A 113640-nucleotide genomic window follows, 5' to 3' on the forward strand; every position below is an offset into this window, starting at 1 on the left:
TCTGATAGGGTGACTATCAACATTCTCAGAGCAGCCCCTATTTTGTTTCAGCATATTAAGCCCAAACAAAGTTGAGAACCATTAACTTCAGAACATCACACTGAAGAGACCAATGTTTAACTAATATAAACATATACAAAGGCAGACTGATAAACAAATGGGAAGAAAATAACTACAGTTCTATGCAGAGAGCACTTCTCCAATTGTTTACAATCTCCATTTTTTATTCCGTAATTCCATAAGGCAGCTAACTTTTCTCTATCTTGGGGAATCTCAGGAATTTGCAAATAAATTGATATAAACCTGTCTTTTCTGCCAAGATAACAACTCAAAGTATTTAAATTATTAATGTTGTACCAGTAAAGTCAATTCTGCTTTCAGAGACCAGTATATTTTTCCACTTCACTTAAAGCACAAAAAGAGACAATCTATATGAATAAGTTTTAAAATTGTTTCTTTCAAAGAAAGAAATGCTTTGAAATTCAGTAACACACGATTCCAAGTTAATAACCAAGAACTTCAGACAGAAAACCTACAAAGATCTCCCACAGTTCCTTGGTTTTTCCACAGCAGCGGTAAAAGTAAATTAAGAATAAAATCAATATTGGATTTACAATTTTATTCAAAGGATGAATACAAAACAGAAAGAGATAAAATTCAAAGCAAATATACTCAGTATTTCAAAACAATTCTACACACAAAGCAAATAGGGGGAAAAAACCCCACCAAAAGCCCCCATAAATCACACTAGCTAGATACATTCAAGTCTAACACAGAAAGAAACTTGAATTTAATGCAATTTTGCTTACCTAGAAACTAGTTTTTATTGTCTCAGACTATTTTCCATCCCAGTGTGGGGCATTCTTTGAAGACAAAGTTTTCTAATGAGTCCATCTCACATTGAACTTGCCATAGTAAAACATCCTTGACTGTTGCCACACTGGCTTTTCCTAATGCCAACAACAGTGTCACCTCAAAGGGGCTGTTTGCAGAAACTGTAGTGATGCTGACAAATCTAGACCTTTGAAGCTTGGCTATTGCATGACAATCTAAAATTAATGGAAATCAACATTTGGGTCTCACAAATTAAGAACACATTAGTTAAGAACACGTGATCATTTGCCTTTTAGGTACAATGGATCTAGAACTCTCAATGAGTATTTACTTATATTACAAGCTTTGGGAATTTTGGCCATTTTCCTTCGAAGACCACACAGTATTTATCTCCATTTCAAAACATACAAAGCTGAGTGACAGAGGCAAAAATTAACCCCTAAAGATCCCCCGGGTGTACAATTGCTGTGAGTTCCACAATATAACTTACTTGCATTGTTGGAAATAATGCAATACTCACTACACAACAGAAATTAAAAACATATGAAACCATGCCAATTGCTTTCCTCCTAACAGTAAAAGTTTTCTACTTTTTATAAACATATATAAAGGCAGATTGATAAATGAATGGGAAGGAAATAGCTACCATTTTATCCAGAGAGCACTTCTCCAATTGCTTACAAGCTCCACTTTTTATTCCATATTTCAATTACATATCCATGCTCCATATTCAAATATTTTTTGAAATACGGAAAAGGAAATGTGGCTGCATAACAGCATTCTTTATGAAAAAATACATGTGTGAACTTTGGTGTTTGAGTCAATGAATCATGTTAATATGAAGATCACAAACATGTCTTTTCAACTGTGGGAAAAATCTCCTGTATACATGCTAACCAAAAAGACAGTAATAAATTTTGTCTGGTTAAATGACCTATAACCTGGCAACTTTTCTTATATTATTACAAGATTAGTTTTGATCTCTGGGATGCTTGTTAAAGCTAGCTAATAAAGCTTCTACGTCATTTTTTGAAGTGAGATAGAACAGTTTAACCATGGATAATGAGAGAAACTTAATAAAGACTTCTTTCACTCATCCAAAAAATTAAAGAACTTATTTTTCCTTAAATCCACTCCAATGAAAAGTGGCCTCGTAATTTCTAGGGAAATTATTTCTTGTCCTTTAAAAGTACTCAGTAAATACTTACTGATAGTGAATTGAAGAGGATTTAAAGAAAACTTTTCACTAGAAGTAAAGCTAAATTTTATGTAAAAAATGTGGCCTGTGGAAAAAATGATTCATGCTGGTGTGGCAGCCCTGGGCTTTGCTGCAGAGCAACACAGAGCAAAAGAGAGATGAAAGATTGGGCTCAATTCTATGGGAAGGCAACACAGCATATCCATTCATTCAAACCACGCTGGGCATAACTCTGTCTCCTGCAAAACACAGCAAGTGCTGTAAGCACTAGGGACAGAGATTTTTAGCTTGCTGTTTATCAAAGGATCCTGTAAAAGGACTCTTTGTTCTACAATTAATAGACTGCCAGATATGACAGAAACTTTAGATTTGGAGTCTATGTTATTTTACTATTCACCCATCCTAAACACCCTTCTTTTGCAACTATCAACAACTTAAAGTTGCTGATCACTGTATACCCTGTAAATGTGCTGGAAACACACAAGTCTAAAAGACTTGAGTAAGTATAATATTTACAGAGCATAACATCAGAAAAAGTAGAGCCTTTGTTTTATCTAATGATCCTTTTTAAAGTAATTGGGAAGTTGGAGTGAAGACATGACTTTTGAATATAATGTAATATTTCTTCTTTTTAAAAGCAACAGTGATGAATAAACTTTTAGCATCAAAAATGTTTACTGACAACATTGGCTACAATCTTAGTACAATACAATCTTTAACACAACAACAAACATGTATATACTTCAAATATTGGCAAACTGCTTAAAAATGTAATTCGCAGCAAGATTTGGGTAACTTATTCACAGTTCAGAAATAGTCATTAGACTGAGAAGACATGAGGAAGAAATGACTAAGTGGCTCAGTAAACTAAACATTCATCTTAAAGAACAGAAAACTGAAACAAAGCCAGGATGACTCTAAAACTTCCAGCTCAAAAGAAATATAACTTAAACAAATATGAAAAGTTTTATTTAAGCAAAAAAAAAAAAATTTCTACTGCAGAACAGTTTTAAAAGGCTAATAGGATCATTTTTATATTCATTCTGAAAACTAGTATAGTAAGAAAGGTAATTTAAGATTTCTTAAAAAGTTCTCATTAGCCATTATTTATCGTATATTCCATAACATTGATATCAAGTTATTACAGACTCACAAGTTAATATGGCATAACTTGACAGTTTTGCTAGTTAACTATGATTTTATTTTAACTGCGGATACTATCAGTTCAAAGCTAGTACTATCCATCCTATTGGTTATCATCACAGATCTAAAGAGAGTTAAATTCGTCAAGCTAGAGAAACACTGTCATATTAACAATCTTTAAATACTCCGGGGGAAAAAATGATTTAATTGTTACAATTTTTAACTTGAGGCTCTAACACAAGAAAACAAAGTAATCTGAAATACATTTTCACAGGTAAAATACTACCTGGTATTCCAATATAAAAAAAATCTATTAAATATGTGGATATAACACTTTTTTATCTACCTTTACCATTCCCTTCAATTTCTTTGGCCTTCATAAATTCAATGTGAGCTGTGATTTCTTTTTAAATAAACACTTTCAATGACATTGTTCTCTTTAGAAAAATCACTTAAGCTGTAGCATATAATAATTAACCTCAGTCTTTCCCTTTTACTGCTATAGTATATAGCCTAATTAGAAAGAGAGAGAGAGACAAAGGAAACTGAACCCAAAGGACTTCTTAAAATATGTTTGCTGAAGTCAACATTTCACATAGTTTTCCCTCTTTCAAGAGTTACTAGAAATATGTCAAAGGAATATAACCAAGGAGCTAAAGGGGTTCCTTTCCTCTCATCCTCATAATTAACTCAGGTCAAGAGATCTGTATTCAAAAGGTTAAGACAGTATCATCTCAGAAACATCTTTCTAAGAACCTTAAAGAAAATCTTTATTAGCTCTCTAATCAACAGTCTCACCTACGTGTCACCTGTGTCAGTTCCCTTTTAGTTGTGTTGCTTGTTTTCACCTTGTATCTAACAACTGCTGTTCCTTACAGTACTACAGACACATGGATTTATAGCCTGTGGTAACAGTTAACTCTGCAAAATGCACTTCACCTCTTAGGAACATGATATACACCAAAACCTGAACCATCATTTCAATGAACAAATTCACTCCCAACATTTAAAAGCTCAACTCCATTTTTCCACTCTCTCACCCTGTACCTTCCAATGATCCTAGTCTCCAGGAGCGGTAAGTACTCAAGGAGACAAGTGGACTTTAAACAGGATGTATTTTTCAGTTTCTGGCACAGTGACTTTCACATAATACACTGTTGACAGAGTTATAACAAGCCAAAGACAGTTAACATTAACTTTCCTTCAACTATTTATTCCTATGGCATAGGTGATTTAAACAGACAGAAGAGCTGACTGATGTCAAAGTAACAATCATTTACTGTGCCACGTGTCAGATGCTAACATGATCCTTGGCCTAAAAAGGATTCATGGCCTGGGTAAAGAGTACTAAGTTATACAAAAGTGAATTTAATTTTAAATGTATTACAAGAAAGAATTTCTTATATGAAGGACTCCTTTTGTAGAATATCTTTCCCCAAAAATGATTTTCTTATACTTATTACATTGGTTTTATCTGAGCATCCACACTTACTAGCAGTTTGCCTCATTACATTATTTTGTGTTCATAATTCATAAAAGCATCTAAAAATCACTACATTAAACAGTGTAGGGAGCAAGAATAAGGGGTAGGGAAGAAAAACGATGTTTGTTTGGAAAATACCACTTCTTTTTTCTTACTACTGGTTTTTGAGATTTGGTTTAGAACTTATCCTAGCTTGAAGTGTATCTGTGTGTGTCTGTGAGAGAAAGACACACACACACACACACAAACACACACACACAAAGAGGGAGAGGAAACAGACTGAAAACTAATGACTGACTTCACATATCAGTTTCACTTAGAAAGCTAATCTGAACTTCAGAAATGCTACAAATCCATACAAATCATGTGCATAAAAATGCTAAAATAACATAGTTAAGGATGACACTACACACAGACTAAAACTAGCAGGCCTACACAAAATAATATTACAAACAATTAAAATAGATAAATTTATACCTGCAGTAGCTATATAATGACATGAATAATAATCCTATTTTAAAAACAGGTTTCTAGTCTCAATCTAAGAGTCTTTCTGAATTACCTCAAAATATGCCAGTGCTTTCTCTAACGCTAACACAAGGCAGAATTCTATGCTTCTCTGACAACAGCTACTAGAGTTCAAACACAGAAAATGGGAAAGGCTCAGCTAACTTTATTAGGCTAATTACCTTTGCAATTTAAAAATGAAAACTTTTGAAGGAAAAGGACTTAACCAAAACATAAACACACTGCCCTGTGATGCCCAAGATGCTGCTAGAAAGCTCCGTGAAGAAATTATTATTCACAACTTTTTGGGTGTCAAACTAGTATTCTACTCTAAATTTTTTAATCTAAGTTGTTAAGTTTCCATTTCTGACACTAGCCAGCTAAAGGCACCTCAATATCACTTTTATATTTATATTTTCTTCATTCCTAAGTATATTTCAGGGGTAAAACACAGAATATTCAGAGAGGAAAATACCTAGAAAGTAATACTAAAAATTTTATATAATCCTTCACTACTATCACTGTAAAGCTGATAGCTTTTTCTAATTTTAGCCCATCATATACATTTAGCCAAATTTTAGTCAAAAGACTTGCAAATCTTCCAAATAACTGCAAGGAGTTTCCAAATTGGCATGAAGGTACTAGAGTTTGATTCAACAAAGCAGTAAAGGGAAGTTAAAATTAACTGTAAGGAATTCTTCTCTGGGACAAAACTGAAGAGAATTCTGAACATCAGTATTTGACATATTTGATAGCAACTCTCTGTGGTGATTTCAAAGAACAAGATAGAATGTCCTTCAGCAGTAATTTTTAAAAAGAAACTACAGATACAAGGAAACCAAAACCATTTTTAGGCGATTAAAAAAAAAAAACAAGAAGTAGGATATCCAACTTATCTGTATCCCATCTTCAAATTTAATATCATATTGTCAGCTGTTCAAAGCAGCTCAGATTTAAAGTCTGTGCTATGAAATTGCACAAGCATTCTCTGTTAAGAGCTGGAGAAAACCAATGCACTACTATACTTCTTAGCTTCCTAAGAAACCTTGATCTACAGATAACAGGCAATAAATCTGAGAGACTAAGATTAACTTAGAAATCCCATGAAGAAGTTTTCAGTTTTTAAGTTTCATAGACTGATTTAAAAACAAAACAATAAATTTCAATAATCATGGAATTTTTTCTTTATAACTTAGCAAAACCTTAATTAAATATCCAAGTACACTGTCACCGGCTTTAAATATTCCAATTAAACACACTTTCATTGGCCTGAATGAAATGTCAATGTATGCTGAAACAAATGCCAATTATTTTAATAACACACAATCCTTTCAGTTTGAAGTGGAGGGTCCCAAAATCCAACTCTCAGCATCCTTTAAAGAAAATGAGAGCTAAATCTCTCTGATACCGATACCAACATAGATTCCACTATTCAAACTCCCCCACAAATCACTGGAAAAATATGAGGTAATTTCACAAAAATCACAAATTGAATGGAATAATTATAACTGATATATAAATAAGGATTTACTAAAAAAGGCTTAAAGGGGTGATATCTTAAATCAAGTTTTAAATACAAAGGTGTCTTGTGTTGATTAATCGCCCAGTTTCAGATGCTCCTTATTCTACGGTTACAGATTTGGCAAGATTCCGAGGGAAATCAACCTGCAAAAAAAAAGAAGTAAGATTTGAGAGATGATACAAACTGGGGTGGCAGTTGCCATCAACAAATTATTTTTGCTTATACAAACATAAGAACAGGGACTGTCCTGGTGGTCCAGGGGCTAAGACTCTGCACTCCCAATGTAGGGGCCTGGGTTTGATCCCTGCTCGAGGAACTATATGCTGCATGCCAACTGATTTGCCATCTGCATGCCAACTGAGAGTTCACATGCTGCAACAGAAGATCCTGCATGCCACAACTAAGAGCTGGTACAGCCAAATAAATGACCAAAGAAACCCCATGAAAATAGAAAACAACTTGTTCATTAACCATCTTTACTAGAGACTACAAAGAATTCGATTAGAAATATAGTAATATAATGCATCTTAAAACGACCTGAAATCAATTGAGAACAAGAATTCCAAAGGACCCAGTTCAGCACATGGAAAACTTCTGTGGTCCTCTATGAGCTGGCATCCCTCTCCCGGGACACTAGAAATGTATAAGAGTGTGATGTTTTTGTTTGTTTTTCAGCATTCACTGTCTGTATATTTATTTTTTTATACAAAATACAATAGAAGGATACATTTTAGTAAATTTTTAGCTATATGTGATTTTGGAATAGATTCTTTAGATTAACCAAAAGTTGAGCAGAAGGAGCCCTTTTGACTTGAATCTATATTAAAATCTTTTAAATACAGATTAATCCATTTTTCTGCCCTCAGAAAATGTGGAACAGTAAGTACAATTGGACCCTCAAGATTAAAGCTCAGAGGCAGTGATGCAGTCCTAATAGAAAAATAATAGTGACTGCCACAGAGACTGTTAAGAGTAGAATGTTTTGATTGTCACTGTGGTTGTCACAATGAATGAGGGACTAGGAATGCTGAGAGTCCTTCAATGTGTGAGGAAGTCCCAAAGAATTTCCAATAGCTACCCCACTGAGAAACACACAAAGAAAACAGGTGGAGAGTCCCCAGGGAGGTAATCTCCCCTGGTGGAGCTTCTGTCCAAAACTCCTTCACGTTCGATGGGTGTGAAAATGTCAGGATGTAACTGACAAAACTGGGCCATGGAACTACAACAGGTGACAGATGTATGTATGATGGAATTATCAAATTCTATTGCTAAAAATCTGGAAGGAAACTCAATTTCCACAGTGGTCCGTCACTTACATCATAACCTCTCAGCACAGCCAGGTGGAAGGCCAGCAGCTGTAAAGGGATCACGCTGAGAATGCCCTGCAGGCAGTCCACTGAGTGGGGCACCTTGATTGTTCTTTTTGTGTTCTTAATGGTCTCAGTGTCTTCCTTGTCACAGATCACCACAGGCCGTCCCTGGGAAAGAGATCACAGGCACGATCACTGGTTAAGTAAAGGCAGGGCTGTAACACGAGAACATGCATGTTTTGCACTGCTCAATTCAATGTGGCCTCACTGACATCAGTTCAGTCGCTCAGTCGTGTCTTGACTCTGTGTGACCCTATGGACTGCAGCACGCCAGGCCTCCCTGTCCATCACCAACTCCTGGAGTTTACTCAGACTCATGTTCATTGAGTTGGTGATGCCATCCAACCATCTCATCCTCTGTCGTCCCCTTCTCCTCCCACCTTCAATCTTTCCCAGCATCAGGATCTTTTCAAATGAGTCAGCTCTTCGCATCAGGTGGCCAAAGTATTGGTGTTTCAGCTTCAACTTCAGTCCTTTCAATGAATATTCAGGACTGATTTCCTTTAGATGGACTGGTTGGATTTCATTATATTCCAACTCTCACATCCATACATGACTACTGGAAAAACCACAGCCTTGACTAGATGGACATTTGTTGGCAAAGTAATGTCTCTGCTTTTTAACATGCTGTCTAAGTTCGTCATAACTTTTCTTCCAAGGAGTAAGTGTCTTTTAATTTCATGGCTGCAGTCACCATCTGCAGTGATTTTGGAGCCAAAAAAACTAGTCTGTCACTGTTTCCCCATCTATCTGCCATTCAGTGATGGGACTGGATGCCATGATCTTAGTTTTCTGAATGTTGAGCTCTAAGCCAACTTTTTTACTCTTCTCTTTCACTTTCATCAAGAGGCTCTTTAGTTCTTCACTTTCTGCCATAAGGTGGTGTCATCTGCATATCTGCGGTTATTGATATTTCTCCCAGCATTCTTGATTCCAGCTTGTGCTTCCTCCAGCCCAGAGTTTCTCATGATGTACTCTGCATATAAGTTAAATAAGCAGGGTGACAATGTACAGCCTTGACATACTCCTTTCCCGATTTGGAACCAGTCTGTTGTTCCATGTCCAGTTCTAACTGTTGCTTCCTGACCTGCATACAGATTTCTGAAGAGGCAGGTCAGGTGGTCTGGTATTCCCATCTCTTTCAGAATTTTCCACACTGATTTAAACTTATTTAAGCTTATTTAAACTCACAATCCCATGTGGTAAGTCTCATGCATAAGTCAAGGAAATAGAAGCTCTGTGGCAGTGGTCCCCAATCTTTCTGGCACCATGGACTAGTTTTGTGGAAGACAATTTTTCCACAGACCTGGGTGGGTGGGGGGAGGGTTGGGATGGTTTCAGGATGATTCTCGTAATGCAACCAAGATCCCTTGCACGTGCAGCCTGTGTCCTCACAGTAGCCCCCGACTTACCTGCCTAGCAACCACTTGCTGTAGAGCATTCTGACACTTGGCGTAGGTGTGATCTCTCATGATGATCATGATGACAGGCATCAACTTATCCACCAAAGCCAGAGGGCCATGTTTCAACTCACCAGCAAGGATACCTTCAGAGTGCATGTAAGTGATTTCTTTGATTTTCTAAGAGGAAAGAACTAGATTAGTCTTCAGTCTGTTTTTCAAAAACCCATTCTTACATAAATATTACACAAGATATCTGCTGTTGGAAATCCCTGTCTTATTTATCAGACAGTATTAAAGGATCTGTGATGTACAAACAGAGCTAATACATTTACTGATCATTATTTCTATAATGTTAACAAGCAGCTGGGAATTTTAGAGCTCCAAAAGGACTTTTTGAAGATTTTAGGTTATCACAAGTGTACTCGTATTTCTTTGTAACTGTTTTCCTAATTGTTTCATATTTCACCTCAAATCTCACACCTAGAGAATATATTATTTATTTTATTCACATGTGGACAAAACATTAACCCAAGTTACTTTCTAAACCCAAGTTCTCATGCTGAAGTGTACTTCCTTGATTTTCAATTTCTGAATTAAGTATTCTGTTACACTTTCTCAAGGTAAACAAATCAGAATGTGTAAATATAAAGGCACTTTTGTCAAAGTTCCATCTATTTCATTCAGTCTGAAAATATGACTATGTGCCAGGTTCATGAGTCAACAGACTACAACTGGAAATGAGAAGACTTACCAGGGCCCCTTCAAGACAAGTAGCATAATGATAGCCACGGCCCATTATCAAGACTGACTTTTGGTGATAAAGTTCTGTTGCCAGTTTCTGAATTTCATCATCCATGCTCAAAACTTCCTTAATCAAATCTGTTAAGAAGTAATATTAGCAAAATCTATGAAAAAAGGACAATATACTAAACAATATAATAATAACATATGGGTCAGTTCAGTCGCTCAGTCATGTCCGACTCTTTGCGACCCCATGAATTGCAGCATGCCAGGACTCCTGTCTATCACCAACTCCCAGAGTTCACCCAAACTCTTGTCCATCAAGTTGGTGACACCATCCAGCCATCTCATCCTCTGTCGTCCCCTTCTCCTCCTACCCCCAAATCCTCCCAGCGTCACAGTCTTTTCCAATGAGTCAACTCTTCGCATGAGGTGGCCAAAGTACTGGAGTTTCAGCTTTAGCATCATTCCTTCCAAAGAAAACCCAGGGCTGATCTCCTTCAGAATGGACTGGTTGGATCTCCTTGCAGTCCAAGGGACTCTCAAGAGTCTTCTCCAACACCACAGTTCAAAAGCATCAATTCTTCAGCCCTCAGCTTTCTTCACAGTCCAACTCTCACATCCATACATGACCACAGGAAAAACCATAGCCTTGACTAGATGGACCTTTGTTGGCAAAGTAATGTCTCTGTTTTTGAATATGCTATCTAGGTTGGTCATAACTTTCCTTCTAAGGAGTAAGCGTCTTTTAATTTCATGGCTGCAATCACTATCTGCAGTGATTTTGGAGCCCAAAAAAGTAAAGTCTGACACTGTTTCCACATCTTTTTCCCATGAAGTAATGGGACCAGATGCCATAATCTTTGTTTCCTGAATGTTGAGCTTTAAGCCAACTTTTTCACTCTCCTCTTTCACTTTCATCAAGAGGCTTTTTAGTTCCTCTTCACTTTCTGCCATAAGGGTGGTGTCATCTGCATATCTGAGGTTATTGATATTTCTCCCAGCAATCTTGATTCCAGCTTGTGCTTCTTCCAGCCCATATGGGTAACAATCGGTAAAACACCAATGTTTCTAATCTTCTGTGCTATCAGTGCGGGGTTTTTAAATGAACAGGTACAAAGTAAAAAGATACTACTGACTAAATAGGTACAAGCCACAGCTTCACCCATCCCCCACTCCCTCAGACAATAACTACTGTGTGTGTAAGGGTCTTCATACCGGGCAGCCGCTTCAATCCAAGCATGATCTCTTTGCGTCTCTCCTGCATGGAGATCCTGTCATCACACATCATAAGAGCAAACATCACAAGAGATACAAACTGGCTGGTGTATGCCTGAAAGAGCACAAGAATGCGCAGAATTAGCTGCACTGCATTTTAAGAACTTGGAATTAACTTAAAAAAAAAAAAGATGAAAATAAACAAAAAATTTCCACTGAGGTTACAGGATTGTGAATATCTTAAAGACCTGCAATCACAGTGCCCAGACCCTCTTCATTCCTGTTAGCTGTACATGAATATGAGATATGCCTATTTTACCACATTCTTTGCAATGTGGAGAATTATCCTTTTAACAAACTTTTACCAGACAGCTGGACAATAGACTCTCACTACTACTTCATCATACAGCCCTTGAATTCAAAAAATTAAGATTTTTCATGTTAGTCAGTCATTTTATCTATTGAAAATTAATTTCATTATTCTTCACTTGCTTTTTTTTTGACTTGGTTTATTTTCTTTTCAGTTGGTCTTGAAAGATCTCGTTAAATTTCAAATAAATTTTCCCAGTTTAGGCTAATCTTTTACAATAGTGTGTATTGACACAAAAGTTTTAATTTTTTAACTTTAGGTCATACTTTCTAGCATAAACAGTCCTTCCACCCTAACATCAATTAAGTATTATTAAATATTCTTAATTCTGTTGGTTCCATTGTCCCTTTCTGCTTTTTTCCTTAGACACTTCCTGTAGCCTAAGTTCTCTGATATACTAGAGCTATATCACAGAATACAGATCCTGCCTCACATTTTTAGTTTATTTACAAAACAATCGTCCCATCCAGAAACATGGTTTCTATCAACTTGTTAGGAATTTAAAAGTCTAGAAAGTTATATGTTGTTGTTGTTTAGTTGCTTAGTCATGTCTGACTTTTGCAACCCCGGGGACTGTAGCCCACACCAAAGCTTCTCTGTCCATGGGATTACCCAGGCAAGAATACTGGAGTGGGTTGCCATTTCCTACTCCAGGGGATCTTCCCGACCCAGGGATCGAACTCGCATCTCCTGCACTGGCAGGTGGATTCTTCACCACTGAGCCACAGCGAAGCCCATTAAAAAAAAAAAAAAAAGTTATATAGTTTTCATCTGTTTGACAAACATTTATGAATATCTTACACATTTCTTGGTAGAGTTATTTTTAAGTATTTAAAGTATTTTTATAGCTTCCCTGATGGCTCAGATGGTAAAGAATCTGCACACAATGCAGGAGACCTGGGTTTGATCCCTGGGTTGGAAAGATCCCCTGGAGAAGGAAATGGCAACCCACTCCAGTACTCTTGCCTGGAGAATCCCATGGACAGAGGAGCCTGGCAGGCTACAGTCCATGGGGTTACAAAGAGTCAGACATGACTGAGCAACTAACACATAGTTGTTAAAAAATAGAATCCCCTCTCCAAACACACACACCCATACATTTCTAAGTAGCCACTGTCAGCTTACAGAGAAAGACTTCTGTATATTTTAAAACTTATTTTTATTGAAGTAATACTTAATGTATCATATTACATAAGCTACAGGAGTACAAAATAGTGATTCATAATTTTTCAAGATTATAGTTGATTTATAGTTATTATAAAATACTGGATATAGTTCCTATATTATACTTTGTAGCATATTTTACACATAATAGCTTGTACCTTTTCATTCTCTACCTCTATATTGCTCCTCTCCTCTTCCCTGTTCCCACTAGTAACTACTAGATCTCTAAATCTGTGACTCTGCTTCTTTTTTTGTTATACTCACTAGTTTGCTGTATTTTTTAGATTCCTATATTTTTAGATTCCACATATAGGTGACACAATATATTATTTATCTTTGATTTATTTCATTTAGCATAATATCCTCCAAGTCCACTCATGTTATTTCAAATGGCAAAATTTCATTCATTTTTAATGGCTAAGTAGTATCCCACTGTGTGTGTGGGTGTGTGTGTGTATAGGTGAATGGATAAAAAAGAAGTGATTTATATACATATCTTTTTTATCCATTCATCTGTTGATGGACACTTAGGTTACTTTCATAAGTTGGCAACTGTAAATAATGCTGTTATGAACACTGGGGTCCATGTATTTTTTTGAATTAGTATTTTTTATTTTCTTTGGATATATACTCAGAAGAGAAGTTGCTGGATCATCTGATAATTGTCTTTAATTTTTTGAAGATTCTCCATACTGTTTTCCACAGTGACTGTATCAATTTACATTCCTACCAACAATGTATGAGGATTCTCTTTTCTCTATATCCTCATCAACATTCGTTATTTGTGCCCTTTTTGATGATAGCCATTCTGATAAGTATGAGCTGATTATTTTTGATATTAGTCCTTCATTGGTCATATCATTTGCAAATATTTTTCCCATTAAGCAGGTTGTCTTTTTGTTTTGCTGATGGTTTCCTTTACTGTGCAAAAGCTTTTAAGTATAATTAGGTCCCATTTATTTACTTGTGCTTTTGTTTCCATTATTTTAAAAGGATACAAAAAAAAGTTACTGCAATGTAAGTCAAAGAGTGTTCTACTAGGTTTGCTTCTAGAAATTTTATGATTTCTGGTCTCACTTTTAAGTCTTTCTTTAATCCACTTTTAGTTTAGTTTTGTGTATGGTGTTAGAGAACACTCTAACTCCATTCTTTTGCATGTAACTGTCTTGTTTCCCCAGTACCACTTATTGAAGAGATTGACTTTACTGTATATTCTTGCCTCCTTTGTCATAGGTTAATTGAACTTAAGTGCATGGGTTTATTTCTGGGCTCGATATTCCATTCCATTGATCTAAGTGTCTGTTTTTGTACCAGTACCATATTGTTTGATTACTATAGCTTTGTAGCATAGTTTGATGTCAGGGAGCATGAATCCTCCAGCTCTGTTCTTCTTTCTCAAGACTGTTTTATCTATTCAAGGTCTTTCGTGTTTTTACACAAATTTTTAAATTACTTGCTCTAGTTCTGTGAAAAACAGCATTGGTATTTTGATAGGCTCTGCATTCAATCTCGGAGAAGGCAATGGCACCCCACTCCAGTACTCTTGCCTGGAAAATCCCATGGATGGAGGAGCCTGGTAGGCTGTAGTCCATGGGGTCGCTAAGAGTCAGACACGATTGAGCGATTTCCCTTTCGCTTTTCACTTTCATGCATTGGAGAAGGAAATGGCAACCCACTCCAGTGTTCTTGCCTGAAGAATCCCAGGGACGGGGGAGCCTGGTGGGCTTCCATCTATGGGGTCGCACGGAGTCGGACACGACTGAAGTGACTTAGCAGCAGCAGCAGCATTCAATCTGTAGATTGCTTTGGGCAGTTGTTCATTTTAGCAATATTAATTCTTCTAATCCAAGAACACAATGTATTTCCATCCACTTGTGTAATCTTCAATTTTTTCATCACTGTGTTATAGTTTTCAGAGTACAGGTCTTTTCCCCTCCTTAGGTATATTTATTTCTAGGCATCTTATTCTTTTTGAAGCAATGGTAAATGGGATTATTCCCTTAATTTCTTTTCCTGATAGCTAATAGTTAGTGTTTGGAAATGCAACAGATTTCTGTGTATTAGTTTTGTACTCTGCAACTTTGCTAAATTCACTGATGAGCTCTAGCGGTTTTCCTTAGGATATTCTATGTATAATATGTCATCTGCAAACAGTGACAGTCTTACTTCTTTCCAATTTATAGTCCTTTTATTTCTTTTTCTGGTTTGATTGCTATGAATAGGGTCTCAATACTGTGATGAATAAAAATGGTGATAGCAGGCATCTTTGTCTCTTCCTGATCTTAGAGGAAATGCCTTCAGTTTTGCACCATTGAGTATATTGTTATCTATGGGTTTCTCACATATGATCTCTATTATGTTGAGGTGGAGAAGGAAATGGCAACCCACTCCAGTGTTCTTGCCTGGAGAATCCCAGGGACAGCAGAGCCTGGTGGGCTGCCGTCTATGGGGTCACGCGGTCTCGGGACATGACTGATGCAACTTAGCAGCAGCAGCAGCAGAGTCTGTCTATGCCCACTTTCCAAAGAGCATTTTCATAAACGGATACTGAATTTCATCAAAAGCTTTTTTTGCATCTACTGAGATGATATTGTTTTTATTCTTCAATTTGTTAATGTGGTGTATCACACTGATTGACTTGCAGATACTGAAAAATCCTTGCCTCCTTGGGGTAAACCCAACGGATCCTGGTGTATGATTCTTTTAACGTATTATTGAATTTGCTTAGCTAGTATCTTGTTGATTTTTTTGTCTATGTTCTTCCGTGATAATTGGCCTGGAGCTTTTAGTGAATCCAAGAAAAATTAAACTAAGACTAAACTGTCATAATACTATATTTTCAGGGAGTCATTTTTTTAAAGAAATTGAAGTACATACTATAAAGAGATGCTTATTTTCCTATACAAGATGCAACTACCAGGGGAAACTGGGTGAAGAGTACCCGGACTTCTCTATTATCTTTGAAACTTCCTATAAATCTATAGTTATTTCAAAACAAAAAGATTTTAGAAAATGACTTGCCAAAAAAAAACCAAACTACTGACATTAAAAAAAAAACATGGCAAATGAAGCAACTGACAAACAACTAATCTCAAAAATATACAAGCAACTCCTACAGCTCAATTCCAGAAAAATAAATGACCCAATCAAAAAATGGGCCAAAGAACTAAACAGACATTTCTCCAAAGAAGATATACAGATGGCTAACAAACACATGAAAAGATGCTCAACATCACTCATTATCAGAGAAATGCAAATCAAAACCACTATGAGGTACCATTTCACGCCAGTCAGAATGGCTGCCATCCAAAAGTTTACAAGCAATAAATGCTGGAGAGCGTGTGGAGAAAAGGGAACCCTCTTACACTGTTGGTGGGAATGCAAACTAGTACAGCCACTATGGAGAACAGTGTGGAGATTCCTTCAAAAACTGGAAATAGAACTGCCTTATGATCCAGCAATCCTACTGCTGGGCATACACACTGAGGAAACCAGAATTGAAAGAGACACGTGTACCCCAATGTTCATCGCAGCACTGTTTATAACAGCCAGGACATGGAAGCAACCTAGATGTCCATCAGCAGATGAATGGATAAGAAAGCTGTGGTACATATACACAATGGAGTATTACTCAGCCATTAAAAAGATTACACTTGAATCAGTTCTAATGAGGTGGATGACACTGGAGCCTATTATACAGAGTGAAATACACCAGAAAGAAAAACACCAATACAGTATACTAATGCATATATATGGAATTTAGAAAGATGGTAACAATAACCCTGTATACGAGACAGCAAAAGAGACACTGTTGTATAGAACAGTCTTATGGACTCTGTGGAAGAGGGAGAGGGTGGGATGATTTGGGAGAATGGCATTGAAACATGTATAATATCATATATGAAACAAGTCGCCAGTCCAGGTTCAATGCACGATACTGGATGCTTGGGGCTGGTGCATTGGGACAACCCAGAGGGATGGTATGGGGAGGGAGGAGGGAGGAGGGTTCAGGATGGGGTACACATGTATACCTGTGGTGGATTCATTTTGATATATGGCAAAACCAATACAATATTGTAAAGTTAAAAAATAAAATTAAATTTAAAAAAATAAAAATAACTAAAATAAAAAATTAAAATTAAAAAAAAATGAATAAATTTCAAAGCTTCATATTAAATGCAAGAAGCCAGATACAAAAGACATGTATTATTACAATTCCATTTATAAGAAATTTCTATAAAATTAAATATGAAATAATATAGCAAGAGAAAGTAATACTTGCCTGAAGCTGAGGCTGAGGGGTAGAAGTGGAAATTGACTAGGCACAAAGGAACTTTTTCAAGTAATTAAGTCTTCTAAAATTAGGCTATGGTGATAAACAGCCAAATCTACTAAAAGTATAACTTAAAATTTGTGAATACTATGATATGAAAATTATACCTCAGTAAAGCTGTAGAAAAAAGTTAACAGCAGAATCTAAGTGATGGGTATAGAGGTGTTCAATGCAAAATTCTTTTAATTCTGCTAATAAGTTTGAAAATTATAATAAAACACTGAGGAAAATTATCTTTTCATGAATGACAGAATTAGAAATTCAAAAATAAATCTATTTCTCCTGGCAGTTCATAGTTAACAAAGATTCAATAAAAAGATAAATCAACAGCTCCTGTTCACTGCTATGATCCCACATCCCACACATGCCATGCTGAAGCCCTTGATTCAAATGTGTCTGAATGAAGGGTCTGGGATTCTAACCCCTGATCAAAAGCTGTCGGTCTGGACACTTTCCAAGAATCCACAAACTGCTGCTGAGGGAGGCTGTTTATTCATTCAGGTAACAGAAACCCAAGAACAAATATCCTACATGTTTTAATTACCACATGGAGAAAATTCAGACTTCAGTTTTCTGTTAACTATAGTGTTAGCAATATCGAAGTAACCAAGAAACAAAAACCTCACTTGGAGTGTTTACTTGAAAATTGGAATGTTTACTTGAAAACTGTAACTTTTCCACAAAAAAAACTCTCCATGGGGTTCTTTAAATGAAAAAAAGAATCCAAATGTTATTTGTATATGTTAACATCATACTATACACATCTTTAACATAAATCCACCAATACCTAAGCATCTTATTCAACAATCAGCAATAAATATTAGATTAAGCAGAACAACAGACAAGAAACTGAAATTTTGAAGTCACAAAGAATAATACATGTTGGAGAACATTTCCTGCATTTATACAACTTCCTAAGATTCCTATTTTTATTACTAGTACTAAAATTATGCATATCCTAATTTCAAAGAGCAAAGTAGTCTCACTAGGCCTCAACAAAAATAAAGGTGCTTTTAAATCTCCACAAATGTATGGTATATTTAAAGAAAAAACAGATAGTGTCATATATTACTCTTTTTTTAATATCACCAAGTTTTATACTAAAAGTGTATTTCTCTTTACAAACCTTCAAAGGTAGTGTGCATATTTTGGCACATTTATTAGGACAGTATAAATACGTAAATAAAGACGTCAAAAATTATTAGAATTAAACTGGATGCTTCTGTTAGTTTTCTAATTCCCTACTATACTCAAAGAAGAAGCTGTTATACTTACCACACATCCTACCCCCAGGGCAGGAGTAATATAAATGCTGAATGGAGAGACCCCGCAGAGACTCAGGCAAATTGAACTTACATTATATACCTTTGTCCCTTTTAAGCTCTTAAGATGAGCGTGAGGAAGGGAGATGACAAGTGTTTTTATCTATTTTTGACCCTTAAGTCTTAGGATAATTACAATGACTAGTTAACTATATGAACTGTACAACTGCTAAGAAATGAAATAGAAGATACAGATTAGTCTATTTCACCAACACTATGATTAAATTATCACATGAGAATTAAGTCAAGAACTTACTTTTGTGCTGGCTACACCAATCTCAGGCCCAGCATTGATATGAACTCCACAGTCTGTCTCTCTCGATATGGAACTGCCGACTGTGTTTGTGATCCCCACAGTTAAAGCTCCTCTCTCCTTACAGTACCGAAGTCCCATCAAGGTATCTGCTGTCTCTCCTGGATATAAAAGAAGACAATAGTAACAGACAGAGCAGTGAACATTTGCTCTTCCACAGATGCAAAAACAGAAAACTGACAACACTTTCAACAATATCATTTGCTTTATTATTTTTCAGGCATACACCAAAGTGATTCAGTTATATATATGTTTTTCAGATTCTTGTTCATTATGGGTTATTATAAGATATTGAATATAGCTCCCTGTGCTTGTTTATCTATTTTATATATAGTAGTATATATCTGTTAATCCCCATTCCCAATTCATCCCTCCCCCGCCTTCCCCCCCATTTGTTTTAAATAAAATTTAAAACATGTACTTAAAAGGATAAAATTATAAAGCTTTTAATAACAGGATCCTACTTCTTAGGATCTCCTTTTCTTCTTTGTCTTTAAAACTTCAGCTCTTTTGAGTGTAAAATGTGTTGCCTTTATCAACTCATTAACATAATATCAAAATAAATCTGTTATTTGTCAAGTTACCAGCAAATACTAGTTTATCTTTAAATATCAGTTTTGCTGATATATGCTGTAGTTGTTAGAAAGAATGACTTTCCTTTTAAGTCTTTAAAATTAGCATACCTGACTGACTAATGAAAAAGCAAACATCATCTCGAAAAACCGGGGTGTTTCTATCTAGGAAGTCACTGGCAAGCTCCACCATAACAGGCAACTCAGTCAGTTCTTCCAGAACTTGACGTGTCTGCAGAGGAAAAAGATGCCTTGGTCAGACAACTGTACTTCAAATACTCTTTTTCACTGGAATACTTTAGACTCAATGTATAGTTTTCACTTTTTCTGATTATAAAAATGATATGTAAGCAATGTTAGAAAATACAAACAACAAAGATTAAAGCATTAAAAAAAAAAAAAAAAAAAATCCCACCACCCAGGAGATAAGCACTGTTAACATTTCAGCACAAGTCTCTTTAGACAATAATAAATGCATGTGTTCTTATAAGCAAATACACCCACACATATAAAATGTTTTGAGTAGTGGAAAAAGCACTGTTCTGAGTTAGCTTGCATATTAACTCTACCTTCCCAATTCCTAAGTTTTAAATGACAATTCATATAATACCAGATCAGTAAGAGATTTCAAATGAGACAACAGATGCAGAAATACCAAATGAAAAATTAAACACTTCAAAATACTATGTATTCATTAAGAATGCATTTTCTCAAAAAGTCAATACACTTCAGAAATCTTATTTAAGAAAGCTCACTATTTTCAAACTCTGCAGTATGGAGGGTAGAGTAGGCAGTAGATAACTAGATAGGATTAATTCAATGACACTTTTGTATCCTAAACCACACTGGAATTACTTTTTTTTTGCGGGGGTGGGGGAGAGCTGCAGTGGTGCAGCATGCGGCATCTTCGTGCTCTGACCAGGGATCAAACTTGTGCCCCCAGCAGTGGAAGCCTGGAGTTATAACCAATGAACTATCAGGGAAATCCCACCACATGAGATTTTTAATATTTGTATGCAGGTCAGGAAGCAACAGTTAGAACTGGATATGGAACAACAGACTGGTTCCAAATAGGAAAAGGAGTACATCAAGGCTGTATATTGTCACCCTGCTTATTTAATTTATATGCAGAGTACATCATGAGAAACGCTGGACTGGAAGAAGCACAAGCTGGAATCAAGATTGCCGGGAGAAATATCAATAACCTCAGATATGCAGATGACACCACCCTTATGGCAGAAAGTGAAGAGGAACTCAAAAGCCTCTTGATGACAGTGAAAGTGGAGAGTGAAAAAGTTGGCTTAAAGCTCAACATTCAGGAAACAAAGATCATGGCATCCGGTCCCATCACTTCATGGGAACTAGATGGGGAAACAGTGGAAACAGTGTCAGACTTTATTTTTTTCGGCTCCAAAATCACTGCAGATGGTGACTGCAGCCATGAAATTAAAAGACACTTACTCCTTGGAAGGAAAGTTATGACCAACCTAGATAGCATATTCAAAAGCAGAGACATTACTTTGCCAACAAAGGTTATCTGGTCAAGGCTATGGTTTTTCTTGTGATCATGTATGGATGTGAGAGTTGGACTGTGAAGAAGGCTGAATGCCGAAGAATTGATGCTTTTGAACTGTGGTGTTGGAGAAGACTCTTGGGAGTCCCTTGGACTGCAAGGAGATCCAACCAGTCCATTCTGAAGGAGATCAGCCCTGGGATTTCTTTGGAAGGAATGATGCTAAAGCTGAAACTCCAGTACTTTGGCCTCCTCATGCGAAGAGTTGACTCATTGGAAAAGATTCTGATGCTGGGAGGGATTGGGGGCAGGAGGAGAAGGGGACGACAGAGGATGAGATGGCTGGATGGCATCACTGACTCAATGGACGTGAGTCTGAGTGAACTCCGGGAGTTGGTGATGGACAGGGAGGCCTGGCGTGCTGTGATTCACGGGGTCTCAAAGAGTCGGACACGACTGAGTGACTGAACTGAGCTGAACTGAACTGAACTGAAGAGTCTCCAAAAAACCAAACAAACCAAAAGAAGACCATACATCTTTTCAAATCAGAGAATTCTAACACAGCATATATATAATTTATGCCCCACAATACAGGCTTAGCATTAGATGAAACGTTTAATCAATTTTTAATTTCTGAATAGAGGGTTCATTCAGTAACAGATCTAAGCCACCACTAATTAACCAATCCCTTAATTTACACTAATGTCTTTAGTTCATTCTTTTTATTTCTAATGCTCAAAACAATTACTTACTTACAACTCTTCCCTTCAAAACTGCACAGATTTCCTTTTTAGGACCATGTAATTTAGGGGAAGTAGGGAAGGAGGGAGAAGAGAGAGAACAAAGCCTACTGAGAGGCAAGGGCTGGTTTACTCACTCATCAAATGAATGGTTCCCACGATTGTAGATAAGTAATATTTATGCCCCAGCAAATTAAAAAATTACTGTCATGAACTTTAGAAATCAATCCTAAAGCAGAAACTGAGTGGGTAAGGGTTTTTTGTACTTATAGAAATTGGTATCAATAGCACATAACCTGTCTCTTTACAGTGTAACTACATGTGGATCTGATCTATTGGACTGAAAGACTGTTAAAGTCCCATATTTCCATACTGAGAACCAACACATATCTTTGATACAGAATTTCAGCTTCCAAAATCAACAGTCAAGTCTATCAAAAAAGAAGACGTTCTTTCTCTGCAGAAATGTGCTTACTAGGTAAAATCCTGTTAAGGTTCACTTGCCCCATCCCCCCGTTTGAAGTAAGTGAACAATGACACACAAAACCCAGGAACTGCTCTAAAAGAAGCAGGCATGCGGTGTGAACCACAAGGCCAGGAGGGCACAAGAACTTGCCACTCTTTGCCTTTTGTTAAGTCAGTTGCAGGCAGTCCACCTGTATATCTAAGGACCTTTCTAAAGTAGATGATCCATTGATAAGTAATTCCAAGTAGCTATTAAAATTCCTTTCCTCAACCTTCTTGATTTTTGTCATCAAAACATGAAAACATGATGTTTTAACAATAACAACAAAAAAAAATAGTTTTACATGCTATGTTACTGGAGGCACTATTTGTCTGCAGATATTTTCTAATAACCAAAATAACACAGTTAAAATTTTAAGAAGCCACTTACTGCTACACCAGCATGGTAACTTGTTCCACAAGCAATAAGAATCAAACGCCGACACCTCTGGATCTCCTTAATGTGATCCTTCAAACCGCCCAAATTCACTGAAAAGAAAGTTTGTGGACATAATTATTTAGGAAAGAACCATATGAAACAGGTAATCACTTTTCAGGAGTGTCCACTGCCTCTCTGGGAAAACAACACTGCTGTTCATATTCCTCTTAGGAAACACAGTTCTCTCTAGTTTTTAAAGTAAATTAAATAAGTCAGAATGTAACTAATCACCCCAAACTTGTAATTAACCTTCCTCACTGCACAAACATGCCTACACAACTACAGAATTTACCACAACCTACCCTGATTGGTCATTTTTACATTCCTCTCTTCAGATTAAAAGTTCTCTTAAAGGCAAAAACGGTAAGAACACAGACAATAGATCAGTAGATGTTAGTGCCTGGAGATGTGGAAAGAGCTGACTAAAAGGGCCATGGGGAAATTTTTAAGAAGGATCTGTGCTAACTCTTGACTGTTGTACAGGTTGTTTAGGATTATGACCATGTTGTAAGAGGTTGTAAAAACTCACTGAATTATACATTAAGAACAGTCAAGTTTTATTATATAATTATCTCTAAGTCTATCAGGAAAAAAAAATTATCTTATGTTCATTTCTACTACGTGCCCAGAACAGTGCTCTGAACACAATATATACCACACCCCTCTCAGTCTTTCCCATCTCAGTAAATGCCAACCACTCACGTAACATCGGGGTCATCCTTGGTTGCCCCACAACCACTACACAAGCAAGTCCTGAGAGCCCTACCTTCAAACTGCCCCTCTAATGTCATCACCCGAGTTCAACATCTCTACCCTGGATCACATTCTCCAACCTCTTCTCCGCCTCCTAAAGCCTTTCTCCACACACAGCCAGAATGATCTTTTAGAGGGATTCTTTAGAAACAAATCTGATATCAAAACCCTCCAATGAGTCTGTCTCTATAGCCACGTATGTATCCTTCTAAAGGTGCCTTGTCTATGGATTCTTCTACACATGGTTACATGGCTAGTTTTCTACTTGTGAGCAAGTTTCATCCAGCATTTATTCAATCACTCAACTAATATTCTGAGCACCTACCAAGTGAACACACTGTCCAAGGCCTGTGTGGCTATCAGACAGTTCAGCATCTGACTGTGAGAGTGAGGAGCACGCCCGTGAGCAGACTCCTTCTCCGTCTGACTCACCATCAGTCTGTCTACTCTGCCCCTGCTCTTTGTCTCCTCCACTCTTTTTTCTACCTTAACTAGTTATAAAATGGAAGCAAGATATAGGTTTTTGAATATTTTTGAATAACTTTATATTCTTCCTTTTAAATTTCAATACTGAGAGGGCATACTGTATTTCTCTATTTTAAGAAATGAGTAAAGCAGAATATAAAACAATAATGAGAAGCCTCAATGGCTTCCCAAATAAACTTTGGAATAAAGTCCAAATTCCTTATTATGGCCTTCAGGAGGCAGACACCCTGTTTCTTGCTTCACTTTGACCTCATCTCCTGGCATTTGCCCTCTCACCAAGGCCACTCCAGCCAGACTGGCCTTGCTATTCCTTTACGTATAGCTCTGTCTCTGGCATTTTTCCACAGACTTCAGCAGGTACTGAAAAGATGTGAGTCGGGGGAGAGTAAACAACTTTAAGAATCTAGGTATGGGGTCATGCAAAAGCACATGAGTCTGGAGATGACTAAGTGTAAAGCAGACAGACTATCGGAGAGACCAGTACTTCAGATGATGACCAAAAAGGACAGGAAGGTTGGACCATGAGGTTAGCTGGTCATTAAGTGTTTCCTTAAAACTGTCTGTGTTTTAGTTGCTCAGTCATGTCCAACTCCATGCAAACCCATGGATTATAGCCCGCCAGGCTCCTCTGTCCATGACGTTTTCCAGGCGAGAACATTGGAGTGGGTTGCCATTCCCTGCTAGCTGAGGGGTGTCTGGGAGAGTTCTGGAAGGAGTCGCCCATGGTCTGAATGGATGCTCTGGAGAGACTCCTACTCCTGGTAAGGGAGACCATGACTGTGGCAGGAGCGCCTGGAGGATGGGCTGGAGGAGTGGGAACCACTGAACGCTGGAGGCCCGACTGACTCCATAAGTGACCAGCCGTATGACCTCTGGCAAGACTTCAAACTGACAGAGCCTCAACTTCCTTATCTTAACAATAAAAAAAGATAACAGTCATCCTGTTTATATTACAGAACTTTTATGAGGAACACATACCATAGATAAAAGTGCTTTTTAAAATCATGACTTCTCAAAGTTCATCTTATTCTCTTCCTTTATAAAACAACGCTTTTTCCTAATCTTACTTCCCTTCCATGCTGTAACAGTATTTGCTTACTGCTACTCTCCCAGTTCTTTCAGTTCAACCACCTTCCACAACTCCCTCGCCCCATACAAGCAGATGCAGGTTCTGGTTTCCAATGCTCCTGTTTCTCTCCTAGCCTCCACTTGCCTCCCCTTCCCCATCGCTTTACCCCAGATGGGACAACATTGTAACTGGTGACTGCATCTCAGCCTCTCATTCCTCCAGTGCACACTGGAGACTGGTAGTCCAGTCACGTCAATGAAGCTAGGATCATTCCTGGCTTCAGCAAAGCTAGGATCATTCCCAAGCCTCTCCTAAGTCTCCTAAAAGCTCTGTAATTTCTACAAGGGAGGCACCCTTCATACACAATAGAAGGCATTCAAGGCCCTCCTTGACAGATCCTCTCATCCTCCTGCCTAGACTTACTGCTCCCTACCCCTCTTCATGTACAAGACATGGCAGACAAACCGGACTACACATTGTATCACAAATAAACGTCTGATGGTTTTCCACTATCTCCCCTTAGCTAACGCATTCTACCCAGCTGCAAAGCTCCCAATTCCCTGTCACCTATTCCAACCTTCCAAATCCTTTACAACTATATCTGCCTACATCATGGAACCTGGCCTGGCCCCCTGTCCACACAGATTCATTCTCTCTCAATTCAACATTAAACATTTCAACACTAAACTGTGGGTCTAATGTCATTTATCATATTTTACCTTTCTTTAAATAGTTAATTATGTAAAATTATGCAAATCCTCCGCCTTCTAAGAACCTAGAGGAAGAGACCACAGCAGAGAGAACTTTCCCACAGCTCCTGATGCATTCAGCATGGTGCTCCTCATGCAGATGTCACTTATAACTCAGCCATCGAGAAATCTCTCTAGCTGAGAAAGAGTATGATGATTCTCAGACAATGAAGTATACAAAAACCACACTTATCAGAGAAATAATTCTCTATCAATTAGCAGGACATCACAAAAAGGAGAAGGCATTTATTATTTAACACACAAATTCAGGAAAAGATTTCTGTGTACTAGACAAAATCTCTCAAAAACTGATTCCTAACACTGAGAAGTTTAGCCCAAAGCTTGTTTATGAAACTGGTCACAAGGAATGTTCAATCTGATCTTCTATGACCACAGAAAGTCAATCTCAAACTCATTTTACTAAGTGCAAAAAATCCTATGACACAAGGTCTAGAGAGAATTTTCAGAAATAAGACCAGAGCTGCACTATCATCCCACCTTACACACACAGGAAGACAAAGTACCACAAAAGGCATTAGGCAAACACTTGAAAACCTCTGGGAAGTTCACATCTCACTCATTTATAAACTGAGAGAAAAAACCTAGGCTGAACAGATACAAGTAAGCTTCCCAATAAGGGGACCACATCGCATTCTTCTGAGAATTCAGTGCTCAGAACAGCCCCTGGTAATAGCAAGCATTCAATAAAAGATCTCTGAACTGAAAACGAGTTAAATGTTTCTAATGGTACACTGAAGGACTTTTCCCTGTCCCAGGAAGATCACCCTAATATTCCCATGAAAGTGAAAATGTTAGTCGCTCAATCGTCTCCGACTCTTTGCAACCCTCCATGGACTGTAGCCATGGAATTCTCCAGACAAGAAAACTGAAGTGGGTAGCCATTCCTTTCTCCAGGGGATCTTCCTGACCAGGGATCAAACCTAGGTTTCCTGTATTGCAGGCAAATTCTTTACTGTTCGAGCCACCAGGGAAGCCCAAATACTCCCATAACTGACAACAATTTTCAAATGTGACTCTCTAGCCATCTTATACATTTTTCATAACCATTTTAGATATGCTACCATTTACCATAAAATTCACCTTTTCAGAGTGTATGATTAGTGGTGTTTAGTATTTCAGAGTTGTACAGCCATCACCTCTATCTAATTTTATATTTCCATCACCTCCAAAAAACCTATGTCCATTAGTAGTCACTCACCATTCCCCACCCCCATCCCTTCAGCTCCTGGCAACCATTACTTATTATTCCCTTATTTTTACTGTGGTAAAATACATAACATAAAATTTACTATTTTAATGATCTGTAAGTGTATAATTTAGTGGCATTAAGCACATTCACATTGTTGTACAATCGTCACAGTCACCCATCTCAGAACTTTTTCATGATCCCAAACTGAAGTTCTGCATCCATTAAATGCTAAATCTCATTCTCTCTGCTCCTCAGCCCCTGCTAACCACTAGTCTACCTTCTGTCTCTACAAATCTAACTTAGATATATATCCACTAAACACTAAATCCCCATTCCCTCCTCTCCTCAGCCCCTAAGGATAACTTAGATATAACCTCGTATCAGTGGAATCACACACTGAAGGACTTTTAAAAGAGGACTGGGCTCCACTGATAGCTGGCAGCCATAGTTATTCTATAAGGCTATAAAGGACAATGAACTCTAATAAGGCTGTCAATGTCAACCCCCATAAGACTTTGAAATAATAACATAGTTCATATGTAATTACCAGTATAGTCATCAAAGTTGACTCTTCCTCTCATTGTGTTCACAACTGACTCTGGCTGTTCAAAAATTTCCTTCTGCATAAAGGAACTGAAGTTGCCTAAAGTAATATAAATTGTATCATTAAAACAAAAATTAACAAGCCAAAGGGTAGGAAATTTGTATTCAAGTAAAAGTCTATCTCCTTCGATATAACCTTAGTAAATGAAATTAAACAAAAGGTCATGCAGTAGAGAACAATATTCATTTATGACACTTTACCCTATGGGAAGAAAAATAAGCAAGTATGGAGAAAAAAGCCTTTTATTAACTGTATACCTAAAATATGCAATTACAGCAAAACAGGGGAGTGAGACAAGCTTAAGGTTTAGAGTCAGATCTAGATTCAAATAATGGTTCTATTGTTATTATCTAAGAGGCTCTGGGAAACTCCTTAACCAGTTAAATCTGTTCTAACAGTTACTTCATAGTGTGGTGCTAAGGGTGCTAAGTCGCTTCAGTCGTGTCTGACTCTGTGCAACCCCACAGACAGCAGCCCACCAGGCTCCCCCGTCCCTGGGATTCTCCAGGCAAGAACACTGGAGTGGGTTGCCATTTCCTTCTCCAATGCATGAAAGTGAAAAGTGAAAGTGAAGCCGCTCAGTCGTGTCCGACCCTCAGCGACCCCGTGGTCTGCAGCCTTCCAGGCTCCTCCATCCATGGGATTTTCCAGGCAAGAGTACTGGAGTGGAGTGCCATTGCCTTCACCGTCATAGTGTGGTAGTGTGGGTTAATATAGTAAAGACTTGACATATATAGTCATTATGCAATAAACTTTAGCTCGTTTTTCACTACAACCCCATCAGAAAGGACTATAAAAACCCTTATCACCATAATCACAATAGTTAATAGAAACAAACATTATATAGAGCTCACTAAGCATGTCAGGCACTGCTGTCAGGGCTAATCCCCAAAACAACCTTAATGAGGTAAGTCCTATGATCTCCATTTCATATATGAGAAAGCTGAAGCACAAAGAGAAGAGACGAATAAAGAAGAGAACACAAACTATGCTTATAAAGCATCTTAAAAATATCAGTGCAGTTCAGTCGTTCAGTCGTGTCTGATCTTTGTGACCCCCAGGACTGTAGCACACCAGGCTTCCCTGTACTATTTAAATGATTGATTTCTTTTTTAATGTGAGAAACAACAAACTATGAGTTAGGTGGTAGCAGAATATGGTCAAATGAGCAGATACTTTCTCCAAAGAATCATCCCCCTTTCTGGTGTGAACCCTTCACTATTTTCTGTGTCACCAGATTCCTACACCAGGACAGGAAGGAGGATGTATCCTTTCCATCGAGGACACTGGGCTATAACAGGACAAAAACATTCACCCTTCATGATCTGCTGGAGTTCCATCTGGAGGGTCTGCACAGCTCGTCCAGGGTGATCTCCCGCAGTCCGTTTAATTCGATGGATAGAAAGACGGCCATCTACCACTGCGGCGACATCGTCATCCTCCAGAAAGATGACGCGATTGGTATGTTCGATGACAGCACTACAAAATGTTCCAGGAGACAGAACAATCAATAATCTAGGATGATTATTATAAATATAACTATCATTAGAACAAAAGGACCAAGTTTAAATACAAAGTTGCATCTGGCAGTATCTCTGATACATTTCTGGTTATCAGTGCTATTCCTTACAGAGAAATGAAGGAGGGGGTGGTCAATACAGACAATGAAAATAAAACCTCAGTCTAACAACCAAAGCCAAATTTGATGAGATCAGATCAGAAGGCATGGTTATTTCCTTCTCATCCTACTCACCACCAAGTCCTCCAATTTTAACTCCTAAATATTTCCCAGAGTTTCTCTGTGTCCACCACCACAAACCAGTTCAAGTTACTACCAGCCCTCACAGGACTACTGCAGCAACCTCCTAGCTTCCACCCCTGTTCCCTCTAACCTCCCTCCATCCACTCTCCATTTCTGCCAAAATGTGTATCAAAGGTCAATTCTAATCAAGATTTCTCCCTCACCCAGTAAACCAGCTGACACCTTCCCCTTAGTTCTCAGGAAAATAGCAAAATGCCTTTACCACAACCCCTACCTCATTCTCTGGCCTCATCTCCCACCAAACTTCCTCTCTCTACTCCAGCCACACTCACACCTGTTCTAGCTCTCACAGGCTGATGCACCTGCAGAGAATGAATGCTCTTCCCCTCCACCTCTTCACCGAGTTAACTCCTAGTAACTCTTTAAGTCTCAGTTCAAACATCACTCTCTTAAAGAAATGTACCATTAGGAAAGTTAAATCCCTCTATCACAGCATTCTGTAGCTCTTGTCACAAATGGAATTCTATACTTGGTGAGTATTCACTAAAATCTGTCTCCCCCCATTAAGGAAGAGATCCTTAAGGACAAGCAATATTTTTATTTTTACTCACCCTTGTCTCTTGAGCCCAGTACATTACTTTGCTGGAGTGTTCAATATGAATATATGAGTGAAAGAAAAAATGTTGAAATCCTTTCATAACTTCCAGCTCACTTAAGCCAAAACTGTCAACTCTGTAACAAGCCTACTTAATGACAGCAATGACACATCTCGGCACTGACTACATACCCTACACACCTGTAAAATTCAGAAAACAGTGAGGCTTGCTTTCCCACTGAGATAATACACCCTTTGCAGTCCTAACCTGCATGAATATTCATTTTTAGGTCCCCTTACTTTCAGGCACAATGAATGACTCAAACACCTGCTGGCAATTTGGGTGATTTCATTTTACCCTCATTACTATTTAAATTTCATTTATAAATGCCTCCAAGCATCCTACTGCATTTTCTCTCAAAATGTCTCAGTCTAGTACTATTTCCTATATAAGTGATTTTGCTGCCAGTTATTTTTCAATCAAAAAGATGTGTCCACACTGGATTAAAACTACAATCTAGGTAAGCAATTATACTTTCACTGGTATGATGCTAAGCCATTCTACTCTCCAATCTAAAAATCTCTCCTCCCAGGGAAGTTTGGGAGGGGATGGATACATATGTGACTGAGTTCCTTCACTATTCACCTGAAACTATCACAAAATTGCTAATTGGCTATACCACAATACAAAATAAAAAGTAAAAAAAAAAAAAAAAACAGGTAAAAATAAATAAATAAAATCTCTCCTCCCTATAAAACCTGGGTTATGGCTCTAAAAAAAGAGACAAAAAAAATACATGAGCTCCAAGTAAATATATCAGAACAAGTCTCAATGACCATTATCTCTTCTTTGCAGATGGACCTACATACTCTAAATTGAGAGAAAAGACATTCTAGGACCCCAGAATGGTCACCTTCACAACCTTAATTAACAAAGTTCTCCTATACAGCATGACTAGATTTATACAAAATGACTTTTTGGTTTCCTGCAGCCTAAGAAGCTTTACTAAAAATTTTCTCTGTATCAACCAATGATGCTCACCTTGCATCAGAAGCAAAGTAATATTCCACTGCTTTTTCTTCAACAGGGAAAAGGCAAGTTGTGCTGTCCACACGGGAGAGATTGCAGCTTCCTTTCTTATCTTTGCCTAGAGCGTGGAGTTAAAGGAATCAGCAAACACATAGAAAACTATGGCTGATTTCTAAGTATACACAACTTTCTACAAAATCAACAAAAAAACCATAGCAATGCAAAATAATTCCAGCAACTTTTCAATGCCAGGTAGATCACCCTATTTCCATGCAATAAGCCAACAAGAACAAAGGGCACAGAGTGAAAGAGCAACTATCAGACAGCGTGGCATATACAGTGCTATGTTATGCATTTTTTAATGTAATATTTCTTTTCCAAGTAAAAGGCAAATGATGTCACTAACTTTTTAAATGTATGTATAGCCTAATTTTAACTTTAAACAAAACTTAATGGAATTCATACATATAAATTTGTGCACTTAAACATTAAAATTACATTAAAAATATGAAAATTATGCAATGAAAAATAAAATGAAGGCTAGTGGCATATTTGTGTTACCTCCAAATAAAACTTCTCTAGATTTTAAAGGTAAGTAACAAATCAAAGTTCAGGCTACACTAATTCTGATTTAAAAACAAAACAATGATACTCTCTAACTGTGGTATACCATACAAGGCAGCTATTGCTAAGGACTGGAACTATAAACCCAGAACCTCTCCTTTCTTAAAAAAAAAAAAAAAAAACTGGATTTTCTTACATTTCTTTTAAGTCAGGATAAAGTGTAGTCCTTTTGTAATGGTAACATCTTTTAATTCTAGCACTGTAGAATTCTGGCATCTCTACTTAACTTGTTAAGCTACTGATGAAGAATTTCTTTTTCCTCTTTGACTAAAGTCAAAACTGGAAGGTATAATGAAGTTTGACCAATTAGCCAAATACAGAAAATACTATTAACTTAAAACTATATATATAAATTCTCAGAGACAAAAAAGTACCTTTCTCAAAGATCAGGACACAGTAGACCTTATAACCAATGGACACAATGGCCCAAGAATACTATAAATACACTTGTAAGAACTCATACTGTGTCCATCCTTTAAAATCAATGTGTACAAAAACTTGGTAGTAACTATTCTTAGTAACATATATCCAAAGTTCTCCACAGTCCACGATTATTTGATGTAATTTAGGCATGAAAACAAAACAGCTCTTCCCATCCATACCCAACAGTAGAAATGACACCATGCTTTTAAAAAATAAGTATAAGAAGACATCCCAGAGAAGACAACACTGCAGAAAGATAAAGCAGGTCAGTGTTTGCCAGAGGCTGGATACAGGGACAAGGGTTGACGACAGAGAGTCAGCTGAAGGAACTTTATAGGGGATGAATTGCTCTGTATCTCGACTGTGGAGGTGGTTATACAACTGACTGTGTTTGACAGAACTCATTAAATTGTACATCAGAAAGAACGAACTTTACTGTATGTGAAAAAGTAAGTTAAAAAATAAGCAAAAGGATCGGCTAGTACCTACATTTTTTACATAAAAACAACTAGCTTTGCTTATAAAATGTCCTACTGGGGTTGAGTTTCACCATATTCTTTCTTCCAATACTGGTTATTTCATTCTTCAAGTAACAAGGCACACTTAATTAAGGTATCACTGCCTATTTAAATGAACATTGCTTACATACATCTATATGACTCTTACAATCTGTAAAACGTCTTCCATCTGTTGATTATTTCATCTGATCTAAGTGGAAAACAATTATTATCATCCTACTTTATTTGGTCAGTGGTTACACCTGGAGAAAAAGCAATGCCTGAAAGCCACTCCCATGTTTTCCCCTATACACAGCCTCTTCAACAAGAGGCTGTACTTCAAAAACTTTTTACCTACTAAGAGCTAAAAAAATCAGGATTACTATAACACAACTCCTGATCTCAAAAAGATCTGTCTCATTACAAAGTTTTCTTCCAGCCTCTTAAGATCTTAGCCAATATTTTTCTATTGCTTCTAAAAGCAGCCTAAGACAATGTACAATGTTAACATGTAAGTAATAAATATACACAAGCAGAATCATTAAAAGAAACCTGAAACTCTGGATCCAAAATTTATACTGGTAGACTAGCTTTACTTCCAAAAAGAGTTGGAGGAGAAGAGGAAAATAAATTCTAACACCTCAGGATTTGAAGGTTATTTAAGGAAATAACTGTCTGCTCTAGATAAAATAGTGAAAGCAGCCACTATCTAAGGATGAATAGGTTTAGAGTACTTTGTTAAATCTTTTTTAAGAAGCCAAGAATTATGCATCAATAATATGGGTTTCAATCTCCTGAATTTACCACTCCCTGTGTCTTTTACCTAGAAAGTGTTTAGTAAAAAGGTAAACTAAAAGAACACATCATTTTTTGCTAATTATATCAATAAAATGATCTAGTTTGTATGGCTGAAAAGATAAATTTCAAACATAAATTTTTTTTTAATTCCAAATTCAAACAAACCCAATCAAGATATCGAATGTAAATCGAAAAGTAAAATGTCATGCATAAAACAAAATCCATTTAAACATATTTCGGCTAAATTATTCAAATAACTACCATGGAGTTCAATCTATAACAGCCTAACACACAATGCTCTTTTCCTAATCTTAGCATCTTATTTATAATAATATATCCTACATGATTTTAATTTAAAACAAAGGGGAAAAAAGTTACAATTTCAACCATTTCCTCAAATCTCAGAGATCTTAAAGAAACAAATTATTAAAAGCAGTTTTCTAAATGGCAAAAGCAGACAGACAAAATATACTCTGCAAATTAGAAAAATAAGGTCAAAATATGTTTCCCCATAAAATAAGCACATTTTTAGAGGCCCAGCACATTCATTCACTCCAAGAACAAAGAATTAGTAAAGAATGAACAAAAGAGGATAAAGGTTCCTCCCCATCCATGCAGAGTGCATTTCCCACCTCTTTCTCCCTGTGATCCCCACCGTGTGAATTTTGATCCAATCTGAGTCCTAGCTAAGGATATACAACAGAAAAAAATTCTACTCGTCAGAGAAATCACAAAAACAAATCCTTTTCATGTCTAGACAGAACTATATATATGAGTGGATCTGATCAAATGGGCATTTAATCAATTTATGGAAAACAAGTTTTTGTAGCTACTGCACTCAATTTATACATTTTCCCCGTACCATAATATAGGAATAGTTTTTACCTGTTCTGTAGAGAATTGGAATGTGGTCAGTAGACAGTTTATGCTCACTTCGTACACCAATCAACAGAGGGCTTCCTCGTCTGTTAGTACAAAATTAAACAGAATTAAACCATTTTTATAAATAATGCAGTAATGATACAAAATGTAAATATGATGAGGGAATGCTACTCAAATAATGCTTAAATTCTCCCTCTGAGGTCGACTTCAGATGTAACAAAAGAATGAGTTTTTAAAAAATATTCAAAGGTTAGCAAACTATGACCCACAGCCAGGTTTGTCTACTTTTACTGGAACATGGCCATGCCCATTCCTCTACTTATTTCTACGGTTGCTTTCACACTACAACAGCAAACTGAGTGGCATGGCATGGCCAAGAAAGCCTAAAATATTCACTATCTGGCCTGTTATAGAAAGGGCTACCCAGGTGGTTCAGTGGGTAAAGAATCTGCCTGCAATGCAGGAGATGCAGGAAAAGCAGGTTCCATCCCTGGGTCGCTAAGATTCCCTGGATGAGGGAACGGCAACCTACTCCAGTATTCCTGCCTGGAGAATTCCATGGACACAGAAGCCTGGGAGGCTACCGTCCACAGGGTCACAAAGAGTTGGACACAACTGAAGCAACTGAGCACGCCTGCATTATTACGGAAAAGGTTTGCAGACCCCTGTTCTATGATGATACGTTAAAAAGTTTCTCATTTTTAACATTAAATGGAAACTTTCTTTTGATAGATGAACAATATATGAACATTCAGCACTTTATCCTTAGTTCCTCTGACTTTTTAAAGACTCCTCTCTCTTACAAAGTCTTAGGCCTCCACACTGTTCTCAAAAGGACTTAATGCTTAGGCTTGAATATCCCAGCAAAAGCAATAATCGTACAATCATCTAGGACTTTGTCTAGAATATTTAGTTCCAAAAACTATGGATATTGTATAGAATACTCAACCTCCAAATTCACAAAGTAACAATGGTGCCCCACTGCAGACAAAAGGCCAATTACAAATGCCAGAATGGTTCTGCTTTGTTAAGGGTTTCTGTCACATAGAAGAAGAGTAAAACAGATAAGAAAACATGTGACAAAAATATATAGTCGACCTCCATATGCATGGGCTCCACATCTGCAGATTCAACCAACTGTGGACTGAAAATATTCAGGGAAAAAGAATTTGAGAAAGTTCCAAGAAAGCAAAACTTGAATTTGCCACACACTGGCAACATTTTTACACACTGGTAGTATATACATTGGATTTACAATTAAGTACATAAGATTTGTATCATATTAGGTATGTAAGTAATCTAGAGATGCTTTTAAGTATACAGGATATGTGTACAGGTTATACACAAATGCCACACCATTTTATATAGGGGACTTGAGTTTTGGGATTCACAAGGGTTTTTAGAACCAGTCCCTCATGGATACTAAGGGATGATTCTCACAAATATCTAGAAAAGGCAGAGCCATTATAGTAAAGGATCATTTTATAGTATAAAGAGAATATGCTTATAATTCAGAAGTTTCGAAATACATATAAATATTAGTCATTATTAAATCTATATATACCTTGTGCCAACTGCTTGGCCAGGAAAATGGACACTTTTAAATACAAGTGCAAAAGCACCTTCCTATGGAGGGAAAAAAAGTGCATTAGCAATATGTATTATAATCAACTGTTAAATGAGAAATGCCTAAAATATACTGGCTTCAGCACAGAAATTTTCAGTTCACACACTGCTCTTTTGCACTTTATAAATTAGCCTAAATTTCAGGCACTTATTCCAGCTTTGATGTTCCCAATATTCATTTTTTAAACAAGCCCACTCTTAAAATAGGGTCAAAGGATAATAGTTCAAAAACAGAGCATTATAAAAGTCACCTTTGTACATGCTACCAACGCTTCTCCTGTGTCCCATACTATGCATTAGTAAAGGAAGGGCAGAGTCAGAAAAGATACTAAGCTCCATATTCAAAACCCATTCTCTAGCCCAGAAATTCTCCATCACTGTTAACCTTCATTCTTTTTGAACTTGATGTGCTGTGTGTGCTGTGCTAAGTCGCTTCAGCCATGTCTGACTCTTTGTGACCCTTGATAATGAGACATATACACACACAGTCATAATTATTAACATGCACACCATACAACTCCCTCAACCCAAACTCCTCAGAGACAGGGTCTAAGGAAATCAAGAATGAATAAAGGAGGAACATAAGGTAGGAGAGGGAAGGAACAGAACAATCTGGGTTATACAATGAGTAGAAACAAAAAAAGGCTGGGAAAGCACACTACTCTGCCTTGAGTAAAGGGAAGAACAGTCCTCTACCTTCTCTATCCTCCTCATTCCTTTTGCTGCAGACACCGTAAGATCTGGGTGAGATGGGAGGAAGGGTGGACCTTTACAGAGAAGTAAAGAGCTTTCAAACGGGAAAGCCAGAGTTGTGGGGGTAGAAGGGTGGGGTGAAGTCACTATGTATTTGGACCTTTGTGTATTTTTGATATCTTTAAAGTAGGACAACTGGGATGAAATTTTAAAAAAATACCACTTTTCTCTTGGGCTGGGAAATATTCTTCTGAAAAGGTACAGTGCCAAGTAAAAGTCCCCATAAGGAAAAATTAATTGACTGTACTGGCTCAGAGACATGCAGACATTATCTCAGAATAATCAGTGTGTATTTCACCAAAGCTACCTTTTGCTAAGTTATTGACTGGGAAGAACACTTGAATGAGCAGGAAGTGGGAAAGTGATGAATCCCCAACTTACGTACTGTATACATGCTTGTGTGTGGTATGTATGGGTTTGTGTATGAGTACACACAGTTTTTCGACAAACTCTTCACATTTAGACATTTTTCATTCCCATGACACTAAATTATAGTGAAAGAAGTAAAATCATTAAAGCAGCAGTCTCAAAATTATTCAAATTGAATAGTTTTACACATATGGAGGAATAAAAGCAAAAAATGCTTGAAAAATTAGCTAGTTCCTACTTATCATTTTTTAAGTGTTTGTTTAATTGTGATTAACATTGGCAATAACTATCTTTAAAACTGTGGTTTAATACCAATTGTTGGATGACTCTCTCCACCAAGGTAGTAAAACTTGTATCTTGACTTTCCCGATTGTCATACATGTACTTAACAAGCTTGGCAATTGTCTCTGTGTCTGTTTCAGACTCAAAGTCATAGCCTTTACTTTCCTATAATTAGAAAGGAAAAAAAATTGACACATTTAAGGAAATATTCATAATATCTAAACTCTTTCTACGTAATTTTTTTCCTCAAAAATCTCATTAGCCAACTTCTGCTAGTCTTTTTTTGACCACCAAACACCCAATTATACCTACTGTTCAAAATTAAGGTCACCATCTAATTATGTGGAAGCCAAAATAGTAAGGTATTCCCTATGAACAAACATAATACTTATAATTATACAAATCTATATATGCCATATATGAATTAAATAAATTTTAAAATAATTAAAATATAATGAAATATGTAACATTCACAAAACATTAATTTCATTATGAACATAATGATTCTTTAATGATGATATTTCACTATCCGATCCAATGGCCATTAGCTATATGCGGCTATTTAAATTTACAGTGAAATAAAATTTTAAATTTAGTTCCTCATTCATCCCAGCTCCACAACCACACATGGACACTGGCTACCATTCTGGGACAGTACATGTATAGAAAGTTTCCATCACTGCAGAAAAGTTGAACTGGACAGCTCTGCTCAATCACTAATGAAGGTCATCATCATTATCATGACAATGTAGTATATAGCTATTTAGGGCATAGAGCCTTCATTCAATCTGTCTTAAGTCTTCTGACACTCTAGAAACTTTTAAAAATGACAAACAAGGTCTCTCTCAATGCAAAAGAGACTCTCCCAAATTCCAATTTTATTGACACTTTTGGGTCATTTATAATAAAGCCAAATAATTATTTCCTTTTCATGTAAGAAAACAAAAAAGTTCCACTGTCAACAAAGAAAACTCCAATAAACCACATACCCTGTAACTGTCGTAGGAATTATTTAATCATACCTAGATGGGATTTACTGCACATCCCAAACAACCTCAATGCTCTCATTAGAAATATTCTCAAAGACTGGTGGTCTTTTTAGGTCACTTTACTTACCAGAAACTTTTTCAAGTCCTTGTAGTTGGTGATGATTCCATTGTGAATAACAATAAATTCTAAAAAGAGATAAAATCACTGCTGACCAAAAAATTACAGGTCTAATAAACACAATAAATTGCCATTACTGTCAATAGATTTTTTTCTCACGTCAAAAAATTTGTAACATACTGTACTTCAGGTGTAATCAAGTATTATCCAGTTTTCATCATCAGATTACCTTCAGGTAGATCAGCAGCATAGTCCATGTGTAAAGGCACACAGTGCTTAGAAGTGGGTATAGCAGATTAATAGAATAAACTGGAGTTTAGAGGCATCAACTTCAGTTGTGGCTAAAATACCAGTCCAATGTCATCACGCAAAAGCAGCATGTTCCCTGGGCCAGTTTCTTCCATTTGCAAAACGAAAGGGTTGAACTAACTATATTCTCACTTCTTTTATCATTCAATCTTATGCATAAAACAATCCAAAGTTTAAAGAGAAAGGCTTTATCCAGTTTACACTAAATAAGTTCAAAACTAAAGTTATAGAACTTAGCAAGAAAAAAAGTTATTCAGTTTATATTTACCTGAGGTCCAGAAAATTCCAAGATCAAATACAGATGATAGTGGGATAATTTTTATTCATATTTTTGATTAAATAACTTTCAAAAATGTTAAAAATGTGATATCAACAGTTGACAACATTATCTTTAGCCACTTAGAATGTATGTTTAGAATGTATGTAAAGACTACTGTGGATTTACTATTCAAAGTTCATGTAAGTCAGGAGAGAAATTACTACTAAATTCACTTTTATATCAAATTATCAAAATTTTATTTTGATAACATTTGATAACTATCAAAATAAGATCTAATATTCTGGTCTTACATTAAGTGAGCTTGAACTGAATGCACTACAAACCAAATAATAAAATAAACATGTCACTAGATTAAGATCAGAGAAGGCGATGGCACCCCACTCCAGTACTCTTGCCTGGAAAATCCCATGGATGGAGGAGCCTAGTGGGCTGCAGTCCATGGGGTCGCTAAGAGTCGGACACGATTGAGCGACTTCCCTTTCACTTTTCTCTTTCACGCATTGGAGAAGGAAATGGCAACCCACTCCAGTGTTCTTGCCTGGAGAATCCCAGGGATGGGGGAGCCTGGTGGGCTTCCGTCTATGGGGTCGCGCAGAGTCGGACACGACTGAAGTGACTTAGCAGCAGCAGCAGCAGATTAAGATATCATAAAATACTATAATAACTTTAAAAAAATTTTAATGCTAGAACACAGAGAATCATAAATAGCTGATATAAAGCCTGAAGTTAAAGCCAAATTCTCAAAATATAATTATGGATATACATTTTCAGGAATCTTTTATAAAGATTGTCAGTGTTAAAAATTTCAGTAGCTTTCTAATTCAATCCAGTAATTATGTGAAGTATGAAAAACCTAAAAAAGATAGCTTCTGAATTAAAAATTTCAGTAGCTTTCTAATTCAATCCAGTAATTATGTGAAGTATGAAAAACCTAAAAAAGATGGCTTCTGAATTAAATTACAAAATCTTACCTCAAAGGGATATATACACACACATACATATGCATATTTATACATATATTCATATGTATGCATTCGCTTATTTTTAAAAACCATGGAAGAAGAGACACTAAAAATTTTGTTAAATGCTTATATACAGGAAAAGATGAAATAAGGAAAAGGAAATAAGATAGAAGCTAGACTTATTTTAGTATGTCTTTTTTATAGGTGTGACCTCTGAGAACTATGCAAATATTTTAAATAAAAACGGTTTAAGAAAATCAATCCCTAAAATTCAAAATAAAATACATTAACAGAATGCTGTACCCAGCTAGCAGCACAACCACTTACAGAAGGATTAGTCCAAGTGACTCCAAAATACAGTAATTTGATTATACATCCCTAGAGAGATATCCCTTAAGTACAAAAGAAAGTAACAAAAAACAATAAATATACTGTTGTGGCAATGTTGGCATTATGATTCTGTTGTACATGTATCATTTGATAGATCATGTAAGTATGTCGCTGGTGTTAAGAACTAAGGTTTTAAGTGTTATTGACAGGAAACATATAAATCAATGAGGTAAAATAAAAACTGTATAGCCCTGGATTTGAATTGGAAGCATTAGTGTAAAATTATCTGTATATTCTTTTTAAATTTATGCAGGCACACATGGACACACACACACACAGGTGTGTGTGTCTGTGTGTGTGTGTCTCTATCTCTTAGCTCTGCCCACTGAAAAGGCCTAGGTACAACAAGCACTTCCCTGGTTAATAGTCTTTTTTTTTTTTTTTGGAGCACAAATATATAAGAACACAGTGTTAGTAGCTTGAACTAACAGAAGTTTTAAAAGGTGCCCATTTACTATCAAGAAGCCTCATAACAGAAATGTATCTCAGGCTTCCAAGACTGCAGAAAATAAGCAGGATGGGATGGAGATTATTTCTTGTGTTTAACAGAAAATTCGGGTACAAAAAAGATCTTCACGACCCAGATAATCACAATGGTGTGATCACTCACCTAGAGCCAGACATCCTGGAATGTGAAGTCAAGTGGGCCTTAGAAAGCATCACTACAAACAAAGCTAGTGGAGGTGATGGAATTCCAGTTGAGCTATTGCAAATCCTGAAAGATGATGCTGTGAAAGGGCTGCACTCAATATGCCAGCGAATTTGGAAGACTCAGCAGTGGCCACAGGACTGGAAAAGGTCAGTTTTCATTCCAATCCCAAAGAAAGGCAATGCCAAAGAATGCTCAAACTATCGCACAATTGCACTCACCTCACACCCTAGTAAAGTAATGCTCCAAATTCTCCAAGCCAGGCTTCAGCAATACATGAACCGTGAACTTCCAGATGTTCAAGCGGGTTTTAGAAAAGGCAGAGGAACCAGAGATCAAATTGCGAACATCCGCTGGATCATAGAAAAAGGAAGAGAGTTCCAGAAAAACATCTATTTCTGCTTTACTGACTATGCCAAAACCTTTGACTGTGTGGATCACAATCAGATCAGATCAGTCGCTCAGTTGTGTCCGACTCTTTGCGACCCCATGAATCACAATAAACTGTGGAAAATTCTTAGAGATGGGAATACCAGACCACCTGACTTGCCTCTTGAGAAATCTATATGCAGGTCAGGAAGCAACAGTTAGAACTGGACATGGAACAACAAACTGGTTCCAAATAGGAAAAGGAGTACGTCAAGGCTGTCTATTATTGTCACCCTGCTTATTTAACTTCTATGCAGAGTACGTCATGAGGAACACTGGGCTGGAGGAAGCACAAACTGGAATCAAGATTGCCAGAAGAAATATCAATAACCTCAGATATGCAGATGACACCACCCTTATGGCAGAAAGTGAAGAGGAACTCAAAAGCCTCTTGATGGAAGTGAAAGAGGAGAGTGAAAAAGTTGGCTTAAAGCTCAACATTCAGAAGACTAAGATCATGGTATCTGGTCCCATCACTTCATGGGAAATAGATGGGGAAACAGCGTCAGAGTTATTTTGGGGGGCTCCAAAATCACTGCAGATGGTGACTGCAGCCATGAAATTAAAAGGCGCTTACTCCTTAGAAGGAAATTTATGACCAACCTAGATATCATATTGAAAAACAGAGACATTACTTTGCCAACAAAGGTTCGTCTGGTCAAGGCTATGGTGTTTCCAGTAGTCTTGTATGGATGTGAGAGTTGGACTGTGAAGAAAGCTGAGCACTGAAGAGTTGATGCTTTTGAACTGTGGTGTTGGAGAAGACTCTTGAGAGTCCCTTGGACTGCAAGATCCAACCAGTCCATTCTAAAGGAGATCAATCCTAGGTATTCTTTGGAAGAACTGATGCTAAAGCTGAAACTCCAGTACTTTGGCCACCTCATGTGAAGAGTTGACTCACTGGAAAAGACTCTGATGCTGGGAGGGACTGGGGGCAGGAGGAGAAGGGGATGACAGAGGATGAGATGGCTGGATGGCATCACCGACTCGATGGACGTGAGTCCGAGTGAACTCCGGGTGTTGGTGATGGACAGGGAGGCCTGGCGTGCTGCAATTCATGGGGTCACAGAGAGTCAGACACGACTGAGCGACTGAACTGAACTGAACAGAAAATTCAAAGAACAAAGTTTAAAATTTAAAGAAATAATTGCTAGCCTAGTACTTTATAATATAAACTGCACTTTTGGGGAAAAAACTGTTTTTTCGGTGATGGTTTCATCTTTCATTTCTTTTAGCTGTGTAGGAAATTTTTAAAAATGTGTTTTCTTGAGTTTTCCATGTTCTTGTTAATACACGTTTCAGTAGGCTGCCGTCCATTAAGCCTGCAGGGGCCCTCCTGGCTATTTCTGAATTGTGTTGTGTACATGTGTGTCTGAGAGCTCAGACAGCTTATCTTCTTACAGTACTTAGTTGTTTGCTTTTTTGTTAGATAAAACATTAGCAATGTATCCTTTCCCTACTCCCTGCCATCAAACCCATTAAGATTTAAAATCTTTGTCAAACAGATGATTTTAGAACTTGGGAGGTGGTAGTTAAAAAAAAAAATTCTTACACAAACCACCTACTCCATAAGCACAGGCCTGTGAACTTTTCCCTCACAACTCTACATTTCTACTTTAAGTAACCGACCTTTCAACTCTACCCATTTAGAGGAACCAACCAACCATGAAAAGGGGGTACAGAGTTTACCCTCATCTTCTGCCTTTAGTTCTGTCACATGAAAAAAATCTCACTCTGCCCCCGTATCCTTCTCAAATCTTCACGAGGAGGAAAGTTCTCTTCTACAACTATCCATGCTCCTCAGATCTGCTATGTATGCGGTGCAGACTCACAGTGGAGAGGAGGGAGAGTGACAGGAGGACTCAGGTAGACTCTATGGCACCTTCCTCCACATACAAGGGCAGGTTGTCCCCCCAGCCCTCTCCTGAGCAGCTGACTCAACCCATCCTGGCTCCTCATTCAGACAGCTTGTCACTGAGGAAGAAGACTCACAGATGCCTTAATTTATTTAAACTTGGGTGGCTGTCTAATATGACTAAATGACACGGGAACAATCATCCCTAAATAAACACTTTCTTCTAGAGATGTCTCTGCTCGTCTGTTTCTATGCTGCATCCATTTTTCCAGGTTCAGTGGTAGAATGTGGCGCTCTAGTTCCTGCTGGGGCTTACTTGAAGCAGAAAGTGAATCCTTTTCCAATAATTTCACAGTACTTGTGATTTCAGACATCAGTTCAGATAGCTTACACTTTGTCAGCCTTCACCAATGCCTTAATTCATTTTTAGATTTTGCTGTGGTTTTTCATTTTCTGGCTGAGCTGGTTTTTCGTTGTTGCTCAGGCTTTTCTGTAGTTGCAGCGAGAGGGGGGCTACTCTCTAGCTGCGGTGCAGAGGGCTCTCCTTGCGGCGTCTTCTCTTACTGTGCAGCATGGGCCCTAGAGCACACTCACTCAGCAGTTGTGGTGCACAGGCTTAGCTGCCCTGCAACATGTGGGATCTTCCCAGACTAGGGATCAAACCTGTAACCCATGCACTGCTAGGTGAATTCTTAACCACCGGACTACCAGGGAGGCCCATGCCTTAATTCTTGACACTACAAGGTGGAACTATCAATGAGATCACATAAGCTACTGTTGGACAAATTTGTAAGACAGAAATTCATTACATATTTCTCGACTGTCAGAACTGAGCAGTGTGATGTAGGTAGGCTCTGGAGGAATAATGGTAATAAGTTATCTGGGTATCCAAGTGTCTGAAAGACCTCTCTGGAAACACAAATATATAATAAAGACAGAAGACAGTTATCAGGGAGGGTGCTTATTACATAGTTTAATTTGGATCTGATTATTCTCCTACTGCAGAGGAAAGAGTACTTTCAATATAACATCTGCATACTAAGAGGTAGCATAGCAATTAATCTCAGTGCAAAACTAAATCAAGCTTTCTATCTTCTGGGAAAAAACTTAGATTTTTTTTTTTTTAGAAATTAGATACTCTTTTCTATCTAGTTTGCTGTGCTGTGCTTAAGTCACTTCAGTCATGTCTGACTCTTTGCAACCCCAAGGACTGTGGCCCACCAGGCTCCTCTGTCCATGGAATTCTCCAGGCAAGAATACTACAGTGGGTTGCCATGCCCTCCTCCAGGGGATCTTCCCCATCCAGGGATCGAACCCATGTCTCTTACGTCTATCTGCATTGGCAGGTGAGTTCTTTACCACTAGCACTACCTGGGAAGCACCCCATTTTCTAGTGTACTGAACTTTAAAAATTAAAGCGCTCACATTTTTTAAAGTCCTTTTTTACATAAAGTAGAATTTCTAACTTACAGGTCTATATAGAAACCAATCTGAACTGGACAAACTATGGATTCAACATGCAGATGAGATTTCTTCCTATGGTTACCCTGATACCCACATTCAAAAGCATCCTATAAAAAACTGCTTCAAAATCTTTCTGAAATCATAATAGTGCAGCAAAACCACAAGTAAACAACTGCCTGCTGCTGCTGCTACGTCGCTTCAGTCGTGTCGGACTCTGTGCGACCCCATAGACGGAAGCCCATCAGGCTCCCCCGTCCCTGGGATTCTCTAGGCGAGAACACTGGAGTGGGTTGCCATTTCCTTCTGAAAAGTGAAAGTGAAAGTGACGTCGCTCAGTCATGTCCAACTCTTAGCAACCCCTATTAACCTGTTATTTCAAATACTGATTGAAAAACCAACAAGCATTTTTTTGCGCAACTTTTTAAAACACTATAAGTTGAAATATCAAACATGCACAGAACTGTTCCTTCACAGAAGGCAAGAAACTGCCAGCACACCACATGGGAAGCCATTCTCAGTGCTGTTGGCTATGAAAGTGGGCCTCCTCCAGGGTCTGGCTGATGTGGAAGTAAGGGCCTTGGCACAGCATGGACTGCTCGGCACAGGCTGGGGATGCTGTGGGCTGGACTGGCGACGAGGTGGTTTAAGCTGCTTTCAAGCCCACTGGCCCTGTCTAGGTTACTGATGCTGTTGCTATTGCTGCTCCCACCATTAACACTGCTAGAAGACTATGTGTCCCAGGAGTTATGAAAGACAGGGTTTCTACTATTCCTTTGGTGGTCTTCTTCAATGCTTTCCTTCTCCTTTTCCTGCAGCAAAGGTACTCACCCACCGCAGCTGGCAGAGGGGAGTAACAAGGCCCCAGGAGAAGAGGGGACAGACAGTGCTGTGTTTCTGTGGTTGCCACGCCCACTCCCTCAGGCCGCAGCTCTCACTGTATGGCAGTACCCCTCTCACTGTAAGTGGTATCCTTACTTCCAGCATCTGCTCCACATCCACCCCCACAGCCACTGTGATACCCAGGCTTAGAGTCTTTATTGTTTCCACTGAAAGGAACTAGGGTTCTTTAGAGAACTGGCTGATTTCAAGTTTGGGGCAGGATTAGAAAAACCTGCATATCTTCAACTACCAAAATAACAAAGACTACTGGACCTACTTGGATCACATCAAAAGTACTCAGGAGTCAACCTGAAGAAGCTCCCAGTGACTAAAGATGCAAAATTTTGTGCATCAATATAGATAACTACTTCAGTGTTTTGAAACAAAATATTTTAAATCCATGAATTTATAATAACAACGAAAAAATCTGTTCATCTTGGACCATTAGAACCACTTCATTTGAAAAATGGTAAATAACGGGGGAAAAATTAAACATTTATCTTGCCTTTCCTAGACAATCTGTACATCTGGGCAATCAAACTGTTAACATGGAGAAGCTTCTCTTTATCAAAGTATTTAGACACAGAGAATCATGAATCATGTGAAATAACACCACAGGATGCATGCCATTAGCAAGATTTAGACTGTAGGAAACTCAATAGTACAAATAACAGAGTAAACTGCAAGGAAGAAAGGAGAGAAAAGGAGAAGTCTCTTAGGAGACAAATCAATCTGCTAGGTCCTTACTTTTTAGAAACACACTCTTACATAATTACAGATTAATTGCTATGATATCCAGTTATCTGTGATATATGTATCTATGTGCTACCTACTGGCTTCCAAAACACAAACATTCCAAAGTGTGTACAATCCGTCCATACCATTATTTTTATCAGACCGCTGGGGGTGGCTATTGACAGGATTCGGTTCACCATGCGTTGCCCAACGGGTATGAGCTATTCCAAGGTGTACATCAAATTCTATATCCAAATCCATATCTTGTTGTTCTGAAGAAGATAAAATAAAAAATTCCAATATTAAATCAAACTGTAGTGATAATGCTATAAGCTGTATTTAAATTATTACAGTCTTACACCTGGAATATACAATTATTAAAACTGAAGATCAGGCTTGTTCAAACAGTAATTAAAAGACTTAGAGGAGTTAATGCAGCTGAAATATTTAGGGTAAATGGTTCCAATAACAACCCCAAAAGTGTGTACAAAGAGATAAAGCAAATATGACAAAATGTTGACAACTGGTAAAAATAGATGAAGTATATGGATGATTAATGTACTATTCTTTCAATTTTTCTACAAATTTGAAAATTTTCAAACTTATGGTCAAAAAGAGTTAATATGATCTTTAAAAATCTTATTTAATCCTTTCTTTGAAAAAAAATTAGTATCATTTTAATTAGTATCATGTTAAGAAAAATTCGTTTTCTCAGTGCCACACAACCTTATGACCACAATGTCTTTGGTCCCCAGTGAGTGGCCTGTATCTCACACCATAAACTGCAATTATGAAGTTTCCAAAATCAAAGAACAGTCCTTGAGAACAAAGCAATACTATGAAAGCATGAGGTTACAGGCTGGTGTTCCTCCTCTGTTTTAAAAAGCAGGTACTCTAATTCCTTCTCCCTATGAACTCTTTTTTCTTCTTCCAGGGGAAAGAAAGAAAGAAAAAAAAAAAAGAGTTCTAGTATATACTAAGAATGTCCCCTTTTAATTGCCTACATACAAAATTCATTTGGCTAAGGAAGCAAATAACAAAGCTTATCAAATTAGGTCGAAATTAAGAGCAAACTGCTGAGAAGTCTGAACAGGAAAGTCCATGCAGTTTAATATACTGTCTTTGTGGGTTTTATCCTGGCTAATCAAAGGTCATTCTAAAATACAAATCTGATCAAGAAACAATGCTTAAAATCCTTGAATAGACTTCCAATTACTTAAAATGTGGTTTGCATCCCTAGTTACCCATATGAACCATCCTAAACCTGGTCAGGGATTTATACGTAGATTCTCAAATTCTAACACACAACTCAAAAACTATTTTCTCACAAGATAAAGCCCCAACACCTTTTCACAATATACAAGGCCCTTCACCATTTGGCCCCCACCTACCTTTCCATCCCCTTTCCATCCTCATCTCCCAACCCTCTCCAGTCACTCCTCAAAGCTCTCAATGCACCTGTTACAAATAACAGCAGCTAACATTTATGGAGAACTTATCTTGTGTGAGGTACTACAGATACCTCCTCACTCTATTCCTATCACTCTGACCATCATCTCTACACTGGACTACTAAACAGAATCCTAAATGGTGGCCCTGTGTCCACTCTTCCTTCTGTACAATCTAGCCAAAGTGATCCACCCAAAGCAGAAGTTAGATCACGTTACTTCCTATGCAAAATGTTCCAATGGCTTCCCAACAAACAGCAAAATCCATTGTTCTGAAGACCCTCTGTGCCCTAGCCATCAGCCTCCTCTCTAGCCTCATCTCCTGCACTCTACTCCTCACTTACTGAGCTTTAGCCCCACTGACTTCCAGCTGCAAGCAGGCCAAGCCCACACACAATCTATGCACTTGGTGTTCCCTCCTCCTAGAATTCCCTCATACAGACAATCACATGATCTCTGCTCAAATGTCACCTCTACCATACTTGTCCTTTATAGCACTGATCTCTACCTGATATTATGTATTTATTTGTTGTCTGGCTCTCTCACTGGACAGTAAGCTCCATCTGGGCAGGGACTTTGCTTATCTTCTTCTCTGTCCTCAGGGCCTAGAACAATGGCTGGTATACAACAGGTACTCAATAGATATTCATTCTGTTACTGAATCCTCACAATTCGATTACATACTATTAGGTATAACTGTCCCCATTTTATAGATGAAGAAACAGGCTCACAAGGTCACAAAACCTGCCCTAGGTCATGGCTATAGGAAGCAGAGATAGAATTTGAAGCCAAGACTGGCTGCTTCCAGAGCCTAAGATTAAAACCACAGTGTACACTCTTCTGTACTATTACAACATTTGACATGTTGTCAACCTGGCTTCTACCAGAATTTAAGTTCTACAAAAAGGAGGAGCTTGTCTTATTATCTTTGAATTCTAAGTATTAAGCTATATAGAGCAGATACTCGAATTTTTGTTGGCTAGCTCAATCAATCAACGGAGAAAAATCGTCAGTGTCTTTTCTGATTTAACAGTGTTCTAAATAATTAAGGCAACCTGATAAATGACCTCCAGAAAAGTAAGGATCACCGTTTATTACTACTTAACAGGCCAATACAAGCAATGAAAACACGTAATTAGCTTTTTTAGATTAAGGTTAACTGTAACTGAAAGCAGTATGTCCCGTCACATACTGGCAAGACAAAGTACATCAGAGAAAATAACAGGAGTCTATAAAATGAACCCATTTCAAATTCAAGGTAATTACCATATCTAGTACACTGTTGGAGAAGGCAATGGCACCCCACTCCAGTACTCTTGCCTGGAAAATCCCATGGGTGGAGGAGCCTGGTAGGCTCCAATCCATGGGGTCGTTAAGAGTTGGGCACGACTGAGTGACTTCACTTTCACTTTTCATTTTCATGCATTGGAGAAGAAAATGGCAACCCACTCCAGTGTTCTTGCCTGGAGAATCCCAGGGACGGCGGAGCCTGCTGGGCTGCCATCTATGGGGTCGCACAGAGTTGGACACGACTGAAGTGACTTAGCAGCAGCAGCAGTACACTGTTGCCAAAGGAACTTTATTTAAGGTCTAATAAGAAAAAAATCATTGCTACAACAATACACAAATTCCCCACAAGTAGTATTTCAGGTTTTATAGATTAATCATGGCTCCAATCCTGACTGTTTCTATTCGCTGTTACTCCACTCTAAAGCCATGTACCCATGTTCCTTATTAATTAAACTGAGAGCTCATTCAATTCCCCAACAGTTCATGACATCTTTTACACTCTCCTTAAGACTCAATTCTATGTAGTCCCTCAATCTCTACCTTACTCAGCTTTCTTTCACCTCATAACTGTTTAAATCAGCTTTTCTTTTGCCCTTAACCCCTACGAAGGCTAACTCCCTACCCAAACCCACCTTTCTGAGCTGGAATGCCTCAATCACTTCCTTTCTTGCATCTTCTCTCTTCCCCCTGCATTCACTCCCAAGGCTCTTTGTCCCCTGGGTACCTTTTCTCAGATGTCACCTTTCTTAATAGTCCAAACATATTTAATGTGCTGGTAATAACAAAATACCTAAATACCTACACCCAGAGAACAAATGTTAACATATTAATATAATCATTTGTGTTTTACAGCTTTAAGATATAAAATACTAAAAAAATCTTTAGTTGTCATGATCTAGGATAGCAATCCTCTTCTGCCTTTCCTCTGCTCCCAAACCTCACTGGCTTTACTGTTGACACCATCTAAAGTCAGTACCTGCTCCTCTGAGCTTCAATTTCCTCATCTGCAAATGAGGAAGATAATTTTAACTACTCCACAGTTACAATGAGGACTACACAGAAGGCATTCAGTCAAGCGTCTGGGACACAGAAAGCAACAAATGTCAGCAAGTATTATCCAAGTTAGAAGCTACCAATAACCAGTCTAATGACCTTCTTTGAGATGTCTTCCTTCCCTTTTGTCTTAAGAGGTTAAACACTAACACACTGGCAATAACAAAATAAACACCACAAATATCCAAACAACACACTCCAAATTAACAAATGTTAATTTCTAGCCATTTATGCTTTAGATCTATTTAAGTCCTGAAATGTAAAAAAAAAAATGCAATTGGTGCCTCCTTTATACCCTACTTCATTCCTTTCCTCCCCAAAGGAGTCACAAGAGCTTTCCCACCTGTGCCTTCAAACTTCCATTGTGCTAATACAGCTATAAATTATAGTGTTCTTCTTTTTAATAGCACAATACTGTACATACCTTTCCACAGGTTTTGTGTTTTTTTTTTCACTCCAATATTAGGTTCTCAGAAAGCAGAGCCAGAGCTGGTACATACCTTCCAGAAGCTAAATATGGTCATTCACTGTCACATACAGCTTATTCTCCCATTCCCTCACTGGTGGACACTGAAGTTGCTTCTAAACTTTGCTGCAATGCCATCTAATTGTCATGTCTCCTTGTCATAGTGTTTCTTTCGAGTACACGCCCACGAATGGAAGTGCCTGGCCATAAGGGATAAGCATCTCCCATTTAGACAGTGCCAGACTGCTCTCCCAAGGGACTCATCAGGTACAAATTCTCCAGCTCTGTCTGCAAGTGACCATTCCAGAAAAGAGATCACTTTCCTGCAGGAGGGAACATGTTTCAATATGACGACATTCAAAGATGGTGATTCTGGTCACTATCTTCCTTTCCAGCCTGCCATACTCACTGACCAACAATGCAGCTTTGAAAGCTATCTACCATTCCATCAAACTTGCCTTCCCTATTCTTACTTTGACCCAAGCTAATCTACTCAGAAGGTCCTCCCTCTCACCTTCACTGCCCCAATATAATTAGCAGCCAATCCTTACATATACTTAGCCTCCCCAACTTGTAGGAACTAGCTCTCCTCTGAATCTTAAACCAATCCGTTTGTTCTCTCCTATAAAACCTACTATATTCAACCTGGTAAACAGGATGCAGTACACACAGTAGACCAAATATTTATAATCAAGTTTTTGAAGTGTAGCTGTTTGGGTGTCTGCTTTATTCCAAGCTAATCTTATCCATAACAGATTCAAAATAAATACTGTCATAATTTGTTGAACAAGTACAGTTGACCCTTGAACAACACAGGGGGTTAGGGGTGCTGACTCACTGAGCAGTCAAAAACCTACATGTAACTTATAGCCAGCTTCTGGATCCAAGGTTCCACATCCACAGGTTTAACCAACCATGGATGGTGTAGCAGTGTAGTATTTACTACAGGGGAAAAAAAAAAATCTCCATATAAATGAACCTGCACAGTTCATACCCATGTTGTTCAAGCATCAATTGTACCATGAAGCTGAATGTCTGGCTTATGCAAAAATTAAAGATGAGTAAATCCATTGTTCTCCTCTTTCACCTGTACCCCTTTACAATGATAACGATGGCATCCATTTCAGCAGGTATATAAACAACCTACTGTTTCCTGGGTTTTGTGGAGGATTTTTTTATATGTTTTTTCAATCAATTTACTTCAAAGTATTTGCTTTGTTTTCAAGTTTTCTGTGAAAAAATAAAATGTATAAACACAAAATAATGAATAAATACTGTAAAGTACACTCTGTATGATGGAATATGTATCTCTGGCAACTACTTTATGCTCGGGGAGTAAGAAAATCACGAGGTAAAAATATGATAGTTACCTGATTGTATCAGACCTACTAAAAGGTACAACATCCAGACTGATGATATATCCAAACTCAGCATTTTAGTCCAAAGTGAAGACAAGCACCAAGTGAAGCCACATGAGTAAGGGCACTACTAAAAATACCTTTTGTCTTATGAAAGGCCCTTCCTCAGGAATGATGGCTATTTCCCTCCCCAGTTAATAATATTTCTGCAACAAAGGTACATTAAAAGCAGTACAAACAGTATCAAAACTACTTTTCTTCCCTCCCTTCAACTTTAAGAATCACCATTCTTAAAATGGGCCCCAAAATATGGGAGGAAAAATAATTTGGTAAGGAAGGGAGAAGGAAGAAAAGAGGAGGGGGGACAAAAAACAAACTAAGTACATTACTGTGAACTTCTTCATCCAGTGCCTTAACTTTTCCTTTCTTCTTAATGAGCTGGATTTTGCAGGCATTGGCTTCCCAATCTTTATCATTGCCTCCGTCAATTCCCACACCTGAATCATCCAGAGGTAGAAAAGCAAGATTTAGAAATTGGCTACTACTTAGAAACTATGACTGAAAGGCAGAACTTGTAAGTGAAAAATAAATTTTTTTCATCTAATTAATTCATTTACTTATCAATTCAAAATTTACTGAAAACGTACTATATGTCAAGAACCATGATAGCCACTAGAGATAAAAATGAAGAAAATTCAATTCCTGTTCTCAAATTTCTCAACAGTCTATTGAGAAGACAGACAAGGAAAAAATAATTACCATACAGTGTGGTTTTAATATAATAAAAGTCATGTGACTAGAATAAAAGTGCTACAGGTTGCGACTGCAGCACAATGGAGATACAGAGAAGACTGGCACCACCTCAGAAGCAGGGTAAGGAAGGGATGCCAGGACACACAGCTCTCAAGATTCTACTAAAGTTCCTACAGAATTTGAAAAAGTTACTCTAGAGGTACTGGAAAACCACTGAGTTGTTTCAAGCAGAGAAATGACACGGCAAAGAAGTTTAGAAAACTCTTTGAAAACAGTGCAAAAGCTGGAGGAGAGAAACAGGGAAGAAGAAACCTGCTGTCAGAAGTTACAGTTACAGCAAAGCAAAAATGAGGAAGGCCTGAGCTACACAATGGTCATGAAGTGATGGGTGTACTGAAAAGCAGAACTGACTGAAGGTAACGAGAGAAAGCAACTCCCAGGCTCAAAGGACTTGCTGAATGACTGGCTGTTGGCAAAAGGAAGAGAGAAAGGATAGAGTGAGACACGGATGAGAACTGGAATGTATTCAGTTCAATTCTGAGCATGCAAGGTTTACAATATCGTGGTTTGTCCAGGGAAAAATTTCTAAGAAGTAGCCGGAAAAACAGGTGTGCAACATGGGAAATACATATGGATTGTAAGTCACCAACATACAGGAGGCTGATGAAGTCAGAGCTCACGCACAAAGATACAAAATAAGGAAAGAGGACTCAGGAAAACACTGAGTAAGTCAAAAAGTTCATTCGGGTTTTTCCACAGGATGTTATGGAAAAATTCAAATGAACTTTTTGGCCAACCCAATATCTTGAGGAACATTAAAATAAGTAATAGGTGAAAGAAAAGCAGCCTCCAAAGCAGACAAAAAAGAAATAATCAGCAAGTTAGGAAGAGAATGAGAAGATATGTTGTCAGAGGTGAAGGAGAGAGAGAATTTGAAGAACAAAGAGTTGAGGAATTGACTTTCCATTAGCTGAGGAAGAGTCAAGGAAGATAAACGCCCATTACATAGGGCAATGTTGAGTGTAAAGAGTTAATATGGTAGGCCCAAGACCGCTATCTTAGAAAGGCTTGCTTGCAAAGCTGGCCCCCACCAGGTTAACTGATTAAGAATGGCTTATTGCACCTATACCATTGGAGCAAACAATGTGGCTTATGCTGAACATCCACTTCCCTTCTAAGAGCCTGCAATGTTGGTACATGTTAGGCACCAGGTATCTACATAACCAGCCCACAGTGACAATCTTGAGCACAGAGTTAGTAATGAGCTTCCCTGGTACACATTTTACACATGTTGTCCAACTCGCTGGGGGAATCAAGCACGTGTGGGGACTCCACAGGGAGAGAATTCTGAAGCCTATGCCTGGCTTCCTCCAGACTTCGCCCCACGCACCTTCTCTCTTTGTTAATTTTGCTTTTTATTCTTTTGCTATAATAAACTATAGCCATGAGTACAATTATATGCTGAATGCTCTGAAGGAATCAGTGAAACTGGAGATGGTCTTGGGAACCCCAATATGATTAAGGGAAGGAGTTGGAGTAGAACATAAAGTTGACAAAAAGTTATTTTTCTTTGCTTTGTCATTTATGTAAGACAGAATCTTGGGCAAGATCACACGCCAGAAGCAAGGAATCCATGGAGAAAAAGAAATTAAAAGATATTGGAAAGAAAAAAAATTTTAGAGAGTAAAGCCTTCAAAAACTCTGTTCTATAATGAAAATGGCCCCAGTAACTTGTTTTTACAGTAACATTCTTAGCACAAGAAGAGACCCATAAGAAGCAATTCTCTACATAAATGGTAATGTTGTTGAAACTGAATGAACAACCCTTAAATATGATAAAAAACAAAAATTCTTCAGATTTTAGATTTACCAGAAACAACAAAATGGATATTATAAAAAGTCTAGGAACTGAAAACAAAAAACCCTTTTTATTGAGAGTCAAGAATCATGCAACACCCGTAATATTTTTTAAAGGAAATACCAGCAGAATCGTATCCTCTGTACTCCAGTCGCTGAAGGCCTTTGATTAGCGTCTCCAAAATTTCTCGTCTTGTGCGAGGAACATGGTAGTTTAAGTAAGCAAATATACCTGCAAATAAACAAATTTAATTAATAGAAAATTCTGACTAGAGAATCAAAATTGGCATAGTTATGACCAAAACCCTAATTTGCATAATAATGTATAAGATGTGCAAAAAAGGTGAAGCTTGAGTCCATCTTTGAAAACAAAAGAAATCTTCACTTCAAACTGTTCAAAGGCAGTGAAACTTTTTCAATTCTTATACATATAAAAAAGACTGAAGCAAATATGTCAAAACAAATGTTCAGTTTTTCAAAGAAGTTTGTAAGACTGGTGACTTACCTTCATCATTGACATTTTATCAAGTAAAATTTATTTTTCAAAATTAACCAACAAATTTGGGATTTATGTTCTATACACTGAGCATTATTTTTAAAGGAAAACATTTTCTGAACTAAATATTTTAAGTAACATATGTACCCTACAAAACTTAACACAGAATAATTTTTCTTACTTTCAATGACCATGCTATCAACACATTTAGGAATAAATAACTTATAAATAACAATGATGTGAAGAATACTCACAATCTAAATCATTTAATCATAGAGAAAAAGGCTTAAAAAATATGTAATCATCATAGAAGCAGTGGTTTCTCACTTGTTCACCAGACTCTAGTAAAGGACAAATAACTGTAACACATATTATTAACTCTTGAGAATTCTCACTCTTGAGAACCAATCAAGACAGCATATTAAAAAGCAGAGACATTACTTTGCCAACAAAGGTCCGTCTAGTCAAAGCTATGGTTTTTCCAGTAGTCATGTATGGATGTAAGAGTGGGCCTATAAAGAAAGCTGAGCACCGAAGAATTGATGCTTTTGAACTGTGGTGTTGGAGAAGACTCTTGAGAGTCCCTTGGACTGCAAGGAGATCCAACCAGTTTATCCTAAAGGAAATCAGTCCTGAATATTCATTGGAAGGACTGATGTTGAAGCTGAAACTCCAATACTTTGGCCACCTGATGCAATGAACTGACTCATTTGAAAAGACCCTGAAGCTGGAAAGATAGAAGGCGGGAGGAGAAGGGGATGACAGAGGATGAGATGGTTGGATGGCATCACCAACTCGATGGACATGATTTTGAGTAGGCTTCAGGAGATGGTGATGGACAGGGAAACCTAGCATGCTGCAGTCCATGGGTCGCAAAGAGTCGGACACGACTGAGTGACTGAACCTGAACTGAGAATTCATAGAAAAGGAGCAATCATTTCGAAAAGCAAAACTATAAACAGAGACTTGAACAACATAAACTGATCCAGTAAAGTGGCAACAGAACACAGGTAAAGGAAATCCACATTTTAGGAATAGCAGCATGAAAATATTCTGAGGTCTTCCATGATTGTGCTTTGGCCAGCAAGAATATAGCTTAAATGTATAAAAACTGAAAAATCAAACTATAAGATCAGATCAGATCAGTCGCTCAGTCGTGTCTGACTCTTTGCGACCTCATGAATCGCAGCACGCCAGGCCTCCCTGCCCATCACCAACTCCTGGAGTTCACTCAGACTCACGTCCAGTGAGTCAGTGATGCCATCTAGCCATCTCATCCTCTGTCGTCTCCTTCTCCTCCTGCCCCCAATCCCTCCCAGCATCAGCGTCTTTTCCAATGAGTCAACTCTTCACATGAGGTGGCCAAAGTACTGGAGTTTCAGCTTTAGCATCATTCCTTCCAAAGAAATCCCAGGGCTGATCTCCTTCAGAATGGACTGGTTGGATCTCCTTGCAGTCCAAGGGACTCTCAAGAGTCTTCTCCAACACCACAGTTCAAAAGCATCATTCTTCGGCGCTCAGCCTTCTTCACAGTCCAACTCTCACATCCATACATGACCACTGGAAAAACCATAGCCTTGACTAGATGAACCTTTGTTGGCAAAGTAATGTCTCTGGCTTTTGAATATGCTATCTAGGTTGGTCATAACTTTCCTTCCAAGGAGTAAGTGTCTTTTAATTTCATGGCTGCAGTCACCATCTGCAGTGATTTTGGAGCCCAGAAAAATAAAGTCAGCCACTGTTTCCACTGTTTCCCCATCTATTTCCCATGAAGTGATGGGACCAGATGCCATGATTTTCGTTTTCTGAATGTTGAGCTTTAAGCCAACTTTTTCACTCTCCAAAAGCCTTAAAGAAGTCCAAATCCCAATAATGCAACACATTCAGAAAAATTCACTACTAAATCAGCTCTCCCTTAAGAAATGTAATTCCTTCCCTGGCGTTCCAGTGATTAAGACTCTGCACTTCTAATGAAGGATGTGTGGGCTCGACCCATGGTTGGGGAACTAAGATCCTATGTGCAGTGAAACATGGCCAAAATTTTTTTACAAATAAAAATAAAAGAAATATAATTCCTTTTTCCTGAGATTTATTTTTTTATTGAGGTAATACTGAGGCATTTCTTTCTACCTCAATATAATTTATGAGGTATTTATTTTTTTATTGAGGTAATAAGTTGCATGTATATAACATTATCGGAGAAGGAAATGGCAACCACTCCAGTACTCTTGCCTGGAAAATTCCATGGATGGAGGAGTCTGGTAGGCTACAGTCCATGTGGTCACAGAGAGTCGGACATGACTGAGCGACATCACTTTCCTTCTTTCTATAGTTCCTTTTGGAGAAGGAAATGGCAACCCCTCCCCGCCCCCAACAGTGTTCTTGCCTGGAGAATCCCATGGACAGAGGGGCCTGGTGGGCTGCAGTCTATGGGGTTGAAAAGAGTCAGACACGACTAAGCAACTAACACACATACACATACAACATTATATTTCTACTTCTGTATACCTTATATACTCTGTTCTGTGTTGCTACATTCTTGTTTTTGTTTGGTTTGTTCACTTAAAGAAATGCAATTCTGATGGTAAAAAAATAATACATTCATAGAATTAAAGATGAAATATGATAATCAAATACCAATTTTTAAAACAATTTAAATGTTAATGACAAAAACATTGTTTTTAAGACAAGTTATAGAGAGATTCAATACATTTTTTAAAAGAAAATTCACAGTGATGTCATACTAAATTCACTAATTTCAACACATGTAATTCAACAACATTCAACTTTGATATTTTTCCTAACTTCAATCTCCCTGGTTTACATTGGTTCATTGTATGGATCCTGAGATCCCGAGTACAATTTTATAGGAAGAGAAATATTCTCTAAACCAATATCCCTCTCCAAACAAACAAGGTTTTTATTTATCTGGCTGCGCCAGGTCTTAGTCGCAGCACACAGGATCTCTGGCCTTCACTGCAGCGTGCAGGACCTTAGTTACCCAACCTGAGATCGAACCCGCGCCCGGCAATGGAAGCACAGAGGGTTAACCACTGGACCGCCAGGGAAGTTTCACGTAAGTATGTATGTTTTTTATATTGTCTGTTGATTCCCTATTAGCAATACTAAGATTCATCGCAGCTTTACGGTAAAGACAACTATATCGCTTAGCCTATGATACTCTGAAAGTATTCTCATAACAATTTCTAGGCCTTTAGATACTGACAACACTGATTTCAAGACATTCATATTTTCTTTCTTTGTGGTCCATATAAAAATGGTACATTTCCCAATAAATGGCATCTTATATTCAATGAAATACCATATATCAATTCCAATTCAAAACCTGCCTTTCTCTCAAGAAAGGAAGCACTACTATTACCAATAATCATTACTGTCATTGTTTTGGTTCACTATTGGAACAAAGTAAAAAAGAAGATGTAGAATAGAGGAAGTAGTAGGAGCGATATTTCTCCTTGCATAACTAGGCAGAAACTAAGAGGATTAAAAGGACGACACACATAGAAAAATTCTCTAAGATCAAAGTATCAGAGCTGGGAGAAGAAAGTTAGTTATCCAGCATTAGGAAAATGAAAGATAAAGAGGATAAATCTGTTGATTTACACACCAGCCCCTTGAGAGCACAGCTGGCCCACTTGTTCAGGTTAGGGGGTTATCTGTAATCTTGGGGAAAACAGAACCGCAAACAATTGCCAATTGGGCATGCAGAGCATATTTACAGCCGTTTACAGGGTAGGTATTCATAACTCAAAGCGACAGAGTAGCAATCCCTACTTCAGGTCTTTGGTATTTGTCTTGTCAAACCTCACAATAAACAGTTCTGCTTAAGGTAACTACAAAAGCCTAAAAACCAACTCTTCACAGCTCTTCAGTAACTGTTCCAATGTCACTAACAGTAGTAGCTATATGGAGCACAGGAGATTTTCTACTGCCAAGTCGGCTTATGTTTCCAAAGTGAAAATTTCTTGTTAATGTAATATACCTGGAATAAATATATCCCTAACTGAAGCAAGAGGCTGCACCTACAAGCACCATTCTCAGAAAATGGCAACTTAAATTCAGTGACATAAAAGCACTTATAAGCGCCTTGCTTAACAAGATATTCAGACATGACCTAGATCATAGACTTGACACACCTGGTTAAAAGCAATCTAGTTATAGGCAAAGACTGTTCAACTGTACTGAAATGAAAACAATGCAATTTAGCTGACCAATCACATTATTGTTTCTATGTCTGGTTTAATTTAGGTACTTATGAACAAAAAATTTTACTTTATATGAGGTATTATTAACTTGCAATATTGTATTAGTTTCAGGAAGAAATTTTGCTCTTCCGTATTTTCTCACTTTGACAGCTTCAATATTCTGATGAGAACCTAGATATCAGAGTTTATCAGTATTAAGAGTTCAAATCCCTTCTCCAAATTTTATATTTTCTGAAACAATCCATCCACAATGTCATTTGTTTCCTTTTTACAATTCTTATAACAACTTACAAATTATCACTAAAGATTCAAATTACACAAATCCTACAGAATAAATTGTGAAAAATCTCTTTTCCACCTCCATACAAGAGATAACTACCATTAACCCCACACAAATTGCACCAAACCTTCAGGTATGAATTTTTCTACATATATAAACTCAGATGTATATGGTCTTAGAGGTTTTTCTAAAAGCATATGAATGTGATAATACACATATTGTTCTGTATTTTTCTCTTAAGATGTTGGAGATCTTTTTATGTCAGTACAACACATCCACCCCAGTCTATTTAATGGCTGGATAATAATAGTAGATCATAATAGACTTCTCATTTTTTACCCAGCCATTTACCTATTTATTGAGGCTTTCCTAACTCTTTGTAATTATAAACAATTCTGCAATTAAAGTTATACACAACTGGACACTTGCCATAAAACACAGTCAATACTATAATTGTGCAGGCACATTCTATAGGTAAGATTCCTCTAAAAGATGAAATATTTGAGAGAACATTTTCTACAACCCCAAAAACACAAAGAAAAAATTATATGGAGTGACACAAGAGAAATTCCCATTTTTTATTTAACTGTTCAAAATCTTTTTCCTAGTTACAAAATGCTGGTTGAATTGTCCCCTACTTTGTTGTAAATACTTGTGGCCACTGGACGGAGCTCCAAAACACTTCTCTCTTGCGTATTTAACACCCTGGAACTCAAAGCTGTGTTTTAAACCCTGACATCACTAATTATACACTCCCTCACAGTCTACCTTTGTCTTCATCTTTCCTGAGAAAAAGCATGCATTCCTTGCTTACACACATTCCAACATTCCATCTCTCCTGCTTCTCTCTGATCAATCACACATCAGACCACAGTTTTTCATCATCTTGCCAAGTCAGCCCCTCTGGGCCCATTATGCTCTCACCTGTGTCCCTGAGCACTCCTACAGTGAAATCCATCCATTTCAGGTCATCCATCCATCTGAGGTCTACTTTCCTAGAGACCCTCCCAACTGCTGACCAGTTCTGCTAATTCACTGTTTGTCTAACTTTCAAATCACCCCCAGATATTATGCTAAAGTCTAGAATCTAGACTAACTCTTAAATCCTCATTTCTCTCTTTCCAGCTTCTTTCTCATTTCTGGTAGATTCTTTGTAGAACTGAAGCCTTCTTCTTCATCTTAAGGGTATAATACTCTATACCTCTCTTATCCTTCCTTATAAACTCAAAATAGAGAAAGATATTCTACACACTATTCCATGAACCAACCTCTCCTACTTGAACAAACCTCTCCTACTTGTCTTGATAAGTGAGTCCTTGATTTTATAAATACAGAACTTTTTGTTAACATCAAAATATTAGGAGGATCCTACACAACAGTTCAGTTCAGTAGCTCAGTTGTGTCTGACTCTTTGCAATCCCATGGACTGCAGCACACCAGGCATCCCTGTCCTACACAACAGTGGGTTGAGTTTTCATTATCTAATGATCTAGCTCAACTTTCAGTCAATTTAGAGACAATGCTTAGGGTATGAATCAACCAGTTAACACCTGGTTTTAATTTCATAGCTTACATGTTGGAAATCAATTTTTCAACTCTACCAGGGACTTCAGTTTCACAATATTGTCTCTCTTGTTGGTATACATGCTCTCTTCCTGAACACAAACTTAAATTCTTCTACCTTCATATGTGTAACTTCTCTAATGATTTCTTTATAGCCAAATGCAATTAATCTCTCTCGGCAGTATTAAACATGAATGACCTTTTTCTACTCTTACAGACTTTCTACTAAGGCAATATACCACTTTAGAACGTTTGTGCCTCTAACTACTATTCTTTGGCCTCTTTTCCTGGTACTTCAACTTCTTCTTTCAAACCCACTGGTAGTGCTTCTTAATTTATTATTTCTGACTTCATACATTGTTTGGTAAAATGTGTCATCAGTGGTGTCTCTCACAATGCACTAGTTCTTTACCAGCTGGCAGCAGTCCTCACCAAGAGTCCTATCCTGTCATCTGGAACATTCCTGGCCTAACCAGTCTCTGAATTTCTATTCATTTCACTCAAAATCTTAAACATGGCAATGAACAAGGACTGTGTTATCACCCACACCTGTTGCACGTGTATTTACTGTTCCTTTCAATCAGACAGCAATTCCTTGAAGGCAATTCCCTTGTTCTAGTCGTCTCTCCTAAGGGCAGAGTGCCAAGTACAAAGAGATCACTTAAAATTTCTTTTCTTTTACCAATATTTTGTTATTGAAGTATAGTTGCTTTATAATGGTGTGTTAATTTCTGATGTACATCAAAGTGACTCAGTTATACATACATATCAAATACCTTCTAGTACTTTCTAGGCACCTAAAATGTACAGTCAAAAATTCTCAAACCACAGAAAGAGAACACTATATTGCAGGATGCTAAGTAGGCATACAGTAAAAGAAAGTCTCCATAATTAAAGGTTTAAGAAATACTGGGTTAAACAAAGTTAACAGTTTTATTTGTAGAACTTCCTAAAAACTTTAAACTTGCTAATTGAGAATCTCCAAAAGCAGAATTACCCAAACTTATCTGTTACAAAACTCCCACCTTATACTGCTCATTACCAGAACCTGTTAACTTTTCCTTTTCCAGGGAACACAACTGAGAAAATGCTCATTAAGCGATAATTCTTTTCTTTCACTTCTACTTCATACTCGGTATGTTTAAGAATATGGCAATATAACTAATTTTATGATTTATCATAGAAGCCAGTCTCAGCATCACTTAAATAGCCCCACAGCCATTACACAGTATAATTACAAAACAATTTTTAAGGATTCATTTCAGAATATTTTTTAATTGCGGCTCTCTAACTGCTTTTAAATACAATCTCATCTACGAAAATGTCGCTTATATATACCACTGAAGCAAAAACGTATAATCCCATACTTATGTAAAAAAAAAATGCAGCAAAATCTGTTAAGAGCTGTGTGAAGTTTAAGTGAATTGACTCTCTCACTGAAGCCAAAGGTAAAACAGATTATAAAGGACAAAGTGCATTCCGAAGAATCAAGAATAAGAGGAAGACAAAGGTTCTTAATGCTTATTGGCACATGAAACGTTCCAATAAATCCTGCAATTAAAAAACTGAAAAAAAAAAAAAAAAGGCCAGTTCAGTATTGTTTAAATTTGCTTCTTAAGTTTATTTGACCATAAAATCTTTTTTCCCCTCAGTAACACTTACTAACATCCCAATACAATCTGATAAATAACAGTTTTACCAGTATTTCTGATTGGAAAAAGCTATCAAAAAAGAATTGCTACCCTCATTCTTCTGTTTCAATATTCTGCAATGTTGAAATCAAATAATCATTTAGAAAACCTTTAACAAGCAGCAGGTATTCACAAAGTAAACCTCTAAATTTTCCCATCTAATCTCATCTCCACTCAGTTCCTCTGCCTAGAAATTCTATTTCAATAATTAATAAGTGGGAAGAAAACAAAGACAAATCTTGTCTTAACAGTTAACTTTCAGAACCATACACCAAAGAGAAGATAAACTCTGGATATTCCTGGAATCATGTAAAACTCTGATCCAGGTTAAGAGCAGGACCTTCGAAATGCCTCAAATACTAGTTTTTTATTTCTTGCTCCGTCACCTGTTTCCTCAGTAGTAAAACACGGTGGAATGGGGATGCTGGCTGTGTGAAAATGTCTAACATTTAATCTCCACCCTAAAATCTGAACCTCCACTCTTATCTGAACGTTTTCTAAACCAGATCTTATGTTTTCTTTTATACTAATCTATTTTTTACTTCCTTTTTCCTGGAACAAGATAAGAAATGATCTGCAACCAGAAAGCCAGGTACTTGACTAGGTGAATGCTTCATCACTTAGAAACACTTAATTACCAAACCAAGCACCCTGGGGACCCCCTTTAGTTTGGGGGCCAGCTCCAAACTAAATTATGTCTTTCGGAAAACCATTCTGCTACCCTGAGACACAGCAAAAGTATAACTGATTCTAAAGTCCACTCTTCCAAATAATTTCAGCAAGCTATTTATAGTTGTTTGTTTTTTGTGCAGTTTTTTTAGTCTACTCTAAATTTAAATCTGATCTTCATTTTAGAAGCTGAAATTAGCATTAAGTTAAATACAAGAAAAAGAGACACTAATCCGCACCAGCTACCTCCTGCTCAGTTCTTGAAAACGGCTACAAAGAATAACTTTCCCAGGTAGCTTCAATTCTATTGCAATCATAATTCCCTTAAAAGGTGTTTATCTTCCAGGGGTAAAGTTGTTGTAAATTTCAATAAGGAAGGTAAGAATTCAATTCTTTTTGTTTACAATAGCCAAGTTAGTACCAATTTTAGAGCATATTAGTCATTTCAGATACAATTCTGACAATTCCTTTCGAACTCACTGTGCGTGCGTCCTAAGTCACTTCAGTCGTGTCCGACTCTGAGACCCTACAAACTGTAGCCCGCCAGGCTCCTCTGTCCTTTGTATTCCCCAGGCAAGAATACTAGAGTGGGTTGCCATACCCTCCTCCTGGGGAATCTTCCCGACCCAGGGTACGATCCTGCGTCTCCTTACATCTCCTGCATTGGCCGGTCGTTTCTTTACCACTAGCGCCACCTGGGAAGCCCCTTTTAATTCACAACACTTTCAGGTTACTATTAAAATGACTAAGTCTCAAATCATGTAATAGAAGAGCCTAACTTCAGGTTTTAGCTGTTCTAGGTAACACATTCATTAAATGTAGGCCAATATTTCTCATAAGTAAGTGTTTCAAATGGAAGCACACTCAAGGGATAAATGAAGTACGATCTCTCTCCACGGCCACTTCCGGGCCCATTCGCAAAGGTATTGATCAGCATTGGGTTCTGCTGAGTCGGGGGCAGGGGGCGGGGCGGGGGGGTAGGCAGGAAGTAAGATCATGCATAATGTCATTATCGTAGTTCTAGTTATAGTTCTATTTTCTGCTGGGCGTGCCCGAAAGAAAGAAACTAAAATTAAGTATTTTTTAAAGGATAAATCCTAGAAACATGCGAGATAAATTCAAGAGACCTCACCTGATGTTCCACAGGTTGCCTCACTCACCTGGACTCTTTTGAATTCACTCCCCTCCACACCTCAGTTCCCTCAGCCCTCGCCCCTTTTCCAATACAAGACACTGCTTTTCCCTCCTATTTCTCTTCTTTTCGCAAAGCCCCCATTCGCCCCCCAGATCCCCTCTAAGGCCCGCCCTCCTCTCAGGTGCCCTCCCAGGTCCACCCCTCCACACTCCAGCTCCCCTTCCCCCAGCAGCCTCAGCCACCGCGGGACGCCCCCGGCCCAACACCCAGATTTCGCACCCTCCACACTCCCGCTCCCCGCTCCCGCCGGCGCCACCGGCCTCAACGGCGCCCGCACGGCACCCCAGCACCGCCCCGCAACACGCCCCCCGCCCGCGGCCCCCTTACCACACATGCTGCAGGAGGCACGGTTGGCAAGGCGAATGGCGAGCGGCTGGCGAGTCCGGGAGCGTACACGAGCCTGTAGGGCAACCCGCGAGCTTGGGGACCAAGGGGGCGCCGACACGACTCCCTCAGGGGATGCGACGGCGGAGGCAACGACAGCGGTCTCGGCCTCCCGGGCTTGCCAGCAACTGCCGCGGGGCCCCGCCCCCCGGCGCGCACCGCGCCGCCGCCGCCGCCGCCCGCAGGTCCCATTGGGCCGCGCCCGCGCCGCTCACGCGCAGGTCCCGCCTCCTCGCACCGCCCCGCCCCGCCCCGCCCCCGAGCCCACGCAGGCCCTGGCCTGCTGGCGGCGGAGACGTGGCACCGGTTCGTGGCCGTATCCGCTTGAGGTTCCTGGAGACGCCCGCCCCGGGGGCGAGCAGCGCTAGGCACTGCCCTGCGGGGAATAAGGAACACGGCGGCTGGCAGGGAACGACGAAAGGATCAGTAAAGAGGATGGACTTGTTAGCAAAGCAAATAGCGTGCGTTGTTCGCCTCGTGTAGCCCAAGGCCCCAAGACCCAGCACCCCATCGAGCGGAGGAGGAGGAGGAAGAGAACAGGCGGCCTTAACCTGGGGGACCAACAAGTCAGGAAGGGAAAAGGACAGAAGACTGATGAGAAATTGCACAGGATTGAGTGAGGGGAGGGGAGAAAGGCAGTATTCAGGTTCGGCCAGTCTTTCTGGTGACAGGAGATTCAGGTCCCAGCTTAAGCTCTAAGTCATACGCGTGGCCTCTAAAACCTCTGCTCCCCATACCCACCGCATAACCCCGTTTTTTGCAGAGGCGGAGGGGCTGACTGTAAGGTTCAACTATCCAATACTATGTGCTCGGGTTTAAGAAACTCTGCTGGCCCAGACTTCGAATGGCCAACAGGAGAGGAGTGTAGGAATTGCCTAGATTTGACAGCCTTAGCTTGGGCTCATGAATGATTAATTCTATGAATTAATGCACCATTCCTGCCAAGAGAGACTTAATCAGAGAGAGACGATGTTTCTGAAAATTTACTACCTGAGCATTTGCTTTAAGAAGATTTAAATGCTATCTTTGATCAAACGTAGAGTGCTATCATAACTCAATTAATGGCCAAGACTAGAATCAAGTAAAATTTGTGTTATATACAGAATACCACATGATATTCTGACTCCACGTCTCTCGCACTACTGATGTCTTCCTACTCTACCTTTCAGTCCTTTACACTCTGAACAGGTAGTTTCTCAACTGGGCAGTTTCTCAACATCCTCAATCTTTTGCATGTATTAGTTAACCTTCAGGGAATCCCCAGCCCATCTCTGCCTAAGTACTGCTTCTTGGGGAAAACCCTTTTTGTCTTCCCCAGAGAGACTTAAGCCTATTCATTAACCTCTCATTCTTTGAGCTGCCGGATTTAAAGCAATATGCATCTATATTTTATGATTTTTTGTATATTTCCCTGCAAAGCTAAGTTTCTTGAGAGTAGAACAAGTCTTTGCATGCCCAGCACCTAGTATACCCTAGCACAAAGTAAGAGATCAAAAATGTTTCTGAATGAGTGGGAAAAGTCCTGTGTTCTTAGCAGAATTGACTTTCTATGGTTGGTTATCTAATCAAGTGCAAAGGGCTTTCCAGTTTTTCTTAGAGGAAAAAAGATGTCCTTTTAGCATGTATCTGTAAAAGATGAAAACACTAATTCAAAAAGATACGGTGCACTCCGATGTTCAGCACTATTTACAGTAGCCAAAGTATGGAAGCAATCTAAATGTCTATCGACAGATGGATGGATAAAGAAGGTGCATTATATTCCATTACATACTCTCTCTCTATATATATATATATGATGGAATTTTATTCAGCCATAAAAAGAATGAAATAATGCCATTTGCAGCAACATGGATGGTCCTAGAGATTATCAAACTAAGTGAAGTAAATCAGACAAGCATAAATATCACAGGATATCAGTTATAAGTGGAATCTAAAAAATTATACAAATGAACTTATTTACAAAACTAAAGTAGACTCACAGACATAGAAAACAAACTTATGGTTACCAAAAAGGAAAGGGGGGAGGGATAAATTAGAATTTGGGGGTTAACATACACACACTGCTATATATAAAATATATAATATATATAAAATAGATAACCAACAAGGACATATTGTATGGCACAGGAAACTATTAATACATTATATATATATATATATATATATATATATATATATATAACTGAATCACTTTGCTGTACACCTGAAACTAACCCAACATTGTAAATCAACTATACTTCAATAAAAAGTTGTTTGTTTTCAAAAAAGGAAAAAGATGCCCTTTTATCACTGTTCTCAAAGGAAGACAGGAAAATGTCACATTTAACTAATTAAAGTACTTCTTACCTGAAAGCCATTTAATATTTCAGGCCCTGAAATAGGTTCCTTAATTACCCATAGCAAAGTTAAAAAACAGTGAGCTGTTTGCTGTTTGTTAATAGACTACACATTTTTTAACTCAAGAGGCAAAAAAGTCTATGCATGTACATATTAGCCTCAGAACCGTGATCTAAGAGATTCTGGCAAAATCTTAGTGATATTTACTTAGTGATATTCACTCAAGGAATGAAGGTACGATTCCAAAGTTTGAACATTACTTTTGTGCATCACCAGAAAACCCGTTGATGCCACAAAGAAAATGTTACCCAGTGTCACCAAAGTTCTCATGCTCAAACTAATTATCTATCAGACCCTGGCTTTCCTCTTTTGCTTGCTCATCTATCGTGACTACCAATTTGTCTTGTCCGTTCTACAGCTATTTTGGAAGATGCTTATGCACCAGTTGCCAGGAAGAAACTTTGAAGGTCAATATTTTCCCAGCCCAACCTTGAACAAGCTCACCCACCCACTGCAACAGAGAGCCTTTGTAACCATCAGTCAAAAGACACTGATACAGAAGAACTTTGTCTGACCCCCATCTCTACAGAGCTTTGCCATAGCTGGACCTTTGGGGATAAGGGCTGGAGGAGAAGAAAATAAATGGTCTATGAAAGAAACAGGACATCTGGGTCTAATTCAAACATCTGAGGAAATGGAAAAGATTTTCTTTCCTGAACGAAAGCTCTGAACTAACTGAACTCAAAAAAAAAAAAAAGTAAGGATGGTTCAGTTCAGTTCAGTCGCTCAGTTGTGTCCGACTCTTTGCGACCCCATGAATCGCAGCACGCCAGGCCTCCCTGTCTATCACCAACTCCCGGAGTTCACTCAGACTCACGTCCAGTGAGTCAGTGATGCCATCCAGCCATCTCATCCTCTGTCATCCCCTTCTCCTCCTGCCCCCAATCCCTCCCAGCATCACGGTCTTTTCCAATGAGTCAACTCTTCACATGAGGTGGCCAAAGTACTGGAGTTTCAGCTTTAGCATCATTCCTTCCAAAGAAATCCCAGGGCTGATCTCCTTCAGAATGGACTGGTTGGATCTCCTTGCAGTCCAAGGGACTCTCAAGAGTCTTCTCCAACACCACAGTTCAAAAGCATCAATTCTTTGGCGCTCAGCCTTCTTCACAGTCCAACTCTCACATCCATACATGACCACTGGAAAAACCATAGCCTTGACTAGATGAACCTTTGTTGGCAAAGTAATGTCTCTGCTTTTCAATGCTATCTAGGTTGGTCATAACTTTCCTTCCAAGGAGTAAGCATCTTTTAATTTCATGGCTGCAGTCACCATCTGTAGTGATTTTGGAGCCCAAAAAAATAAAGTCTGACACTATTTCCACTGTTTCCCCAGCTATTTCCCATGAAGTGATGGGACCAGATGCCATGATCTTCGTTTTCTGAATGTTGAGTTTTAAGCCAACTTTTTCACTCTCCACTTTCACTTTCATCAAGAGGCTTTTTAGTTCCTCTTCACTTTCTGCTATAAGGGTGGTGTCGTCTGCATATCTGAGGTTACTGATATTTCTCCCAGCAATCTTGATTCCAGCTTGTGCTTCTTCCAGCCCAGAGTTTCTCATGATGTACTCTGCATATAAGTTAAATAAGTGATCCTGTTGAATATGATGGTTCTCAGCCTTCTCCTTGCCATGCTAACTGATGGGCTGAAGGCCATTAGAGATTTCATTGTCTTTACCAATGAAACAAAGAACCATAATTGAAATGGCTTTATAAGATTTTTAAATGCTCCCATGTTTGTGATTTTTGTTATCCCTCATCTGGATTATAACAATAAGTAGCAATAAATTACTAAAATTAAAAAGGCCTGGGTACAAAATTCTAGTTATAAGATAAATAAGTCCTGGGGATGTAGTGTACAGGATGGTGACTATAATTAATGAGACCATATTATATATTTGAAAGTTGCTAAGATATTAAAAGTTCTCATCTCCAGGGTCAAAAATTATAACTGTATGGTGATGGATGTCACCTAGACTTATTGTGCTGATCATTTGTAATAAGTACAAATCAATAATTTTATACACCTGAAACGAATATATGTCAATTATATCCCAATATTTTTAATTAATTAACTTTTATTGTTGGCTGCACTGGGTCTTTGTTGCTGCACACAAGCTTTCTCTAGTTGCAGTAAGCAGGGGCTACTCTTCACTGTGGTGAATGGACTTCTCATTGCGGTGGCTTCTATTGTTGCAAAACACAGGCCCGAGAGCACAGGCTCAGTAACTGTGGCCCATGGGCTTATTGCTCCTTGGCATGTGGGATCTTCCTGGAACAGGAATGGAACACGTGTCCCCTGCATTGGCATGCAGATTGTTAACCACTGGACCACCAAAGAAGCCCCTATCTCAATATTTTAAAAGGTCTGTGCATTAAAAGAATACAGGAAGCAAGGACATGTGTAGCCCACTTTTTCTGGAGTTCTGTGAAGTGTACTTCAGTGAACAGAGAAGGCGGTAGCAAGTATCAAAGGAAAAAGAAGTAGGCTGAGCCACAAAGGCCTATGAGAAGAAAGCAACAAACAGAAGAACAGAAGGCACCAGTCGTGGCCTCAGAAAGACCCCTCTAGTGAACCCCTTTGGTTCCACCACTGCCCCAGTTCATCCTATACACCTTCACACCAGAGTGATCTTTCAAAAATATAGATCAGATCCTGTTTCTCTCTGCTTCCAATTCAGTGGGTATCCTTCACCTGCAGGGTTAAGTCCAGATTCCTATGCACACACCATTTGTTATTCAGATCTCACTCTTGTCAGTTTTATTAGCATCATCTCCCACCGTTCTATTCAAGCATCTTATGGTCTAGCTATATTTAATCTATTGGTAGTTCCCTAAAGAAAAATCCTGAACTTTTGCATCTTTGCATTTCCCCTTTTTAAAAAAGAAGCATTAAAAAGGGAACCAAATATTAAGTAGTTAGGACTTAACTATAGAGAACTAGACAATTACTCACAAAATAAGATTACAAGGGAATCAGCAAGTTCCCTGTGCAAAATTACCTTCACTTCTTCCCTATCACATTTCCTGAACTCTACCTGTACATATATATTTAATGTGGAACACTACTCACTACTCCCTCCCCAAGGAGATCTACATTAAGTCATTATCATCCATTATACTTTAGAGTGAAAATATGGGATTATTTTCATTTGGATATCAGGTGTGAAAAAAACCCCTGAGGAAATACAAGTTATGATGGGGATAAAGTGAAGATAATTCTAAAATTAGAAGGAAGGCTGCTGCCGCTGCTAAGTCACTTCAGTCGTGTCCGACTCTATGCGACTCCATAGACAGCAGCCCACCAGGCTCCCCCATCCCTGGGATTCTCCAGACAAGAACACCCAGACAAATTACCACACTGGGCGAGAAAGGGACAACATAAGGGCGTGTGGAATTAGGTGTGGTAATGCCGGAGAGAGGAGGCTGAGATATCGAAGAAGGAATCAGAAAGAAATTGGAGATGAAGGCAAACTTTACCCACCGTGATGGTTGGTTTTATGTGTCAATTTGGTTGCACTAGTGCCCTGATATTTGGTAAAATATTATATTCCAGATGTTTATATTCAATGGACTTTGAGTAAAGCACATTGCCTTCCATTACGTAGATGGGCCTCATCCAGTTAGTTAAAAGTTTGAACAGAACAAACACTGACACACCCGCCTCTAAGAGCTAGAAAGAATTCCCCACGGAACTGGAGTTGGATTGCAACATCAGCTCTTCCCTGTCTCCAGCCTGGAACCCATCCTGCATGCTTTGGACTCGCTAGCCTCCATGACTGCATGAGCCACTTCCTTAAAATGAATTTCACTCTCTCCCTTCTTCCCTCTCTCACTTTCTCTCCTCCTATTGCTCCTATTAGTTCTGTTTCTCTCTTTTCCCCTCCCTCTCTCCTTCTCTCTCACTCTCTCTCTCCCTGTCTGTCCTAACAGTTATGTTTTTCTAGAGAACCTTAATACATCCGAGGTTGATCTTACTGATTTCCTCAGTGTGAATATATGTATTTATTTTAAATTTCTAGAGGAAACTCAAACTAGTTGAAGAAGGGGATTTATTGGCTAATGTAATTGGAAGGACAGAGATACAGAGTTTCAAGTACATCTATATCCAGGGACACAAACTGTCAGAACTCTGTCTCTCTCTGTGACCTCATGGACAAGGAAAAGACCCCCACCCCACCCCCCACAGTTCTGAAATCACCTATTTCCAGCTTGCAGTCCAAGGGGAAAGAGGTTACTTCTCCATCCTCATTTTTTATATTCTAGGCAAGGATTCTGATGGGTCTAGTGTGAGTCACATGCCCCACTTCCATTGCAAAGAAGGCAGGACATGGTGATTGGACAGAGCCACATGGAGTCAGGAAAATGTAGGTCTTCAAAGGAAAGGATGAAAAGAATGAGGGGACACCAAAGACACACAATCAAAAGATGTCCACTCCTCAGGTTTGAGGACAAACTTGAGGTACTGACTCCAACTAGAATGAACAACGAACACACTTCCCAATACTCCCCTCTAGGGTGGCTCCAAATTTCCGCAGTAGGCAGAACCTGGGGCAAGTTTTCTTCCTCTGCTAGAAAGAAACTCATTCTACTGCCAAGAAATTGTCAACAAATTGGACACCATGAGATTAACCGGGCTTGTCTATTTCTGTCCTTTAGGATGTGACCTGGAGAAGGAAATGGCAACCCACTCCAGTGTTCTTGCCTGGAGAATCCCAGGGACGGCAGAGCCTGGTGGGCTGCCGTCTCTGGGGTCGCACAGAGTCGGACACAATTGAAGTGACTTAGCAGCAGCAGCAGGATGTGACCAGAGCCAAAATAAAAGTGGACCATTCTAGGGAGCTGCCTAGAGCTGAAAGACAGCTAGAAATGTACAGTGACGAAAAATACTGTTTTCTGGAGTTTCTTCCAAAAGTGGATTCTGCAGACTGTAAGCACCCTGTGGAATTGTCATTGATAATCCTGATGTGCAGAAGCAGAGCATAAGGCTGGGAGTATAAATTTACCCTCACAAAGGGATGTAAATTCCCAATGGACTGGAGAGCAGCTAGCTTCATATTCCTGCATTTAAAACTGTCCACCATACGCACTGCTTTGGCCCGTAATGGTCTGGAGCAAATAACAGATGGGAAAGACATTTGTCCACTAGAAAGCAGCAGCTATGGAGACAAGAGATGCTTTTTCCCTTCCCTGAGATAGGAATACTCAGGAAAGGTACATGGGTTCAATTCCCTTAAGGCAAAATAGTACAGTATTGTGCAAAGGCTTTGCAACCAGAATGCCCAGGGGTCATGTTCCTGTCTTTTCCCCTTAAGTTCTATGGCAATGGAATATGTACTTCTCTTCTCTGTGCCTCATGGAAACAACAATAGTTACTGATCTCATAAGATTAAATGACTTCATAAATATAAGGTGCTTACAACAGTGTCACACAGTGAATGTACAATGAAAGTTTACTACTTTTATATACTTTGCTCATTATTCTGTTTAGGGTTTGTTGGGGCTCAAGGCAGGCACCCCAAAATATGCCTCAAAGACATATTATTTTGAATTCAAGTTACTTAAGAAATAGCCATTACAAGAGGGACTCACTGACCCTCTCGTCTCCCTGAAAGCAGGAAATAAATCTTCCATGTGACAGGTACCCTTCCTGTACTGGGAGGTAGGAAGACATCCTTATCAGTAGAGATAGGGAATTCAGACCAGGAGGTTATCTAAACAAACCTCGTCACTTCCTTTCTACCTTACTACCCACCCAAGTCCAAACTTCTTCCTTACTAATTGAGCCTGTGTGCTCAGTCACGTCTGGCTCAATGCAACCCTGCCAGGCTCCTTTGTCTGTGGGATTTTACAGGCAAGGATACTGGGGTGAGTTGCCATTTCCTCCTCCAGGGAATCTTCCCAACTCAAGGACTGAATCCAGTTTCCTGCCTCTCCTGCATTGGCAGGCAAATTCTTTACACTGAGCCACCTGGGAAGTCCTACTAATTAAGCACCCAAACTTACATTTCTTTGTTCTGTCAATTCCTCTCAACTTTGTCTGGAAATATAAAAGCCAACTGCTTTGGCCACTTCTTAGGTCGCATTGCTATGAGACATCTATAAGAATTAAATTTTTTTCTTTTTCTCCAGCTAATCTATCTTGTATCAATTTAATTATGTGTCCACTCATAAGAACTCGAGAGAGGTGGAGGGGGAAATTACTCCTTCCATGATAGGCTACACCCTAATTTTGTTTAGTAAAAAATCCTCCAGGTGCTCTCTTTACTTTTGGCCAATAATCTCTGTCTCAAATACATATTGAAATATCCCATAAAGTGCCTTCAAGAATATTTCATGTAACAAAAATTTTATACATTTTGAGGGGTTAATTTTTTTGTTTTAGTGAAAAACAACTAACTAATGATTACTTTCTTTGTGGCTGTCCGGGAGGAGGAAATTAAATATAACTTAACTATTCAAAATGAAAAACTATCACCTGAGTAATCTAAACCTAAATTAATATTTGATTGAAAAAATATTTGAAAAAGTGGCTCAGTTAAAAATGTAAATTTGTTGTCATTTTAGGATCAACATTAGGCACTGCTGCTGCTGCTGCTAAGTCGCTTCAGTCGTGTCTGACTCCGTGAGACCCCATAGACGGCAGCCCACCAGGCTCTGCCATCCCTGGGATTCTCCAGGCAAGAACACTGGAGTGGGTTGCCATTGCCTTCTCCATTGTGTGAAAGTGAAAAGTGAAAGTGAAGTCGTTCAGTCGCGTCCGACTTGTAGCAACCCCATGGACTGCAGCCTACCAGGCTCCTCCATCCATGGGATTTTCTAGGCAAGAGTACTGGAGTGGCTTGCCATTGCCTTCTCCAAACATTAGGCACTGTCTACCACAAATAATTAAGCAGTAAAATTACTTACAAAGTTCTCCATGATTTACCAGGTTCTTTGTTAGAAGGCAACCAGCTTCAAATGAGAGAGTAATTGATAACAGCAGCTTTAACAAGAAAACCTTTTATCTCACATGATACTCTGAAAATGGGTGGTTCCTGGACTAGCTCAAAGGTCAATAGAGTCCTCAAATATCCAGATCTCCTTTTTTTTTCGCTTCTTCTTTGCCATTCTTAGCAAACTGGCTTTTCAGGATCACAAGCTGACTGTCAGAGCCTTGGACATCAAGTCTTCATATTACAGTGCACCTAGCAGGGAGGAATGGAATGGAGAAGCAAAGAGCCTTCTTTACATGTAAACTTCCTTCTCTCTCAATCAAGGAAGACAATCTTTCCAGAACTTTCTAATAGACTTTCTCTTTCAGTTCACAGGCAGAGCTGGGCCATGTATCCATACTTAAGAGGCTTCTCTGGTGGCTCAGCTGGTAAAGAATCCACCTGCAATGAGAGAGACCTGAGTTCTATCCCTGGGTTGGGAAGACCCCCTGGAGAAGGGACTGGCTACCCACTCCAGTATTCTGGCCTGGAGAATTCCATAAATTGCATAGTCCATGGGGTCACAAAGAGTCGGACATGACTGTGTCCATACTTAGACTAATGACTGGCAAAGAAAAAAGGAGTTAAGATGTACTGAGTTAGACTAGTCATAATTTATCCCCTGGGACTGAGCTGAGACCTCTCTTCCCTGGGCACAGGGCAAGCAAATGGTAACTGAGAAGACCTCTCAGTCAGAAGAAAGCCTCAGCGTAAACTCTCTGGCTGAAAGAAGAGTAGGCAGCCAAGAACTTCTACAGTGCTGTCTGCACAAAGCACTGCCTGCCTCTGCCCCATTCCAGCTAAGGCCTTCCTTCCACTTCACACTCAAGTCCTACTTAGCTTCCTGCAGTTCCCATCTCACAGCTTCCAGATTCTGATTACAACATTTTGTGTGCTGAGAACGTTCTCCACCTTTCCTCCTTGTTCCTCATGGCTGCTCTGTTTTGTAGAGAATCTTTCCAATAACTTGGCCTCTCAGTTCTGTGAGTTCCTATATTCCAGTAACTGAATCTCCCACCCCCACTCAGCCACTTATTTTGTGGCCAGACCCAAGACTGATTAACTGCATCTCCTCCACAATTTCAATTTCCTGTAGCTTCACCTAAAGGGCAGGTTACTGTGCCTAGCTTACAAAGTAATTCCCAAAGTCTAACCTAAATTCATCTATAATGGCTGCTGCTGCTGCTAAGTCACTTCAGTCGTGTCCGACTCTGTGTGACTCCAGAGACGGCAGCCCACCAGGCTCCCATGTCCCTGGGATTCTCCAGGCAAGAACACTGGAGTGGCTTGCCATTTCCTTCTCCAATGCATGAAAGTGAAAAGTGAAAGTGAAGTCGCTCAGGTTGTCTACTTGAAAGTTACACAGTCGTGTCCGACTCCTAGTGACCGCATGGACTGCAGTCTACCAGGCTTCTCCATCCATGGGATTTTCCAGCAAGAGTACTGGAGTGGGGTGTCATTGCCTTCTCCGCTATAATGGCTCAGGAAACAAATTCTCCAACCGCAATGCCCGGTTCTATGAACCAAAAGAACAAAAATAAAAACTTCTCTTTCCACCACTCACAAATGCTGGAGTTCTTTTTGTTTCCATCCCTATGTTAATCTCCACACTTTTGGGGAAGAAAGTTCCAAAGATCCAACGTACTTATGTTTCCTTTCCTGATACTGTCTATGAACTGCTGTCTCTGAATTCCTATAGAAAAATAAGAAGGTGAAAGTGAAAGTCACTCAGTCCTGTCTGCCTCTGTGACCCCATGGACTATAGCCTGCCAGGCTCCTCTGTCCATGGAATTCTCCAGGCAAGAATACTGGAGTGGGTAGCTGTTCCCTTCTCCAGGGCATCTTCCCAACTGAGGAATAAACCCAGGTCTCCCTCATTGCAGGCAGATTCTTTACCATCAGAGCCACCAGGGAAACCCCATCAAAAACAAGAGAGACGTGTAATTTGCTATTTGGGTCATCTGAGAAAAGTTACCCCTATGGGGTAGAAAGTTGTTCTTGTTCAGTTGCTAAGTTGTGTCTGACTCATCGCAACCCCATGGACTGCAGCAAGCCAGGCTTCCCTGTCCTTCACTATCTCCTGGAGTTTGCTCAAATTCATGTCCATTGAGTTGGTGATGCTGTCTAACCATCTCATCCTCTGCTGCCCCCTTCTCCTTTTGCCTTCAATCTTTCCCAGCATCAGGGTCTTTTCCAATGAGTTGGCTCTTTGCATTATGTTAATAGAAAGATAACTGTCGAATTTTCTGGCATGGCACACTAAGGCAGTTTTTCTCAATTCAGCCTGCTGTCTTGTAATCAATAGAAATTTTGTCCACATTCTAGGACTTAGTTCTTTATCAGTTTTCAGCATTGTGATCCTTTTTTTTTTTTTTTTTTTGGTCTTTCAGTGGGAAGTTACATGATACTACGTTGGGAGCTACTAGCAAGATACCATTTTTAAAAAATATTTTATTTATCTGGCTGTATCGGGTCTTGGTTGCAGGACTTGGGATCTTTCACTGTGGCATGCAGGCTCAAGTGCTCTGTGGCACGTGGGGTCTTAGTTCCCTGATCAGGTATCCAACTGCATCCCCTACGTTGCAAGGTGGATTCTTAATCACTGGACACCAGGGAAGTCACCAGATACCATTTTAAAACTAAAATTGTTTAGTGTTTAACAAGGTAAAAGTTCAGTAAAAATAGTCTAAAACATCTCATAAAAAGTGAAGCCATTTTAGAATATCTTAAGATTCTCCCTATTTACTTCTGTATTTAAAGAGTAAATAACTCAGATTGGGGGTAGGGAATGTATTTTAAACTGCTTCACACATTATGCAAAGAAGGAACCATGAGAAATGAAGAACAAAAATAAAAATATCCCTGGACAAAATCCACGTGTACAGAAGATGATTCAGGATGTTATAAATAACTCATATGAGGTAAAGCAAACATGCAATATTTATATATCATTCTCTGAAGAAAGGACATATTTTATTAATCCTCAAGTTGCTTAGCAGATTAATAATAAAAGCTTAGTACATATTATCAACAAGTCCAACTGCAGGGCCCACAGAAAACTCAAATGAGTTTAAGGTGAGTTTGCTTCTTTTTCATCTGATTCATCGTCCATAACCTAAAACAAACAACAAACAAACAAAAAAAAATACAGAATTAAGGAGTAGAAATTGCTATTTTCATGATTTTAATATTACTTGCTTACCTAAAATACTCTGCAACAGTACATACCAATCCAGTAAGAATAAATCTATCAACAGCCCCAAAGCACAAGGTTTACATAAAAATCTGATATTCTAGCAACATAAAAGCAAACTGAATATTCGGTTCAGTTCAGTTCAGTTGCTCAGTCGTGTTGACTCTTTCCAACCCCATGAACCGCAGTACACCAGGCCTCCTTGTCCATCACCAACTGTTGGAATCTACCCAAACGCATGTCCATTGAGTCGGTGATGCCATCCACCCATCTCATCCTCTGTCGTCCCCTTCTCCTCCCGCCCTCAAGTTTTCCCACCATCAGGGTCTTTTTAAATGAGTCAGCTCTTCGCATCAGGTGGCCAAAGTACCGGAGTTTCAGCTTCAACATCAGTCCTTCCAATGAACACCCAGGACTGATCTCCTTTAGGATGGACTGGTTGGATCTCCTTGCAGTCCAAGGGACTCTCAAGAGTCTTCTCCAACACCACAGTTCAAAAGCATCAATTCTTTGACACTCAGCTTTCTTTATGGTCCAACTCTCACATCCATACATGACCACTGGAAAACCAATGCCTTGACTAGATGGACCTTTGTAGACAAACTAATGCCTCTGCTTTTTAATATGCTATCTAGGTGGGTCATAACTTTTCTTCCAAGGAATAAGCGTCTTTTAATTTTATGGCTGAAATCACCATCTGCAGGGATTTTGCAGCCCCCCAAAATAAAGTCAGCCACTGTTTCCACTGTTTCTCCATCTACTTGCCATGAAGTGATGGGACTGGATGCCATGATCTTAGTTTTCTGAATGTTGAGCTTTAAGTCAACTTTTTCACTCTCCTCTTTCACTTTCATCAAGAGGCTCTTTGCTTCTTCTTTACTTTCTGCCATAAGGGTGGTTTCACCTGCATATCTGAGGTTATTGATATTTCTCCCAGCAATCTTGATTCCAGCTTGCGCTTCTTCCAGCCCAGCGTTTCTCATGATGTACTCTGCATAGAAGTTAAATAAGCAGGGTGACAATATATAGCCTTGACGTACTCCTTTTCCTATTTGGAACCAGTCTGTTGTTCCATGTCCAGTTCTAACTGTTGCTTCCTGACCTGCACACAGATTTCTCAAGAGGCAGGTCAGGTAGTCTGGTATTCCCATCTCCTTCAGAATTTTCCACAGTTTATTGTGATCCACACAGTCAAAGGTGTTGGCATAGTCAATAAAGCAGAAATTGATGTTTTTCTGGAACTCTCTTGCTTTTTTGATGATCCAGCAGATGTTGGCAATTTGATCTCTGGTTCCTCTGCCTTTTCTAAAACCAGCTTGAACATCTCGAAGTTCATGGTTCACATATTGCTGAAGCCTGGCTTGGAGAATTATGAGCATTACTTTACTAGCGTGTGAGATGAGTGCAGTTGTGTGGTAGTTTGAGCATTCTTTGGCATTGCCTTTCTTTGGGATTGGAATGAAAACTGACCTTTTCCAGTCCTGTGGCCACTGCCGAGTTTTCCAAATTTGCTGGCAGATTGAGTGCAACACTTTCACAGCACCATCTTTTAGGATTTGCAATAGCTCAACTGGAATTCCATCACCTCCACTAGCTTTGTTTGTAGTGATGCTTCCTAAGGCCCACTTGACTTCACATTCCAGGATGTCTGGCTCTAGGTGAATGTGAGTGATCACACCATCGTGATTATCTGGGTCGGGAAGATCTTTTTTGTATAGGTCTTCTGTGTATTCTTGCCACCTATTCTTAATAATATCTTCTGCTTCTGTTAGGTCCATACCATTTCTGTCCTTTACTGAACCCATCTTTGCATGAAATGTTCCCTTGGTATCTCTAACTTTCTTGAAGAGATCTTTAGTCTTTCCCATTCTGTTTTTTTCCTCTATTTCTTTGCATTGATCACTGAGGAAGGCTTTCTTATCTCTTCTTGCTATTCTTTGGAACTCTGCATTCAAATGGGTATATCTTTCCTTTTCTCCTTTGCTTTTCACTTCTCTTCTCACAGCTATTTGTAAGGCCTCCTCAGACAGCCATTTTGCTTTTTGTATTTCTTTTTCTTGGGGATGGTCTTGATTCTTGTCTCCTGTACAATGTCAGGAACCTCAGTCCATAGTTGGTCAGGCACTCTGTCTATCAGATCTAGTCCCTTAAATCTATTTCTCACTTCCACTGTATAGTCATAAGGAATTTGATTTAGGTCATACCTGAATGGTCTAGTGGTTTTCCCCACCTTCTTTAAGTCTGAATTTGGCAATAAGGAGTTCATGATCTGAGCCACAGTCAGCTCCTGGTCTTGTTTTTGCTGACTGTATAGGGCTTCTCCATCTTTGCCTGCAAATAATATAATCTATCTGATTTCGGTGTTGACCATCTGGTGATGTCCATGTAAAAAGTCTTCCCTTGTGTTGTTCAAAGAGGGCATTTGCTATGACCTGTGCATTCTCTTGTCAAAACTCTATTAGCCTTTGCCCTGCTTCATTCTGTACTCCAAGGCCAAATTTGCCTGCTACTCCAGGTATTTCTTGACTTCCTACTTTTGCATTCCAGTCCCCTATAATGAAAAGGACATCTTTTTTAGGTGTTAGTTCTAAAAGGTCTTGTAGGTCTTCATAAAACCATTCAACTTCAGCTTCTTCAGTGTTACTGGTCAAGGCATAGACTTGGATTACCATGATATTGAATGGTTTGCCTTGTAAACAAACAGAAATCATTCTATCATTTTTGAGATTGCATCCAAGTACTGAATTTTGGACTCTTTTGTTGACTATGATGGCTACTTCATTTCTTCTAAGGGATTCCTGCCTACAGTAGTAGATATGGTCATCTGAGTTAAATTCACCCATTCCAGTCCATCTTAGTTCGCTGATTCTTAGAATGTCGATATTCACTCTTGCCATCTCCTGTTTGACCACTTCCAATTTGCCTGGATTCATGGACCTAACATTCCAGGTTCCTATGCAATATTGCTCTTTACAGCATCAGACCTTGCTTCTTCACCAGTCCCATCCACAACTGAGTCTTGTTTTTGCTTTAACTCCATCCCTTCATTCTTTCTGGAGTTATTTCTCCACTGATCTCCAGTAGCATATTGGGCAGCAAGTTAATTAAAACATTGGTCTGTGTTCCTTGTTCCAAAGGAGGTTTCCAAAAGCAGAGTCTCAGGTGGACATAGAGGACCATCATGATGAACTGGTATTTCCTAGCTCTATGACTAATATACAGAATTGACTTCTTTTGTTTTTATTTCAAAAGCATCTTATTTCCTTAAGCATAGTCCTAGGGAAATATACCAAATTGCTATTGCAAAAATATGTATTAGAAAAATGAATCCCTAAAAATGGTAAAGAGACTATACCTTTATAGTTGCTAGAAAATATACTAGCAACTAATCACGTTGGTCTTACTCAGATAAAAGTTCATTTTAAACCTTAGGAAAATATGAAGATTTTCATTTCAAGTTAAGTTACGGAAAAATACTAATGAATACTCGAAGGAAAAAATAAAAGGATTAGTATCTTTTCATGAGTTAATATATTACTCAGATAATAAAAACCAACTCCTCTGGAAAAGAAAAGGGTTATATAAACCTAAGACTATTTTTTTTCTTAGCCACACCTACTATAATTAAAACCAACTCAGGTTTATAATCCTACTGCCAATTCATCACCCAACCCTGGACAAGTGAATAAAAACCTTCCTTTGTCAATCTAGCAAAGTGTTAGCTATTTTTTTAAAAAGGCATACAGAGGATAATGGGGCCAAAATTAATTTTTTTTAAATCTAGATGAATCTGGTTCTGATCTGAGACAATCAATTCCCTCATAGTTTCTTTTGCACTGAATAAAAAATGGATATTTACTTTCAAGGAACTGATATTTTTATATGCAATCTCAGCAACATCCAATCAAAAAAATTTTGTCAATCAACTTCTATTTTAGGCAAAATATTCCTAAATTTGGAATAATGTTTCTAAATATTTAACGAAAACTAGGTAAACATGTACAACACACAAGGCTGTTACAGAAGAACACAGAGACCTAGGTACGATTATAAATCTCTCAAGGAATTATCCATTACCAGAAAGCTGAAACAGACACACAGAAGCTTTGCACCAAAGAAGGGCTTAACTCCAACTGAAGAACTAATAAGAACTTCAAAGAGGAGATGGCATGTGTTGTACCACAGGGACAGGTTTAAGTACTGCCCAGAAAAGAGTGAGTCTCACAGGAGCTGAGAGATGATGCCTTCTCCTTAAAAGCACAGAATTACCTGAAGCATTTTTTTTTCAAATTTTTAATTTCCATATTCTCTTTCCTTCCTTGATAATGGCTCTCCAGAAGGCCTTGCCTCTTGGTTGAGAATAACAGCAGTGAAGGTCACTATTACTGCTGAGAAAAATACTGGTACTATATTCCTTAGATATCTTTGGGCAGGAAAAAAATGTCGACATCAGGCTATAAATAAAGCTCTAAAACTCTATCTGTAACTGTACTTTGTACAACAAAGTATGATTCTTTGAAGGGCTTCTTGCCTGCATGTTTAAGAACAAGAAGTATTTAAATGTGAAGTAGTGGAGGGGCTCCCCTCATGGTACAGTGGATGAGAATCCACCTGCCAATGCAGGGGATCCAGGTTCAGTCCCTGGTCCGGGAGGATCCCACATGCTGTGAAGCAACTAAATCTGTGCGCCACAACTACTGAGCCTGTGCTCTGGAGCCTATGAGCCCCAACTACTGCAGTCTGCATGCCCAAGAGCCCACGCTTTGCGACATGAGAAGCCACCGCAATGAGAAGCCTGTGCACCAAAATGAAGAGTAGTCCTTGCTCATTTCAACTAGAGAAACCCCACACACAGCAACAAAGACTCAGTGCAACCAAATATTAATCAATTAATTAAAAAAATATGAAGTAGTAGAGCTCTTCCACTAAAGACTGATAAATGTCATCTATAAAATTCCATGATGTTTCCCTTTCATAATTTTTCTACAGCCAGAACAGCAATATGCCCTCTGTTTCCCAAGTACAAAATGAAAGTGACTTATTTAATATTAACAAACCGTGTTGTTAGAAAATAAACCATGTAATATTTGGAAAACTGCTGAGCACACAGCAGGGAATTATTAACATAAAGATAATTCTCAAAGAAGGAGCCTGATAATAATGGTAACACAATGATATAGCAGTTGAAGAAAATGTCACGTCATGAATTTCTTTTCTTTCCAAAAACTTCATTTTAATATTAAATCTAAACTGTCATACAATATTGGCATACCTGTTCTACGCCTTCTACTTCTGGAATATAAAACTGCAGCATGTTCTGAATTCCATTTTTCAGAGTAATGATTGAACTGGGGCAGCTGGTACAAGAACCTTGGAGTTTCAGCTGTACGATGCCATCTTCAAAGCCTTTATAGATTACATCTCCTCCATCTTCCTGCACAGTTGGCCTGTAGACACAGAATATTTGTGATATATTTAAAATAATATGTTTTTATTGAAAAAATACAACACAGAGCTTAGATTTTATATTAATAAATTCACAAAGTTAGAGCCACTCTTATAAACAAGAATAATAACAGTTAGTAGCTACTCATTTGTAACTTTCAGATAAAATGCCAATTCATTCATACAAGAACTTTATCTGCTTATTGCATTTTAATCTTATTTATCATTTAAGATTTCAAATTTCCTAATAATTATACTGATTACCTAAGATATACTCATTCACTTCTTTTAAGTAAATGGAGGGAGACTGACATGTGCTGGCTTTTTTTTTTCCAGTTAAAACTTTTCATTGAAATATAAATAATTCAAAAAAATGCATAAATCACGTAAGATCAATTAAGTATATTTTAACAAACTGAACATATATATGTTCTAGACCAAGAAACAGAACACTGGATCCCCAGAAGTCCCCCCTATTCTTCCTTTTTACCACTCCTCCCAACCAAAGGTAGCCATTATTCCAACTGCTATCACCACTGACAAATTCTGCCTGCTTTTTAACTTTATAGTTTATAAACATAAATTTCATTTAGAAAGCACAATGTATTAACTTTTTTAATCTGGCTTCTTTTTCTCTTTGCAAGACTCATCTACATTGTGGCATATAGTAATAGTTCATTCAATCTCACTGCTGCAGAGTATTCCATTAAGTGAATATGCCAGAATTTATCTATTCTTTTTTTAATATCTAGTTTTTACTTATTTATCTCTTTGGCTGCTCTGGATCTTAGCTGTAGCATGTAGGATCTAGTTCCCTGACTGGGGATTGAACCTGGGCCCCCTGCACTGGGAGTATGAAGCTTAGCCACTGGACCACCAGAGAAGGACTCATTCTATTGCTGATGGACATCTGGGTTAATACCAGCTTTTGGCTTTTACAAATGGCACAGCTATGGAGATTTTTTCAAATATCCTATGGCATACTGCTGCTTCTGCTAAGTCACTTCAGTTGTGTCCGACTCTGTGCGACCTCAGAGACGGCAGCCCACCAGGCTCCCCCATCCCTGGGATTCTCCAGGCAAGAACACTGGAGTGGGTTGCCATCTCCTTCTCCAGTGCATGAAAGTGAAAAGTGAAAGTGAAGTCACTCAGTCATGCCCCACTCCTAGCGACCCCATGGACTGCAGCCTACCAGGTTCCTCCATCCATGGGATATTCCAGACAAGAGTATTGGAGTGGGTTGCCATTGCCTTCTCCATATGGCATACTAATAAACTACAACTAAGAATGTACCCAAGAGTGAAACTGCTCACCAAGAATAGGCTTATGTCCAGATTTAGTAGCTACTGCCAAACAGTTTCCCAAAGTTATTTAAACTTATATTCCCACCAGCAGTACACGAGAGTTCCTGTTGCCCCACAAACTTGCCAACAATTGGTGTTGTCAGTTTTAATAATTTTAATCATTCCAGTGGATATGCTGTGATATTTCATTACAGTTTTAATCTGAATATCTATAATGAGGTTGAGTACTTTTTCATGTTTACTGTCATTTGGTTATTGTTTTTCATGAATTGTTACTCCAGTGCTTTTGTGAAGAGACTGCTCCAGTCTCTATTTGATTGTCTTTTCTTAACATTATGTAAGAGATTTTAAATATATTCTGACATACATATTATCAATGTCTTCTAATCTGTGCTTTGCTTCTTCATGGTAAGTGATATCTTTTGACGAAGAAGTCTTATTTTTATTATAGTCTACTTTATATGTCTTTCTCTTAAGTTTTCTTATGTCTTGCAAAAAAAAAATTTTGCCTATCCAAAGGTCATGCAAAAACTCTATTTTAAATTTCCTTTGCGATTTCTTTGTTGACCATTGGTGTTTTTGAAGAGCACTGTTTAGTTTCCAAATATATATAGATTATGTAGATACCTTTTGGTAATTGACATCTAGCTTAATCTAACTATAGAAAATAATATTTTCAATGATTTCAATCCAGAAAATTTGTTCAAGCTTGCTTTATGATTTAGAATATAGTCCCGTTTAGTAAATCTTCCATGTACACTTGAAAAAAAATAAGCACTTTGTTATTGTTGGGTGTAATGTTTCATGTGTGACAATTTAGTCAGGTTTGTTAATCACGTGTATAAAACGTTCGTATTTTTACTCATCATTGTATGTGTTTGCTCTACTTGTTCTAAGAGAGATGTGTTGGTCTTCCACTGTTAATTGTGGATTATCTATTTCTCATTTTAGTTCTGTCAAATATTCTTCATCTATTCTGAAGCTCTTATTAGATGCATATGTTTAAAATTAGTATATATTCCTCACAGAAATTACCGTTTTATTATTATGAAAGATTTCTCTTTATTGCTAGTAATGTCTTTAGCTATAAAGTATATTTTGTCTGATATCTGTACAACTATACCAGCTTTCTCTTATCCATTCTTTGCATGCTATATATTTCTCAATCTTTCTACTCAACCTTTCTTTGTCCTTATAGTTAAGTTATAGTTAAGGTACTGTCCTTATAGGCAGTATATAGCTTTTTTCAACAGGCAATCTGACAATTTTATTTCTTGTTAATTAACCTATATACAAACTCCAATACTTTGGCCACCTCATGCGAAGAGGTGACTCATTGGAAAAGACTCTGATGCTGGGAGGGGTTGGGGGCAGGAGGAGAAGGGGACGACAGAGGATGAGATGGCTGGATGGCATCACCGACTCGATGGACAGGGGTTTCGGTGAACTCCGGGAGTTGGTGATGGACAGGGAGGCCTGCCGTGCTGCAATTCATGGGGTCACAAAGAGTCGGACACGACTGAGCGACTGAACTGAACTGAACTGAATACAGATTAGTGCAGACTTCCCAGGTGGCTCAGTGGTAAAAAATTCGCCTGCCAACGCAGAAGATGTGAGTTTGATCCTGGGTTGGGATGATCCACTGGAGAAGGAAATGGCAACCCAATTCAGTATTCTTTGCCAGGAAAATCCCATGGACAGAGGAGCCTGGCAGGCTACAGTCCATGGGGTCTCAAAAGAGTCGGACCCAACTGAGCACACACAGCTCAGCAAAATACATTATACTGTTATTAATTCCCAGATATGCCAAGAATGAAGAACACTTACTCTTATACTTAGCACATTATATTTTTGTCACATATTTAAATTCTACATATATTAAAAAGTCTACAGGATATTGTGAGACTTTTTTTTGTCACATATTCTATGTCTATCATTTTTTTTTTGGCTGTATTTTCCATTCTCTTTTCTGTGCTTTAGCTGGATATTTCCTACTGCCCTATTAAAATATTCCAGTACATTAATCTTCTCTCCAACAGAATCCAGTGTGACATTCAACTAACCTAATGAGTTCTTAAGTTTAGCTATTGTATATTTTAGTTTCAGAATTACTTTTTCTTATAGATTCCAGTCTTCTGATGAAATTCATCTGACTTTCTGTTTTCTCTAACGTTTTATTCACAATCATTTTAAAGATCATGTCTGATAACTCTCACATCTAGGTTATCAATGGATTTGTTTTATTTTCTGTTGGTTCAGTTTCCAAATTCTATGCCTAGTAATTTGGGGGGCAATAAATGATGGACAACGAATATGAAGAACTAAAGTGACTTGGGATTATATTATACTAGAAAGGGTTCATCCTATCTTGTGGCACCAGCTTAACCCTCTGTGGAATTAAGTTCATTCAATACTGGCCTATAGTTTCACAAGGCTTGGTCTACCTCTGGCTTCTCTCTTTCAACGGTATAGTCCTCTAGAGAACCCAACTAAGAGCCTGGATGTTCTTTGAGGCCCCACCCTCCTTGACAGATACTAAACTCCAAGTTTTATCACTCCCAGCACCATAAAACTGCCAAAACTCTGCTCAGGTTTTCAACTGTCTTTTGTTTCACTTAGTCTCTTTCCTTTCACAGCTAAAAACAACTAAGTGCCTTGTGGGGAGAAGCTCTGAGTGCTGAGGCTTACATTTTTCTTTCCTCTGGGGTCTTGCTCCTTAAAGTCAAAGCTTCATTCTTCCAAATCTCAACAAATTTGCTGAAAGTTAACACAGTTTCTCTGTTTCTCAATGGCTGCTCTTTGCCCACCTTCTCATACTCTAACCTCACACCAAGAATGAGTAAATACCCCAAGAGAAGCTTCAGTGTGCTTCCCCCCTCTACAGAATCTTATTTGCTTTGGCAGCTATATCATACTGTCCAACAACAAACTTTTTGTGTATTTTACCTAGATTTTTTTGGAACTCTCAGCAGGACCATTGGTTTACTATAAGCAAAAGTGGGGCAGCAGCCTGAAAAGAGGTACTCCTCTCCTCACAGTTCTCCCAAACACTGTTAAGTCATTTTCTTCTTTCTAAGAAATTTGGTATTATAATAATATCAAATCCAAACAGTGACCATGCAAGATAAATTACATAAATTACTGACTATATTTAGACAGAGTGTTATACATTTTGGAGGGACCTTTCCTGGTGGCTCAGATGGTAAAGAAACTGCAGACTTTAGAATTCAATTTCTGTGATTACCTATTTTGTTTACATTAACTTATACTTGTTTTGGAACTCTACTACAACCTCAGAGACAACCAAAAATTTATTGCTACACTGTAGTGTATCTGATCTCAGGTAGAAAGACAAACACATACCGTATTCTAGTATCTAACAATTCCTTAATCATTGCCACAACTTCATCATCATCTTCAGATCCTAGAAACAATTACAAATAAAACATATCAACAAAATAAATTTTATATCCATGCAAGTACAAATATTAAAATAAAGTGACTTTAACTTAATGTCTCATTAAAAAAAGCATAGAACATGCAACTTGGTATAGTGAAATAAGTGATAGGGGGAAAATGGAAGGATCATTCATTTGATTCTCTGAAGAAAAACTAAGGCGCACTGATCAACATGGTGATAACTGTGAATATACTGAAATAACATGATCTACTAATGATGTTAGGGTTTTAATTTTTTGGTCAATATATTTGTAAACTTTCATCCTTCTCAAGGATTGAAAAGGAGCAAAGAAAAGACATTGCCTGGATCCTGATGAAAACTTTGAGACAAAAAGGCACTTTTTAAGTCTTTTTTAACTACTTTTTAAGTTAAATTTTTAACCCCTCAATTTAGTGGTTTTCATGATGACAATCATACTAAGTACAGATATAAGCCTTAAGGAAATTCTAAAATGTTCTACAAATCTGAACAAAAACCTTGTTTTTTCATTTTTTTCTTTTCTAGAAAATTTATTTAATTTTTTATTTTTAGCTACACTGGGTCTTCGTTGCTGCACACAGGCTTTCTCTGGCTGCAGGGAGCAGGTACTATTATCCAGTTGTGCTGCATGAGTTTCTCACTGCGGTGGCTTCTCTGTTTAGGAGCACAGCCTTTAGCGTGCATGGGCTCAGCAGCTGTGGTGCAGGGGCTTAGCTGCTCCGAGACATGTGGAATCTTCCCGGTCCGGTGATCAAACCTACATCCCCTGCATTGGCAGGCTGATTCTTAACCACTGGACCACCAGCAAAGTCCATTTTTGTTTTCCTTTTTACTTTGTAAGGTTATATATAGATCTTCACATATGTCTATTTTTATGGGTTTTACATTTATTTGGAAAAAAATCTCTTTTATCATTGGGAAAACTAAAAATACAGCTAATTCAAATTACATTGTGACAAACACTAGGATTCTGGCAACAATATAAACACCAACATATTAATATTAAATTACATCAACTTTGATTTTTTAAAATAAACAATATAATTAAGTTAAAATTCTCTTACATCAGCAAACCTAAGTTCCTTTTGCCATCATCACTTCTATAGGCGACTGCTATCATTAGTTTAGTATATACCCTCCTTCTAGTACATGTTTACATTTACATGTCTATATTTACATTCACTGTTATGTATCTTGCTTTTTTCTATTTGCTGCTGCTGTTGCTAAGTCACTTCAGTCGTGTCCGACTCTGTGCGACCCCATAGATGGCAGCTCACCAGGCTCCCCTGTCCCTGGGATTCTCCAGGCAGGAACACTGGAGTGGGTTGCCATTTCCTTCTCCAATGCATGAAAGTGAAAAGTGAAAGTGAAGTCGCTCAGTTGTGCCTGACTCTTAGCGACCCCATGGACTGCAGCCTACCAGGCTCCTCCATCCATGGGATTTTCCAGGCAAGAGTACTGGAGTGGAGTGCCATTGCCTTCTCCTTTTTCTATTTAATATAGACCTAAAAGGTTTTTCCGTATCAGCATATAAAGATGTGGCTCAATTTTCAAAATAAATGCATAGTAATTTTTGTATGAATTTGTCTTCTTTTGGCTAGTTTTTAAATCGTTTCCAGTTTGCTGCTATTTCTAACAATCCTGCTACTTATGTGTTTGTGTAAAGTATTCATCAGTGTACATTTGCAAATATATCTATGAGGTAAATTTCTAGTGCTGGGTCGACAGCCTTGTGTATTTTTACATTTTGGCAGAGGTAGTCAAAAGGCTCTCAAAATGATATATCAGTTTTACATATATACCTATCAAGAACACATGTAACTATTCCATGTATTATTTAAAATTTGCATAAATGGCATATTTGTAAGAATCTGTAAATAAACACTTCAGTCTCCTTTTACCACTTAATATTTTTTATATCTTTTCACATCAGATCAGATCAGATCAGATCAGTCGCTCAGTAGTGTCCAACTCTTTTCGACCCCATGAATCGCAGCACGCCAGGCCTCGCTGTCCATCACCAACTCCTGGAGTTCACTGAGACTCACGTCCATCGAGTCGGTGATGCCATCCAGCCATCTCATCCTCTGTCATCCCCTTCTCCTCCTCTGTCGTCCCCTTCTCCTCCTGCCCCCAATCCCTCCCAGCATCAGAGTCTTTTCCAATGAGGCAACTCTTCACATGAGGTGGCCAAAGTACTGGAGTTTCAGCTTTAGCATCATTCCTTCCAAAGAAAACCCAGGGCTGATCTCCTTCAGAATGGACTGGTTGGATCTCCTTGCAGTCCAAGGGACTCTCAAGAGTCTTCTCCAACACCACAGTTCAAAAGCCTCAATTCTTCGGCGCTCAGCCTTCATCATAGTCCAACTCTCACATCCATACATGACCATAGGAAAAACCATAGCCTTGACTAGACGAACCTTTGTTGGCAAAGTAATGTCTCTGCTTTTGAACCTGCTATTTAGGTTGGTCATAACTTTCCTTCCAAGGAGTAAGCGTCTTTGAATTTCATGGCTGCAGTCACTATCTGTAGTGATTTTGGAGCCCCAAAAAATAAAGTCTGACACTGTTTCCCCATCTATTTCCCATGAAGTGGTGGGACTGGATGCCATGATCTTCGTTTTCTGAATGTTGAGCTTTAAGCCAACTTTTTCACTCTCCTCTTTCACTTTCATCAAGAGGCTTTTGAGCTCCTCTTCACTTTCTGCCATAAGGGTGGTGTCATCTGCATATGTGAGGTTATTGATATTTCTCCTGGCAATCTTGATTCCAGTTTGTGTTTCTTCCAGTCCAGTGTTTCTCATGATGTACTCTGCAAATAAGTTAAATAAACAGGGTGACAATATACAGCCTTGACGAACTCCTTTTCCTATTTGGAACCAGTCTGTTGTTCCATGTCCAGTTCTAACTGTTGCTTCCTGACCTGCATACAAATTTCTCAAGAGGCAGATCAGTTGGTCTGGTATTCCCATCTCTTTCAGAATTTTCCACAGTTTATTGTGATCCACACAGTCAAAGGTGTTGGCATAGTCAATAAAGCAGAAATAGATGTTTTTCTGGAACTCTCTTGCTTTTTCCATGATCCAGCGGATGTTGGCAATTTGATCTCTGGTTCCTCTGCCTTTCCTAAAACCAGCTTGAACATCAGGAAGTTCACGGTTCACATATTGCTGAAGCCTGGCTTGGAGAATTATGAGCATTACTTGACTAGCGTGTGAGATGAGTGCAATTGTGCGGTAGTTTGAGAATTCTTTGGCATTGCCTTTCTTTGGGATTGGAATGAAAACTGACCTTTTCCAGTCCTGTGGCCACTGCTGAGTTTTCCAAATTTGCTGGCATATTGAGTGCAGCACTTTCACAGCATCATCTTTCAGGATTTGGAATAGCTCAACTGGAATTCCATCACCTCCACTAGCTTTGTTCGTAGTGATGCTTCCTAAGGCCCACTTGACTTCACATTCCAGGATGTCTGGCTCTAGGTCAGTGATCACACCATCATGAGTATCTGGGTCGTGAAGATCTTTTTTGTACAGTTCTGCTGTGTATTCTTGCCACCTATTCTTAATATCTTCTGCTTCTGTTAGGTCCATACCATTTCTGTCCTTTATCGAGCTCATCTTTGCATGAAATGTTCCTTTGGTGTCTCTGATTTTCTTGAAGACTAGATACCTAGTCTTTCCCATTCTGTTGTTTTCCTCTATTTCTTTGCATTGATCGCTGAAGAAGGCTTTCTTATCTCTTCTTGCTATTCTTTGGAACTCTGCATTCAGATGTTTATATCTTTCCTTTTCTCCTTTGCTTTTCGCTTCTCTTCTTTTCACAGCTATTTGTAGGCCTCCCCAGACAGCCATTTTGCTTTTTTGCATTTCTTTTCACATTGGTATCTCCTAATCAAGCTCACTCCTTTTAACTGCTAATATATTTTTTAAATATTTCAATGAACATGTTGAAATATGCTTCCACATGTTGTCTTGTGTACATTTATCAGACTCATTTAGAGTATATATCTAGAAGTTAAACTGTACCATTTAAAGGTGATTATACATATGTTTGTGTGTGTGTGTGTAGACATATGTGCACATGTGCATGCTTAGTCACTCAGTCGTGTTCGACTCTTTGCAGCACCATGGACTGCAACCCCCCAGGCTCCTCTGTCCATGGGATTCTCCAGGCAAGAAAACTGGGGTCGTTATTATCTTTAATAGTGTGTTTAGAAATTATTCTAAAGTAATTAAGGCAGAAAGTTAAACTTCTGTTAAATCTGAGAGAAGGGCAAGCTGGTGAGCATTATATTATTTTGAAAACAATAAAATATTATGTTATATTATACTATACTATAATATTATAAATATTGTAACAAATAATAGTAGTTTGAAATTTTTATAGTTGAAAGTTTTAGTTTTTTATAATATATTCCATGTAAAGACACATTTTATAAAATGATGGGTAAAACTAGTATACATGAGGTTTTATCCCCTCTGGAATTGGTTCTAGCGCTCAATAAAGTATAATGACAAAAATCTATTTCCCATGGTTTCAGAAATCAAGACAAATGTGAAGAAACCAGAACAATTTTTTTAAAAAGCTAAATATTAATTCCCAACATATTACCTGCTTCTCCTGAAGGTGTTTCTTCAGTAACTAAAGGTAAGCCAGATGCAAAGAAATCCATAATTGTGGCATAGATATCTGGTTTCAATAAATTCCAGTCTAATTCTTCATTCTCCTGTAAATATTTGAAGGAAAACATTACATTTTCATCCAAGAGCAAAGACAAAATACAAAACAATAATGTGAATCTTTTAGGACTCTTTCCCTATTTATATTCTATAACATGCAATAGCACTCATTTCTAGAAAATACGTCAGTTACTATTGAGGAGCTAGCTTATAATGACTTTTAGAAGATACAATCTTAGAACATATCCCATTCAATCATTCATCAAACCTGTATTAAGTGTGGTGTGTGTACATGCTCCGTAGAGGGGATATCAAAATGACTAAATGATACTTTTTCATAAGGTAAAAAGAGCTGGATTCTATTTTTAGAGTGGATAATAAACAGACTTCCCATTCTTTTAATAAAATAGGATATAACTGCTTGATGAACTATACAGGATATCCTATGACTATTTAAAAAATTCAACCTATGTATATTACTTAAGAGCATCAAAGACATAACTGTTGAACCCAAACTATAACATGTCTCATCTATGGCTACTATGCTAGAGGACTTGTGGACTGTCAACAAGATTGGTATCCTTAAGAAACAATCCATAGCCTTCCCTGATGTGCAGTGGATAGAAATCTGCCTGCCAGTGCAGGGAACATTGGTTCGACCCTGGTCCAGGAAGATTCCATATGCCTTGCAGCAACTAAACCCATGGGCCACAAACTACTGAGCCTGTGCTCTAGAGTCCACGAGCCGTAACTACTGAACTCATGTACTGCAACTACTGAAGCCCACAAACCACAAGAAGAGTGGCCGCCGCTCGCCGCGACTAGAGAAAGCCCACACAACCAACGAAGACCCAGTAAAGTAAGAAATAAAAATAAGTAAATCAGTAAGTGTAATCCTTCAAAACTGCTTAAGAGGAGTTCATTGAATACTTTTGATTTTGATACAAAACTGGACAAGAGATTAAGTTCAGCACATATATATCAATTATAGATTTAAAAGAATATGCAGTTTAAATTTAAGTAATTCATTTCTCATTAATCTAGTACACTTAAAAATGAAAGTCTTTTGTACCAAATATGATCTCAGATATTGGATGGGTATAGCATATTTAGTTTGATTTTTTGACATTAAGAGATTATCCAAGTGTTACAGAAGTACACAGCCCACTGCTCTCATCTGTGAAGCTCTAAAGTCTCATTGCGGGATGGCAGGCTGACACAAAAATGTGCCAGGCGCCATTTTATAAATGCTCACTGTGAAAGAAGACAAATATTCAAGCATTCTGTTGGTCATATATATATATATATTTGATATATATATTAACATATATATATTTGATAATTTATTTACTTCTTTTTGTAGTCTATCAGTGTAAGCTAAGAATTAGTAAAAACAATACTTGGAAGCCTAAATTTTAGTCCTGCCAAGGTTGAGTCTTGGACACTGCATTTAACTCTCTGAAGCTTATGTTTTTCTTTCTTGAAAAACAAGAGATCTAGAAGTTAATTTCAACTTGTGAATTCTATTAAATAATTATCTTGAGAAATATGAGACGTAAACTTGAGATTTTTAATAACAGCATGTGTAAAACACATTAAGAATGGATATTCTGGACACCAGCATTGGACTCAGAAAAAAGGAGAAGTACATCACATCTTGTTTTATATAATACTCTGCTTACCTTTGTGACAGTGATGAAATCTGGTCCAAAAAAGACACTTTTTACCCCCTCAATCCTAAATAACTGCCTGTGAAAAAATAAAAACTGAGAGATAATAACTCAGTTGCATCTGACACTTTTGCAGCCCCATGGACTGCAGCCCGCCAGGTTCCTCTGTCCATGGGATTTCTCAGGCAAGAATACTGGAGTGGCTTGTCATTTTCTTCTTCAGGGGATCTTCCCAACCCAAGAATTTAACCCATTCTCCCGCATTGCAGGTAGATTCTTTACCTCTGAGCCACTGGGGAAGCCCTGGGGAATGACAAAACAGATTGGGAATAACCATACAGTATATCAGATCTTCCCCAGTGTCTCAGCAGTAAAGAATCCACTTGCAATGCAAGAGACGCAGGAGACGTGGGAAAATCCCCTGGAGGACAAAATGGCACTCCAATGGCACTCCAATATTCTTGCCTGTGAAATCCCAAGGACAGTCTGGCCTAGGGTTATAGTCCAAAGGGCGGCGAAGAGTGGAGAGGACTGAGTAACCGAGCACACACAAACTTTGTATCAACAGTATTACTTGGCAGTAAAGAGAAATGAACTACAGATCCCTACAAGAACAAGGATGACTCTCAAAATCATCATACTAAATCAAAGAAGCCAAACACAAAAGACTACATGGTTCCATTTATATGAAACTCTAGAAAAGGCAAAACGGGAGTAGACGGTTAGGTAGCATCACTGATTCAATGGACATGAACATGGGCAAACTCCAGGAGATAACTGAGGCACAGGGAGGGCTGGTGTGCTGCAGTCCATGAGGTTGCAAAGAGTTGGACAGAAGTCAGCAATTTAACAATAGGGTAAGAAGATCAACAGTTACCAGGGTGAGAGATGTATTAACTATCCTTTCTGTGGTAATCATTTCACAATGTATATGTGTATCAAATCTTCACACTGTATACCTTAAACTTATACAATGTTTTATAACAATTACATCTCAAAGAAGCTAGAAAAAACATTGTTATTGGATTAACTGATCATTTTTTATTTGGTTTTATCTTTTTTTAATTGGATAAGTGTTTTACAAAGTTGTAGTTTCTGCTATAAAACAGTATGAATCAGCTGTAAGTATACATATATCCCCTCCCTCCTAGAAAAAACATTTTTTAATAAAATTTTAAAAATTAAGTCATTGCCATAAAAAAAAGTTACCAGGGAGGTAAAGCAAGAGGAGACTGAAAACAAAGGGAAATGAGGGATCTTTTGCTGTGATAAAAATGTTTTATATTTGTATTTTTTTGGTGGATACACAATTGTATATACTTAGCAAAACCCAATAAATTGTACACTGGAAATTCCATGATTTTTATTGTACGTAAATTATATTTCAGTAAAGGTAATTTTTAAGAGAAAGAGGGGCAGATTATAATTTGAAAAACCCTTCAAAGGATTTTGAAATACGGCCTCCCTCCCAGTCACTGATACATGTACCACATCTAGCAGACACTAGAGCAGTATCCTTTTCCCCCAACTTTAGGAATAAAAGCTGACATACTCCAAGGAAGGTCACAGTTTTCCTTTTCTTTGTCTACCATTGCAAGAATGTTATCAAAATTACTGCTTTGAAATTGTTTAGGAATTTTTCTGAAACAATGTCAGCTAAGTCCTTTACACAACCACTTAATATTAAACCTGCAAGTTGTCACAAAGTTTTTGGTTGCAGCTTGCTTGCTTGCTTGCTAAGTCACTTCAGTCGTGTCCGACTCTGTGTGACCCCATAGACGGCAGCCCACCAGGCTCCTCCGTCCCTGGGATTCTCCAGGCAAGAACACTGGAGTGGGTTGCCATTTCCTTCTCCAATGCAGGAAAGTGAAAAGTGAAAGGGAAGTCGCTCAGTCGTGTCCGACTCCTCGCGACCCCATGGACTGCAGCCCACCAGGCTCCTCCGTCCAAGGGATTTTCCAGGCAAGAGTACTGGAGTGGGGTGCCATCGCCTTCTCTGGGTTGCAGCTTATGATGCAATAAATCAAAACACAGACCTCTAAGTAGGACCCTTGATTAGCACTATTAGCAAAACTTCTTTTTCCTCCAAATGAAAGCACATTGCAAAAGAAGACACCTGATCTATGTCAGGGGATGCAATGGTAAAGAATCAGTTTGCCAATACAGGAGACGCAAGAGGTGGGGCTTCAGTCCCTGGGTTGGGAAGACCCCCTAGAGTAGGAAATGGCAACTCGCTCCAGTATTCTTCCCTAGAGAATCCCATGGACAGATGACCTTGGCAGGCTGTACAGTCCATGGGGCTGCAAAGAGTCAGGCACGACTGAGCAACTGAGCACACACATGGGCCATATCATGGAGACTGCTTGGAGCAAAGAGTTCAGAAGTTCTGTCCCTAAGAGAAAGAAAAAGCTGAAACAGGAGTTTCAAGCATTATTATAAATGCTTTGTCATTTAGGTTATTTTCCTTGGGACAATTTCAACTCATCAATGTAAACAAAATATGATACCTAGAAATGAACATACTCTCCCAAAGGTAGTCTAACTTGTTCTGAATACAAAAACTATTACCTCTCTTATGCTGGACACTAGGACTCTGTTTGACTGACTTTTTAAAGCATATTTCTAATGTAATTGAGAGGTCAGATTCTTCTATCCCATAACTGTGCTAGGCATTTAAAAAATTTAAGCACACAGCTTAATACTTACTCTTGCTAGATTTTATCTTATTTGCTTCAACCTATCATACAAGCCTAATAAAACTTTTTAAAATGTCTCTGAATTTTGTCATCCAACAGATAAGCAAATCCTATCATCTGAAAAACTGATAATTATATCTTATTAATGTTGCTGGTTTTTAAAATGTCTTGAATAAACACGCCAACTACAGAGATTCAGAGCCCTTTCACATGTCCTTAGAGGTAGGTCTACCCTCTGCTTGTATTTCCTCATCTTCTCTGCAAGGCTAGGAAAAAACAAGTCAAATGCCTCCCTGAAGTCAGACATATTCCTGTTTACTCATTCACTCAACTAATATTTGAATACCGAGTAACAGACACCGTTCTAAGCATTAGGGACACGGTGACCAGTAGGACAGACTGGTTTCCGTCCTCATGTTTACAGCAAAAATATTCTCTGCTAAACAAAATAAGATTGACTGAAGATAACAAATTCTGTAAACACAAGAAATGGGTGAATTCTAAAAGATTAATTTGAAAAAGGTTTTGGCCAATTGAACATCTGACAATGATCTCCAACCAATTTATAACTGAATCAATTTGGGCTTTTTTATTTTTACATTTTTAAAAATACTAAATATGTGAGCTTATATCTGATGTACACATTTCAAACTATTGGGCTTTCCTAACAGCTCAGCTGATAAAGAATCACCTGGAATGCATGAGACCCTGGTTTGATTCCTGGGGTGGGAAGATTCCCTGAAGAAGGGAACGGCTACCCACTCCAGTATTCTGGCCTGGAGAATTCTCTGTTATCAGTTTGATATACATTCTTCCATACCTTTTTTGTCAGTGCATTTTTGTGTTTTGTTTTCATACACATAATAACATACTGTATTCACTGTTTTGCAACTTGCTTTCTTCACTAATAGTATGTCTTAGATGTCACTCTATTAACAGTAAATATGGTTCCTCCTCATCCTTTTCAATATCTGTGGGCTATGGATGGACAAAGTTTATCTAACTATCCATACTGATGAATATTTAGATCGTTTCCAACTTACTACCATTATCAACAAGGCTACAATGAACACCACTGCACACAACTTATGTATATACGTGTTAATTCTTTCAGGCAGTGTTTTTCAGACCTACCAGTAAGTTATAAAATCAATTATGTAGTAACCAGGATTTTATTCAATAAAATAAAATAGAACATAATAATATAAAAAGAAAGGAAATATAACCAAGTTTCATACCTTATAAAGGCAAAAACTGCCCCATCAAACACTTGTTTCATATATATATATACACACACACATGTATGTAATTCATATATATATACACATACGTATACACAGATATAGGTATATCTTTGTATGTATATGTGTATATGTGTATAGTGCATCATCATATAAAATATTTCTTACTGTGGCTTGTATTAAAAAGCACAAAAAACAAATGTGCTAAGATATCTTCCAAGAAGTGGCACGTTTAGGTCAAAGGAAATTTGCACACTGATTAACTAGAAACTTTAAAAACCATTCTTGAGATAAGCATATTTCTGGCTCCCCTAAATGAGACACATAAAATGGCTGTGTGTATACAGAAACAGTTATCTAAATTTTATTTTCTCAATATCCTTGGCAATCAGTATCAGACTTAGGTTACCAAAAATTTCAATTGATGTGACTGACTTTAACATTTTTATTTTAAATGATTTCTCTAGCTATCAGTTTACAAGGGGTTTTATAATTTTATCCTTGTGGCTTATCATCTGGCATACATTTAATATGTCTTTATCTAGTGAATTTAAAAATTGTCACCACTGAATGTAAATTGGTACAGCCAGTATGGAAAACGGCAAGGCAGTTCCTTAAAGAACTAAAAATAGAGCTGCCATATGATTCAACAATCCCACTGCTGGATATATATCCAGAAAAAATGAAAACTCTAATTCCAAAAGATACATGCACCCCAGGATTCATAGTAGCACTATTTACAATAGTCAAGACATGGAAACAACGCAAGTGGCCATCAACAGATAACTGGCTTAAGAAGATGTGGTACAATGAAATATTACTCAATGATAAAAAGGAACGAAATAATGCAATTTACAGCAATATGGATGGACCTAGAGAATATTATACATAGTGAAGTAAGTCAGAGGAAGACAAATACTGTATGATATCACTTAAATGTGGAACCTCAAAAATAATACAAATGAATCTATACAAAACAGAAGCAGATTCAAAGACACAGAAAATAAACTTATGGTTATCAAAGGGGAAAGGAAGGGAGCAACAAATTAGAAGGATGGAATTAATGATAAAGACTGCTGCTGCTGCTGCTGCTGCTAAGTCACTTCAGTCGTGTAGCCCACCAGGCTCCCCCGTCCCTGGGATTCTCCAGGCAAGAACACTGGAGTGGGTTGCCATTTCCTTCTCCAGTGCGTGAAAGTGAAAAGTGAAAGTGAAGTCGCTCAGTCGTGTCCGACTCTTAGCGACCCCATGGACTGCAGCCCACCAGGCTCCTCCATCCGTGGGATTTTCCAGGCAAGAGTATGATAAAGACTACTACATATAAAATAGATAAGCAACAAGTATATACTATGTAGCACAGGGAATTACATTCAGTATCTTTTCATAACCTATAATAGAATATAATCTGAAAAGAAAAATTAAAAAATCACTTTGCTATCCACCTGAAACTAACACAATATTGTAAATCAACTATACTTCAATAAAAATGAATAAAAACTGTCACTACTCACTTATTAAAAATTCATGCCACATCTAATAATTATCATCATTTATAATTCTGAGAGGACTGTTTTAGAAACTACTCTATTTTGAAGCATCTAGAAGTTCAGCTATCCTTGAGAATAAAATGAGCACATTTTTATGTTTTTTAAAAAACAGCATTTTAAAGATTTAGGATGGATATCTGCCATATTACCATTTTGATAGATTTTTTAAAAGTAAAAATATAAATTCTATTTAGTCACGCTACAGATCTCTTAAGTACATCACTTTTCAAGAGAAGAGTTTCTTAATATCAAATCTTGTTTTTCTTTATTGTTTACCTGAAAAGAAAACAATCTTTATACTGAAGAGATGCAACGCACATAAAAGTGCAATAGCTAAGGCTACCTTAACTCCTGAAGTCAGTTATTTATGTTTCTCAGTAAAAGCAAATAAAAAATAATACTATACCTAGCCAGAGGGGAGCGAAATGCTGTAGCTGGTGTGGGAAAATCCATGGTCCTTGTCTCGAGAACTGGTTTTCCTGGAATAAACTTTAAACTGTTGGGATTTGGGGTATCTTGTGTTTGAATAAACATGTATCTCACTAAAAGAGAAAAAAGAAAAAGGAATGTTATTCTAGAAAAAAATACTAGTTAACAACCTTATGGACTATGAAGTGCTCATTTTCAGAGAACCAAAAGATATAAGAAGAATTAGAAAACAAAAAAATAAAGCTTTCTTGCCCAAGCTTACAAAAGAAGACTTGTTAAAGATAAAAAGCAAATTTATAAAAATATCTAGGATAATTACATTGAATTTTATATTAATATTATTTATATAGTTTTGTTACTCCACAAACTCTAGCAAAATCGTATACCTAAGTAGGAAGGCAGTCTTCGATGTATTCTCTTTGGTAACTCAATACCAAATTGGCTATAATTACAAATCATCATCACTTCCCAAAGTGCTAACATTTAAAAAAAAAAAATTATCATAATATTTATTTTATGCTTACTCATTACATGTCAGAGATAGGGTTGAGTGCTTTAAATATATTTAAGCCTTTAACAATCCTATGAAGAAGGTATTATTGTTCCTACTTTACAAAAGAAGAAACTGAGACTTAGAAATTACTCGTTAAATTACTAAAAGTTAAATAACTTGTCCAAAGGTATAGTGACATTATAAATCATCATATAAGTGAGACTCCACGTGAATTACTTTTCAGGATATTTTAAAATTATCTTCAGAAATTCTTCTGTTTCTTCTCAGGCCATGATTAGATTGAGAATAACAGAATCCTGAATTTCCTACCTTGCTATTATGATAACAGCTTGCAGGACAAAAAGATAATACTGAGGTCTTAATAGTTTACAACTATTAAACAGGTTCTGGTTACTTACGATAAAAATAAACTTAGTTTAAAAAAAAACACACCCAATTCTCACCTTAGAGCAGTACATGGAAATAGGTTAATTTATTGAGTAATTATCATGTGTTGCATATGGTGCTAAGCACTTTATGTGAGTTATATCATTTAATCCTTACATCCTGCCAAGGAAGCACTGTTTTTATCCTAATTTATAAATGACTAAACTAAACCTCAAAGTCTCCCACCTAGTTAAGTGACAGAGCCTGGACTCGAGCCTGGCCAGTTCTGCAGCACGCGTTTAACCACTGTGCATAGTGCCACTTCAAACTTACTAGTGCCAAGCATAAAAGAAAAAGATATTTAAGCTCAGTCTTTCTACCCTGTCATGATCCTCACATCACCTGTCTTAAGAAAGAGTAAAATATCACAAAGTAACAGTTTTATTTTAAATTAGAAATTGATAAAATTTGGCAAAACATATGGTTGGTATAAAAATACTTAACTATTACAAAAGAACATTCTAATTTGACAGCTGAGATTCTTTCTGCACCTCTCCAGACAATTCCAGCTAACTGATGATGAGTCATTTTCTTGGTAAAGAAGAGCAAAACTCCCATACATTTTGCTTAAGTCACTGTCTTGTAAAGATATTGGTTGGTGACTTGGTGACCAGGCAAATCCTAATAAGGAGAAAAATTTTAAATGATAACCTCCAACATTGAAGTACCAGGTTGGCCTGAAAGTTCCTTTAATTTTAAAATAAAAAAATTTAAAGCTGTAACAGTTTTTGCCTGGTCATCAAAGAAACATGTGGTCTTGTGTTATCCTGATGCAAGATTATGCATTTTCTGTTGACTAATTCCAGACACTTTTCCTTGACTGCTGCTTTCAGTTGGTCTAATTAGGAGAAGTACTTGGAATTGTTTGGTTTTCCAGAAGGAGCTCATAATAGACGACTCCCTTCCAATCCCACCTTTGGATAATGACCGGCCTTTGGTGTGTTGGTGGTGGTTTATTTAGCTTACCCCACAATCTCTTCTGTTCCACATTATTGAATGGTACCCACTTTTCATCGCCTGTCCAATTTGTTTTAAAAATGGAACATCTGCATTATGTTTAAGTAGAGAATTGCTCGCCAAAATACAGTCAAGAAGGGTTTTTTTGCTTAACTTACATAGAACCCAAATATCAAAGTGAGTAACATAACCAACCTGGTGCAAATGATTTTCAATTCTTGATTTGGATATACTGAGTGTGTCAGCTATCTCCAACATGGTATAAAACTGACTGTTCTCAACTAATGTCTCTATTTGATTGCCACCAACTTCAACTGCTCTATCTGATCATGGAGCATCATCCAGTGAGAAATCTCCAGTGTGAAACTTTGCAAACCACTTGGACATATTTGGTCAATCATACTACCTTCTCCATACACAACGTAAATCTTTTTTTTGCATTTCAGCTGCACTTTAACCTTTCTTGAAATAATAAAGTATAATATGCTGAAAATGTTCCTTTTTATCCTCCATCTTCAATATTACAGTAACTATAAAAAGTTCTTCAAATTAGATAAGCTTTTTAAAAAATGCATGCTGATATGGCAGCTGTAGAATACAATCTAACAAAATTGTTTTGAATGAAGTTAAAAACAACTAAGCGCTATTAAAGCCATCTTATGGTAAAAAAACAAACAAACAAACATTTTGGCCAACCTAATACCTGATTTAAAACATTTATACTTCCAAGCAATAAATTCCTCTGACAAGGGAACAATTTTTCAGACGGAACATTATAGAAAAAGCTGCAACCACTTTCTGTAAATACACAGAAAATAAGGTTCTTTTAACCCTGTTTCTGACCAATCAGGTAACGGATAAAAAAGTAGACATAATCTCCCCCCAAAATACAGATTAATGGTTCCTGACGTCAATAACAAAGACTAAAATAAGCAGGTTTCCAACTTGAAAGCCTAGATGACTACGTAATTCAGTTCCATAAAATTTAAGTCTAATTAAAGTAGCTTAAGGTGAATTACTATTTATGCCCAAATTGCTCTGTGATTCAAGGAAAGAGTCAAGGAAGGCAATCCTATTTTTGCCCCAGGATACAAGGGAGGTAAGGTCTCTACCCTGATCCAACTCATGCCATAAGACACAGTCGGCCACCCTCCAGAGAATGGCCATAAGCAGTTCAAGACAGCAATGGAAATGGAGATGGGCCAAGAGCTGAATCCAAACTCTTACAGCTCCATAAGCAAATCCAAACTCTTACAGCTCCATAAGGTAGGCATTCACAGACAGACAGACAACACACCCTTGCCCCAAGGTTCCCTAACCACATGACTGTGGTCACATTGCAAAAATGTTCAAATCCTATCTTCATACCCATTTGTAACTTCTTTTTATATCTCCATTTCAGAAATTACTTATTGAGCAACTCTTATGTTCCAGAACATGTGTTACACAACATGCTAAGATTTCACAGATTTACTGGACACTGTACTCAGGATTCTTGAAATTTAATGCCAAATGATATGTGTAAGCAAATAATTAAAGTGTGATTTATGATAGAAAAAATGTTATATTCTTTTCATAAGCATCTGAATAGAAAATGTACAAATTCTCATTGTTTACAACCTACAAAATTTCGTTCCGGTGGTTTGCTCTAAAAGAGATGAAATTTTACCTGTGTTACATAAGGTTGCAGGGAGTGGGAAAAGTGGTCTTTGGAAAAACTGATGCAGAAGCTGTTTCTTAATTGTATATGGACTCGTCACATGACAGAATCTATATTTAAAAACAAAAATGACATTTTAGGAGATAAGCTCAAGTTTCTACTTCTCATATATAAAAAAAACCACAATGAAAATAATAACCCAAGATGAATTTTCATTTTCCATCAACATTATTTCCACTCCCTTAGGCAAGCAATATCTGCAAACAATTTAAAAACAAGAGCTCAAGGGGAAATGTACAACCTTGAAAACTGAGTGTACACAGAATATTGTAATATTTGGTGTAAAAGTTCCAGACTATTAGCTATGCATGAAGGAGGCAAAGCTACAAACTTTTTCCTTTTTCAGATACAAAAACAACTAGGTAATAGAGTCACGTGGTTCAAAATTCAAAGGGAATAAAAGTAAATACAGTGAAAAATCTCCCTCCTTTTCGGTCTCTACCACTATGTTTCCCTGGAAAGAGATCAGTTCAATTCAGTTCAGTCGCTCAGTCATGTCCGACTCTTTGTGACCCCATGAATCACAGCACGCCAGGCCTCCCTGTCCATCACCAACTCCAGGAGTTCACCCAAACTCATGTCCATCAAGTCGGTGATGCCATCCAGCCATCTCATCCTCTGTCATCCCCTTCTCCTCCTGCCCCCAATCCCTCCCAGCATCAGTCTTTTCCAATGAGTCACCTCTTTGCATGAGGTGGCCAAAGTACTGGAGTTTCAGCTTTGGCACCATTCCTTCCAAAGAAATCCCAGGGCTGATCTCCTTCAGAATGGACTGGTTGGATCTCCTTGCAGTCCAAGGGACTCTCAAGGGTCTCCTCCAACACCACAGTTGAAAAGCATCAATTCTTCGGCACTCAGCTTTCTTCACAGTCCAACTCTCACATCCATACATGACCACTGGAAAAACCATAGCCTTGACTAGATGGACCTTTGTTGGCAAAGTAATGTCTCTGCCTTTCAATAACCTCTGCTATTTGTTTTGAAACGCATTTCAAATGCCTCCAAGTCTAACAGAAAGTATACTATTCTCCACCAAACTGCTAAAGAAGTCCACAGCCTATGTGCTTTTTGATTGGAAACATATTGACCCTGTTTTGTATTTCACCCTGAATATAATCAGAATGGAGTAACCAGAGTTACAAAATTTCCCAGGTGTTGACTGGCTATTCTTTTCATGGATTTGACAACTTAAAAACAAAAGGAGAAGGGAAAAACAAATAGTACTGGAAAAGGAAAACAAAAAGAGACATTAGTTGTGAAAATTTTAGAAATCTGATGTAATTACTTTAAAACCCAGTTTACTTTAAATATTAATACACCCATCCATTCTAATTTTTATTTCACTGAGGAATTTTAAGCATATTTATGATCATTTTTTGTTTTTTACATTTCTGATTCTTTTCACCTGCAAAAAGGAGGGGCTGTCTTCATTTCTGTCCCTAGCCACTAGCCTGATGACTTACCTCGGTTCCTCATTTCTAAGATGAAGTTAATATTTACAGCTACCTCATAAAGATTAAGGCAAAGATGGATCCAAATAATCGATGTAAAGTGATTAAAACAGTGCTTGGCCATGCAGTACAATTGTTTATTAAATGGAATTCAGGTTTGGGGTGAAGATATTTTTATATATAGCACACTCCCTAAATCTTGGATACCTTGGACTATGGAAGGGCATCGAGGATGGAAAAGGCAGAAAGGACAAATAATCTGAGAAGAAATGAGTCTAGAGTAATAAAACAGTAAAGGTGAGTTAAATTATTTCAGGAATAAGAGAGGGAGACAAGAGGTGACTAACAAAAAATCCTTCTGCAAAGCTAATTTTTTAGGAAATGCATTTCAACTTTAAAAGCATCATCAGCACTAAAATCCCTAACACTGAGGAGGTCAACCTTTGTTAGCCTCTTTGCTCCTTTTGTTCCATTCGAGAAATCAGGGTACAACAGCTACTTAAGCCCTAGGTGCCTTTCGCCTAATCAATGTTGACAGATGTCAAAGACAGTGCAAATAGAAAGAGGAAAGACAAGGAAACCAAGAGGGTTTAGCCGGTAGGAGTGGGCGGGGGAAATCTAGGGTTCTGGATGCACATGAGTTCCATCACTTCATTGCTGTGTGACCTCAGGTCACGTTCCGTTTCCGGGCTTCACTGAGAAAATGATGACATTTTGTCTGACATTCTGATTTTGTGTTTAAAAGGCAGAGGAAATGCACATGGTAGAGGAGCTGGAGGAGCCACGATTTAAAAAGAGCTCCTCAGTGGGGTCCCTACAGTCGGTCTCTGAGAGTCTCCCCACCGCAGGGATTCAGGCACCGGGTCTCGGAGCTTGGGACCAGGAATGGCACGGTCCGCCAGAACCTGGGTCGCAGAGCTGCGTCACCGAGAGCTGCCCGCCTCTAGATTCAAGTCTTAACTCGGCGATGGGAGTGAACCTAAAAGCAAGGTCAGGGGCACTTCTCCCCACTCGGTTTAAGAGGGGGCGAACGGGACGACCACCGCTCAGATGGCTAAGCCCAGCGGCACCCCTATGCAGTTTCGGGATCACCACCTACCGATTCCGCAGCCCCGCGGCAGCGGCAGCAACTCCCCAGCCCAGGCGGGCCGCCGCCGCCATCTTAGTCCGAGTGCGCAGGCGTAGGGCAGGACGCTCGCCCACCCCGCCTCCCCCTGCCTTCGCAGCGGTGCCGAAGCCCCGCGCAGGCGTGAGCGCAGGCGCAGGTCAGTTGAGATCAGGCAAGGCACCGGGAATAGCGCACCCTACTGGCCACTCGCGGCGCTGCTGCGGACTGGCCCGGCGGGCTTGAGTCTGGCTATTTGAAACCAGTTCAGTCAGTTCAGCCGCTCAATCCTGACTGTTCGCGACCCTATGGACTGCAGCACGCCAGGCTTTCCTGTCCATCACCAACTCCCGGAGCTTGCTCAAACTCATGTCCATGGAGTCAGTGATGCCATCCGACCATCTCATCCTCTGTCGACCGGGTCTCCTGCCTTCAATCTTTGCCAGCATCGGGGTCCTTTCCAGTGAGTCAGTTCTTCGCATCAGGTAGCCAAAGCACTGGAGTTTCAACTTCAGCATCAGTTCTTCCAATGAATATTCAGGACTGATTTCCTTTAGGTTGACTGATTTGATCTCCTTGAGGTCCAAGGGACTCTCAAGAGTCTTCTACAACACCAGTTCAAAAGCATAAGTTCTTCCACGCTCAACTTTCTTTATGGTCCAACTCACATCCATACACGACTACTGGAAAATCCATAGCTTCGACTAGAGGGACCTCTGTGGGCAAAGTAATGTCTCTGCTTTTTAATATGCTGTCTAGGTTATCATGAGAAACGCTGGGCTGGATGAAGCACAAGCTGGAATCAAGATTGCTGGGAGAAATATCAATAATCTCAGATATGCACATGACACCATCCTTATGGCAGAAAGTGAAGAACTAAAGAGCCTCTTGATGAAAGTGAAAGAAGAGAGTGAAAAAGTTGGCTTAAAATTCAACACTCAGAAAACTAAGATTATGGCATCTGGTCCCATCACTTCATGGCAAATAGGTGGGGAAACAATGGAAACAATGACAGTTTTTATTTTTCTGGGCTCCAAAATCACTGCAGATGGTGACGCAGCCATGAAATTAAAAGACCCTTGCTCCTTGGGAGAAAAGTTATGACCAATCTAGACAGTATATTAAAAAGCAGAGACATTACTTTGCCAACAAAGGTCCGTCTAGTCAAAGCTATGGTTTTTCGAGTAGTCATGTATGAATGTGAGAGCTAGGCTATAAAGAAAGCTGAGCACTGAAGAATTGATGCTTTTGAATTGTGGTGTTGGAGAAGACTCTTGAGAGTCCCTTGGACTGCAAGGAGATCCCACCAGCGCATCCTAAAGGAAATCAGTCTTGAATATTCATTCGAAGAACTGATGCTGAAGCTGAAACTCCAAAACTTTGGCCACCTGATGGGAAGAACTGACTCATTGGAAAAGGCCCTGAAGCTGGTAAAGATTGAAGGCAGGAGAAAAAGGGGATGACAGAGGATGAGATGGTTGGATGACATCACCGACTTAATGGACATGAGTTTGGGTAAACTCCGGGAGTTGGTAATGGACAGAGAGGCCTGGCGTGCTGCAGTCCATGGGGTCACAAAGAGTCGGACATGACTGAGTGACTGAACTGAACTGAACTGAACTGAGGTTGGTCATAGCTTTTCTTCCAAGGAGCAAGCATCTTTTGGTTTCATGACTGCACTCACCACCATCTGCAGTGATTTTGAAGCCCCCCAAAATAAAGTCTGTTACTGTTTCCATTGTTTCCCCATCTATTTGCCATGAAGTGATGGGACCGGATGCCATGGTCTTTGTTTTTTTGAATGAATTTGAAACCATTACTTATCTACTTCATAAGGTTGGGCAATGGGGGGGCTGGGGGACAGGTAGAAATTCTTTCGATGCCTGCACAAGTGTCAGGTAAGCACGAGGGACTCTGCATGCATGCGCGGGACCGTACATTTCTTTTCCCACTTGATGGGTGCTGCCTTTGCACTACCTGATTCTGCAGAGCAGAATGCTGTTCCCCATCCCTAACCCTGCCCATTACCTCCAGTAAAATCCTTCTCGCCATTCGGCCCCAGCTCAGAAGTCACCCTGTAGCATCCTCTGAGAAGATTCTCGCCTTCCTCCAGCCACCTAGCTGCCTGCCTTCCTTCTGTGAGGCCCGTATGGCTCTGGATAAGGCTGGGCTTGTGGATTCAGCACGCACAGAGACTCACTTTAGTGCGGAGCTGCCTTCTTCTATATAAACATGAGTACTGACTAGTTTGCAGAGCACAGTACAAAGTTCATTATCTATTTTCCAGAATCTTATTGGGGTATACAGTTTCTTCTAGGACAGCAGTTCTAGAAGTGTGGACTAGGGGCAGAAACCTCATGGGAATGAGTGGGAAATGTGAATTATCAGACTGCACATTAGAACTACTGAACCGCAGTCTCGGGAGGTGGGATCCAGTAATTGGTTTTAACAAACCCTCCAGGTGATTCTGATGCAAGCTACCTTTGAGAGGCACTGCTCTAGAATATATACAGTGTATGGCAACGAGTAGGAGACTGACTGAGTGACTAATACTTTCACTTTTCCCCTTGGTTTTTGAAATGGACACAACACACCTGTTGTTGGACAGGTTGAGACCGCATCCAAGGGGGGGCATTGAAGGGAGTGGGCGGGGCTTCAGACTACAGCTGGTCTAGGGCTGAACAAACTGAGTGCAGTTTACAAACTCAAGGCTGTATATTGGCTTCATTTTTTTCTGACCCGTTTTAGACTTCAGTGTCATCCACAGCTTGACCCTTTACTGTCTTCTAGACCTTGAACCAAGTGTGCAACGTGGCTCCTCCGCCCAAGAACATACCCCAGTTGCTGCTGCTAAGTCACTTCAGTCGTGTCCGACTCTGTGCGACCCCATAGACGGCCTCCTACTAGGCTCCTCTGTCCCTGGGATTCTCCAGGCAAGAACACTGGAGTGGGTTGCCATTTCCTTCTCTAATGCATGAAAGTGAAAAGTGAAAATGAAGTTGCTCAGTCATGTCCGACTCTTAGTGACCTCATGGACTTCAGCCTACCAGGCTCCTCCGTCCATGGGATTTTCCAGGCAAGAGGACTGGAGTGGGGTGCCATTGCCTTCTCCACATACCCCAGTTAGGAACCATCTTTTCCCTCACCTTCAACTTCTCCATCTTTTATCTACTCCTTCCTACAAGAAAAATCCTGCCTTGCCCCAAACCACCTTCAAATGACTTTTTCCTCTTGCAAAGTCAACTGATGTAAGAGTTGCCTACAGTTGTAGTCTCTAGTTTCTCACCTCCCACTCCTCAAACTGGCCACAGGAAACCCAGAAGAAATGCCCCATACAAGTGATTCAAACTACCAGGAGGGTGCGACTCTCTCTGAGCCCACCCATGTGTCTATACACACGTACTCTTTTTTTCGTCCTAATAAACACTTTACTTACTACTTTCCATCTCGATGTGGAATTTCACTGCCACACAGTGACAGGCCAGGCACTTGTCCCTGGCCACTGTTCCTGGTGGTCTAGTGTCTGGGATTCAGCACTGTCACTGACACGGCCTGACCTCAACCTCTGGCTGGAAACTGAAATCCTGCTTCAAGCTGCTGGAGGCTGAAGCACCCTGAGATCAAAACCACCAAAAGCAGCCTTCTGTGTCCCACTGGTGCAGGGAGGGGACCTGCTCTAGTCAAGACCACCCCCATCATCCATGTTGCTGAATTTGAAGGATTTTTCTTCATTTTTACCTTTCTTGATCTCCAGAACATCAAATGCTGAGGGTCTCTCCTTCCTTTAATAATCTCATTCCTTAGTTTCCCTGGCACTACTACTGCCAATTGTGCCTATTTTATGATTACTCCTCCTTCTCCTTTGCAGGGTTTCATCTGCCTGCCTCTTAAGCACTTTGGGGGACCTCATTCCTGGTACTCTTTCCCTTTTTTGTGTGTGATTAATTGACAAACTTCAGTTCAGGTGTGTGTGTTAGTTGCTCAGTCATGTCCGACTCTTTGCAACCCAATGGACTGTAGCCCGCCAGGCTCCTCTGTCCATGGGATTTCTCCAGGCAAGCATCCCTGATGACTCAGGCAGTAAAGAATCTGGCTGCAGTGCAGAAGACATGGGTTCCATCCCTGGGTTGGAAAGATCCCCTAGAGAAGGGAATGGCAACCCACTTCAGTATTCTTGCCTGGGAGATCCCATGGACAGAGAAACCTGGCAAGCTACAGTCCATGGGGTCGCAGAAAGTCAGACACAGTTGAGTTCAAACACAGTTATCTTAGTGAACTCATTTCTATTCAAAATACTAGTTATATGTATATATATTTTAACCATTCTCTTTACTAGCTACTCTAAAGATATCCATTTCCTCCTCATTCTTGGCAGATTTTACTTTGCAGAGAAAAGGTGGTGGTGGAAATGGACTTTCTAAACTATTAGAGCCTTGCCCAATCTCACATACTTATCTCTTTCTGTTGAAGGCATCCAGAATATACTACTTCAGGAACTTTGTTTTGAACTTCCCTTATCTACCTAAAAATAGAGCCTCACAAAAGAATTCAGCTGTTATAAATCCTCTCCCCAGTAGTCTAGCAACCAGGAAAGATGGACTCCTATCACTGAAGAGGGGAATTTGGCTTAGGAATAAGAAAACACCAAAGCAGACATTCTCACAAAACTATCTTATCTCTATTCTCTGAAAAACCTATTTGTCTTTTCCTAAAAAATCATTTGTATTCCCATAGGTCTCCTTCTCCCCTTCTCCTTCCCCTTGCCCTTCTCTTTGATGGAAGAAATGTTCACATACTGAAGTACGGGGAAGTTATTCTGGCTTATACATAATTTGGCTTGGACTTTATGCTAACTAAAACAGTCTGTCTTATCACTTGTCAACCATACATTGTACACATACTTTAACCATTCAAAGAATGTTGCCCACCGTCTATTACATAAAGGACTAAGTCACAACCCACTGCTGTGACTCACAGTGGGAGCCCTGAAGGGAATCGAGGCGGGTGGGGACCAAAACATGGTGAGGCATCCCGTGTTTTGAATAAGCTGGCTCCCAGATAGTTGAGATGCATACCTCAGGAAGAATGTAAATGACCCTAGATTCTTGCATCTTCCCATATATAGAAAGTCACTAAAATCGTTAATTTGAGGTATCTGTCCTTTGTGACTAGCCATAATGTTTTATCAACATCTATGCGAAGAGTTGACTCATTGGAAAAGACTGATGCTGGGAGGGATTGGGGGCAAGAGGAGAAGGGGACGACAGAGGATGAGATGGCTGGATGGCATCACTTGACTCGATGGACGTGAGTCTCAGTGAACTCCGGGAGTTGGTGATGGACAGGGAGGCCTGGCGTGCTACGATTCACGGGGTCGCAAAGAGTCAGACACGACTGAGCGACTGATCTGATCTGATCTGATCTGATGCTTGATCAGTGAAGATGTATATATTTTCTAGTCAAAAATTATATATATACCGGCGCCTCCCCTACCTCTTTGGAACAGTATTCTCCGAGCTACTCAGAGGTGGTTTCTCAAGCTATAATCTTTAGTTTGGCTTGAATAAAACTCTCTTCTATTCTTCTTTAGATTGTTTATTGATTATTTGCAACAACACCTGATTAAGACAGTGTATAAGCTCCAAATTCTAAACACCTCCTTGAGTTGTATTTTTCTATTAATGCCCATGTAAGTACGTGAATAAAAATCTTTTCCCTGTAATAACCTAAATGGGAAATGAATTTGACAAAGAATATATACATGTGTATGTATAACTGAATCACTTTGCCATATACCTGAAACACATAATATTGTTAATCAACTATGCTTTGTGTACAAAATCGGAAATAAATGCCAATATTAAAAATTGTTAGGTAAAACACAATCTCAAAGGGAATTGTGATATTACCACAAGGTCGTGCCATTACAGCTGGTGAATCAAATAGAAATCGCTTACATTGATTGAGCACTTACAGTGGGCCATCTTTTCTAAGCACACCTCGTAATGATCTAGATCATGGACATTTAATGTCACCATCTTACAGATGAAGAGACTGAGCCCCTTAGAAGCTCAGTAATGTTTCAAGATCATACAACTAGAAAGTGATGGACAGAGTTGTTCAGTTGCAAAGTCATGTCCAATTTTTTGCAAACCCATGGACTGCAGCACTCCAGGCTCCTCTGTCCTCCACTATCTCCTTTTGTGAGATATGTTTTCTGGGAATCTTTGCTTTGGTGTTTTCTTTCCTGGAGTTTGCTCAAATTCATGTCCATTGACTTGGTGATGGTCTCTAACCATCTCTTCCTCTGCCACCCCCTTTCCTTTTGCCTTCAATCTTTCCCAGCATCATCAGCATCTTTTCCAATGAGTCGGCTCTTTGCATCAAGTGGCCAAAGTATAGGAGCTTCAGCTTCAGTCCTTCCAATGAATGTTCAAGGTTGATTTTCTTTGGAATTGGTTTGATTTCCTTGCAGTCCAAGGGGACTCTCAAGTCTTTTCTGCACCACAATTCAAAACCACCTATTCTTTGGCAGCCTTCTATATGGTCCAACTCTCATGACTACTGGAAAAACCATAGCTTTGACAATATGGACCACTGTTGGCAAAGTGATGTCTCTGCTTTTTAATATGGTGCTTATGTTTGTCATAATTTTCCTTCCAAGGAGCAAGTGTCTTTTAATTTCATGGCTGCAGTCACTGTCCAGAGTGATTTTGGAGCCCCCCAGATAAAACCTGTCACTTCTTCCATTTTTTTCCCTTCTACTTGCCATGAAGTGATAGGACCAGGTGCAAGCCTAAGCAGTCTTTTTTTTTTTTTTTTTTTGGCCAGACCTCACAGCATGTGGGATCTTAGTTCCACACCCTGAACAGGGATGGAACCTGTGCTCCATGCATTGGAAGGTGGGGTCTTAGCCCCTGGACTGTCAGGGAAGTCCCAGCTTAAGCAGTCTTAACCCATGTTCCTCACCACCATCCCTCAGCACCCGGTGTCCATTGTCTTTTGTCACTATTATAGGAACTATTGTTAATTTCTCTTAGAATTTTGGAGAATAATTTTAGTGTCTGGACTGGTTTCCCATTTCTGCTGTTACAAATTATTACGCACTTTAGTGGCTTAAGACAGCAAACTTTTCTCTTACAGTCTGGGGAGTCAGACGTTGACAGTCATTTTCATTGGGCCAAAGTCAATACTTGGGCCACCTGATGTGAAGAGCGGACTCATTAGAAAAGGCCCTGATGCTGGGAAAGACTGAAGGCAGGAGGAGAAAGACGACAGAGGATGAGAGGGTTGGATGGCATCACCAACTTAATGGACATAAGTTTGAGCAATCTCTGGGAGACGGTGAAGGACAGGGAAGCCTGGCTGCAGTACATGGGGTCACAAAGAGTTGGACACGACTGAGCAACTGAACAACAAAAAGTCAGGAGGGCTGGTTCCTTCCAGAGGCTCTGAGAGGAGAATCTG

At 38.8% G+C, this 113640-nt stretch overlaps 2 protein-coding genes across 6 annotated transcripts; both read right to left on the bottom strand.

The window, feature by feature from the left end:
• Positions 1-604: 604 nt before the first annotated feature.
• GFPT1 (glutamine--fructose-6-phosphate transaminase 1) lies at positions 605-76488 on the bottom strand. Of its 3 annotated transcripts, XM_059891002.1 has the most exons (20): positions 64933-65122; positions 54610-54717; positions 52265-52372; positions 46407-46532; positions 38318-38376; positions 37232-37366; positions 35736-35797; positions 34175-34254; positions 33922-33975; positions 30960-31065; positions 28876-29039; positions 27504-27599; positions 22642-22739; positions 19605-19725; positions 18865-19022; positions 11420-11534; positions 10212-10339; positions 9470-9637; positions 8004-8165; positions 605-6830 (listed from the first exon to the last, which is right to left on the bottom strand). In XM_059891002.1, the coding sequence occupies exons 1-20, from the start codon at positions 64937-64939 to the stop codon at positions 6786-6788; spliced, it is 2100 nt and encodes a 699-aa protein (XP_059746985.1). In that variant the 5' UTR covers positions 64940-65122; the 3' UTR covers positions 605-6785.
• An 820-nt stretch (positions 76489-77308) lies between these two features.
• Positions 77309-106243, bottom strand: NFU1 (NFU1 iron-sulfur cluster scaffold). 3 transcript variants are annotated; one of them, NM_001046566.2, is made up of 8 exons: positions 106168-106230; positions 103567-103667; positions 99978-100113; positions 94100-94166; positions 92350-92464; positions 87663-87723; positions 82823-82997; positions 77309-77472 (listed from the first exon to the last, which is right to left on the bottom strand). In NM_001046566.2, the coding sequence occupies exons 1-8, from the start codon at positions 106227-106229 to the stop codon at positions 77428-77430; spliced, it is 762 nt and encodes a 253-aa protein (NP_001040031.1). In that variant the 5' UTR covers position 106230; the 3' UTR covers positions 77309-77427. The 3 variants fall into 3 exon arrangements, with proteins under 3 accessions (NP_001040031.1, XP_010808437.1, XP_059747486.1); XM_010810135.4 differs by lacking the exon at positions 103567-103667 and having other exon boundaries at positions 106168-106243; XM_059891503.1 differs by lacking the exons at positions 94100-94166; positions 103567-103667; positions 106168-106230 and having other exon boundaries at positions 99978-100066.
• Between the last annotated feature and the right edge of the window lie 7397 nt (positions 106244-113640).

The sequence above is a fragment of the Bos taurus genome, chromosome 11, assembly GCF_002263795.3.
Source record: "Bos taurus isolate L1 Dominette 01449 registration number 42190680 breed Hereford chromosome 11, ARS-UCD2.0, whole genome shotgun sequence".
NCBI classification, from domain to species: Eukaryota; Metazoa; Chordata; class Mammalia; order Artiodactyla; family Bovidae; genus Bos; species Bos taurus.

What these genes read in the sequence shown, in the direction of transcription:
- NFU1 (NM_001046566.2), bottom strand. Translation starts at nt 106,229, where the DNA reads ATGGCGGCGGCGGCCCGCCTGGGCTGGGGAGTTGCTGCCGCTGCCGCG. An exon ending in AACACCTTCAGGAGAAGCAG is followed by an intron (nt 87,724 to 92,349) that starts GTAATATGTTGG and finishes AATTGTTTCTAG; the next exon opens with GATCTGAAGATGATGATGAA. An exon ending in AAGTAGAAGGCGTAGAACAG is followed by an intron (nt 77,473 to 82,822) that starts GTATGCCAATAT and finishes TGTTTGTTTTAG; the next exon opens with GTTATGGACGATGAATCAGA.
- GFPT1 (XM_059891002.1), bottom strand. An exon ending in AGAGAGTCATCCAACAATTG is followed by an intron (nt 35,798 to 37,231) that starts GTATTAAACCAC and finishes TTCCCTCCATAG; the next exon opens with GAAGGTGCTTTTGCACTTGT. An exon ending in TTGGTGTAGCCAGCACAAAA is followed by an intron (nt 11,535 to 18,864) that starts GTAAGTTCTTGA and finishes GTGCTCTTTCAG; the next exon opens with GCATACACCAGCCAGTTTGT.